General features: G+C 43.6%; 2 protein-coding genes and 3 long non-coding RNA genes across 6 annotated transcripts; 2 read left to right on the forward strand and 3 right to left on the reverse strand.

Moving 5' to 3' along the window:
* Positions 1-41,198: 41,198 nt before the first annotated feature.
* Positions 41,199-44,067, forward strand: alkal2a (ALK and LTK ligand 2a; the record flags this gene model as incomplete). Its single annotated transcript, XM_084314306.1, has 5 exons — positions 41,199-41,318; positions 42,342-42,728; positions 43,204-43,257; positions 43,697-43,777; positions 44,003-44,067. Exons 2-5 carry the CDS (start codon positions 42,407-42,409, stop codon positions 44,065-44,067), a joined length of 522 nt encoding a protein of 173 aa, XP_084170432.1. The 5' UTR covers positions 41,199-41,318; positions 42,342-42,406.
* Positions 44,068-53,930: 9,863 nt separating this feature from the next.
* acp1 (acid phosphatase 1) lies at positions 53,931-121,351 on the reverse strand. Of its 2 annotated transcripts, none has more exons than XM_084315431.1 (6): positions 121,294-121,351; positions 118,114-118,187; positions 116,302-116,415; positions 107,313-107,374; positions 79,266-79,371; positions 53,931-54,070 (listed from the first exon to the last, which is right to left on the reverse strand). In XM_084315431.1, exons 1-6 carry the CDS (start codon positions 121,334-121,336, stop codon positions 53,993-53,995), a joined length of 477 nt encoding a protein of 158 aa, XP_084171557.1. In that variant the 5' UTR covers positions 121,337-121,351; the 3' UTR covers positions 53,931-53,992. The 2 variants fall into 2 exon arrangements, with proteins under 2 accessions (XP_084171557.1, XP_084171556.1); XM_084315430.1 differs by lacking the exon at positions 116,302-116,415 and adding an exon at positions 116,115-116,228 and having other exon boundaries at positions 121,294-121,341.
* On the forward strand, positions 98,838-99,674 carry LOC311229348. The gene is made up of 2 exons (XR_014619749.1): positions 98,838-98,978; positions 99,204-99,674. It is a non-coding gene; the product is annotated as an uncharacterized lncRNA (long non-coding RNA).
* On the reverse strand, positions 99,387-100,068 carry LOC311229347. Its single transcript, XR_014619748.1, has 3 exons — positions 99,949-100,068; positions 99,671-99,819; positions 99,387-99,525 (listed from the first exon to the last, which is right to left on the reverse strand). It is a non-coding gene; the product is annotated as an uncharacterized lncRNA (long non-coding RNA).
* On the reverse strand, positions 100,838-104,612 carry LOC311229346. Its single transcript, XR_014619747.1, has 6 exons — positions 104,497-104,612; positions 101,949-102,177; positions 101,582-101,855; positions 101,300-101,477; positions 101,127-101,203; positions 100,838-100,908 (listed from the first exon to the last, which is right to left on the reverse strand). It is a non-coding gene; the product is annotated as an uncharacterized lncRNA (long non-coding RNA).
* Positions 121,352-128,911: the final 7,560 nt, after the last annotated feature.

The following is a 128,911-nucleotide window of genomic DNA, read 5'->3' on the forward strand; positions in this document are numbered from 1 at the left end:
CCCAACTTGTGTCAGTCCACGTCTTCAATGTCTGCATGTCTTCTCAGGATGGCCCATCGCTGGTGCGGCTGGGTAGCGTAGAGGTCTAAGCACTCGCCTACCACAGCAGAGACGCTGGGTTCGAATCCAGCTGTCAGCGGTACCTCCGGCTCGGTCAGTGTTGGCGGGTGGGAAGCCGGTGGGGTACGAGTCCTGGTCAATGTAAACAGCGACTCCTACTGGTTAGCTCGGGGCGCCTGTTCAGTAGGGAGGGGATCTGGGGGAGAAAGCGTGAACCTCCACACACGTTACGTTCTCCCAGTGAAACTCCTCGCTGGCGACTCCACATATATCGGAGCAGGCATGTGGTAGTCTATACACCCTCCCCATACCGACAGTGGGGCAATGCGCGCAAATGACCAGGAAGGGAATTTCTGAGAGACCCAGAAAAGGATGTCCCATCGCTGTGCGGAGGCTGAGAACAAGGTGCACCGTTTCTGCAAGTAACCCAAGTGAGCTGTGGCATCGACAGAACCTTTAGCAGCATCGGCCACAACCAGGTTCAATGTGTGAGCCCCACGTGGCACGAATACAGCCTGTGGATTCACTTCCAGGAGTCTGGCTCTGCACCCCTGTTCTCTGCAGTCCTGTCCTCTGCACCCCTGTCCTCTGCACCCCTGTCCTCTGCACCCCTGTCCTCTGCACCCATGTCCTCTGCAGTCATGTCCTCTGCAGTCATGTCCTCTACAGTCCTGTCCTCTGCAGTCATGTCCTCTACAGTCATGTCCTCTACAGTCCTATCCTCTGTAGTCATGTCCTCTACAGTCCTGTCCTCTGCACCCCTGTCCTCCTGTCCTCTGCAGTCCTCAAAAGGAACAGCTCCTCTAATCTCTTGAGAATCAGGGATGCCAAATGTTGGCCCGTGGCCTCGTCTGCCTCCAAAAGCCCCATGAAATATTCAGTTATGTGAGGCTATCCCTCCGGCGTTATGTGAGGCTACTCCTCCAGCGACACAATCCTGATCACAACTGACAACTGTTCGTGTGGATGACATCTGGAGTGCAGTCTAGAATGACAGAGAGGAATTTTTGCCCAGCTTGATCTCACTCATTATTATTGAAAGCCATTTGCTGCTCAACTGATCAATGACTGAATTCTGTATTTCGGGGGGCCAAGGTGTGACATGAGGTCTGTTTTTTTGGACACGGTTAAGGATCATCACTGGATCAAACTTGAGTTTGAGTTCATGAGTTCAACCACTTTGAGGACGTGTCCAATCCATTTGATGGAGAGTACTGTGCTTCTGTTTTTCCCCTTAGTGTCAGATCTCTCAGATCTCTGACACTAAGATCTCTGAGTGCGTGCCAGAGACTGCACAATAGCAGTCAGACGTGTCAACGCCTCTCTCCATCTTATCCTCTCAGCATCCATAAGTGCCATCTCTTGTTTATCAATTGTTTACCCAGTTTTTGATCCTCGCTGCCAGTTCTTTCCTTGTTTTCATGCAGTCTTGGTGTCCTGGACTGGTGTCGTGTGAAGTCAGCAAAGCACTTTTTCACATGTTTCCAGTCCATCAGTGATGAGTTTGTTAAATGAATGTCCTTCTTTGAAAAGGGTTGGCAGCAGAAGCAGAACAGGCTGGCTTTGCTTTCTGAATACATCGAGCAACTTCCAGGAATCTTTTCGTTTGAAGTTTGGTACCTCACTTGGTCCTCTGCAAACGTGTTTGTGTGCTGTCCTGAGGAGGTAGATGGCTTCTCATCCTGGGCAGTGCCCCCAGTACCCTCATCCTGAGCGCAGGTGAATGATTGAATGAACATTTTATTTAGCAGAATGGGTCCAATACAGTACGGCTCAATACACACAATTGTTAAGGGGATGCAGACCAGAGAAAGACTTTCGTCTTGTTTACATCAGGGTCCCCCATTTTCAATTCATAAGGAATTGTAAGTAAGGGTGCAATTAGCATGAATGAATGAATGAATGAATGAATGAATGAATGAATGAATGAATGAATGAATGAATGAATGAAAACTTTATTTAACAGATTGCAGAATGGGTACAATACAGTACGGCTCAATACATACAATTGTTAAGGGGATGCAGACCTGAGAAAGACGTTTGTCTTGTTTCCATCAGGGTCCCCCATTTTCAATTCATATAGACATATATGACATACATGACATACAGATAGTCAGTACTGCTACATCTATACATTTATGACATACCAGATTTGCAAATACAGTACTGTTTGTGATACAGAAGGAGTCAAGAAAAGGGAGTATATACATTTGACGTAGAAACTGTACATTGGAGGAGGTTGGGTGGGGGGGGTTGGGTACATTGGGATATTGACAACCATACTGGGTAATTTACATTGGAGGTGGTTGGGGGGGGGGGGGGGGGGGGCGGGGGGCACACTGTATAAACAAGTAACACTGTACATTGAGGGGGGGGGGGGAGGAGACACTGTACAAACAAACACAATTGTACATTGAACTATTGACAAAACCATACTAGGTAAATGACTGTACATTGGAGGGGGTTGGGTTAGGATATTTACAGGGGCCAGTGTTGAATTGCAGTCTCCCGTAGGTGTCCCTTGAGAGAGATTTTGAAAGTGGGTAGTGATCCACATTCCTTTACAGCTTTGGGTAGGGCGTTCCACATTGATGTGGCATAATTGCGAAACGTGTTTAGTCCCTTATTTGAGCCGAATCTGGGTTTAACATGATTTGTGGAGCTCCCTCTGGTGTTGTGATCGTGGTATTCACTGACCTTTGGGAAGTATTTTGACATGTACATGGGTACCTTGGTCGTGTAGTGTATCTTGTAGACCAGGCCCATTGCAAGTTGTTGTACTCTGTCGTCTACTCTAAGCCATCCTAGGTTGTCAAAGTGGGCAGGGGTGAGGTGGGTTCTAGGAGTAAGGTCAAGCAGTAGTCTGACCAGTTTGTTTTGAGATGTTTGTAATTTTGTTTTTAGCGCCTTTGAGGTGCTTTGGTACCATGAGGTGCAAGCATAGTCGTAGTACCCCTGAATGAGTGCTCCTGCCAGAGTCTTCAGGGTGTTCTTGTTTACCAGAGAGGAGATCCGGTACAAGAATCGAGTTCGTTGGTTGACTTTTTTTATTACATTGGATGCCATTTTGTCACAGGAGAGATTAGCCTCTAGGATGGAACCCAGGTAGGTAATTTCATCTTTCCTTGTGACAATATTGTCACCCACTGTAACTGAGAAGCCGTCGGTCTTGCTGAGTTTGTTATTTGAACCGAAGAGAATGGACTCTGTTTTGCCCATGTGTAATGATAGTTTGTTATCAGCGAGCCATATGCAGATTCTGCCTAGTTCCGAGCTGAGGGTTTTTTCAACCTGTAACTTGTTCTTGTCAGAGACCAGCAGGGCTGAGTCGTCCGCAAACAGGAACAAGTTGCAGTCACAAGCTGACGACATGTCATTTGCATAAATTAGGAACAGTAGCGGTCCTAGTATGCTTCCTTGTGGAACACCACAGCTCACTGTGAGGGGGGGGGGATAGGGTACCGTTTACCTCCACCATCTGTTCCCTCCCCTCAAGGTAGGATTGCATCCAGCTCACTGATAGACTATCAAAACCAATTGCTTTTAGCTTGTCAATCAGAATGGAGTGATTGACCGTGTCAAAGGCCTTTTGTAGGTCCAGCATGACCATGCCGCAGTATTTGCCTGCGTCCACCTCTTGTTTGATGTGGTCATTCAAATAGAGAAGGCATGTGTCAGTGGAGTGGGATGTTCTGAAGCCAGATTGGAATTCGTAGATTAGATTTTTTTCCGCTAGGTACTTTTCGACCTGTTCGTAGACTATTTTTTCCATGACTTTCGAGATGGAGGTGAGAATAGAAACAGGGCGGTAGTTGCCTGGGTCTAATTTGCTGCCCTTTTTGTGCAGAGGGGTCACCCTCGCAATTTTGAAGTCCTTGGGGACGTGTCCCTGTTTTATGGAGAGGTTTATTATGTGTGTGATGATTGGTGTGATGGCGGCTGCTGAGTCTCTGAGGAATTTGGAGGGGATGTTGTCATGGCCAGTGGCCTTGTTAGGTTGGAGGGCGCTCAGTTTATTGAGTACCTCATCTGTTGTTACCATTTCCATTCTTTGTGGATCTAGCCCTTGATCTCAAGAAGGTGCTGAATGAGCTCAGTGGGTGAACAAGTGAGTTGTAACAAAACTGTAATGTCTACATGTCTTATCTCTCCAACATGGCCTGTTAATTCATTAGCAACAGACATGTTGTGTAAATTAAATGCATCAATCCATTGTAGCGAAAAAGGTTTCATTTTAGAAATACCCCCCGACACATCCAATAATGTATGGTCATTACAATAATGATATGACATTCCATTGCCCTGGATGAGTGACTCCACACTAATAAAAGAGATTGCTGGAAAAGAAGCAAATTGTGCAGCACTAACTAAACCCATAGCGACTCAACATTCCACCACTGCATATTACACTGGTACAGTACTGTGTAGACTGTAGACAACAACACGTCATTTCTACCTGCACTTTGTTCCATGTCCTATTATTATGACTACCTGTCCTACCTGTACTCCCTGAATAATACTATATATATATATATATATATATATAATTAGTGCTGTCAATCGATTAAAATATTTAACTCGATTAATCGCATGATTGTCCATAGTTAACTCACGATTAATCGCAAATTAATCGCATTTTTTTCCTTTCTTTTTTCTACCTTAAACGGATCTTTTTCAAGTTCCAAGTTTTAATACTCTTATAAACATGCGAGTCAACAAATGCTTGCTTTATGCAGCCATTTAACACAAAAGGATGACCCTCATGCATTGCAAATTTGCATCAAATTCAAAACAGAGTGATGCACAAAATAACTTAAAAAGAAAATAATAATTTAAAACAATGAATAAAGTGTGCATGAAATAATAGGGGAAAGAAAACGTTAGGAACTTGTTACATTCACCCACACAAGGGCTGAGTAATCACACCCCCCCCCCCCCCTTTCTCTCTCAGATAAAGCTGGGAACGAGGTTACACACACACACACTCTCCCAGCTCTCTTTCTCTCTTTCCCTTTCCTCATCTCTCTCACTCCCCTCTCTCTATATATATCTCACACACACACACACACACACACACACACACACACACACACACACACACACACACACACACACACACACACACACACACACACACACACACACACACACACACACACACACACACACACACACACACACACACACACACACACACTTCAGAAACAAACATAGTATCAATGAGAGCATTAATAATACACCTGAGTGAAGTCTAGTAAAAAAAGATTTTTTTTAATTAAAATAAAAAATTAAAATGTAAGTTAATCGTGAGTTAAAAAAAATAGTGGCGTTAATAGAATCGGGCGATAACGCGTTAATACCGCATTAACTTTGACAGCCTTATATATAATATAACGGCCGGCACGGTGGTGTAGTGGTTAACACTGTCGCCTCACAGCAAGAAGGTCCTGGGTTCGATTCCCGCTTAGGGACCAGGTTGCCGTGTTGCCAGGTACCCAGGTGGGGTATCTCCCGGGCCTTTCTGTGTGAAGTTTGCATGTTCTCCCCGTGCTCGCAAGGGTTTCCCCTCCCAATACGATAAACCCAATGGAAAAACGTGCAGAACAGATCGCTAACGCTGTCGCGTCCCTGGCGAAGACGGACAGGAGCATGTGGATTGGTCCCCGGGGGTGCGCCCCACACCACAGCCCGTGTCTGCTCTCGGCTGCCCTTGGGGGAAAGGACGACAGGATGGGTCAAGTGCAGAGAGACATTTCATCGGCGACTCAATGCATGTGTGTTCCTGTGTGTTCCTGTGTGTTGCCCATCTCGCATGTGTGTGTTAATCTACATGACAAATAAAGACTTCTTCTCTTATATAATGGAGGTGTAACGGATGGTACCGCGAAGCCCAGTCACGAAGAACTTCCGACGTTGAGAAGTGGCTGAGGCACGGTAGCGGTACCAGGAAGTAAAACTCACTCCCCTGAGGCATCTAGACTGAGTGCTTAGGGAGGAATTCCTCTCTTGGTACAGAGGATTGTGATGTCTCCCGCGGTGCGAACGCCCGGGGTTCGACTCCCACTCATTTAGGAACCGGTTACAGAGGCAAGGCATTATTCACCCACAAAAGGTTGTGTAACCACAGACTACCCCACTACACAACAACAGACATCATACCAAACCCCTGCACTGTGTGACAGGAGCACTTGCTGACACATATTGGCTTCTATTTGCAACCTCACACCCACACAGAGCCACAATCTATCAAAAGAGACATTACATGTCTATGGGACATAACCAGTGTTGTGCTAGTTACTGAAAAATAGTAACTCAGTTACTTTACTAGTTACTTCATTTCAAAAGTAACTCCGTTACTTTACTAGTTACTTACACCCAAAAGTAATGCGTTACTGTGAAAAGTAACTATTTAGTTACTTTTAAAAAAAAAATTGCTCCCATGCCCTTACAGATACTCAAAATTGGTTGATCAACTTGACAGTTTCCATTCACATCACTGAACTCTGCTAAGCAATGTGGTCTATACAAACACAAATCTGACACAAACACAAATGTTGTCCCGAGTCCCGACGTAATAAGAAATGCGCCGTGCCTAATTGTATCGCCGCTTAGGTTGAAGGAACAGCCTTGATGTCGCTGGAGCGTTTCATTATAACCGTCTTGCAACGTTGTTTAAGATATCAATCGTGCATTGCAACATTAGAATAGTTAGGATATCGGGCGGTTAGGTGGCCGAGCGGAGATTGCGTTCGTCACCAGCCCCGGAGCTGTGAGCTGGATTCGCCTGTTCGAATCCAGCTCACAGCTCCGGGGTTGTCACCAGCTTGGCTGGCCGTCTGCACTAATACAATTGGCTGTATTAGAGGGTGGGAGAAGCTGGCGGGGTGGGTCCGGGTCGTTGTAAACAGCGACTCCTACAGTTCGGTCGGGGCGCCTGCTAAGCGCGGATAGGACTCGAGGGGGATAGTGTGGTCCTCCCACACGCTACGCCCTCTCGATGAGAATCCGCGCTGCCAGGTGAAAAGAAGCGGTGATTGGCTGGACGTGTGTCGGAGGAAGCACGTGGTAGCCTCCACTCTCCCAGATGATCTGACTGTGGGGGGTAAGTGCGCAGCGACCAGGAAGGGACTGGGAATTGGCTTACGACTAACATTGGGATGGGAGAAAAATCTGAGGAAAATGGAGGGGGAAAAAGACCAAAAAAAAAAAAAAAAAAAAGAATAGTTAGGATATCAATTGTGCATGAAAGGACTATATTTATATTGTTTGATTAGTATTGATGAGATTCCCTGGCAGATTCGTACAGTCAAAATCCGGTGATCAACTTGAGTTTCCATTAATTTGCATTCACATCACTGCACTCACCAAAGTCTGCGGTGGTCGAGATGTAACGTTAGTCCAGCCCCTCAAACATTTTCTTTATCTCATTTCCATTTTGTATATTCTCTCTCCAAGTAGTTGGAAAAAGTGTTCCGTCCCATTTGCTGTGTGTCGCCTGGTATCATGCTAACTACTGTAGATCCCTGAAAGCGGGTGGCGAGTGGCTTCGGATGAGTCCTGGTCGTTAACGTTAGACTCCGCTACTAGCTTCCTGGAAGCATGGGCAGTAGATAGTATCTTTGAGCCAAAACACAAATGACATTTAACTAAAACGTTATTTTCTTTGTGCTCGACAAAAGAGAAATAGTGAGAATATCCATGTGTACAAACGCGAGTAGCTGGGCGCTGCCATGACAGTCAGGAGGACTATAGTAAACAAAACACGCCCACAGCACAGAGTGTCCCCGCAGGTGAGTGACACACAGACAGGAGTCAGGAGGACTGCGCTGGATCACTACCGCTCGCTATCAATCTACATACAAATAACGCAGTAACGAACCATTCAGTAACGCTAACGGCGTTACTGAATTTCAAAAGTAATGCGTTAGACTCGTTAGAGTACTAGTTACTGCCAAAAGTAATGGCGTTACTGTAACGCGTTACTTTGTAACGCGTTAGTCCCAACACTGGACATAACTATATACTGTACATACAGTACACACTTTGGAAAGCGTTATTAACATCATGACCAAATGCCCCTGTCCACACGTGTACAAACTGAGTATTTTCTCTGCAATCAGGACCACGGAGAGATCCCTGCGGCCTGCAACAGTCGTTCAAAGAGGCTCTGCAACGAGACAACATGCTCTCCAGAATAAAAACATAAACATTTAACACAGTGTTTTGCAATAGCAGCAGCATAATCATAGTCATTTACATCATCATCCTTATAGTAAATACCGTTTACAATGCCATACTGAAATGTATAAAAAAAAAAGTTAAAGTATGTTCAAATGTACACAGTAAAGAAATTACAATTGAACACAATGGCATTAACCCTTTCACTACCGCACTACCAAATGGTTAACCCTTTCACTGTGACAATACATTAACCCTTTGACTGCCACACGACAAAGGGTTAACCCTTTCACTAGCACACTACCGACGGTTAAGGAAAATGGTGGCGCAAGGGGATGCAGGCCTGGGATTTACCACACACACGCTGTGCATTAAAAGAGAGAAAGACATTTGGAGTTTTCTCTCCTATCTCAGCTGCTCCATGACAAGCAAGGTCTCCCTGGAGAAAGCTTGTCTCAAGCTTGTCTTAACGCATCATCATGAGTTATGCATAACAAATTGACTATTTATCACTGCTTGCGTGCAACTTTGGAGACCTATTTCAGAACGACAACCCGAGACGCAAAGCACACTCCCTGCTTCTCCTCTCCTAGTTACTGCACTAAAAGCAGCCTTCACTGGCACCAATTCCAGGAATAAGATTTATAGATATAATTCATCTGTTCAAAAGTTGCCATGAGTTGGCGGACATGATGGCCGTGTCAGTTTAATGGAAATCTTCCCTGTGGCCAACTGCACAGAAACAGCAATACAGTACACAATTGTATCATCAGCATACAAATGGACATGACAACTGTACAAAGAAGAAGCAATATCATTGATGTACAGGTAGATCGTAAAAAGGACAGGACCCAAAACTGAGCCTTGCGGCACACCTTTAGTTATAGACAAAAATTCTGATTGGGTTTGACCCGACTTCACACACTGATGCCTGGTAGATAGATAATCACAGGCATCCAAGCCAATGATTCATAATTCTTTAGCAGTACTGTATCAAAGGCTTTTAACAAATCTACAAAGAGGGCAGCACAGTGTTTCTTCTTATCTAATGCCGAGATTATATTATTTGTAATCAAAGTGATGGCTGATGTAGTACTGTGATTGTCTCTAAAGCCAGATTAATGAGGCTTGAGTGGTTTGAAAGTTGATTATTTACTAGGGTAACTTGGAGATAATTATCTAAATCGTCCCTATCACCTCCCTTATGCAAAGGAATCATTTGAGGGGGGGTACTGTCACAGTCTCTGCCTGGCTACTCCCTCTCTCTCTCTTTCTCGTTAGTCAGGTATGGAGTTCAGGTGTGCTGCTGTCAGCGGAGCAGCTGATTGACATCTGTGGGCCAATTACGTCAGTGATATAACCCCGCCACAGATGTCATGAGGCTGCCAGATCATAACTTCGTATTTCCCAGTTAGTCGTGTTATTCTGCTCTTGTGTATTTATCTAGTCCCTTGTTCTCTGACCGTGCCTTAACCCTTTGTTGTCCTCCTTTCCTCACAGTCCTACCTGGCTCTTCACCCTGATCTCTGGCTCTCGATAGACGTGCTCTGACCCCTGCCTGCCTGACAACTCTCCTTGCCTTCTCCCGGAACGTATGAGGACCTGTACTCGTTTTGACCCCTGCCTGGTTGACTACCCTGTAACCCGTGTATCGACCCCTGCCTCTCTGACTATCCTGCCCCCGCACACGCTCCCTAGACTGTATGAGAGACCCGTTACGCTATCGACCCCTGCCTGTCAGACTGCCCTGTCCCGCGCACGCCCCTGGACTGTACGAGATTCCTCCCCGTTTAAATCGACCTTTGCCTGGATACCTGTCTTTACCATTGTATTAAATATACCCATACCTGGGCGCCCAAATGGCGAACCATGTAACGCGCTGCGTCGCGAAGCGGCCAACCCAGGTTCGATTCCCGGACCCGGCGTCCTTTGCCGAATGTCTTCCCCCCGCTCTGTCTCCCGTTCTTCCTCTCTCTCTCTCTCTCTCTCTCTCTCTCTCTACCGGACTGCCCGGTAGTAAAAACAATAAAAATCTACCAAAAACATAATTTAAAAAAATATATACCCATACCTGTCTGCCGTCTCTCTTCGTCTGCATATTGGGTTCAATGCGCCTATTCGTGACAATAATAAATCGCAAATTACTTTGGGTATGCAATCGTAAAAAACTAAAAAGAAAATAGCCCCATGGTTGTCAATGCAAATTGCACTCTGATCAGAGATCACACAGTTATCAACATCAATACATGAAGGCCAAGAATTTGATGTTTTGATTTTTATTTAGATTCACTTCACTCCAAAAACCTAGCCGGGTTAGAATATGAGCTAGGAACTAGCTCCAGGTAGTAATCAGCTTTTGATTTTCTTACAGTACTTTTACATCTGTTTCGGATTTGTCTAAAGGAAAGCCAGTGTTGAGGGTCTCCTGAACGGCTGGCATGAGACCATCCAGCATTTCTGTCTTTAAATAAAGTTGACAGTTCCAGTCACAACATTAAAATAGGTATTACATAGAACAAGAAAATCTAAAAAAGATGAAAGATTTTAAATACCTCCTTCTAACTGTATGTGACCAATCCCGTGCTTCTTACACAAGCCGTAGGTCAATGGTCACTAATACGGAGGTGAAAAACCCCAAAAGCAGAAATCCTGTCACATTTAGTAATAAAAATCAAAGCAATAAGGGTAGATCGGGAGTAATTGGTCTAGTGGGATCAGTAACTATAGCTGGGAAAGACCCCAGGTTACCACTAATCTCTTTAAGGCACTTTGAAGTACCACTCAGCCTCACCTCAGAATCTCTACTGCGAGAGTAGCTCTGCTGGTTTTTATAAAGAGCCGACATCAGCAGAAGGGGGTCTGTGAGCAGTCGTCTAGGAATCCAGAGGTCCCCGGTTCGATTCCCACTCCTCCCAGGCAACTTGTCGAAGTGTCCTTGAGCAAGACACTTAACCCCTAATTGCTCCCGATGAGCAGGTTGGCACCTTGCATGGACGCCTCCGCCATCGGTGTTGGATAAAAGTGCTATATAAATGCAGCCATTTACCATTTACCAATCAACCAAAATCAACCTTTTAAAAACGAGTCATTCAAAACACTTTGGAATAATGACAAGATTTTACATAGATAACCACTCTCTACCACCCCTACCTACACTATCATTTACAACACATCACACTGATGCAGATCTATTGAGGAGTCATTATCGGATTTCTGGATACGATTATGCGTAAACTGTTTTAATGCCCTTTCAGACTGGGATGCAGGCCATCCGGTTTGTAGAGGTAAAATCTGGTCCAGAAATAATCAAAGTTACCAATAAAGCTATGTACTGTACAGTTGCAGCACAAAAAGACTTTAGCCATTCATGGAGACTAAAAAGACGACCTCCGATGGCTCAGGAGGTAGAGCAGTCGTCTGGCAATCCAGAGTTCGATTCCCGCTCCTCCCGGGCAGCTTGTCGAAGTGTCCTTGAGCAAGACACTTTTGGCAGAGCAAGACACTTAACCCCTAATTGCTCCCGATGAGCAGGTTGGCACCTTGCATGGTTGCCTCCGCCATCGGTGTGTGAATGTGTGAGTGAATGGGTAAACTGTGAGCAACAAATTGTAAAACGCTTTGGATAAAAAGCGCTATATAAATGCAGCCATTTACCATTTAAAACACTCAGGGCTTTTTGAGGGAACTGGAATGTGGCCAGAGAACACACAGGATCTACCCAGGCTCTGTAATGTCAAAAACTAGATTTTAAAATGCATGAAAATGTTGTCTGGTACATTGTTGTCTGTGGCTACGTTTGTACTGCATTTAAAATGTTCATGTCTATGTAGTTTGTCAAATTGTTATTTGTGGTCATGTTTTGTATTGCTTGTCTGTCTGAGACCAAGGACCACAATGGAAATAAGTCTTGACTTTTTTTGTGTAGCATCCTTGACATTTTTCTGGAATCATGTATTTCTTTTTAATGTCTAATCAAATGTACTGTCAATGCAAGGGAATCCAGCGGGTCACGGAGTTCTACCCATTGACCAATGAAAAAGATGGCTTTGTGAAGGGAGTCCTTTAACCAGTCTCATGGTGGTACCCAACCCTGTAGCGGCCTATTACAAATGTTCTCGACCCAGTGTAGTACGACCCAGTTAGCAGTTAGTCTACACATTAATGCCAGCACAACAGGAGGCGCCAGTGGCCCAGGAGGTAGAGCGGTCGTCTGGTAAACAGAAGGTTCCCGTGTTCGATTCCGGCTCCTCCCGGCAACGTGTCGAAGACACTTAACCCCTAATTGCTCCCGATGAGAACGCTGGAATCTTGCATGGTTGCTTCTGCCGTTGGTGAATGTGTGAATGTGAGACATACGTTGTAAAGCGCTTTGGATATATATATATAAAATGCAGTCCGTGATTTTATGTTTATTTTATGTGTGTCAGTGATAATCAAACGGTAAACAAAGAGGCCTATTAAGATGTTAGATCCTTGCCTTACCTTGACTTTGTCTATTTTGCTCATTTTAAGCTTATTTCATGTCTGCATCTGCCAATTGTGTGCTCATTTTATGCCTGTCTTTTTTATTTAAAAAAAATTTGCAGTGAAGCACTTTCTTGTATGAATGGTGCTATACAAATAAAGTTGATTATTATTTATTATTATTATTTACAACATATGACACAGGCCAGAAAAACAGGATTTGAAACTACACTTCTAGGCGCAGCTAATTTACAAATTGTTCATTCTGGCAGACTTAACCCAGACACATTTCCCCCTGAAACTCAAAATGATAATTGATATAGTAATATCAATAATGATATCATAATTAGATGTGATACAAGACCACTGCAGTCCCAGACCAGACCAGACCATCAAACAAACACCCCTTGACAATCCGGAAATAGTACTTTTTTGTGACGGCTCATCATCCAGGCCTCACACACGCTCAACCAGGATATGCTATTGTTTCTGAGCACACATGCCTTGAATCAGCAGCCCTTTCCCCAGACATATCAGGCTGATACATGCACTAACCAGAGCAGGTATGCTAGCACAGGACAAATAACTCACAATCTATACAGATTCTAGATGGAATTTCGGTACAATTATGGCAGCAAAGAGGGTTTCTCACATCCTCCGGCTCACGTCTTGAACATGCACTTGTAAATAATTTATCAGCAGCTATTTCGCGACCATCAGCCAGTGCCATTGTCAAATGTCAAGTGCCTACACACCAGGTTCTGACCCAGTTTCAAAGGGCAGTGACCACGCAGATAGCGCCCCCGCCAAACAGGCCGCACAGGAAGTCCTTCATTCCAACAGCCATCAGCCTATACAATGCATCACTGTGCCTCACTGCATCACTGAGCACAGAGCGGCAGCTCAATAGTGGCAGGAGGCCGCGGCTAGCGGCCTCCAGGCTCCAAAACAGGGGGCAGCGACGGCTGCCAGACATTGACCTTGGACTAATAGGAACCCAAGGAGGACAATACAATACCTGAAGCATACTGCACCTTATGTGACACTGTGAATACTGTGAATATATATTTAATTTAGTTAGATAGTTAAATTATATTGACCAAATTGTTTACACTGCTGTGTTGTTTTTTACTACCTGTACCCCCCCCCCCTTCCCCCATGCTCAGTATATTTTTACTGTATTTATTTCTGTATATTTTATTTCATTTTTATTCTATTTACTCTACTCTTATCCTAGGCAACTTGATTGATTTGTGTTATTATTCTAATTCGTGACCTGTCCTGTCTAAATGTTTAAATGTTGAGCGATTTGCAGTGTCAAATTTCCCACGGGATAATAAAAGTATTTCTATTCTATTATTATTTTTTTTTTTTTTTATCTTTTTCCCCCTCCATTTTCCTCCGATTTTCTCCCATCCCAATGTTAGTCGTATGCCAATTCCCAGTCCCTTCCTGGTCGCTGCGCACTTACCCCCCACAGTCAGATCATCTGGGAGAGTGGAGGCTACCACGTGCTTCCTCCGACACACGTCCAGCCAATCACCGCTTCTTTTCACCTGGCAGCGCGGATTCTCATTGAGAGGGCGTAGCGTGTGGGGAAGCACACTATCCCCCTCAGGTCCTATCCGCGCTTAGCAGGCGTCCCGACCGAACTGTAGGAGTCACTGTTTACAACGACCCGGACCCACCCCGCCAGCTTCTCCCACCCTCTAATACAGCCAATTGTATTAGTGCAGACGGCCAGCCAAGCTGGTGACAACCCCGGAGCTGTGAGCTGGATTCGAACAGGCGAATCCAGCTCACAGCTCCGGGGTTGGTGACGAACGCAATCTCCGCTCGGCCACCTAACCGCCTCTATTCTATTCTATTCTATTCTATTCTATTCTATTCTATTTGTCCCCAGTTCTTATGATGCCGCAATACCCAACCCTGACGGATCAGTCTGTTTCTATTAATGATGCCCTGGGTCCTCAAACCCGGGCTGACGAGAACGAACAGCAAAAGTGGACAAACAATGGCTGTAGTTCAGACACCAGTGGTTTTGTGGCGTCGCCCCGATGGGAGGTTGTCCGTCTCCCCTATTACCAGTTACGGTTCCCTCTGGAGGGACTTGAATCAAAACGTTCAGTGAGCAGCTGTATTCCATCCCCGTGGTTTGTACCGTGAGTGAGTGCAGCAACAACAAGTCACGGACACAGATGCGTGATTTGCGCACCAAAAAGAAGAACCCAAGGAGAGGGTAAGAGAGACCATCTTCCTATACTGAACGGCACAGGAAGTCCTTCATTCCAACAGCCATCAGACTATACAATGCATCACTGTGCCTCACTGCATCACTGAGCACAGAGCGGCAGTTACCATCTTCCTGGACTCTTAGTTTTGAAACAGCACTGTGCAATATTACACCTACTGTAGACTTCAGTATATTTTTACTGTATTTATTTATTCCATTTGTATTCTATTCTTATCTTAGGGCAATTTGATTTGTTTTGTTATTCTTATTCGTGACCTGTTCTGTCTAAATGTGTAATAGTTGAGCGATTTGCAGTGTCAAATCTCCCTCTGGATAATAAAAGTATTTCTATTCTATTCTATTCTATTCTATTCTATTCTATTCTATTCTATTCTATTCTATTCTATAGCAGGTCCGTTTTGCAAATTGATTTTTCCTTCATGACTTCTTACTTTGGTTAAGTATTTACTTGTTATTGTTGACATGTTTTCAAAGTGGGTTGAAGCCTCCCTCGCCGAACACTGCGTTACGGCCACAGTTGTGAAGGCACTCGTGAAAAGTCCTTGACCTGGTATACCGTGCAGCGAAGGGAACAGCTCTCGCCTACCTCCGGTCAATGGTCTCTAACTACACACCCTCAAGACCCCTCCGCTCTACATCTTCTGGCCGCCTCACTGCTATCTGAGCTCCGTGAGGGTCATCAAAGAGAAGCCGGCTATTCTTGGTCCTTGCTCCACAATGGTGGAACGAACACCACAGTCAGGACAGCCGAAACCCGACCAATTATCCGCCGTCGACTAAAAAACCTTTGTACTCTCTTTTACTATCATGCACTTTGCTACTAAATAATCGTCCTTGCCTATAATACTACCTATTATGCTAATATGCCTTTACTACTATGCACTAAAGATTGCACCCAAGGGGGCGGCTGAGTGGCGCAGTGGGCAAGGCGATCGCCACTAACGCAGGAGATGCTGGTATCGAGCCCAGCTCTCGGCGTTGCTACCGGCTTGGCCGGTCGTTCATACCAACACAATTGGCTAGTGTGTTAGAGGGTGGGAAAGCCGGTGGGTGGGGATTGGACGTTGTGGACAGCGACTCCTACAGGTCGGTTGGTGCGCCTGTACAGCAGAATCAGGAAGTATCGGGGGCAGCGTGAGCCTCCCACGCGTTACTCCTCGCCACTGAGAGATTGCGCTGTTCGGGTGAAAAGATGCGACAGCTGCCTCCTCGTGTACCGGAGGGGACACGTGATGCAAGGCTTTGGTCCTCACTGCAGCCGACCAGTGGGAGGCATAGTCTAGCAACGTTCGAGACAGGGGAGGGGAGAATTGAAGGGAGAATTGGCGAGGCGAAATTGGGATGGGAGAAAAATTGAAAATTTTGGAGAAAAGGTGGATAAAAATAAAAAGATTGCACCCAAGTTCAACACTGTTTGACGAACATTGTTACTCAGCTGAAAGAGTTGTACCCATCCTGCTGACTTTGGATAAAAGCGTCAGCTAAATTACTAAATGTAAATGCTATCGTGAAACAGCTTTCAATGGTTTTAGGGATCAATTGGCAACTACATGTGTAACGGATGGATGGTACCGTGAGGCGCAGTCACGATGGACTTCAGATGTTGTGAAGTGACTGTGGCGAGTAGCGGTGCTGTGGGTCAAACTCACTCTCACCCTTAAAAGACACATAGACACGTTGCAAAGCAGTGAGTTTACCTCTTGGTATAGTGGTCTGTGCTGTCGACCCGTGGTGCGGCAGACGACCACGGGTTCGAAACTCCCCCGGGGCATCGAAGTTTAAGGTGACGATATGACAACCAACATTACACATGTACCTTATAACCCAGAAGCTAGTGGATATGTAGAAAAGATGAATGGCACACTCAATGTGAAAAAGCCTGTTCAAAAGCAGGTCTCAAATGGCCTGATGCACTCCCCTTGGTGCTGTGAGAAGTACACCCCAAATACAACCACAGGACTCTCACCACAGGAAATACTGGTGGGAAGAAAGATGAGGAAGAAGAACAGCACTGATCTACACACATGAAAAGACTAGGGATGGGCAAAACTCATAAAATTACTATTCGATAGTCACTGGGAACGATTACTAATGGAACCCCCCCCCCAATGTTAACATATGATTTTGTTTTTACTTAATAGCGTATGTGACATAATCAATCAAGCAAGCTAGCTGGTTGCTAATAGCTATATAGTTGTGAGTCACAGCAGGCTAACATTATTTCCAGGAACCAAAGCATTCATTCCAAAAGTTACATTGTGGATGCTTGAATGTCTGAGCTTCCACGTTAAATTAATGGGAACAAGGGCGGCTGGATGGCGCAGCGGACTAAGCGCTCGTCACCAACGCGAGAGACACTGGTATCGAATCCGGCTGTCAGCGTTGCCTCCGGCTTGGCCGGCCGTCATACTGGCTCAATTGGCAGAGTCAGCGGGAGGGAAGCCGGTGGGGTGGTATTCTGGTCGTTGTAAACAGCGACTCCTACAGGTCAGTCAGGGCGCCTGCACAGCGAGGGAGGGAGATGGTGAGGGTAGTGTGACATCAGAAAAAGAAAAAGAAAAATTACTGGGAACAACTTTTTGGAGACAAAACGATATTCGCATTAACTAATCTATTATTTTTTATAATTTACCGACTATTTGAATATTCCAAAATTGATGCCCGTCCGTAGAAAATACTGTATATTATGCTCAAGAACCTTCTAAAGTTCTAAGGAAGCACTATCAAAGAGTAGCATCCTCACTCTGATGACATCTGATGACATCATACATCCCCCAGAGGAGCAGTCGCAGTGGACGGTTCATATGTCTCTCTCTCTCTCTCTCTCTCTCTCTCTCTCTCTCTCTCTCTCTCTCTCTCTCTCTCTCTCTCTCTCTCTCTCTCTCTCTCTCTCTCTCTCTCTCTCTCTCTCTCTCTCTCTCTCTCTCTCTCTCTCTCTCTCTCTCTCTCTCTCTCTCTCTCTCTCTCTCATGACCTGCCCGCCCGCCCCCCCCCCCCATCTGACTGAGCTACCTGAATTTCCCGAAGGGGATTAATAAAGTATCTATCTTTTTTTGTATCCACTTTTTCTCCTCCTGTTTTTCTGTGTTTTTCTCCCATCCCAATTTTAGTCATTATGCCAATTCCCCCCTCCCCTTCCTGGTCGTTGCTCGCATGTGCCCCCCACTGGTCGGTCTAGGGAGCCCTGAAGTCTATCAGATGCTTCCTCCAAGACATAGGAGACAGCCAGCAGCATCTTTTCACCTGCCAGCACGGACTCTCATTGGTGAGGTGTAATGTGTGGGAGGTCACACTACCCTCACCATCTCCCTCCCTTGCTGTGCAGGCGCCCTGACCGACCTGTAGGAGTCGCTGTTTACAACGACCAGAATACCACCCCACCGGCTTCCCTCCCGCTGACTCTGCCAATTGAGCCAGTATGACGGGCAACGCTGACAGCCGGATTCGATACCAGTGTCTCTCGCGTTGGTGACGAGCGCTTAGACCGCTGTGCCACCCAGCCGCCCTAATAAAGTATCTATCTATAAAGTATATATCTATCTATCTTCTGCCCGGGAGATGATGTAATGCTCAAAGCACTGCACAAAGTCTCTTTAAGCCCTAGGTGGACAGGTCCCCATCAGTTCCTACTGACAACCGGAAGAGCGCTGGAAATGTAAGTGTAACCTGAGGTACACTCTGGTCAGGTACTGCTAGCCTTGAAAAGGGCGTCCCGTGAGACTTTGACCAAACTCACGTTTGTTCTCGTCAGCTGGCATTTACACTCCAGGTGATTACAGTTGCAGAGGAGGTTGTGCTGCCCCACGGGTTTTTAAGGTATGAGCAGGTTAAAACACTATCATTTGATAGATCTGTTCACCCTTGCCAACTTCCATTCATCATTTATCATTTATTCTATCTATCTTTTGTGTAGACGTGTTTTGTGTGGCCAACCATCCTGGTGTCTGGGAGCACAGTTGCTGGCTGGCAATTGGGAGCTTGAGGTGGGCGTGACATTTTAATTGTTAATTGATGCGTTTGTGTGGCACATTCAGTATTCCATTGTGTTAACAATTGTTTGTGTTTCTAGGCTGGACCGACACGGCGTGTAGGGCAGCCACTGTTTTTCCTCTTTTTAACTTCTCCTTTTTAAGAGTTTTAATTAGTTTCCATTTTTACCTCTGTGCCATCTGACCGCTTTATTTTATTGTGTATTTTATCCAGCAGTGCAGTGATGTTTCCTATTTATTAGACGTGCTGTGTGTGTGCTCTATAGAGGTGCAGTGCTGAGTTTGTGTGCAATATTATTTTTAATTACTAGTAATGGTGGTCTAGATTGGTCCAGTTGGGTATGATCCCTTTTTAGTGTTTTTATTTAATAAAGTGTCAAATCTTGGGAAAATCAAAAACCTCTGTTGTACGCCTGTTATTTTACTGTGTGATCTGGGAACTTAGAACATAAATGTGTAACAATGAATGAGGGTCTCTCCCCTTAACAGAGTGGCGCAGTTTCTATATATTCAACCATTAAGGTTACATAAGGAAGGACCAGACTGGTTCCACTGTTCAATGCTGCACCCAGTGTTGTAGTCCAGTCACTAAACCTCGAGTCCGAGTCGAGTCTCGAGTCCCCAGTGTTCGAGTCCGAGTCCAAGTCTGAGTCACCAAAGAAGAGCCCGAGTCGAGTCCGAGTCGAGTCCCCATTACCCTAGTCCGAGTCCGAGGCCAAGTCATCAAGGTTGAGTCCACTCCACTCTGGCAGTCAAAGAGCTGACATACAAATAAAAAAGGTCTACATTAAACATAAATAACACAGCGGTCACAGAGTTGATTTACTTTGTGACACAATACTCAAACAAATGCCTATTAAAAAAATAAAAATAACTGTATTTTATCAATTAACAATTGAGTCTTCGTCCAAGTCCGAATGCAGTCAATGCTTGAGTCCAAGTCCAAGTCCGAGTCATCAGTGCTCAAGTCCAAGTCGAGTCACGAGTCCTGAAAATCCTGCAAAAGATAATTCAAGCCTCTCTTTTGCTGTAAGAATATAGAACCATGTAATGACAAGACCTGTTTAGTAATTGCACAAAAGCCAAATAAGATTGCCTCTTTGATGTCTATCACTGCAAAACCACTGGTTAAAATAAAACTGAGTGTGCTTTGATTCAATAATGATATGGCTCTGTATCCTATGCATGCTTTCCTCAATACATGAGTCCTCAATCACATCTCCGCAATACCTAACTAAAACACTAACGTAATACCTAACTAAAACACCAACGCAATACCTAACTAAAACACCAACGCAATACCTAACTAAAACACCAACGCAATACCTAACTAAAACACCAACGCAATACCTAACTAAAACACCAACGCAATACCTAACTAAAACACCAACGCAATACCTAACTAAAACACTAACGCAATACCTAACTAAAACACTAACGCAATACCTAACTAAAACACCAACACAATACCTAACTAAAACACTAACGCAATACCTAACTAAAACACCAACTCAATACCTAACTAAAACACGAATGCAATACCTAACTAAAACACTAATGCAATACATAACTAAACACCAACACAATACCTAACTAAAACACTAACGCAATACCTAACTAAAACACCAACACAATACCTAACTAAAACACCAACGCAATACCTAACTAAAACACCAACGCAATACCTAACTAAAACACCAACGCAATACCTAACTAAAACACCAACGCAATACCTAACTAAAACACCAACGCAATACCTAACTAAAACACTAACGCAATACCTAACTAAAACACCAACGCAATACCTAACTAAAACACCAACGCAATACCTAACTAAAACACTAACGCAATACCTAACTAAAACACTAACGCAATACCTAACTAAAACACCAACACAATACCTAACTAAAACACTAATGCAATACCTAACTAAAACACCAACTCAATACCTAACTAAAACACTAACGCAATACCTAACTAAAACACTAATGCAATACCTAACTAAAACACCAACACAATACCTAACTAAAACACTAACGCAATACCTAACTAAAACACCAACACAATACCTAACTAAAACACCAACGCAATACCTAACTAAAACACCAACGCAATACCTAACTAAAACACCAACGCAATACCTAACTAAAACACCAACGCAATACCTAACTAAAACAGCAACGCAATACCTAACTAAAACACTAACGCAATACCTAACTAAAACACCAACGCAATACCTAACTAAAACACTAACGCAATACCTACTGTAACTAAAACACTAACGCAATACCTAACTAAAACACTAACGCAATACCTAACTAAAACACTAACGCAATACCTAACTAAAACACCAACGCAATACCTAACTAAAACACTAACGCAATACCTAACTAAAACACTAACGCAATACCTAACTAAAACACCAACGCAATACCTAACTAAAACACTAACGCAATACCTAACTAAAACACTAACGCAATACCTAACTAAAACACTAATGCAATACCTAACTAAAACACCAACGCAATACCTAACTAAAACACTAACGCAATACCTAACTAAAACACTAATGCAATACTTAACTAAAACACCAACGCAATACCTAACTAAAACACTAACGCAATACCTAACTAAAACACTAACGCAATACCTAACTAAAACACCAACGCAATACCTAACTAAAACACTAACGCAATACCTAACTAAAACACTAACGCAATACCTAACTAAAACACTAATGCAATACCTAACTAAAACACCAACGCAATACCTAACTAAAACACTAACGCAATACCTAACTAAAACACTAATGCAATACCTAACTAAAACACCAACGCAATACCTAACTAAAACACTAACGCAATACCTAACTAAAACACTAACACTGAGGCAGACAAATTAACCACCCCGCTTGTAAGTCGTACTCTTCCCGCAAAATAAAATCAACAGTGTTCACTAACCACAGTGTATCAAGTGACACTGTCTCTCCAGGCATAACACCTTCATCTCTCATCTTCATCTTCTTCCACCATTACTATACAGTTGCTCTTCCCATGGTATGGGGTTACATTTTTAGCTGCATGACCATTATTGACAGTATTACCTATATACCATGTCCAGTTTTGCAAACAAACAATTAAGGGATTTTATCCACCTTAGCCACTATTTTTTTTGTTTATTGGTTTTATGGTTTTGTTTACAACATTAATTAAGTAATTTGGCAAATTAGACAATATTGTAAGCTACCCCCCCCCCCCCCCCAACCCCACCCTCTCTAGAAGCTCCCCTTCACCAAAAATCCCCAGAACAACCCCCCCCCTCCAGTGTGAAACGTAGCTATAGATATTTTTATTATAATAATAATTAAAAAAAGAAAGTAAAAACCAGACCCCCCCCACCCTCAGACAAGGGCTGTAGTAAAAGCGTTGGTATCAAAAAGAAGAAGTTAGAGATATAAATAGTAATAAGGAAGTACATTTGGTGAAATACACTCAATATAAACTAAAACTAAATATAAAGATTCAGCCACACCTGTCTATGTAGGTGCAAATATATCTATATCAAACATATCTCATCGTCAACTTACAACATGCTGTGAAATATTTCCTATGTAGTGCCTAAATCCAGACCAGCATTTATCAAAGAGATTTATTTTGAGACTGTCTTTGCCACGATTGACAAATCACATAGACAAGTGAAGTGTCACTGGTCGAGGAAATTTATATTTGGAAATGTTTTATTACAGTGTGCAAAAACACAATAGGATACGGGGTAGAACATCTCCTGATTTCTCAGACCGCTTACCTTTGCCTGGTGACAGAGAATCGCACTCTATGGGATGGCCTGGGCGGTACCTTGGCCTATCAGCACTGAGCGAGGGTGATAGAGGCGCCAAGATGGCGGCACCCACAAACAGTAGTATTTGCCACAATGGCTCAACTGTACACACAAAAATAACACCAAATGGCCATACATATAAATATTTGGGTGCAAGGCACCATCCACAAAGGTGGATAATATTACTACAGCTATACTTACTCACGCTCGTATTATGAGCCACTGTGGTGCACGCTGACATCTGACTTTAAACCATACAAGAAGAGGAGAGAGGCATATTATGTGTAATTTAATTAATAAGACATAGCAGTTAACCCTTTCACTACCACACTACCAAAGGGTTAACCCTTTCACTGAGACAATAAAGACGGTTAACCCGTTCACTGCCACACAACAAAGGGTTAACCCTTTCACAACCACACTACAGAAGGTGTGGTAGTGAAAGGGTTAACAGAATAGGCACGTGAGTGGGGCGAGAGCCAAAAGCTCGCTTCCCCCCATCCCTACAGGCAACAGGGCAGATTACCCACATCACATGCCTTTCTTTATTTAAACCTCTTTACCTTAGTCACAAAGTTCTTGCAACACCTCATTGCAGCACGTCATGTGGAGTCATTCTAGAACATTCTGCGACCATCTTCTGTCACCAAACAATGTAATTCAATAAGGGCTGCTGCTCTATTTTGAATTGCCCCATGACGGCTATTTTAATAACGGCCAGCGTCACGCTGACCGTTGAAAACCACCACGCCGTGCAGAACTTACACTCTGGCTACAGGAGATCACCGCGTGGGACGCGTCTATACTTTCAACAACAAATGTTTGTTTCCGCGTTCGAGGTTTGCGTTCTGATTGGCCAGGTCATGTGACATGTGCGCCAATCGTGGGACGGCAAGTTCGGCGCCTATTTCCGGGTCTAACAGCCTGCAAACTACCTAACGCCTAGTTTATTACTGGTTAAGCTTAGGCGACTCATTCACAGTTGGTTAAGGTTAGAGTTTGGAATCAGGGCAGGCGTTCTATCGCCATGCTCTAAGACAAACTCTAACCTTAACCAACTTCGAAAGAGCGCCTAAGCTTAACCAGTGTAGAAACTTGCGGTCCCACGATTGGGCGTACATGTCACATGACCTGGCCATTGGCCAATCAGAGATGCGGAAACAAACAAGTATTCAGGTGCGTGGGACGCCTGTATATTTTCCCCAACGGAGTTGCACTTCCGCGTTTGGTTTGCGCGATCTGATTGGCCACTGACGTTTCTCTCAGCGCCAATCGCGTTACTCCTAACAAACTGGTTAAGCTTGGCGACTCTTTCGAAGTCGCTCTCTTTCGAAGTTGGTTAAGGTTAGGGTTAAGGTTAGGGTTAGGGTTAGTTGGTTAAGGTTAGGGTTAAGGTTAGGGTTAGTTGGTTAAGGTTAGGGTTAAGGTTAGGGTTAGGGTTAGTTGGTTAAGGTTAGGGTTAGGGTAACAGCCTGCTGGCGCGATTGTTAGGAGTAACGCGATTGGTTCTGAAAAAAAGGTCAGTGGCCAATCAGATCGCGGAAGTGAAACTCTGTTGGGGAAAATATACACGCGCACGGGACACGCACTATCAAATCGCCTGTGATTTCACAATGGCAAGCGAGACAAAGCTCTGCCTAGCGACTGGTAACAAAGTGGGGCGCGCGGTACTGCCGAGAGGCGTCACTCTAATGGACCGCTGTGTGGCGAGCAAGCAGACAAGGGGGCAAGACGAGGGAAGACACACTATAGGGACTCAAATATACTACCTGGTACAGACTTTACCTATGCTAAAAAAAACATACGGTGGAGGGGGGAGATAGGAAAGGGATGGATGTGGGGGGGGGGAATATTTAAAAACATTGACCTCTTAACATCCAAGGGCCCACATGTGGACGATCTTTGCCGACCTCTAGTGGCTCGGGTGTGCATTTATTTTAATACAATATATAGATAGAATTAAAGCCCTATTTGTTGCCTGTCGATTGTTCTTTCAGGTGACAAAATCCGTTCAACGGTTCTCGAGTTACATGCCGATATGTGAGGCGTGCCCCAAAGTACACAAAAGTACACATTACCACCCCCGACTCCCGGGGCTCTAGCTCCGTCAATCATTTGGCGATCTCGAAAATCTTTGCACAGGGTTGTAGACAATGAGTGTGACTTTCCAATGATACCCCATGACATGATAATTGGGGATCTAATACGGTCTCTATTGATCGATTTATGATAAAGAAAAGAAAGAGGGACCTTAAGGCTTAACAGGTTAAGAACGAAAATAGAACACTTTCTAAGAATTGTTGATAAATGAGGGCAGGTGTGTTTCCATTTCCGCCTCACACATCCATAGGGAACTGGGAGAGAGCTTGGGGAAGCACCTGGGGACGGCTTGTCAGTCAATCTTCAGGGCCTCTCCCGGCAAGATCTTTTCTTCTACAGCTGTGCCCAATCACAAAGCTCGAAAAAAGGAGCTTTGAGGAAATAGTTTATGATGTGTGTTGGCTAGCATGTTTTGTTTTTTGTTTTCTTTAGTTTTTTTTCCTGACTACCAAGGCCTAGAAGAACATATTTCAAAAGCCAAAGGTCTGGTGCACTATTGTTTTATGGGTGTCAAAGAGATTCAATAAAAAAATTGTTTAACTTAACATAACTATTTATACATGCATGTGACATTACTGTAGCATACATATTCGTATAGCGCAGTTTGTTCTCTGTTAAGAATGTGTCTATAACATGATTGTGCATTACAGTGTTGAGGTTATACATGTATTATTACTAGGGATGTGCGATATTGGCTTTTTTACCGATATCCGATATACCGATATTGTCCAACTCTTAATTTCCGATACGAATATCAACCGATACCGATATATGCAGGGTCCCCCCCCCCCCCCCCCCCCCCCAAATGGAATAATTTCAGGTAATTAACATTACATATCTCTTGTTGTGGAATTAACACAACATTATACATACTTTTGACAATAAATAAAATAAGAATTTGTTCTTACTTGCTTGCCTGGGTAAATAAATGAAAAAAACGATACCGAACCGATAATTTTCTATATTACATTTTAATGCCAATATCGGCCGATAATATCGGTAGGCCGATAATATCGGACATCCCTAATTATTACATTGATACAATTACACCACGCAAACCAAAAATCCCAAAAGATGGCTTAGACCTGATAGGGTTTAAATAAACTTTATCTTGGGGAAAAACAAGCAAAGAGAAATAGCTAATTTATTTCATAACTGTGCATAAAACCTCAACAATTTGGCTCACTTTACTCACAGGGATTATGAATTGGTCTATAGCCTATTAGATTAGTTAAGTGATGATGTATCCATCCATAATCGCTGCTCATGGCCGATAACCTTTTCCTCAAAATAAGAAACACTGTCTCCAATTTGTCCAAGACACATTTGAAGCATTGTCCAAGACCCTCAATATGCTCATCGCTGTCCATGGTGCTGAAAACACGTTTGAAATTAGAGCTGGAACAGTGCAAACAAAGCAAACACTGGTCTGGGTGCCACAGTGGCTCAGGAGGTAGAGCGGCCGTCTGGTTATCTGAAGGTTCCCGGCTCGATTCCCGCTCCTCCCGCGCAGTGTGTCGAAGTGACCTTGAGCAAGACACTTAACCCCTAATTGCTCCCGATGAGCAGGTTGGCACCTTGCAGTGAGTGAATGGGTAAATGTGTGGAACAGAATTGTAAAGCGCTTTGGATAAAAGCGCTATATAAATGCACCATTTACGATTTAATGTCATAGCTGCACATAATCCTTTTATATAATGAATACATAATAAATACATACCTGCACATAATCATTTTCCATATCTGTAGATACTATATCTATATCTGTACATATCCCTGGCCAGCATGACTACTACAATACTGTCTTTAGACCTGTATCACTGTACATATTAATATTACAACTCTATACATACATCTGATTACATTTGTACTCTGGTGAGATGCCAAACTTATTTTCCTTGTACTGTACATGTGCTGCATGGTGACAATTCATTTGAATCTAATCTAATGTAATGTGGAGCCTGTTCTGTCCAGAAAGAAGTTGTAGGCCTGGTTGCTTAAGAAACAAGTTTCAAGTTTCAAGTTTCTCTAATAGTTGTCATAGTAAAATACAGAATATTTTTCCATGAAACGCTTTTTTCTGTATGAGCTCCTGAGAGTGTGCTAGATAAAATAGATAAAAAGTATAAAATAAACAAAGTCAAGAGTACGTAAACAAAAAGTGTCCAGTCAATCAATATACATATATACAATATACAATACAGAGTAAAAGAAAATAGTAACAGTGAGGTACAATGCAGCAATGGGATCAGGTACAACTTAGGGTAAGGTGCAATGAGGTATGAGTTGTAGTGCAAATCTCTTTGTTAATAAATATAAAATGTGTTAAAGTGTTTAAAGTGAGTAGAGTGGGTGTTACGATGAGTGTTTATTTATAGTGTGTGTGTGCGTGTGGATGTGTGTGCTGTGAGTGTAGATGATAGGTTGTTAAATAGTGCCATTGTCGTTGAGCATCCTGATGACCTGGGGATAGAAGCTCCTTCTGAGTCTCTCTGTACCGGCCATGAAACTGCGGCAGCGCTTGCCTGACCGCAGCAGTTCAAAGAGGCAGTTGTTTGGGTGATTAGAGTCTTTGATTATTCTCTTAGCCTTGCTCCTGCAACGCTTGTTGTAAATGTCCTGGAGAGTGCTACGGTCTTGTGCGGTGCTATTCCCAAACCAGGAGGTGATGTTACCAGTCAGGATGCTCTCTATTGTGCATGAGTAGAAGTTCTTGAGTATCTTCTGACTCACTTTGAACTTCCTTAGGCACCTAAGGAAGTAGAGGCGTTGCCGTGCCTTTTTCATTACACTGTCAATGTGTGTGGTCCATGTCAAGTCCTCGGATATGTGGACTCCGAGGTACTTAAAGCTGTTCACTCTCTCGACCGGTGCCCAGTCGATGCTGAGGGGGCTGTAGTCCCTGGCCCCCGTCCTCCTAAAGTCCACAATCATCTCTTTTGTTTTGCTGACGTTCAGAGAGAGGCAGTTCTCCTGACACCACCGCGCCAGATCCTCTACCTCTTCCAGGTAGGCCCTCTCGTCATTTGCAGAGATCAGGCCCACCACTACTGTGTCGTCAGCAAATTTGATGATTGTGTTGTTGCTCCGCTGAGCCACACAGTCATGTGTGTACAGCGAGTAGAGGAGGGGACTCAGAACACAGCCCTGGGGGGCCCCTATGTTGAGGGTGATGGATGAGGAGGTGCAGTTGCCTGCTCTCACCACCTGGGGTCTTCCCGTCAGGAAGTCCAAGACCCACTGGCAGAGGTCATAGTTCAAGCCCAGGTCCCTGAGCTTGGCTACGAGTTTGGAGGGGACTATGCTTAATCTGGGCTCTGCTACAATAGAACTCACAGTCACAAGCTCACGAGAATAGGAAACATGAGGCTTTTCACACTGTATAGGCAAAGCTACTTTCCAGCACTTAGGCTATTAAATATAAACCTACAATCCTATTGGATTGGATTAGAATGTAAATATCCTTCCGGTTTTACGTTGGCCCGCTTTATTTTACCTAGAGTGGACAGGAATAACTGAAATGCCTTTTTACCATAAGTTTTCTTTCTTTCTTTCTTTGTTTATTTGCCAGGGACAATGCAAAATAAAACATTGTTGCTGGTTACAATAACAAGATACAGATGCATTGCTTGTAGGATTTCTAGCCAAGGATTTCTGGCTAATTTGCGACCACTGTCCCTGGTTAGGCTTTTCTACTTAAAAGTGGTCATTACTGTCATCATTACCAAAAGTACATTGGTTAAAATGAGAATGTAATTAATAGTGACATTCTTTACATGATCATACAATAATTACGATAATTACATAACATTACAGTAATTTTACATTTACAGGAATGAGATCAAAGTGGAGAATATAAGGTTTGTGTGTGTGTGTGTGTGTGTTGGGGGGGGGGGGGGGGGGTAATGGCCCCTTTGGATCCTGTAGTTCTGGCTGCCTTGTTCTAGAACCTCTGCTCAACACCTGCCACTCTGCGCAGATAAACCGTTTGTGGCCAGAAGTTTGCTGATTCTACAAGGCACCACACCCCAAAAATACACAGGTAAACTATCCTTGTTAGATTCTCTAGTGCCTCTTTATTTTGTACAATGTATTATTAAAGGTGCTGTAAGTGGTATTGCCTTTGTTAAAATAAGTGGTCTACACGTTAAAATAATAGCTCTACATTCCGACAGCCATCACTGTTATAGAGTGTTTGGTCAGTAACTATGGGTCTCTCAGTCCCTCCACTCTGCAATAAACAGAAAATACATTTCTGGTATCCCGTTCCCACATTATCCAATCAGGAGAGAGAATTCCACACTGCAAAAATGACAGAAACAAGAAATAAAAACAAACATGTGCTTCAAACAAGTAAAATAATCTGCCAGCAAATTTGGTTGGGCAAAAGTGGGAAAGGGACACCAGGAAATGTATTTCCTGTTTACTGCAGAGTGGAGGGACTGGGAGAGCATGTTACTGACCAGACACTCTATATCAGTGATGGCTGTTTACTGCAGAGTGGAGGGACTGGGAGACTCATGTTACTGACCAGACACTCTATATCAGTGATGACTGTTTACTGCAGAGTGGAGGGACTGGGAGACCCATGTTACTGACCAGACACTCTATATCAGTGATGGCTGTTTACTGCAGAGTGGAGGGACTGGGAGACCCATGTTACTGACCAGACACTCTATATCAGTGATGACTGTTTACTGCAGAGTGGAGGGACTGGGAGAGCATGTTACTGACCAGACACTCTATATCAGTGATGGCTGTTTACTGCAGAGTGGAGAGACTGGGAGAGCATGTTACTGACCAGACACTCTATATCAGTGATGGCTGTTTACTGCAGAGTGGAGGGACTGGGAGAGTTACTGACCAGACACTCTATATCAGTGATGGCTGTTTACTGCAGAGCGGAGGGACTGGGAGACCCATGTTACTGACCAGACACTCTATATCAGTGATGGCTGTTTACTGCAGAATGGAGGGACTGGGAGAGCATGTTACTGACCAGACACTCTATATCAGTGATGGCTGTTTACTGCAGAGTGGAGGGACTGGGAGACCCATGTTACTGACCAGACACTCTATATCAGTGATGGCTGTTTACTGCAGAGTGGAGGGACTGGGAGACCCATGTTACTGACCAGACACTCTATATCAGTGATGGCTGTTTACTGCAGAGTGGAGGGACTGGGAGACCCATGTTACTGACCAGACACTCTATATCAGTGATGGCTGTTTACTGCAGAGTGGAGGGACTGGGAGACCCATGTTACTGACCAGACACTCTATATCAGTGATGGCTGTTTACTGCAGAGCGGAGGGACTGGGAGACCCATGTTACTGACCAGACACTCTATATCAGTGATGGCTGTTTACTGCAGAGCGGAGGGACTGGGAGACCCATGTTACTGACCAGACACTCTATATCAGTGATGGCTGTTTACTGCAGAGTGGAGGGACTGGGAGACCCATGTTACTGACCACTGTGACCAGACACTCTATATCAGTGATGGCTGTTTACTGCAGAGTGGAGGGACTGGGAGACCCATGTTACTGACCAGACACTCTATATCAGTGATGGCTGTTTACTGCAGAGCAGGAGGGACTGAGAGACCCATGTTACTGACCAGACACTCTATATCAGTGATGGCTGTTTACTGCAGAGTGGAGGGACTGGGAGACCCATGTTACTGACCAGACACTCTATATCAGTGATGGCTGTTTACTGCAGAGTGGAGGGACTGGGAGACCCATGTTACTGACCAGACACTCTATATCAGTGATGGCTGTTTACTGCAGAGTGGAGGGACTGGGAGAGCATGTTACTGACCAGACACTCTATATCAGTGATGGCTGTTTACTGCAGAGTGGAGGGACTGGGAGACCCATGTTACTGACCAGACACTCTATATCAGTGATGGCTGTCAGAATGTAGAGCTATTTAACACAAAGAAATACCACTTACATCACAATTAAGCAGATTCAAGAGAACACGGCAACAGACTTATTGTTTATTAAGTCAGGATTTATGAAACTTAAAGATTATAGTTGAGTTACAGATAGTATTAGTTATGTACAGGGCAAAGGGTATTGCCAGAAAGCTTGCAGAAGTTATTTGTTTTTGGCTCTGGGGACGAGAACCATAGAAGGAAATGTAAAGTTAAGCATCAGTATGTAGGACTACTCTAAAGCAGATGTGTATTTCAGTATGTGGCCTGAAACTGTCGAATGCTCTACGGAATGATTTAAAGAATTGTACACATATCTTTCAGTTCAAGATTTGATTATGAAATACTTTTTTATTTTATGGAACTGTGCATTACCATGAACAGAACAAATAGAAATGTAATTAAATTAAATTATATGTATGTATGTATGTATGTATGTATGTATGTATGTATGTATGTATGTATGTATGTATGTATGTATGTATGTATGTATGTATGTATGTATGTATGTATGTATGTATGTATGTATGTATGTATGTATGTATGTATGTATGTATGTATGTATGTGTAACGGATGGTATCGTGAAGCACAGTCACGAAGGGCTGGGGTGAGTAGCGGTGCCAGGATGGTATCGTGAAGCACAGTCACGAAGGGCTGGGGTGAGTAGCGGTGCTATGGGTTAAACTCACTCTCACATCCTCAAAAGACGCATAGACCCAGTACTTAGAAGTGGATTCACCTCTTGGTATAGCGGTCTGTGTTGCTGCCTGCGGTGTGGGAGACCGGGGTTCAACTCCCACTCTGGGCATCGAAGTTTGAGGTGACGTTGTCACAACCGTTACATATGTATGTACAGTATGTATGTATGTATAATATGTCTCTATATCCTTTGGAAAGTCTCAATTCCCTAACCTCAGTGTTACTGATAGAATGAATGATAGTGCTTCAATGTTGCTAGGTAGTACATGTGAACGATTTTATTTTGATTGTTGATGTTTTATATAACTTGTTTTAGTCATTCCAGAGGAACAAAAAGGGAGATTTACCAGCATACGCTCTATACCTTCGTATTACACAGCCCTCACCACTCCCCCATTTCTATCTGTCTGTGACTCACCCATCTATCTACGTGACTTATATACAGTGTTGTGCTAGTTACTGAAAAATAGTAACTCAGTTACTTTACTAGTTACTTCATTTCAAAAGTAACTCAGATACTTTACTAGTTACTTACACCCAAAAGTAATGCGTTACTGTGAAAAGTAACTATTTAGTAACTACTATCAACTTGACAGTTTCCATTCACATCACTGAACTCTGCTAAGCAATGTGGTCTAGATACAAACACAAATCTGACACAAACACAAATGTTGTCCCGAGTCCCAACGTAATAAGAAATGCGCCGTGCCTAATTGTATCGCCGCTTAGGTTGAAGGAACAGCCTTGATGTCATCGGAGTGTTTCATTATAACCGTCTTGCAACGTTGTTTAAGATATCAATCGTGCATTGCAACGTTAGAATAGTTAGGATATCAATTATGCATGAAAGGACTATATTTATATTGTTTGATTAGTATTGATGAGATTCCCTTGCAGATTCTTACAGTGAAAATATGTTGATCAACTTGATCAGTTTCCATTAATTTGCATTCACATCACTGAACTCACCAAAGTCTGCGGTGGTCGAGATGTAACGTTAGTCCAGCCCCTCAATTTCTTTATCTCATTTCCATTTTGTATATTCTCTCTCCAAGTAGTCCCATTTGCCGTGTGCTGCTAACTAGATCCCAGAAAGCGAGTGGCTTCAGATGAGTCCTGTTCACGTTAGACTCAGCTACTAGCTAGGATCTTTGAGCCAAAACACAAATTACATTGAACTAAAACGTTCTCTTCTTTGTGCTCGACAAAAGAGAAATAGTGATAATATCCATGTGTAAAAATGCGACTAGTGGGCGCCGCCATGACAGTCAAGGGTATAGTAAACAAAACACGCCCACAGCCTGTCCCCGCAGGTGAGGTGACAGACAGGAGTCAGGAGGACTGCGCTGGATCACTACCACTCGCTACCAATCTACATACAAATAACGCAGTAACGAGCCATTCAGTAACGGTAACTGCGTTACTGAATTTCAAAAGTACTAGTTACCGCCAAAAGTAACAGCGTTACTGTAACGCGTTAGTCCCAACACTGCTTATATATCATATCTCCCAGACTCTGTATCTCATACACTCTGTACCCCATGTCTCTCATACACTCTGTACCTCATATCTCTCATACAATCTGTACCTCATATCTCTCATACACTCTATACCTCATATCTCTCATACCCTCTATACCTCATATCTCTCATACAATCTGTACCTCATATCTCTCATACACTCTGTACCCCACGTCTCTCATCAGGGAGGTGCACGGGAATTTAGAGGGGCAGGTGCTCAAAGGTTGAAAAGGGTACTATACCTGTGTGTGTTAGAACCGAGCGCGCAAAGCGCGCAAGCCCGATTTTTGGGGGTCCTTTTTGGGGGTTTTGGTGATCAAATATTGAATATTGAACTATAATAATCAGTGCAGGAGCTCACTTACTGTATCCTTGAAAGACACTTTTATCACTGACTTAAAAGGCCCATACATCTCCATAAATGTTCAGGGGGGAGGGAATAAGTGCTCACCCTACAGACCCCAAGAAGTGCTGTATATTCTGTATTGTTTAATATAAATGCCTTTTTTATTCCAATCCCGATTTGTATTTGAGATTCCCAAATCCCATCGGACTTGACTTCTTCGTGTCCCTCAGTGAGTGTAATCTATCTCATACACTCTGTACCTCATATCTCTCATACACTCTGCTGCTAACCCCATACAGTATGTATAAAGAACGCCCACTTGGTGCTGTCTCTACTCCCTGTGTAAATACTTTGTTCACTCATCGTTCCACAGAGAGATCCGTGGCAGGGCGTTCGTCACCGGCCACGCTCCGTATCGCTCCACGCCGCAACACAACGCTTCATTAATAAAGTCCTACCCTCCACCATAACACTCTGCTGTCCGCCTCTGTGAATAATCTGCTTAGGCTCAACAAGATTATTACCCATCAGGCGACCCTGTGGCATAATCCGGCCATGGCGGAGAGGACTGAATGACATCATCCGAGGGGCTGGCGGGTTTTATGGACGTGGCTCTAGCCGCTCTACACACCAGGAGAGTGTGCTGGTTCCCTTTTGTTTAGCCCCCATGATTTTACTTTCTTGACTCCACTATATTACAGCTCATAACCGTTTGGTCGTGTTTGTTCGAGTACAGGGTGTCATATTCAGAACAGCGTCACTGACTGCCTGTTACATATCCTCTCACAACAATGACTCATCTTAATAGTCATCCCCTTATGTCATCCCCTTATCAAATGCATATAGTGTAGAATCTATATACAGTTACATATGTAATGGTTTGCTTAGACTGCTTATCAAGACGAAAGTCTTTCTCTGGTCTGCATCCCCTTAACAATTGTATGTATTGAGCTGTACTGTACTGTACCCATTCTGCAATCTGTTAATAAAGTTTTCAATCAATCAATCAATCAATCAATCAATCAATCAATCAATAATTTATTGAATTGCACTTGTATGTGTATTAGGGTTGGGTACTGTTCCCATTTCAATCGATACTGGTACCACTACCAGATCCTGGAGTTCGGTATCAGTACCCGACGGTACCTTTTTTCGGTACTTAACAAAACACATTATTTCAGTTGTAAAAACGTCTCAATTTCAACATTGTTATTTATTTAGAACATTTTGTTGTGTAAGTGTTTAAATATCAAAATTATCTGGCCATCCTCAGTAAATATTATCAAACTTCTCTGACCTCGTCTGGTCTTTCCAAAGACCCAAGAGACGGGACAGTAATATATATATATATATATATATATATATATATATATATATATATATATATATATATATATATATATATATATATATATATATATATATATATATATATATATTTGTGGAAAAGGCTCCCTCTTGTCTAGTATATTACACTCTTATACTAAACATGTAAAGGTACCGAAATCTGGTACCGATTGATCTAGCATGAATCGGTACTCGGTAGCACCGATGTAATTCGGTCGTTAGTTACCCTTAAAAGTACCGAGTTCGATACCCAACCCTTCCCCACGTGTCATCTGACGAGGTGACGATGGTCGTCGTGCTGCATATTTGAGATGTTTTATAATAATAACTGGACTTTTGGAGAAGTCTTTATTTGCGATGGGAGCGGCACACACACAGGAACACACACAGGCAATTAGTTGGGTCGCCGATGCGATTGAGTCTCTGCACTTGACCCATCCCTTCGTCCTTCCCCCCCCCAAGGGCAGCCGGGATCTGATAGGGAGGGGCCGCGCCCCGGGGACCAATCCAAGTGCTCCTGTCCGTCTTCGTCAGGGACGCGACAGCGTTAGCGATCTGTTGTGCATGTTTTTCCATTGGGTTTCTCTTATGGGGGGGGGGGGACCCTTGCGAGCACGGGGAGAGCATGCAAAATCCACACAGAAAGACCTGGGTGTTAACCACTACACCACTGTGCCGCTTTTATGCATCAAAGAAGAGATACAGATGACACGTAACGTTAACGTTTTATAACCTTTTCATCAGAGATAGACCCAAACAATCAAAACTTCTCCAGAGAGCTGCTAAGACCTGGAACTCCATACCAATTCACATTCGCAAATATTGAAACACACAGATCATTCAAGCACAATCTCAAAAGAATGGTTAAGAAATAATTACACATGTGAACACAACAGCCCTTCAGGACCCTAACCCTGTCTACTTGCTTGCCTACATGTATGATCGTGTGTACCTAATACGTCTTATCATTGTTTGTACATTGTCTGTACATGTCTGCTTATGTGTGTACACGTCTGCAAATGCATACTCCCTCCAAATGCTGCCATACATAGGCTATAGCTCTCGTGTCTGTTTGTCTGCATACAGAATATTTGTGCTTATAATAATAATAATAATAATAATTAATTGTATTTATATAGCGCTTCTCAATGACCCGAAGTCGCTGACAGTAGTTATAGGAACATAGTAAAAACAAAGAAACAGAAAAGGAACATGAGACCATGGGGGAAATAGGGAAAAGCAGCATGAGATAACACAAAAAAGACAAAGCGATAGGAACAGACATCAATCGGGTTGGAGGGGGGTGGGGGGTTATGGGTGGGGGGGGGGGTTGAAGGCTAGGGAGAACAGGTGGGTTTTGAGGCAAGATTTGAAGGTGGAGAGTGTAGGGGAGTCTCTGATGGACTGAGGGAGGGAGTTCCAGAGTCGGGGTGCAGTGCGTGAGAAGGCCCGATCACCAAAGTTTTTGAGTTTGGATGTCGGGACAGTGAGGGAGGCAGTGGAGGAGGACCGGAGGGAACGGGTGGGGTGGTAGGGGAGAAGGAGATCAGTCAGGTAGGGGGGGGCCAGGCTATGGAGGGCTTTGAAGGTGAGGAGTAGTGTTTTGAAGTTTATGCGTTGTTTGATCGGGAGCCAGTAGAGAGAGTGAAGGACAGGGGTGATGTGTTCACGGGAACGGGTGTTAGTGAGGAGGCGGGCGGCTGAGTTTTGGACCATCTGCAGTTTGTGAATGGAGTGGGAGGTGATGCCAGTGAGGAGGGAGTTGCAGTAGTCCAGGCGGGAGGAGATGAAGGTGTGTATGAGGGATTCAGTGGCGGGGGGGGAGAGGCAGTGACGAATTTTAGCAATGTTTCGGAGGTGGAAGTAAGAGGTTTTGACAATGTAGCGGACGTGGGGGTCAAATGAGAGGGTGGGGTCAAGGAGGACACCAAGGTTTCGGACTAGGGGGGATGGGGTGATGGTGGAGTCATTGATGGTGAGTGTGATGGGTCCGGATCTGCTGAGGGTGGTTTTTGTGCCGATAGTGAAGAGTTCCGTTTTGTTGCTGTTTAATTTGAGAAAGTTGTGAGTCATCCAGGTTTGGAGTTCAGCAATGCAGGATTCAATGTGACTGAGGGGTGGGCTGTGGGGGGATTGTGTACTGATGTAGATTTGGGTGTCATCAGCGTAGCAGTGGAAGTTGAGGTGGTATTTACGGATGATGTGACCAAGGGGGAGAATGTAGCAGACGAAGAGCAGGGGGCCGAGGACTGAGCCTTGGGGGACCCCCTGTGTGACTGGGGAGGGGGAAGAGGTGTGGCCGGAGAGGGAGATGAATTGGTGTCTGTCTGTGAGGTAGGAGGAAAACCAGTCAAGTGCTGTGCCCTCAACACCCAGTTGGTGCAGCCTTTGGAGGAGGATGGAGTGACACACTGTGTCAAAGGCTGCACTAAGATCTAGTAGGATCAGGATGTTGAGGGCACCAGCATCAGCGGAGATGAGGAGGTCGTTGATGACTTTGACCAGTGCAGTTTCAGTGCTGTGAGCAGGACGGAAGCCAGACTGAAGGGGTTCGTAGAGGGTGTTGGACTGGAGATGGGAGTGGAGTTGGGAGGCAGCTATGCATTCTAGTGTTTTGGAGAAGAAAGGGAGATTGGATATGGGGCGGAAGTTGGAGAGGTTGGATGGGTCGAGGGTGTGTTTTTTGAGGACAGGGGTGACAGCGGCGAGTTTATAGAGGGAGGGGACGTGGCCTAGGGATAGTGACTGGTTGAAGAGGGCAGGGAGGTGGGGGATGAGAGCAGGGAGAAGGCCTTGGTGACAGTAGTGGGGAGGGGGTCAAGGGAGCAGGTAGTGGCCTTGGAGGTGGTCATGAGGTCCGTGATGAAGGAGGAGTCGACTGGGGCGAAGGCAGTAAAAGGGGTGGGAGGGATGGAGTCAGGTGGGGGGGAAATGATAGTGGGGGGGGCAAGGGTGGGGGAGTTGGCGATGCGGGCAGTCAGTGAGCTGTTGATTTGAGATATTTTGTTATTGAAGGAGAGGAGAAACGAGTTGCAGAGGTCAGGGGAGGAGAGTGAGTTATTGTCCGGGGGTTGTAGGAGTTTCTTGACAGTGGAGAAGAGGGTCCGGGGGTTGCGGTTGCTGCTGTTGATGATGGTGGAGTAGTGGGCAGATGTGGCAGCTTGAAGTGCATCACGGTAGGAGGAGACGTGCTGTTTGTGGAGGTCGGCGTGGATGGTGAGATGGTTTTTTTTATAGAGGCGTTCAAGTTGACGGCCGGTCTGCTTCATAGAACGGAGTTCCGGAGTGTACCAGGGGGAGGAGGTGGTGAATGAGACAGTGATGGTTTTCCCGGGTGCCAGTGAGTCAAGGAAGTCAGAGAGAGTGGAGTTGAGCAGGAGGCAGTGGTGCAGTGGCAAATTGACAGTAGGTCAAACGCTCCACGCGCGTGCGCGCGCATGCGCGCGCATGCACAGTTTTTTTTGGTTGCTCTCGTCCTGCAGCTGGATACTATTGCCTCACAGCGCGGCCGTCAGCGCGCGGCCCAGAGAGCGCTGCTGGCTCTGCGGCTCTGCAGCTGCATGCTTCTCCGGGAGTCCGGTTGGATAATGCCATGTAAAAAGCGATTGCGCGTACTTCAGCCTCAGTGACCGAGGTATAACGCCGTTATACCGAGTTATACCAGCACTGCACCACTGGCAGGAGGGCATAGTCGTCAGGGTCAGAGGGGGCGGAGTCGGGGGGCAGGTGGCGCACAGAGATTACGTTCGTCACCAACACCGGGAGACACTGGATTTGCCTGTTCGAATCCAGCTCCCGGCGTTGCTATCAGCTTAGCTGGCCTCTCACACTGATACAATTGGCTGTATCAGAGGGTGGGAAAGCTGAAGGGTGGGTCCTGGGCGTTGTGGACAGCGACCCCTACAGTTCGGTCGGGGCGCCTGCTCAGCAAGGGTTGGAACTAAGGAGAGATAGTGTGGCCTCCCACACGCTACACTCTCCCCGGTGAGAACCTGCGCGGCCAGGTTGGCCTGCCCCAGGCTGCACATGCGTCGGAGGAAAGCATGGGACAGTCTCCGGTCTCCCGGACCAACAGTAGGGGAAAGTACGCAACAACCAGGAAGGGTGGGATGGGAGAAAAATCGGGAAAAAAGAGGGGAAGAAAGATAAAAAAAAATAAAAAATAAACTGAGAGGGGGCGGAGTCAGGGCGAAAGGCAGAGGATATGGGGTTGATATGAAGAACGCAACACTGTTCATGTGTTGGCCCTGTTCAAATAAAGTCTAAACTAAGCTAAACTTAAAAAAAAAAAAGTCCCCTTCCTGAAGCACAACTCAAGTTGGTCACATTCATCCTGCTCAAGAAAACCAACATAAATGGAGGACATTTTACTAAAAAGTACTTCCCTTATGTCCTCAGGACAGTAAATCAAAAAGTAAACCTCATTCTCAATTTCTCACAGTCAATTGTTCCCATAAAAGCATGACGATGTGAAATGTCTCAATGAAATATCTTTTTAGTGAGTCTCCGATGAGACATCTTCACAAGTCTATTCCAAAGCAGAAGCATTTTGACATTTATGTCTGATGTTTGGAGGTTCCCATCCCATATCTCCACGAATGACCAAAACGGAAGTATACGTTTATGGAACTCCCAAAAATGATTGAATAGCTCTGATGAACAATTAAATATTCACGGGAACCCCAAACACCAGAAGCTTATAGTCAGACACACACATGAATCATAAACGTGTGTATAAGTATGGAATCCTAGATTACCACATTGTTTAACATTTATATATGATATTAAATTCCTTGGTTTGATGTAATGCTTGGGTGCTGTAGCATCCTTCAGTGTGGAGAATACTGCAGTCTCGCTCTGATCCGATCCAATCGTCATGTATAATCTCCAACTTAAAATAACTGCTGAATTGGCTAATGAAAGATCTGTGAGACCACCATGTGACGGGTGGTGTGTATATGCATTATGTCCAATAGGAGGTAACTGACACTGAAGTCACACACACTCCACAGGTCATCTGAGGGCATATCTGTTCCCATGGGTCCCATAAAAACAAATCCTCTAACCTCAGAGCAGGTGAGCAAATAATAGGACATGATGATTAGATTGGTTGTTTTCACTGAGAGCGCGTGTGGGGTGAGTTCTCTAAGGTGAGCGGTTAAAGGAGCTGTCTTTTCAGCACCACGCGCATGCAGGAGGCATTTCAGATTTCACACCGGCGCTGAGAGGTGAACCTGTTATCAGACATCTGACCGGATAAAAGAGTTCAAGTGTTGTTTTATTTGTCACATATAAGCATTACAGTGAAATGCTTGGTTCTGCTATATGAGACCCCCTGAGATTGTGCTTCATATACAGTAAAAAGTATATAAAGACCAAAACACTATACAAAATGTACAATATACAAAATAAAGTACAACCTCAAGTACACAGTGAAGTACAAAATGCAATGGCAGCAGCATATAGTTGCCATGGACAGGTGGGGATAACGGTTTTCATCCATATCAAACGTATATAGTGCATTTTCTATGTTTTACTGTTATCACGCTTGTGTTGTTTTATATGACATTTTCGTATCTTACAAACTAAATATCTGGAGATAATGTGGTCCCTGGGAGCCAATTTCACGGCTTAAACAGTAAACAAACTAATTTACACCCACATGAAAGCGTTGTGTTTAACTGCGCGCATTACTTCGCCTCTCCGGCTATAACACTATCAGAGGATGTAGTTTGAAATTAACAGTGCGTAATTATCCATCTCTGTTATGGATTTTAAAGCGGGGAACACAAATCGAAAGGAAGCCGCAAGGAGAGGTTGTGGGCTGGGTTATGAATATGATACATAAGCCGCCTATTGCCAACAACGAAATGCCGGTATCTCCGGAGGAGGGCTATGCTATGATCGGTTGATTGGAATCTCGGTCGAAGGAAACCAAGGGGAAAGAAACGTCCTGTAAGTTCCTGTAATAACAGCCTATGAAGCCCTGCTGCTATAATAAGTGGAGAAGTGACGAAACGGGGGACGCGCGGACAAAACTTCGCACGGCATTGAATGGTCGGGATCGGGAACCTATAAAGTAAACTTTTCTTCCGCATGGAGGAGAACGCTGCTAATGCGTTTCTAATTAAAGACATGACAGGATCATAACCCACCAGGGACACAGGTCTCTCTCTCTCTCTCTTGCGTCTACAGACAGTCGAGGAGGATAAAACGTGAGCGTCGGTGAGGCACCTTGGCAGACGATCTGACTGATCCTTCTTCGCCAAGACGCGCGCAGTGAGGAGTTTGGAGAGAAAAGACCTCGCGTTCCGTGTTCCCACCCTTTCTCGAGTCGGGATTATAGAAGAGGACGACCACGGATGCTATCCAACTAGGCAACTACATGTATAATTGCGACAGAAGACTACTATTTTTCCCATCGAGGGGGTGATTTTTAAAAGGAACCATATGGCACAGGAGGACAATACCCAGAACTGAATAGATCTTGTTGCGCAAGGCTTTATTACCATCCATCGTGGGACGCATTGGAACTATAGCTATAGCTTATATATTCATATTTCGGGAGACCAGACTATAAGGTAATTGCATTTTTTTCGCATGGCTTATTTCTTCTTTACGTTGACCGACTTTGTGACTTTGTCATTGTGTCGGGTCTGATGAATAAACGCGGCTGGCAAGCGGCTCCCTAAACGGCGTAAAGGCTCCCGAAAAATGCCAACTATAACTTAAACTTGATCATAGCTGATTTTCTTGATCAAAACTGGAATACGAATTTTAAGAACGATGCACGACGAACGGGCATCATCAGAATACGAAGAAACTCCAGAATCGATAACTTTTTTTTAAGTTAGTCTATAGCAAGTCTGAGTTTTTTTTTTTTTTTTTGGGTTGTATACGTGTGTGTGAGTGTGTGTGACACATGGGGCGACAGTGGCCCAGGAGGTATACAGCTGTCGTCTGGTAATTGGAAAGTTGCCGGTTCGATTCCCGCTCCTCCTGGGCAGCGTGTCGAAGTGACCGCTTGAGCAAGACCAACCCCTAATTGCTCCCGATGAGCAGGTTAGCACCTTGCATGGACGCCTCCGCCATCGGTGTGTGAATGTGTGAGTGAATGGATAAAAATGTGAGGAATAAAAGCACTATATGCAGATTGATTGATTGATTGAAAACTTTATTAACAGATTGCAGAATGGGTACAATACAGTACGGCTCAATACACACAATTGTTATGGGGATGCAGACCAGAGAAAGGCTTTCGACTTGTTTACATCAGGGTCCCCCATTTTCAATTCATCATGACATAATATGACATACACGACATACAGATAAGACAGTGTACACATATACATTTATGACATACAAGATTTGCAAATACAGTACAGTTTGTGATACAAAAATAGTCCAGAAAAGAGAGTATATACATTTGACGTAAAAACTGTACATTTACCATTTAATATTGTGGCACATAATATACACAATGATATATCCGGCAGAAAATGGCTGCAGCAGGGACACACAGAAAGCTTCAGATCGCATGCAATGCAACATGAAAACATGTGTGTAGTGTCAGTGTGACTCAACAACACAACATCTCTTCGCAGGTGTCTGGTGAAGAAGGTACTCGCAGCGACTAGAGGAGGAGTTCACTTTTCTCCCGCGAGTTGCGATGAGCGGACCGCGCACCATGGGACTAGTGTTGCTCCTCTGCACCGTCACCACCGGCCACTGTGCGCAGAGCGCGCCGGCGACAGCGAGCCCAGACGCCGCCGCGGCCGCCGCCCGGGCCCGGGCCGACAACAAGAGCCTACTGCTCAGGCGGATAGCGGACCTCGCGAAACACGTGGACGGGGGGAGCCGGGGTCAGAGCGGCCCCCGGGCCCCCGAGGCGGTGTCCCAGTCCACGTCTCGCAATAAAGAAGCTCCCGCCGCGCAGGAGTCGAGGGATTCACGCAACCTCAAATCAGATAGTAGCAGGGATCAGATTATTGGTGAGTAATGTATTATATATATATATTATTATATGCGCCTCAACGTTTGGGCGGTACCACCGACACCATATGCAGCCGGAATGTTGTATAACGGTTCTAAGCAAGTTATTAAAACAAAAAGAAGACCATGCACTTTGAGAATATAAACAGAATTTTGTACTTCATTGTTTGCATGTGTACTCCAGGTTGTACTTTAGTTTGGATATTGTATAGACTTTATTATTTTTACTTTTTTTTTTTTACTGTATGAAGCACAATCTTAGGGGGCTCGTACAGAAGCAAGCATATGTCACTGTAAAGTAAATCAAATGTACCTTATATATGTGACAAATAAAACAAAACTTGAACCGGCATCAATACATGTACACTCATCAAAGTCGAGTAGTGTTATGCAGAGAATCGGTCGTTATAAGGGCAGCGCGTTAATAACACGTTGACACTGACGCCTCTGTTCCACCTTTGACTGTTTCAACAGAAGTCTTCCCGAGAGATCTGAGGAAGAAAGAGAAGTTTCTAAAACACTTAACAGGTGAGCTGTTTGGAGCCCATCATAGAACGTGTCATGGATGCCTGTGTCAATGATCAGATAGCGATTATAAAAGGGGGATTCATGATAGCATAATGTACTATAATGCGGTATATACTGTACATTTATTCTCACTGCATATATACCCATCATACTTACCTGCACATAGTCCCTTACTCTATCTACTGTATATCCTATACTCTTACTAGTTACACTGCTGGCCAGTATAGTAGTCATACTGTCTTTATTTATATAATACTCTGTACATACATCTGATTAGCACTACACACTCCGACAGTAGTACTAACTTGTATATGTTGTACCAGTTTAACCACATGTACACACAAGTTGCATTTGCAACTTATTTTCGTTGTACTGTACTTGTGCTGTATGACGACGATACATTTGAATCTAATCCAATCTCAAACCCGTCCTCTTTCAGGTCCTCTGTACTTCTCTCCCAAGTGCAGGAAGACCGTCTACAGACTTTATCACAACACAAGAGACTGCACAATACCCGCATGTAAGTCTCGCTGCATGCCACACGGGGTCTGTGACGAATTGTGCGTCTCTGGGTTGAATCACGCAGCACTCGGAACAAGCATGGAACATGCTCACATTCATATATAACGCATGTTCTGCATTAAGTAGCAGTGGGGAAACAAAGCAGTGTCTCAAAGGCACCCTTCGAATAGATTTCCAACCCCTAAATCGCCCCATCTCTTCTGCTTCTCTCCTCTTCTTCCAGTCTTCAAAAGATGCGCGCGGCTTCTCACGCGGTTAGCAGGCAGTCCGCGGTGTACGGAGGGGTAGCAGTGCAAAACAACGAAAAGAAAAAGGTAACGGAAGCAAATTTTTTTTTGATCAGTTGTGTGTCGTGAATGTTTTATATACTGCAAGAGAAATTTATTCTATAGTGAGGATGTTTGTGTTGGAAGCAGGGGTGCGTTGCTGATTTCAAAGCTGGTTGCACCGTGTTTTAATGACGCCACGTGCACGCGCGCTCCCGGGCGCACGCTCCCGTGCATGCGCCACATTTTCCCTTGCATAAGCACAGACTAAAGACGATGCCTAATTGCCTCTACGAATGGAATGTAACACATTTCATTCACAAGTTGTGTGTGAATGTATCTGAGAACGTATTTGAACACACCTGACGACCTGCGCTATTGTTATGCAAAGTAGCCAGGTGGGTACTTAGCGAGTTGGCTCATCAGTCGAGTGCAGCGCATTCCTGTGTGCACGCGCATGCACATGCTTCTGCTCACAGAGCCGGTTGCACCCCGTCCCATGAGCAACGCACCTCTGGTTGGAAGTACTGGCAGTGACACTTGGCACACCGTTTGACATGATGTTATAGGTCAAAGGCATCAGCAGTGTGATGGGTGGACATCAGGGGCTACTTTGCATAACAATAATAGCGCAGGTCGTCAGGTGTGTTCAAATACGTTCTAAGATACATTCACACAATTTGTGAATGAAATGTGTTACATTCCATTCGTAGAGGCAATTAGGCATTGTCTTTAGTCTGTGCGTGTGCGAGGGGACATTTATGCGCATGCACGGGAGCGCGCGTGCACGTGGCGTCATTAAAACACAGTGCACCCAGCTTTGAAATCAGCAACGCACCCCTGGTGGACATGTTTCACATAGGTTAAAAGGAACATGCCAACATTATGGGAATGTCTTCTCCAGTGTCGGACAAGATACCACCAATTTCCTACCCGTGTGTTCAGTAGAAAGCGATCCGGCTGCAAGCTAGCCTCGCTTAGCACCAATTAATGGAAGTGGATACGGACCACTAGCCTATAGCTGTTGCACATAAAAACATCTCCCGGAAGTTTTAAGCTTTGCTAGTGGTACGTATCCGCTTCCATTCATTTGTGCTAAGCTAAAGGCTAGCTTGCAGCCGGATAGCTTTTCTACTGAACGCAGAGAGGAAATCAGTATCCATCTTCTTGTCCGACTCTGGAGAAGAAAATCACAATGTTGGCGTGTTCCTTTAACCCCGTGGTTCTCACCACTGTGACCCCTAGAAAGAAAGGGAAGCACGTTTGGGCTAAAGACCACTGGTCTTCACTATTTCCTAAGAAAAAGCATCGATACCAAAGATTAGAAATATGACAAAGTATATATTTTCACAACCCACCAAAACCATCTCCCGACACCCCAGGTCAAGAACCACTGGATTACATGAAAAGGCATATCAAAGAACACTGTGATGTTGTGGCATATACGTACAAACCTTGGATATAAATGACACAATTGGAATATACATTATATTTATTCAGTTAAATAGCATGATACTTTACTTACCGTTAACACTGCAACAGATGAGATTCCATGCACAGAGTTCAATATCCAATATTCCCAGGATGAATAGGGCCTGAAAACGCTCATCTTGAGTGATAATACACGTTTGATTGCAGGTTTATGAATGACACGTTGACACAGTACAGTATATAGCTCATGTAGCGACTGCTATCAACGAAAATTCCGCTAAGAGGCTAAGTATGTCCAGATGCGTTTATGGGGTTTATTGATGGAAAACCAAAATAGACTGACAAGCAATTGTAGTCAAATAATCAAAGAAAACAAATTATACATTGATGTGATGCGATACTGTATGACAACAATGGTCAACAGAAAATATCGAATCCTTACTAACCCTTAGCTCCAGCGTCAGTGGTGGAAGAAGTACACAGTTCCTTTACTTAAGTAAAAGTAGAAATACTCAGATAAATGAGTACCCTGGTCAAAGTTAAAGTCCTCCATTCAAATTCTACATAAGTAAAAGTAGATAAGTATTTGCTGTTTTAAAGTGGTATGTGGTCCAGTTATGCTGCTCCGATTACATCCTCTCGACATCGACAGGCTTCAAATATTAAAGTATATAATCTTCATACATTTCTTATTTTGTATACATTATGTTTTCTATGTAAAATAATTTTCTTCAAAGTAACTAGTAACTGATGGGTTCAGATAAACGTAGTGGAGTAAAAAAAAATAAGTACAATATTTCCCTTGAAATGTAGTGGAGTAGAAGTATAAAGTTCCCTAAAATGAAAATACTCACATAAAGTACAAGTAGCTCGAAAATGTACTTAAGTACAGTACTCGAGTAAAAATACTTAGTTACTTTCCACCACTGTCCATCGTGCAAGTGACCAGGTAAAATAAAGTAGACACACGACACCCAGGTGCTAATTACCAGAAGTGCGTGTAAACAAAATTGCAGGTCAAAACAAAAACAACGCAGACCAAATACATGTTGGCCACCAACAGCTCGCTAGGGTTCGACCATGACCCTGACAAGGTCAAGGAACGGTTTCAAAGGTTCGCACAAGGTCCTTGAAGTGCTTAAAGTGCTTGATTTTATACAAAAAAAAGTCAATGCCTGGAATTCCTTGAAAACAGCCAATTTTTTAACAAGTTGCTTAAAAAGTCCTTGAAATTCAAACGATCCATGATCAAATTGTTCTGAATCAAGAAATCGATTTCTTTTGTTTCAATAAAATCTGACGAGTCGCTATATCTCGCGCGTTCCAACTGCTTTTCCTAATTTCCTCGCGTGCGATGCCCTACTGTAGCTTGCTCTAGCTGGCAAGCAGGCCAAGAAGATGCTTAAAGAAACAGCATTTTAAAAGTGAATTGTATCCTTCGAGTGGCATTCTTGAAAAGGAAAAATAGTGCTTGGAAAAGTACTTAAAAAAGTCCTTGAATTTCATTTTGCAATGTCTGTGGGAACCCTGGGTTTCCCAAAACAGGGCCTTCTGCTACCAATACAACACACACACACACACACACACTCACGGTTATTGCAAGGGAACAGGACTCCGTGCCGCGTGGAGACATCCGATGCGATAACTCTAAAAAGCGATACCATGCTCGCACACTGTCCGTACCCAGCCAGCACCTATCAAGCAGCAGAGCCCTGTAACAAATCACGTTACTCACTTCATTTGATATGGTGCTATTGGAAAGGAAAGAATTCTGCGGGTGCTGCCAAGTCCCGAGAAAAGCAGTAAATTTAACTTCCTCTCCATTTGTAGGTCGAAGCCAAACCTGAGGTATCCAGAAAAGAGAAGAAGAAGAAGAAAAAAACAACAACCTGAGAACAGCCGTGCCTTGGACAATAGCAGGGGGAAAACCAGACTAACTCCGACCGGGCCAAGTCCATTACGTACGGTTTTTCCCTTCCCAGAGACGTCTGTTTTTATCAGGGCATGGATTACCACCACCCGCGTGCGTCTCTCCCTGGCGCTTCAGCAGTGTGGGTCGTCCCGCTGCGTCGTCTCCACAGGAAGTGGCAACAAGAGTGGCTACGAAGAAGACAGACCCGAGGTATAGGAGGTGGTGAAGAAGAAGAGGAGGAGGAGGAGGAAGAATATTAACGTCTAAAAAAAAAAAACGACAGACTTGGGTCTTTTCACTTGCGGGGAAAAAAAAGAACGCGTGTTTTTTCTCTCTCTCTCTCTCTCACACCACGACAAACAAAAAGGGATTGCATTTTATTTTTGCTTTGTGTTATTCCTTACCAGCAAAGAATAGAGTCGAAGTCTACATATTATTTTTTTAATGGTTGTTGACACGCCTTCTGCAGCCGGTCGTTGTTGTGTGTATCGATGTTCCGGGTCCCCGGCCCCCCGTCGTCGTCCACCTCTTTGGCCCCGCCTACTTTCGGGACAGAAAGGCCCCCCCGCTTGGAGACCCCCCCCCCCCCCCCCTGCAGATGCCAGACGCATCCTTTCACCCACTTGTGCTTTTATACACTGAAGACTACGATTAAGTTATTAACTGCATGAGCGTTCTCCTCGCCCCCCCCCCCCCCCCCCCCCGATGTCTTTTTACGAGACGTAATTAAAAACAAGAGACACTGTCTGCCAGTGCTGGTGACGGTCACGTGGTCATGTGTGTGTACGTCACCTCTCTATCTCTCTCTCTCTCTGTGGAATATGACGTGTGGTTAGGTACAAAGTATATTTATATATTCAACTTGTCACATGGTCCCCCGCTGTGCAGTACATAGGCTATAAACATTCTAACCAGAGTGCAATATGTAAATTTTGTAAAAAGGCATAAAGGCAATCCATGTAACGACCATAAATTAAGTGTCTGACGTATATCAAATGGGTGTTGCAAAAAAGCATATATATTTAAAAAATGAAATATATTTAAATAAATTATATGATTGTTACAAATATATGAGTGGCCTTTGTTGTTGATCCCCCCCCCCTTGTATTTTGCTGGGTATAATGGTTTTCAATGATGACTGGATTGAGAACAGGGCCATGCTTTTTGTTGGCAGAGATTTGGTCAACCTCTCCATTAACTCATTCTGCGCCACGGGTCGGGGCGCCAGAGGGCGCTATTACGCCAGTGATGTAAGTCAATGGGGCGCTTTGTTCACTTGCGAGTGCTTAAAAAATATCTTATATTATAGCTATGGGTCTAATACACCCGTCGACTGTCAGTGAGTTGCTTCCAGTCAACATGCACGAAACAGATTGTTTTTTCATCAGTACATTTCCATTTTATACCGTTTTGAATACGAGTATAGTTTTGGTGATTCTTAGTAATCCCAGGAAAAGACGCGATAATAGCCCTTTAGTGGAATACACTAAACACGTTGTCATTTTTCGCCTGATTATCTAATCATCCTGAAATCAACGCTAGATTGTCGTTATTATCCTTCCTCATGCAAGAATGAAAAGGGCCTGGTAGCGCGGCGCTCCCCCGCCACCTCCTCCCACTCAACGGCACACAGCCACACACACAGACAGCCGCGATCGGGGTAGAAAGAAATATCAGATCAACGCAAGATTTTATATATAGAGTCCTTACCTGATATCTGATGTAATGCAAAAGAAATAATCCAATTATCTGATCGCCATTCCAAATACTGCTTGTGGAGGTCCGTCCCACATTACCGAGCGTTACACATGGCTGGGGGGGTTAGTGTACCATGCCATCGTTGTAAAGGCCTGCCTCGTCTGAGTATTTAAACCCCACCCGCTCGGCTCAGATCGGCCCTGAAAAGAAACTACACCATTTCTAATAGAGTGCAATACCTGCTGGAAAGCGTAGGCGGCGGTATTTGCCCTTTTGCTAGCTCAGACCCATTCCCAATGATAACATCAGGCTGGATGGATGAAAATGAATGGATATAGCTAATAAAAGAAATAACGATTAAAACCCGACTATACTCGTGATTGGCGCTGAACGGTTGGCTAGTTAACCCGAATATACTCGTGACTGGCGTTGAATGAGTTAAAGGAACAGGCCAACATTTTGGGAAATTAGCTTACAGTCTTCTCCAGAGAGACAAGAAGATAGATACCAGTTTCCTCTCTGTGCGTTCAGTAGAAAGCTATCTGGCTGCACGTTAGCCTAGCTTAGCACAATGAATGGAAGCGGACATGGCCAGCTAGCCTAGGCATTGTCCAACTAACACCTCTCCCGAAGGCTAACTGGCCATGTCCGCTTCCATTCATTGTGCTAAGCTAGGCTAACATGCAGCCAGATAGCTTTCTAACGCACAGAGAGGAAACTGGAAACTGGTAGCGGCACGGTGTAGTGGTTAACACTGTCGCCTCACAGCAAGAAGGTCCAGGGTTCGATTCCCGCTTGGGGACCAGGTTTCCATGATGCCAGTTACCCAGGTGGGGTATCTCCCAGGCCTGTCTGTGTGGAGTTTGCATGTTCTCCCCGTGCTCGCAAGGGTTTCCCCCCCGATAAGATAAACCCAATGGAAAAACATGCACAACAACAGATCGCTAACGCTGTGGCGTCCTTGACGAAGACGGGCAGGAGCACTTGGATTGGTCCCCGGGGCACGGCTCACGCCGACGCCCTATCTGCTCCGGGCTGCCCTTGGGGGGAAGGACGACGGGATGGGTCAAGTGCAGAGACTCAATCGCATTAGGCGACACAAGAAAAATTGCATGCGTGTGTTTCTGTGTGTGCCGCCCATCGCATGTGTGTGTCTTTTGCATGCCAAATAAAGACTTCCTAAGTCCTGCATTATTATTATTATTATTATTATTATTTTTATTATTATTATTATTATTATTATTATTATTATTATTATTATTATTATTATTATTATTATTATTATTATTATTATTATTATTATTTTTATTATTATTATTTTTATTATTATTATTATTATCTATCTTCTTGTCTCTCTGGAGAAGACGGTAAGCTAATTTCCCAAAATGTTGGCGTGTTCCTTTAAAGGTTAAGTTCAGAATATTGGACGCCTAGTCCTACGTCCTACCTACCAAAGTCGTTGTCCATCGATAGTCCGTTCTCAGCGCGCACGCCTTGTTCTTCATATCTCATACTGGAGACCCAGGTATGAAGAACTGCATGGATCGCGCAGAGAAAGAACTCTTATCGTGACCGACAACGTCTTTGGTAAGTAGGACGCGTCTATTCGAATACCAACCGGTTCATGCTTCCGCGTTTGCGGTTTGCTAATCTGATTGGCCACTGCCGTTTCTGGTGCGATCTGATTGGCCACTGTCGTTTCTAGTCATGTGACATGTGCGCCCAATCGCATGACGCGCCCATTTCCGCCTCGACCAGCAGCAAACTACCCAATGCCTAGTTTATCACTGGTTAAGCTTAGGCGACTCTTTCGAAGTTGGTTAAGGTTAGAGTTTGGAATCAGGGCTGGCGTTCTATCGCCCTGCTCTAAGACAAACTCTAACCTTAACCAACTTCGAAAGAGTGCCTAAGCTTAACCGGCGAAAGAACTTGCCGTCACACGATTGGTGCAAAACGTGAATGCGGAAGCATGAACCGGTTGGTATTCGAATAGACGCAAGTAGGACATAGGATTAGGGATCCAAAATTATGAACTTAACCTTTACGGAGAGATGATTAGAAATAGCACAGCTTACATCATGTTGGCAGTCGTGGTTTGATTACAACGTAGCCTTGATTACACTCACATTCGACCAATAAGTATGTGTGTTTAGTCAAAGGTGCTTTAAGTGGTATTCTCTTTGTTTTTGTTCAAACAGGTGGTCTACCGCTCTGCGGTAAATGGAAAATAAAATTTCTGGTATCCCGTTCCCACTTTATCCAATCAGGAGAGACCACTGCGAAAATAACAAATACAAACTATATTTAAGCAAATTATGTGCTTGAAACAAGTAAAATAATCTGCCAGTGCAGTAAACAAATTTGGCTTGGCAAGATTTCTTGAAATAAGCAAAGAATATCTAGGGTTCTCTCCCCTGATTGGATAAAAATTAATTTTGTGTTTACTGCAGAACAGAGGGACTGGGAGACCCATGTTACTGGCTGTCGGAATGTAGAGCTATTCAACACGTGTTTTAACAAAAACGATAACACTTTAAGGGTTAAAGAGATAATTCACAGAAAGCCTGTGGTGCCGCCTTGAGAGCTTTTAACCGCAAAAAAAATCCCGTCGCACACCTGTTTCAATTGGACCAGAGAGTATGTATGTTTAGTAAGCGTTAAAGAGGCCATGGTTCCACTTCCACCATCACGTCACGTGCCTCTCGTTTGATGACTTTTTAAACTGCCGACGGAGCCAATATTTGTCCGTAAATGTTTGCCTGTTTTTGGTGGTCATGGTTACGCTAACCTTCAGGTTGTGTTCAGCGGGGCGTCACGTGTGTGTGGCGGGACCTCCCTCCCAAACGGTGTGTTTGTACAAGGCAGCTGGCGCGGCACTCAGTCCCGTCAGTGATACTTAAAAAAGGGGAAATCCACCCTAACATAAAGTTGACTGTGTGTTATCCCACTCATCTCAGGACAGTTAAGTCAATATCTATAAACGGGACAACTTCCACCCCCCTCCCCCCCCTTGAAGCTGAAAACGAGAGCGTCGAGACTGGAATCCGTGATCCGTGGAATCGGGTCCGTTGGCGGTGGATTAGCGTGCGACTTTGTGGGGAGTTTTCGTTTGAGCCATTATATCGAAATCTGTCGTATTTTAAAATGTTTAAGGGCTTCCAGCTTTGAATCTGAAAAAAATTTACCCGTATTCCCGGAAAATCACCATGGCTACCGTCGCGGTGTCCTGGGATTTGCTCCATTGTTCACCCTCTACGGAGCGGTCTCTTGATGACATCATCAAGTAGAGTCTCGTCTCTCCGGCCTTCAGCTCAAGGAAAGACTTGTTAGTATTATGGGAACGATGTGTATTGTATTGTAAAACTCATATTTAAACCAATACACGCTCTCTCCATTCTCAAGAAACCACAATCAGATGTAGGGGGGGGGGGGTGCTTTCTTGGGTTTTGATCAGATTAGGAACACAAACCAGATACGAGCCACGTGTTTGAAGGATGACAAGACCTCCCTGTGGTTGGAATCACTCCAACATAAAAGCCTGGCTTCTCCGCTCGCCTTTCCCTTGACCATGCAAACCCCGTTCTCGTGTTCTGTCCTCCTTTAAAGCCAAGCTCAAACGCCACTGTGTGTCCGTGTTGTGACAGCCAGGCAGGAGGCGGGACATAACGTTGGGAGGAATCTGATTTGATCATCGGGGTCAACACTTGGTCCCCGGAGTCCTCCGGAGAAGAATGGATTTTGATATAAATATACAACGAAATGTTGTATATTTATATTGTTGAATAGGTGCACAATGTGACTGGAGTGGGTATGTGATCTAAAAAAAAAAAAAAACGTGATTTCTCATTTCAGCTCAACTTTAAGCTGCCATACCTTATGGAATTGAATAATTTTTGTAATGTTTATTTGAATGGGCAAGGCTGCAGCCTACCCCAAAGCGTCCACTATAAGGGAAGTCATTGAATAGACTGAGTGGTATTTACACAGAGCAGAAGGAAGCAGAGCTTCCAGTGGTCATCAATGACAACAGGTCTCATTATTATTGTTCTTCTCAGTCATTCCTTTATTCAACACATCAGAAGTTGAGGAAATCATACACGTGTCTCGTCAGATGTCACGTAGATGGTTTAAAAGGTGACATCTCCATTACAATAACATGTAATCACAACACTCACTCCAACCCAAAGCAGTGTGAAGAAAGCGACTAAAACCGCCAAAGGGCCGAACAAATACCCATTGAGATTAGCATGTAGGCTAAGCGGGAACTTTGACCCCAGTGTCAGCCTTTAGCCTTGCCCTATGAATCCCCAAGACCGCTGGTCATGCAACCTCTTTTCTATGATACCCACAGTTGCTTGGGTTCACGTCTAAACCGCGTCTACATTGTAAAATACATTAAAGAGAGAAATTAATCCGTTATAATCCGTCTCTAGAGGGACATGAAACAACCACCCTCCTCAAGTGTTCCGACTCTACACAGTGTGGTTTGTTTAATAACTACTAAGACATTGGGATCCCGTGTCCCGTTCGAGACATCGCGGAGGTTGATCAAGTGTTCATTTCATGATACACACACAGCATGGCTGTGAGAAGTGCTTGTGCACATACATGGTCAAAGTGTGTTTGCAATTGTATACAGACTGGGGGGGGAGACTACCGACTGGGGGGGGGCTACCGACTGGGGGGGGGGGGGACTACCGACTGGGGGCGGGGGGGGGGGGACTACCGACTGGGGGGGGGGCTACCGACTGGGGGGGGGGGGGGGGGGGGGGAGACTACCGACTGGGGGGGGGCTACCGACTGGGGGGGGGGAGACTACCGACTGGGGGGGGGGGGGGGGGGGGGACTACCGCTGTTCTTCCAGTGCGGCCGGAATGGATCGTCTGGGGGTTCAGAGCGCAGGACGTTAAGAGTTGCTCTCCAGGAACGCCTCGCAGCACCTCAGGCACTGTACGTACACCTTTTCAAAGTCCTCGTCGCATCCCTGAGAAACAGATGAGACAAAAAAAAAAGAGAAGGAAATTAGGGTGAATTTCACGCATGTGCCTAAAGTATTCAATACGACTTAACTTAATAAGTGTTCTTCAAAACGACTTAGTAACTTTAAAGTATTCTTCAAAACCTCAATACTTAATTTGTCAATACTTAATTAACTGTATTCTTCAAAACTACTTAAGGTTCATATTAGGGTTTAATGTTGTCGGGTTAACCTGCTGTTGTGTGGCAGTGAAAAGGGTTAACCTTCTGTGTATCGTCGCAGTGAAAGGGTTAACCGTTTGGTAGTGCGGCAGTGAAAGGGTTAACCGGAACGGCCCAAGGCCAGCAGGATGGTGCTGATCTTTTGAAACGACTGCAGGCGTCGCTTCAAGGGCCGGCGCTTCAGATTACATTTTGAAAAAAACGCAAACCGTGTACGAGTCATGGCCTCTTACCGAACTGTAACATTGAGAAATTCCCCTTCTGAATATCAATTGCGTGGATCGTTTGCAAGTTCTTACACTTGAGACTAGCCCAGCCATATTATATTCTGTTAGCCAGGAAAAAGAAGTGCAAGCACGAAACCCCATGAGATTTTGACCGTCAAACACTTAATTTTCTGCATTCTGGTGTACTTTTATGCACCAATTTGTGCCTTTTCTGCATCAATTTATGGTGGAAATGTCTTTATTTATGTAAACTTTAAGGAAGAGACAACATTCATTTTTACATTTAGTCATTTAGCTGACGCTTGTATCCAAAGCGACTTACTTATTTTTTTCTTTTCAGATAATGGTTGAAGAAGTGCGTCTTTAGTCGACGGCGAAAGATTGTACAGGTTTCGGCTGTCCTAACTGTGGTGGGCAGCTCGCCAACTCGGAATTCGGATGACCCTCCCGGAGCTCGGATAGGAGTGGGTCTGAGACGGCCAGAAGATGCAAAGCGTAGGGGTCTTGACTTGAGGGTGTGTGAAAGCAGTTCCCTTTGCCGCACGGTATGACAGGTCGAGGGCCTTGAAGCGGATTCGTGCGGCAATGGGGAGCCAGTGCAGGTGCCTAAGAAGTGGGGTGACATGGGCCGACTTCGGTAGATTTGAGATCAGGCGGGCCTCTGTGTTCTGAATGAGCTGAAGAGGCTTGGTGGCAGTGGAAGACCAGCAAGCAGCATGTTGCAGTAGTCGAGGCGGGAGATGACTGTTGATTGGACGAGGAGTTGGGTGGCTTCTTTTGTCATACATTCAGGTACTAGCTGACACAAATATAATGGAATATTATGCAGTAAGGCTCTCAGACATTCTGTATACATTCTGTATACATGTATAGGTATATATATATTATATACACATGTCCCCTGCAACCCCCCATAAACCCAAGCCTACAGTATGCCATGCACGGTTCAATACGCACTTGTGAGTTGCAGTATTTTAAGTTTTGCAATTACATTTTGTGTTACTAGATTCCATGCATTGTATTTCTCTCCCAATTGGCTGCGTGCATGCGTGTGTATAGAAGACATGGTGGTGGGGGAACTCAGAAGGTCAGAGTTAGCAAATTAAATAAAGTTTTCCATCTGACCAATGTCAGAAGAAAAGTTGCACAGATAACTAAAGTAAATGATTCTAAATACAGAAAATTCAGGCCACTACTGTTTTAACTAGGAATGTCCGATATTATCGGCCTACCGATATTATCGGCCGATATTGTCATAAAAATGTGATATCGGAAAATATCTGTATCGGTTTTCAAAAAAAGATTTTTTTGAAATTTTATTTTTACATTTATTTAACCTTTATTTACCCAGGCAAGCAAGTAAGAACAAATTATTATTTTATTTATTGTCAAAGTATGCATAGTGTTGTGTTAATTACACGACAAGAGATATGTAATGTTAATTACGTGAAATTATTCTGTTTTTTGGGGGGGAAACCCTGCATATATCGGTATCGGTTGATATCGGTATCGGAAATTAAGAGTTGGACAATATCGGTATATCGGTATTGGTAAAAAAGCCAATATCGAGCATCCCTAGTTTTAACTAGTTAATGACACTGTTTTCGACTGCGCTATACGAAAGATAATGCGATTTTTGACCACTTTTGGTTTCGATTGCGACTGAACTGACCAACTGGGGGGTCAAAGGGCATAACGGGTCACAACTCTTGAGACTTTCCCACATCGTTTATCTGACTCGGCAGAGCGGTCACGTGTCATTTCCAGATCGGAGACTCATAGCCATGGATGGAACATCAAGCAGGAGTCCGCAGATCAACATTGGGACAAAACTGGATGTGACTTACGTTTCTTTGGGTTGTAACGTTACCACTGTACCAACAGTTAGCTTGCTGCGGTCAGGCAAGCGCTACCGGAGTCTCATGGCCAGTACAGAGAGACTCAGAAGGAGCGTCTATCCCCAGGCCATAAGGATGCTCAATGACAATGACACTTAGGGATGCTCGATATTGGCTTTTTTACCGATACCGATATACCGATATTGTCCAACTCTTAATTTCCGATACCGATATCAACCGATACCGATATATGCAGGGTTTCCCCCCCCAAAAAACTGAATAATTTCAGGTAATTGACATTACATATCTCTTGTTGTGGAATTAACATAACATTATGCATACTTTTGACAATAAGTAAAATCTGAATTTGTTCTTACTTGCTTGCCTGGGTAAATAAAGGTTATAGAAATGTTAATAAAAAAAAATAAAAAAACATGTTTTTTTTTTATTTTCGAAAAACGATCGATATTTTCCGATATCACATTTTAATGCAAATATCGGCCGATAATATCGGACATCCCTAGACACTATGTAACAACCCATCATTTACACGCACTGCATGCACATCCACATGTACACACTCACTTTAAACAAACACTCACCTTATCACTCACTTTACTCACTTTAGACACTTTAATAATAGATAAATATAAAGTGTGTTAAAGAGATTTGCACTACATTCATACCTCATACCAACAGTTAGCTTGCTGTAGTCACTAGAGCAGCCACATGACCCGTGCATCAGGCCAGATGATGGGTTGTGTGTGTGTGCGCACAGGACATGTAGGTGCTCTATAGTGAGCGAATGAGTGACGTAACAATAGGACTGCTTTTGTATTAGAATTCCAATATTATATACTTTCACATTTGAAGCCGGTCGACTTCAAGAGGACATAATCACGGCAGCATAACTAGACCACATACCACTTTAACATAACCTTTAATCAGAGCGGCATTAACTGGACCGCATACCACTTTAACATAACCTTTAATGAGAGCGGCATAACTGGACCACATACTACTTTAACAGAACCTGTAGAGGTCAATTCCAATATTTTGGAATTCTAAAAATAGGAAAAGTCAAAAACACAAGTTTTGCTCAAAATGATTGGAATTCTAAAATTTAAATCATTATGACCCGACTGTTCTAGTGTTAATTTGCAGCAGTCTGCAGAGCAATGGGGGAAACTAATTCCGTTTTCCTGGCACCTCAAGGGTACATTACCCCTTCCCAGAGGGAACAATAGCAACTACCATATGTAGCAACAACACTTTTCCAATCTGTAGTCCCGTCTTCTCAGAGCGCTGAGAAATGTAACTACGCGCCAGGCACTGCAGTTGATTCGGCTTGAGGATACCAAGACTGGATTTCTGAGAAAATTGCTCAACCTAGAATCTGGTATTTTATCAACCAAACAAAGATGAATCAATACCAAACAGTTTATTATCGACCTGTGATGGGAATAAAGTGGTATGTTGTAGTTATGCTGCTCTGATTAAAGGTTACGTTAAAGTGGTATGTGGTCCAATTATGCCGCTCTGATTAAAGGTTATGTTAAAGTGGTATGTGGTCCAGTTATGCTGCTCTGATTAAAGGTTACGTTAAAGTGGTATGTGGTCCAGTTATGCTGCTCTGATTAAAGGTTATGTTAAAGTGGTATGTAGTCCAGTTATGCCACTCTGATTAACGGTTATGTTTTTATTTTTTATTTATCCTTTATTTATCCAGGAATGTCCCATTGAGATACAAGATCTCTTCTTCCAGGGAGTCCTGACCATGTTAAAGTGGTACAGTATGTGGTCCAGTTATGTTGCCATGATTATGTCCTCTTGACAGGCTTCAAATGTGAAAGTATATAATCTTCATACATTTTTGACATGTTTTCCATGCTAAATCATTTTCTTCAAAGTAACTAGTACAGTAACTGATGGGTTCAGATAAATGTAGTGGAGTAAAGAAGTATTTCCTTTGAAATGTAGTGGAGTGAAAGTATAAAGTTCCCTAAGATGAGTACAAAGTAGCTCAAAATTGTACTTAAGTACAGTACTTGAGTAAAAAATACTTAAGTTACTTTCCACCACTGCCGAATACCGTATTCACAGAATGCAAAAATACCAGGAACAAAAAAACAGGTCTTCTCTCGACCAGTTCAAGCACAGCGGCTGAAAAAAAGAACCCCCTTTCAGTTTGAGGGAAACAACAGAGCCCACCTGGGACGACGCCTCCGCTCTGATGAGGCGACCCAGGTGTGGCCAATCATTAATCATTACTTCGGCATTGGCAGCCAATTGCCTCCCCCAATTAGCCGACTGCCGATTGATGAGACAAGGGGCTCTCGTCACCCCTCATCAGCCCACGCTCGCCCTCGAAAGACTGTAAGAGGTGGAACGTCATTCTTAATTACTGGGAAAAGATCACAGAGCAGCTAATATGCACAGAACTGCCACCCCCCCACCATGAGGTGCGCTCCCTCCCTGTCTGCCTTTAGCCTGGACAGTCTGATTGACACCTACCCTGTTTTATGTTGTGTATTTTTCTACCATGTTTTTACTGCGTTTTATTATAGTGCCATTTATATGTAAAGCACTTTGGTGCAACTACAGTTGTTTTAAATGTGCTTTAGAAATAAAACGTACTTACTTAATAAGCTTAGCTTCCCTCTACTCCTTTTTTGAACGTGTCAAACTAACTACATTGCTCTTGACTTTTTGTTTATAATTTCTTTTCATTCTGATTATTCTGTTTGACAAAGCTTGATATTATGATTTATTTAGAGGAATGTAAAGAATACATGTTCAAAAATAAACGTTTTAATTCATTCGTTCATACTTACTTACTAGAACTGCTTAGCTAGGTCCTTATCCTTGTGACAAAGATACTGAAACGGAACACGGTGCCTGGCGATTTTCATAAAAAAATGTAAGGACTTCCGATTCACCATATAATTATATAACCGTGATACATTATTGGATGAGGGGTAAACTACTCTTATAACACACTTAAGGAGTTGTGGGTGAGGGAGAGATGTGTGACCCGTGTTTATCAAGGAGGTGTATGAAGAGAAGAGCAATAAAAAAGTTGTGTTTGAGAGATAACAGCTGTGGTCATTTTAAGACCAGGCACACTCTTTACACTATGAGAAGGGAATCTCAATGACATGTTGGTATTGTGAATTATCTAGGTCTCACCTCGACCATCTCTCTATGAGGGCAATGAATCTCACATGAATATACAATGAAAATGGTGAATACTGGGGTGGTCACAGAACAAAGGTTCTTAAACCTTTCTTAAAGTTCTGGAGGTTAGACAAACTTGGCTAGGGATTAACAGCTGGGTGGGGAGACATTGGGGTCTCGGGCAGTAGGAGGGGCAAGAAAAACTTGAATATAAAAACTTGAAGCTGGGACAGAAGTTAGAGAAGATTGGAGGACAAGACGATGAGATGGTCTGTGGACCAGCACACAATTTGGGTGAAACTAACCTGGTGTTGGCTGTTCTGTGTTTATTTATCAAGTAGCTTAGGTTGCTTGACAGTGAATTGGGTATCAATTAATTCAGTCTCTCAAATACAATAATTCTCTGGTCATCATATTTCCAACTACTTGTCAATATTCCTTCATTTGTTTTGCCGTTATATGATAACGTCGTAGCCTTATTAATGTAAAATTGTCATAAAATATGAAACAATTAAAAGGGAATCCGATTTGGAAGTCATATTTGTAATAAACATTTTATAATGCGTCAACTTCAAAGGCTAATTTAGAAAGTGGTGAGCTAGCAGCATCCACGTTGCCTAGGAAACAAGGCCATGGTCCGTGTGACTGGTGCTCTCCTATGAGCGTGAAGAGGTGGGGCACAGAGCGGGCACACACTGGAGCAAGAGTATACAGTGGCTCAGGAGGTAGATTGTCTGGTAATCGGAAGGTTCCCGGTTTGATTCCCACTCCTCCCAGGCAGCGTGTTGGAAGTGTCCTTGAGCAAGACACTTAACCCCTAATTGCAGGTTGGCACCTTGCATGGTTGCCTCCGCCATCGGTGTGTGAATGGATAAAAGCTGCTATATAAATGCACCATTTCATTATTGTTGTTATTATTATTGCTATGTCCTGTTTATTGTTATTATTACTGTATTGTGTTATTTCATGTAAAAGAAAATAAATAAATAAAAAAAAAATTGATAAAAAAAAATAATAAATGCACCATTTACCATTTATTAGAGACGGGTAATGGAACCCATTGAACTCTAATGCTCGTGTAGCAAACGTATTCACGAATGCACGTTTCCGCTATGATTACAATGGTAAAAAAAAAAAGACTCCCAGTCAGTCAAACAAAATAAAAACAAGGAAAGGCGGCAACAGGTGTGTCTCTGTGTATTGGTGGAGCAGAACTTCCTGTACGGAGGTTGATCAGGGACATCTCAGACTCAATGAGCTGCGAGGAATAATATACAGACATACTGGCTTTATGAGTCAATAACAACCGACTTCCAACGGACTGACATCCGAAACATCCAGTCGTGTCTGTCTGAGGGTTCTGCATATAAACATTTTTGACATTCTGACTTCAGCCATTCTTAAGGCAGCCACAGGCCACATTAAACCGCTGTCGTTTAATGGGAGCGTGAAGTTACAAGCATATATAAGTCACCCGCAAATCGAGTACAAAAATAAACTGACAGCGCCACTCAACCCGCTATCTGTTATTAAATAGCTGGCAGAGAGTTTAAAACCACAACTAAAACCTCTTGAAGAGCAGCCGCCAAGTCACAGGGGGCTCCGCCCTCCGGCGTGCAGCCAATGAGAGCTCGGCCTGGTAGAACAGCCAATGGGAAAACAAGCCATAGAGCTTGGCCAGGTAGAACAGCCAATGGGAAAACAAGCCGTAGAGCTTGGCCAGGTAGAACAGCCAATGGGAAAACAAGCCATAGAGCTTGGCCTGGTAGAACAGCCAATGGGAAAACAAGCCATAGAGCTTGGCCTGGTAGAACAGCCAATGGGAAAACAAGCCATAGAGCTTGGCCTGGTAGAACAGCCAATGGGAAAACAAGCCATAGAGCTTGGCCTGGTAGAACAGCCAATGGGAAAACAAGCCGTAGAGCTTGGCCAGGTAGAACAGCCAATGGGAAAAGAAGCCATAGAGCTTGGCCTGGTAGAACAGCCAATGGGAAAACAAGCCATAGAGCTTGACCTGGTAGAACAGCCAATGGGAAAACAAGCCATAGAGCTTGGCCTGGTAGAACAGCCAATGGGAAAACAAGCCATAGAGCTTGGCCTGGTAGAACAGCCAATGGGAAAACAAGCCATAGAGCTTGGCCTGGTAGAACAGCCAATGGGAAAACAAGCCATAGAGCTTGGCCTGGTAGAACAGCCAATGGGAAAACAAGCCATAGAGCTCGGCCTGGTAGAACAGCCAATGGGTAAACACACTCCGTAGAAGAGACTTCCGAGTGCCGCGACCGCTGCAGAGGCTTAACCCTTTCACTACCACACTACAGAGGATTAACCCTTTCACTACCACACTACAGAAGGTTAACCTTTCACTACCACACTACAGACGGGTAAAAGTCTGTAGTGTGTGTGGTAGTGAAAGGGTTAACCTTCTGCAGTGTGGTAGTGAAAGGGTTAACCCATTGTCGAGTGGCAGTGAAAGGGCTAACCTTCTGTATTGTCGCAGTGCAAGGGTTTAACCATTTGGTAGTGTGGTAGTAGTGAAAGGGTTAATGCCTCGTTTACACGCAGACGGAAAACTGGAGAATAGATCATTACCTTTCAACGAAAGACAACGGCAAAATAATTGGCTGCTCAGCCGTTCCATGGCCAGGTGTGTGTGTTATTCCCCCCATTGTTTCATTTACAAAGTCAGATAAAAGGTCCCAAGAGTTCATTTCAAGTAGGGTATTATTTGCATTTGGAATCTGTTGCCGTCAACTCTCAATATGAGGTCCATATGAGAGCTGTCACTATCTGCGTAGCATTGATTGATTGATTGAAAACTTTATTAACAGATTGCAGAATTGGTACAGTACAGTACAGCTCAATACACACAATTGTTAAGGGGATGCAGACCAGAGAAACACTTTCGTCTTGTTTACATCAGGGTCCCCCATTTTCAATTCATCATAACATATATAACATACATGACATACAGATAGACAGTACTGCTACATCTATACATTTATGACATACCAGATTTGCAAATACAGTACTGTTTGTGATACGAAAAGAGTCCAGAAAAGAGAGTATATACATTTGATGTAGAAACTGTACATTGGAGGTGGTTGGGTGGGTGGGGGGGGGGGGAGGTTGGGTAGGAGGGGTGGTGGGTGGGGGACACTGTACAAGCAAAACTGTACATTGGAATATTGACAAGACCATACTTGGTCATTTACTGTACATTGGAGGGGGTTGTGTCAAGCCATCGTTAGGCTGAAAAATCTAAACAAACCCATCAGAGTGATAGCAAAAACATTCGGTGTGGCCAAATCAAGTGTCTGGTACATTCTTAAAAAGGAAGAATGCTGCACTGGTGAGCTCAGCAACACCGAAAGGACCACGGAAAACAACCGTGGTGGATGACAGAAGAATTATTTCCCTGGTGGAAGAAAAACTTCAAACAGTTGGCCAGATCAAGAACACTCTCCAGGAGGTAGGCGTGTCAAAGTCAACAATCAAGACAAGATCAGATTAGAGTTTGCAAAAAAAAAAAAAAACATATAAAAAAAAAGCCTATACAGTTCTGGAACAACATCCTATGGACAGATGATGACAAAGATCAACCTGTGCCAGAATGATGGGAAGATAAGAGTATGGAGAAGGAAAGGAACTGCTCATGATTCAAAGCATACCACCTCATCAGTGAAGCATGAGCGTTATGGCGCGGGCATATTTGTATTTATTGATGATGATGTGACTGCTGACAAAAGCAGCAGGGGGAATTCTGAAGTGTTTCTGGCAATATTATCTGCCGATATTCAGCCAAATGCTTCATTGCTCATTGGACGGCACAAAACTGAACGGAGAATGCCCCCAAAACAAGCAGGCACTGAAGACATTAGCAGTAGAGGCCTGGCAGAGCATCACCAGGGACGAAACCCAGTGTCTAGTGATGTCTATGGGTTCCAGACGTCAGGCTGTCATTGATCGCAAAGGAACCCAAGTATGAAAAGTGACAATTTGATTTATTATTGTTAGTTTGTCCATTACTTTTGGTCCTTTAAAATGGGGGTAGAAACATGTAGAAACTGTTGTAGTACCTACACTGTTCACCTGATTTACTTGTAAATACCATCAAATTAAAAGCTGAAACTCTGCACTTAAAGCACATCTTGAACGTTTCATTCCAAGTCCAATGTGGTGGTGTACAGAGCAAAAACAATTCCAAATATTTATGGACCAGACTGTAAATACTGTGAAAGTATCAAAACCCACACACACACACAATTGCACACAATATTGGACTTTCATAAGTTTGTGATGTCACAACTATACGCTCATTGCTTGTGTCGGCCCGCTGTCCAACCTTGTATGCAGAGGACAATGCCGAACGGTCATTTTGTCGCAGAGCTGGCGAGCTACAAGAATGTCAAGGAAACCGCTGCACAGCTGTTGGATGTCGGGTAGAGCCTTAAAGACACGAGACACAAAACAGCCTGTTTTGCTCCAGAGAGAAGCTTAAGAGAAGAGATTTAAAACGATATTGAGATGGTTTCTGGTACTTGTAACCACAAAAATATCTTCTTAAGTGATATAGAGTAAAATGCATCAAATCAAAGTATCAAATACGGGCCCTTTAGAACTACAGTACAAATTACAATATGAACTGGACTGAACCGAATATGCCGCTCACCTCGACTGATACGAGTTCATTTCACAGGGTAGATGACAAAAATGAGAGTTGCACTATATTGCCAGTCTCAACAGACCGGGGCTGCAAATCCATGTTTTATGGTATCAACAATACTGATACCACCTTACATCACACTGTCCTACTACGACAAACATATTTGTCAAGATCGGACAAAGCGTTCACAAGTAACATAGCACTTCCTGTCTGGGAGATTTGTCTAATCAACTAAGTAAATAATACATATTGATACCATCAGTAGGGTAGCACAAATGGATTGTTATGAAATGAAAAGTCAAGTCATCTATACATGCTTGTACACCTGCACATAACCCTTAGCTCTGTATGATAGCATGTACTATAATGTTGTATATACTATATATATATATTTATTCCCACCGCATATATACCTATCCTTATTATCCTATCCTTTTTTCTCCTTATTTTTCTATTTTTCTCCAATCCCAATTTCACTTCGCCAATTCTCCCCTCCCCTGTCTCGAACGTTGCTAGACTATGGCTCCCACTGGTCGGCTGCAGTGAGGACCAAGCCTTGCATCACGTGTCCCCTCCGCGTGTTGCTTTATGACAGGTCATGAGTGCAAGAATGTGACAATTTGACCATGTGACCGCGGCAACGCGGGAGAGCGGCAGTGCGGAAATAGGCTGTCTCTAAGACAAACTCTAACCTTAACCAGCTCCTTAACAGCGCCTAAACTTAACCGTTCTAACCTTAACCAACTCCGAAACAATGCCTAACCTTAACCTTAACCTTAACCATGCCTAACCTTAACCGGCGAAAGAAAACACGTTAAAAAAAAAATCACGTTAAAAAAAAAAATTCATGGTATTTTCGAACTCGTCAACAACGAACCGCAGGGCCGCAGGACCGCTGCTATGCCAGGTGAGCTGAAGCGCCGAATGAAAATCATGGCGGATTCCTGCGGCGGTTACCTAATTCCGCTCGCGCTCTGCCGCTCCGCTCGCTCTGCCGCTCTGCTCTGCGGTTGCCGCGCCTGCCGCGGGGCATGGCGCAGCCAATCAGGGAAAACGCGGAAGCAAAAGCAGCACTCATGACATGTCATTAAGCAATAGGCGTCCCCTCCGGTACACGAGGAGGCAGCTGTCGCATCTTTTCACCTGAACAGCGCGATCTCTCAGTGGCGAGGAGTAACACGTGGGAGGCTCGCGCTGCCCCCGATACTTCCTGATTCTGCTGTACAGGCGCACCAACCGACCTGTAGGAGTCGCTGTCCACAACGTGCAATCCCCACCCACCGGCTTTCCCACCCCTAACACTGCCAATTGTGTTAGTATGAACGACCAGCCAAGCCGGTAGCAACACCGAGAGCTGCATCTCCTGCGTTAGTGGCGAGCGCCTTGCCCACTGCACCACTTAGCTCTGTACATACATTTGATTAGCACTACTCCGTAGTACTAATTTGTAGGGCTGTCTTAAATACTTCGAAGCTTCGTTCGATGGGCATGGGATTCGAATATGAAAATAAAATTTGATTATGTAAAAAAAATAAAAAATATGAATTTTTTTTATTTTTTTTTTGTTGCAAAATCAACTCTGTCTCTTTGTTAATTACAACAAGCAATGCTGTTTGTTATTTAATATGAGGTCAAACTCGGCACTGACAGATTTGTGTTCATTGTGCTGCTTTTATAAAGCCTCAAATGACGGCTTACAATATTTCATGGAAGCAAAGTGTTTAGTTTGTCTAAGATTTAAAAAGGTTTAAACTTTACAGCACTGACAAAGTTGAACAAAGTGCTGTACAAGTCCCACAACATAAAAAAAAAATATATATATAAAAAAATTATCGAAGCTTCGAATTAAAATCGAATCTCGGCCCCGAAGCTTCGAATTCCAAAAAGATTATCGAAGGTCAGCCCTACTAATTTGTATAATTTGTACCCAGTTTGACCACCTGTACATTTTAGATTACTATTGCACTTACGGTAATGATACATTTGGACCCTGGTTGGATGCCAAACCCGTTTTCATTGTACAGTACAGTACTTGTGCTGTATAATGACAATACATTTTTAATATAATATAATCTATATGCACAGAACTGCTGAGCTTGCTCATTATCCTTGAAACAAATATATTTGAAGACAAAAAGAACAAGGGAGCCTGCTGTTTTTCATTTAAAATAGACAGACTTTGAAGTCCCAATTTTCAAAAATCTGCAAAAGCTAGCAGCATCCTCGTTTGCCAATAAACAGGGTGATTGTCTGCTTTCCATGATGAATGATGCTTTACTGTGAATGACTCGGGCTGGTCTACTGCCTGGAGCACTACTGTGAATGACTGGGCTGGTCTACTGCCTGGAGCACTAATGTGAATGACTGGGCTGGTCTACTGCCTGGAGCACTACTGTGAATGACTGGGCTGGTCTACTGCCTGGAGCACTACTGTGAATGACTGGGCTGGTCTACTGCCTGGAGCACTAATGTGAAAGTATGAATTTGGCTTAAGATGGTAGCTGTTCTTTTAGCCACTGTTGATTAGATTAGATTCAAATGTATTGTCATTATACAGCACAAGTACAGTACAACGAAAATTGGTTCGACATCCAACAACAGAGTGCAAATGTAGCAGTAAAGTGCAACAGCAATATACAATGTACAGGTGGTTAAACTGGGTACAAATTATACAAATTAGTACTACCGAGTGTGGTGCTAATCAGATGTATGTATTATATAAATAGAGACAGTATGACTAGTGCTGGCCAGCAGCGTAACTAGTAAGAGTAGAATATGTACAGATATAAGATAAGATATTCCTTTATTGATCCCCTTGGGGAAATTCAGGCATCATAGCAGCATGGGGGAGGGGGAGGGGAGGTACAGGTAGTGGAAGACATACAGGTACAGTTCACAGAATTATAGTACAGTGGAGAAGTAAAAATAGAATAAATAGGCAGTGTAAACAATATATATATTTATTTACTATTTATATAAATTTTATAAAAAACTATTAATATTTACTATATTAACTCATTCAGAGCCACGCCCCCTTTGACCATATTAGGGCTAGCGTGCCAATAAGGAAGTCAATGGGAGGACGGGGAAATTTGCGAACGGTTAAACTATATCTTAAATTATGGCTATGGGTCTAAAACACCCCTCGCTTATCAATGACTTGCTTGCAGTCAACATGTACGAAACGGATTGTTTTTTCATTGGTACATTTCCGTTTTATACCGTTTTGAATACGAGTATAGTTTTGGAGATGTCTAGTAATTCCAGAGAAATTCCGCGATAATCGCCCTTTACTGGATTACACAAAACACGTCGTCATTTTTCGGCTGATTTATGAATTGTTTTCAAATAAACGCTAGATTATCGATAGTATATGTGTACTTATGCACGCTAGAGAAGCGGGCTGAAAAAACGATTATCCATGCCGTGGTCAACTCTAACGTTACGGACACACACACACTGCGATGGCGGAGAAAAAAACATCTGATATACCCAAGACTGGTAAAATAGAGTCGTTACCTCACATCAGATGTTCTGCAAAAAGATTAATCTAATTACTGATCGCCATTTCAAATATCGATCGCGTTTATTGATCCAACGTTATAGCACCAAAACACATAATCGACGCTGCTCCCAGTGGGGGGACTCAATGCAATAGTATCCAGCTGCATGCCCGAGAAGTAAAACCTGGACCAGACTTATTTTTTTGATGCACAGTCCCACCCAATCCAATCCAATGATGTGCAATACCATCCGGGAGACGATAGGCGGTGGTATTTGCCATTTTCAAGCTCAGACCTATTCCCAATGATAACGTCAGGCTGGATGGATGAAAATGAATGGATATTGCTAATAAAAGAAATAACAATTAAAACCTGAGTTTTCTCTGGTTTTCTCTGGTCTTGGCACTCAACGCATGGCGAGTTAACCCAACTAATCTCGTGGTTGGCACTGAATGGGTTAATAGATATAGTAAAGGACTATGTGCAGGTAAGTACAGACAGGTGAGGATAGGTATGCGGTAGGAATATATATATATATATATATATATATATATATATGGTATATACAGCATTATTGTACATGCTATCATACAGAGCTAAGGGTTATGTGCAGGTGTACAAACAAGTGCATAGAGGGGTTATATGCAGGTATATTCAGACAAATATGGGTATATATATATGCGGTTGATGTAATATAAATTCTACTGTATTCAATTATGGATACAATACCATGGCCAAGGTCTTTAGTGGGTTTTAGATGACCATTCGAGTGGCAGTTGTATTATTAGTTTATTCCAACTTTCTGAGTCTATTCTGAGTTTCTGAGTCTATTCCGAGTTTCTAAGTTGATTCCAACTCTCGTGGAATGTCCAGTCCACACATGAAACGAGGCTAATTTCCGATGATGACATCAAAATGGCAGCCATCTCAAATAATCATACAACAGCTCGTATAACCTAACCTGACATGCCAGATGGTCCGATACACGGAACCATCTGGGAAGTCGTCCTTTGAAACCGTTTGTATGCATTTGAAACCCTTCATGACTTGCCATCGGGCTCGCTGACGTTGACACCCAGACCACGCCCCTTAGCTGCCGCTAGTTCCTCTAAGGACACCGATTGGTCTGAACCGCTGCGGAATGTGGAAGCCTGGCGAGATGGATTGGATTCCCACGTGCTCTTGTGAGGCCGGCTGCCGCGCAAGGTTAATCACACAGCCTGGAGTGATGAGACGAGGACGGGACACGGCTCCCGACATTCTAAACCGGGAGAGGTTTCAACTCCTTACACTTCCGTCTCCCAGTGGTAAAGGGGAAGCCATTTTCGGAAATTTCTACGACAACACCGTCTAATCCTCGTTCATAACCAGCCAAAACACACGACCGTTCTTTCCATCTTTCTATCACAGGCCGTTTTCTAGTCAGAGATTTTATTTGCCATGTATGGACAAATCCACATTGGAATACAGGTACAGAGCAACACTGTGTCTACAACTAATCCAATACAGGAGCAGCGTAGAAACGGTACAGAAAAAGAAAAACACACAGACAGTATAAAAGGACAAATGCTAAGGTTGATATCAACATCCCCTAAAGTGCATATCATAGTAAAGTGCATAATAATGCATAGAGGCACAATTTACAGTAAAAGTGCATATAATCAAAGTGCATGATGCACAGACACACAGAAACAGCACGTCCACAACCTGACTTACTAGTAATAACACACCAAAATAAAATAGGATAATATACAAATCTAACCTTTGGAGTTATTCAGGCTGCGCACAAGTTATTCAAGCCATCTCTTCAAGTTCTACGCTCGCAGCGTTTCGCTACCACCCTGATACACCCGTCTGTGAGCTTGTCATCGTCTCCATGCTTGGACTGAGAAACGTTTATTTATCCTGACACACACCCACACACACAGTTGCTGTCTGGCTCTGGTTCTGCACTTGGCTTCGCTGCCTCGCGTTTGTGGCTGCTGGCGTGAGACCGCAATCCAATATCGTTAAGCCTCAAAAAAAAGTATTTACTTACACATCTCAGGAACTACGAGCGGGTTAGCTACAGATGCTACACTTGCGCCCGGTGCTAACGTTTATTACACGTCCAACAAAACGCACATTGTTAAGGGAACAATAAGGGAACAACAAAGCCGAGAGGAGGGCCCGCGGAATTATGATCGACTGCACATGGATATTCCTCTGCGGTCAACCACAGGCAATCTATCTTCCACCAAGCCTGCCATTAATACTTTTGTCCTTAATGTCCTGTCTGTCTCACCCTGAAGCATTGTGCCGACCAGCTGTCTCCGGTGTTCACAGACATCTTTAACACCTCACTGGAGACATGCCACGTGCCAGCCTGCTTTAAAACATCCACCATAATCCCAGTCCCCAAAAAGCCAAGGCCCAGTGGACTAAATGACTACAGAACAGACCCGTCGCCCTGAACTCTGTGGTGATGAAGCCTTTTGAGTGCCTTGTGCTCACACACCTTAAATCCATCCCAGACCCTCTCCTGGACCGCCTGCAGTTCGCCTATAGAGCCAACCGGTCTGTAGACGACGCTGTCAACATGGCACTCCACTTTGTCCTCCAGCACCTGGACTCTGCAGGAACCTATGCCAGGATCCCCGTTTGTGGATTTCAGCTCTGCTTTTAATACCGGCCCTGCTACAGGACAAGCTCTCCCAGCCGAGCGTGCCCGACTCCATCTGCAGGTGTATCACAGACTTCCTGTCTGACAGGAAGCAGCCCCGTGAGACTGGGAAAACACACCTCAGACTCCCAGACCATCAGCACAGGTTCCCCCCAGGGCTGTGTTCTTTCCCCTCTTCTCTTCTCCTTGTATACTAACAGCTGCACCTCCAGTCACCAGTCCGTTAACCAGTTCGCGGATGACACCACCCTCATTGGACTCATCTCTGGTGGGGATGAGTCCGCCTACAGGTGGGAGATTGACCATCTGGTGACCTGGTGCAGCCAAAACAATCTGGAGCCCAACGCTCTCAAGACACTGGAGATGGTTGTGGACTACAGAAGGACCCCAGCATTACATTAACACACCCCTACTGGACCAAATACTTGCATAAACAACCAAACATACCTGTTCATACTTCAATGACTCATACTCTTACTCTTTATTTTTATTGTACTATATTCTATTGTGCTATATTTAATTTAGTTTATATCCCATTTAATATTATTCAACCTCTTTATTTACAGTTGTAAATAATTCTATTCTATTCTATTGTGCTTAACTTAGTTCATATTTAATTTCATCTTACTCCACCTCTTTATTGTATTATCTGTCTGTTAATGTCTGTCCGCCAATGTCGCACCGAAAACGACCAAAGAAAATTCCTTGTATGTGAAAACTACTTGGCAAAAAAGACCTTTCTGATTATGATTATGATTATTTTATCGAAAGATTATGTTCCCAAGACTGACACTGATGCAAAGCAACCGGAACGCACACGGAGACCGGCGGGTCCTTAACCCACGCCGCCCATGTCCTATGTGAAACCACACCGATGGATCAGGCCAGCGGGGGCCTTAGGCCTAAAAGGAAAAAAAATTGGTTCCCGTTGGTTGTCAGTTAAGGCCATGGGTAGGTAGGGAATTTATTTTATTTAATTTTTTTATTTTTATTTTTTCCACAGCGACTATGGATAGGGAATTTCTTTGTTTGTGAAATACTTGTTTTTTTTTATATATTCTCATTATTGACATGGAATGCACTTTTTGACTAAGATTTAACTAAATTTTATTGCAAATATTTTATTTTTTTTACTTTATTAAAAAAAAATGTTATTCATAAAATAAATTGGGTCGCACCTAAATCGGCAGGGTCGGTCGGCAACCGGAACAAGACCCTTTTTTTTGGCCTTAACCACACCACACCATCCATGTCTAAAAAAAACACACACTGCTGTTGTCCCGCTGTCAACCCCACCATTCCCCCCAGGTGTCAGGCTCCCCCTAATTCACTTCCATTAATTTTCAAATAAAATCAAATGTATTTGTAGAGCCCGAAATCACAAGGTAATGCCCCACAAAACATCACAATAAATCAAGAACAAAAAAAAACATCATAAAATCCAAAAAAGGCTACACTCCTAGACATTCCCCCAATGAAGACGAGGAATGACTCACTAAAAACCTAGCAATAGGGGGGGGGGGGGGAGCACCACAGACGGTGTGGAGGAGAGAAACCTCAAATGGGCTGTTCAAAGGGGATCCCCTATCAGGATGTGAAGAACATAAACTATTAATTTGGTTTAAATGCAACAAATTATCACTAAACATTAAAAAAACGAATTACATTTCTTTCGTCTCAAATCTGTGATTTTTAACTCTTCATCTAAAGTAGTGATCAATGACATCTCCATAGCTAGGGTGTGTTCTACAAATCTACACGATTCCTTGGTGTTCTGCTTGATGAATCTGTATCATGGAAACCTCATATCACAGCCATAACTACAAAAATGGCCAAGAGTATTGGTATTCTTGGAAGAACATGTCACTTGATGAGCACTGAGGTTGCCACAATGTTATATTACTCTATGGTTTACCCATATATCAATTACTGTAATTTAGTTTGGGGTAGTACTCATCAGACCAAACTTGAGAGCTCATATACAGTCTGCAGAAACAAGCTCTAAAAATAATCAGCAGTGTATACAATACATAGAAGTCATTCTTCTCAGCATCTATTTCATAAGTTCAGTGTTTATCAAGTGAATCATCTTCAGACTGGTTTATTTGTGTATAGTTCTTTAAAAAGAGCCCTTCCCCCTTTCTTTCATGACATGTTTGCCAACAATTACCAATTTCATAATTACTCCACACGTAGCTCCTGTTTTCTTAGACCACCCCATTCCCGCACTTCCCAATCTCAGTTTTGTATACTCTTCCAAGTTGTGGAAGTCTTTGCCTCCACATATTTTGGAACTTTCTTTTCTGAAGTTTAAAAGAGCACTGAAATCTCATCTCCTAGCTCAACAATATTTTCCATATGGGTTCCCTTTACAAACTGTGGTCTGATGGCTTGTTGTATTTAGTTAATTTCTCCCTGTCATTATTTGTAGTTTCTTTACTTTATTTTCTCTAAACTTGAAGCCGTATGGCATAAGTGCCTACTTCAGTGTCTATCTGTAGACCTGCTTGTATGTATTATGAATGAATGTCCCTTGTGTGTGTTTGGGGAGGGGGGGGGGGGGGTATTTTATTTTATATTGATGTAATCTCAGTATAATTTTGCTTCTTGGTGAATGCCACATACAAGCCCCTAGAGGGTTTTTAGGCAATTCTCCTTCACATCTCTTTGTGGATTATATTGTATTATATGGAATTGTTTTTATATGTGTAAATAAACAAAACAGAAACAGATGTCGGTGATAATAGTGTTGCTATGGATGATAGATGGGTGGAGAATAAAACAGGTGAATAGTTGGTATGAATGTACATATAAATTTAATAAAACACATATATGTACATGTAATTGCAACTAAGGTACATAAGAAAAATTTTGAACAATTTAAATAAAATGGAGCTAAGAACAAGAACAACAACAAAAGAAAAAGCATAGGGAAACGAGTGCTGGTTTTTTGCGGATCTGGTCTAAATATCGGGGACGACAGCGGCTCAGGAGGTAGATCGGTCGTCTGAGCAAGACACTTAACCCCCGACTGATCCAGATGAGCAGGCTGGCACGCTCGCCTCCGCCGTCGGTGTGTGAATGTGTGAGTGAATGAGAGGCATAAATTGTAAAGCGCTTTGGATAAAAGCTGCTATATAAATGCATTATTTACCATTATATCTTACTTCTGAAGTATAAACAAACTACTGATGTGCATTATTTACCATTATATCTTACTTCTGAAGTATAAACAAACTACTGATGTGCATTATTTACCACTATATCTTACTTCTGAAGTATAAACAAACTAAACAAAAAATGAATAAAATTATAATTATTCACATTTGTAACCCTCGAATAATGAAATGTGTCACATGTGTCTGGTCACGTATTATTCTCCTGGTCTGAATTATCCGGAAGGTAAACACACTTTCCCACCATGGTTGGGTGTCAAAGCTCTGGGAGGCGATTGGGGTCAAAAAGGGTCATGAGAATAATTGTGTAAATTCTTTTTAAAATTAATCAAATAAATGTATGTGTTAATATTGACAACCATAACACACCCCTACCATGTTAACAGCTGACATTAAAGCAGCAAACTCCAAACAACGAATCCTTCACCAAACCACTACTCGTTCCCTCTCTCTCTCGCAATAACAAAATGTAGAGAAATCCAATTTATTTCCCCCCAAAAAGTGCCCTGGGGCCCCCATCCTCCGCTCTCTGGCAGCTCTTCAGAGGAACCACTTAGGTTCCACGGGAGCCGAACCGGGCCATTAAGAACATTATGAGGTGGTGGTCAATCAAAGGGAGGGGGGCAGTGACACGGTGCGGTTTATGACCATAAACACGCTAAACCGCGCCAATACACCCCATTCATCAACATAACTGTGTGCATACTTCCTCAAAAACAGTGAGCCAAGAATCCGAGACGGCAGATTGCTGAATGCGCTTAACGATCATTTTTCCAGCATGCCTTACGCTACGCCGAGCACTCAGCACATCCCTAAGACCTAGCTAACTGGCTTACTGCTAAATGGATTTAGGCCTAATGTGTGATAAACGAATCCTGAATGAAAGAATTTTGGGAAGCCAGAAATATCTGCATTTCGAACCTGGAGAACTGTTATGCGTCCGTGTATTCACCTATAGTAAGGCTCGACTGAATGCATTGTTTTAAATGGTACAGTAATAATGATGGAACTAAACAGTTGTTGCAAGGATGGTTGCCTCTCCCGTCAGTGTGTGAATGTATGAGTGAATGGGTAAAATGTGAGGGACAAATTGTAAAGCGCTTTGGATAAAAGCGCTATATAAATGCACAATTTAACATTTGTTATTGACTATCGTCCGATATGGAGTACTGAGTATTGTCCGATATGAAGTACTGAGTATTGTCCGATATAAAGTACTGAGTACTGTCTGATATGAAGTACTGAGTATTGTCCGATATGAAGTACTGAGTATTGTCCGATATAAAGTACTGAGTATTGTCTGATATGAAGTACTGAGTATTGTCCGATATGAAGTACTGAGTATTGTCTGATATGAAGTACTGAGTATTGTCCGATATAAAGTACTGAGTATTGTCTGATATGAAGTACTGAGTATTGTCCGATATGAAGTACTGAGTATTGTCTGATATGAAGTACTGAGTATTGTCCGATATGGAGTCCAATATGGAGTAGAACAAACGGTTCATGAGATACAAAATGGGGCGGGGCTTACGTGTAGGGGCGGGGTTTAAATATGGGGTTTAGCTAACCGAGACCAATTAAAATAGTAGTCTGTACCGAGTTCATCGACACCTCACATAAGTCACTACGACAAACAGTACATGAGATGTGAAAGGGGGCGGGCTTAAGCATGCAGGCGTAGTTAACCTAGACCAATGAAAGCAGCAGTCTGCACCGAGTGGATGTTTGTGCCAAATCCCTCCAGACATCCCCGAGATATCGTGTTCCCGAGAGAATGGGGCGAGTCGGAGGTCACACTGTGACCGTGACCTTTGAACACCAAAATCTTTTCAGTTCATCCTCGAGTCCAAGTGGACTTCCTGAAGTAATATACAGTACATCCTAATGACATCGCAAATCTTTAACCTAATGATTCACAAACCAAATTCATTTGTACAAGACGGCAAACATTTTGGGATATGGAGGGTTTCACTTTTTTTGCAGCTCTGCTTCCGTTATCGGTCTCCTCATTGGACAGTGCTAGTATCAGTTTGAGGGCAAGTATGGAAACTGGTATGTTTTTATATATAAAAACTTTTAGTTTTATATAAAAGTTATGCTTTCAAGTTTATTTGTATAGCGGCTAGCCCTTAATCCAGTGGTTCACCAAACCTCTTCAGTCAGGCCCCCCTTGGATAATTGGAAACATTGGCGAATTCTTTTACAGAGCTTTGAAAATGGCCAAATTTATTGGTGTAATCAGGAAGGGTTTTAAAAAAAATACCACAACAACCATTTATTTTCTTCTACTGGTCTCTTTTCATTTGAACATTAAACTGGAGGTTCCTCTTAGTGTTCTGGTGTGCATTTATTTTTATTATATAAAAATCCCTGCGCATTGCATCGGAAACCGGATGATTTAGACGTGAGGACATGAGGCCGTCATGAAATCGTTGTAGTCCTAAGAAAGAGGAGACCCAGGGCTTGGCTAATGGACCTTGTAGAAGTGGAGCAATCTTCCATTTACTTGTACTTGTATGTACTTTTAGGGCGAATCTTCTGAAAATATGGCTAGGGTTAAATTAAAGGCCTAATGTGTGATTGTGTGGAAACGAATCCTGAATGCAAGACTTTCGGAAGCCGTAAATATCTGCATTTCCACCGTGGAGAACTGTTATGTGTCTGTGTGTTCACCTGCAGTAAGGCTCGACTGAATGCATTGTTTTAAATGGTACAGGAATAATAATGATGGAACTAAACAGTTGTTGCAAGGATGGTTACTGTCCGAGGTAAGCGACAGTTGTGATTGGAGGATCAAGAAAAGAGGGCAGGGTTACAAACGCCCCCCCCCCAACCTGAGAAACCAACTAGTGAGATCCTATAGCCCACCCACGGCTCACAGACCCACGTTCCTAGATAACACCCCGGATGGGAACTATAAGTGTGGTAACTGTGCACAGTGTGGCTATACTATTAAGAGTAAGACCTACACACATCCACGTAATGGTAAAACCCTCAGAGTCCGTGGCTTCATCACCTGTAGCTCCACTCATGTCATCTACCTAATCAAATGCCCTTGTGGCCTGTGCTATGTAGGTAAAACCAACCGGCAACTCAAAATACGCATCAGCGAACACCGCAGCAACATCAGATGTGGTGATGAACATAACCCGGTTGCAGTACACTTTAGACAGGCAGGACACAATATCAGCACATTAAGATACACAGGCATTGAAAAGGTAGAGAGACCAGCGAGAGGAGGAGACCATGGCAAACTACTTTTGCAGAGAGAGACCTACCATATTCACACCCTGCAGACTATGGCCCCTCTTGGACTGAACGAAGAGTTTGACATCAAACCCTTCCTGTAAATACACACATTCTGTCCTGATTCTGTGTTTTTTTAATTAATTCTTCTGTTTTTTAAGTTTTCTTATTATATATTTTCTCAATTTTGGCATGTGAAGGTGTGTCACATTTAACTACTAAACTACCGTACTACTGTTATGGTTACTATGTACCGTATGTTCTAGGCACTTGAGCTGCAATATGGTCTGTAAATGTGTAGCCCATAGGCTAATTGATTTGAACTTTGACCTGGCTCAACCTTGACCTTTAATTTGTATATGTATATATACCCCACCCCTTTTCACATGTCGTTGACACTTGAAAAAGGCCACAGGCCGAAACGTTGTGTTCAAGTACATTAAAACTTGGGAACACTATAGACGGTGTGCAGACTTTTTTTCCACAAACATTAGGGTTTGAGATAGGTCTATTGTATTTTAGTACAAATTATATATATATATATATATTATATATTCTATACCCAGTTTAATCACCTGTACATAGTATATATTACTATTGCACTTTATCATTACATGTGCATTCTGGTTGGATGCCTTTTTTTTTAAAGGATTTGGAAGGCAAAATCACACCGACCTCAGTAGACATGAAAGAGAGCAGAGGACTCTTGAGGGAGACTCATGCCTCGTCATACTATATCTCGTCTTCGGCTTTGTAACGTGAACGATGTTAACGTTGCCTAGAACGTTTGATATGGGGGCTCTTTTAGTTCCCGACATGTCAAAAAACATTTGGATTTCTTTCCCTCTTCCTGGTGGGATAGTAGCTAACATTGCGTCAGCTGGCTACTGTAGTTCGCTATAAAAGATTGTGTGCCGCCACCTAGCAACAGTGTTTGATGTTCTTATATACCCTAGTTGCTATTGCATGTACTCGTTTGTGTTTCATTACGCGTATATGTACATGCTTACCAACTGTTTCGCCTGTTTTATTGCAACACTACTATCACCGACATCTAACGCCTGTCCCCGTCTCCCTGTCTCCCTGTGAGAGGTTGTCTCCTGGTGATGACCGGAGTGGTGGACGTCCTGTGATGATGGCCGGGAGGATGCAATCCCCTCTACGCCGCCCCCCCATACCTCCGTCATCTGGATCTGGATCCGTCATCAGCTCCATTTTCAATCTTTCAAAATGCTCTTATATACCCCGGTTGCTATTGCATGTACTTGTTTGTGTTTCATTACACGTATATGTACATGCTTACCAACTGTTTCGCCTGTTTTATTGCAGCACTACTATCACCGACATCTAAGAAGGGAGATCCCCCCCCCCTTGAACGGCCCTTCTAAGGTTTCGCCCCTCCACATTGCCTGTGGTGAATTTTTTTCTATTGCTAGGTTTTAGTGAGATTTTCCTTACCTTCGCGTGGGAGTGTTGCATTAATTTATTTTATTTATTTTAAAAAAATGTGGACTTCATGGTGTTTTTGTTTTGTTCTTGATTTATTGTGATGTTTCTTCTCGATTTGTTTAAAGAAGACGGCTCTTGCGTGCAACACGTTGTATTTGAACCCGATTGCATTCCGTTCTGTACACGTTTTGTTCCCCGCGCAGCAGGACCTCTCTCCACACTGTGTTAGCGCGTGTGCCAGCATTCCACTACACTAGTAGGAACGACCATCAAATTATACAGTATATGGTGACAACAATGTCTTTTTTTTATCCCTCCAACCCTCCCGTGCCCTCCCTGCAGTTCGCCTCGGGCCCCCATGGGGAGCACACCCCACCATTTGGGAACCACCGTCTTAAATCACAATGTCCCAAAGAGCTTGAGAGGCCCAGGTTTTTTTAAAAGGAGTAACACGACACCCCTTGACCTCGGATAACTCGGTTAAGTTTATATCCAGAATGGAAATCTCAAATCACTTCTTTATTCAATCACCCATCACTGAGGGCGGGGACATGTTTAAAGAACATCGTTACCACGGCTACAACTAACAACTATTTTGATAGTCGATTAATCTGTCAAGTATTACTTTGATTAATCGGATAAAACAAATTTAAATAGTAGGCAATTTTTTTTTAACTTTATTCCTCGTTTATGCTCTTTCAAAAAATTTGCTAATTGATGGTTACAAAACTAAAATCAAATGTATGCTATACATCAAGAGTGCAGAAAATATACTTTTTTTTACATTTGTTCTCAAAACAAAAAACGTGTTTGAGTCTTTTGAAATTATTTATTAAATAATAATAAAGAACATAAAAACACAAACTAAGTGTTAACAGGCTTTGCTTTACATCAAATGTCTTCAGCAACAGCATCATAACATAGAACTAGTCCAATATAACATCAATTGTTGCCAAGTATTTTCACAAGCTAATTGTTACCTTTGAATTAAGTTAATTATTAGAAAGAAAAAAGTGTTACCATGGATACTTACATAATATGGGTCTTTGATGATCAGCTGTTTCTGGGGGTCATATGAACCAAGGAGCTCGATCTTAGCTGTGCAGTTCTTCACAGAGTTTGCCTTCTTTTTCAGGTCACTGCACAGACAACAGGAGACACGTAAAGACAGGGATGAAGACATGTAAAGACAGGGATCAAGACATGTAAAAAGACAAGGATGAAGACATAAAGACAGGGATGAAGACACATAAAGACAGGGATGAAGACATAAAGACAGGGATAAGGACATAAAGACAAGAATGAAGACACGTAAAGACAAGGATGAAGACATATAAAGACAGGGATGAAGACATGTAAAAAGACAGGGATGCATGCACCGATGACCCGTTTCACGTGAAAATGCATAGGTGGCAGAGTAGGACGGGACGGGTACTGCATTACGCCCACAGTAGGAGAGGTACAGCATTACACCCACAGTAGGAGAGGTACAGCATTACACCCACAGTAGGAGGTACAGCTTTACACCCACAGTAGGAGGTATAGCATTACACCCACAGTAGGACGGGTACAGCATTACACCCACAGTAGGAGAGGTACAGCATTACACCCACAGTAGGAGGTACAGCATTACACCCACAGTAGGAGGTACAGCATTACACCCACAGTAGGAGGGGTCCAGCATTACACCCACAGTAGGAGGGGTCCAGCATTACACCCACAGTAGGAGGGGTACAGCATTACACCCACAGTAGGAGGTACAGCATTACACCCACAGTAGGAGGGGTACAGCATTACACCCACAGTAGGAGGTACAGCATTACACCCACAGTAGGAGGGGTCCAGCATTACACCCACAGTAGGAGGTACAGCATTAGACCCACAGTAGGAGGGGTCCAGCATTACACCCACAGTAGGAGGGGTCCAGCATTACACCCACAGTAGGAGGTACAGCATTACACCCACAGTAGGAGGGGTCCAGCATTACACCCACAGTAGGAGGGGTACAGCATTAAACCCACTGTAGGAGCGGTCCAGCATTACACCCACAGTAGGAGTTCAAGTTTCAAGTTTCTTTAATAGTTGTCATACAGAAGTACAGAATACTTTTGTACAAAATGCTTCTTACTGTTGCGCTCCAGAGACTGTGCATGACAAGATAAGTATGAAATAAAAACATAGTAAAAATTAGAAGAAAAAAAAGAGGTCACAGTGTTCAGTTTAGACATATGTACAATGTTCGTAGACGTAGTTACCATACAATATACAATACTGTGCAGTGTACTAATATACAATACTATATAGTGCAAGGCATAAATGGACGAGGTGCAGTTTAGGTACAATTCACAGTAGGTGTACGAGTTGTAGTGCAAATCCTTTATCAATAAATATAAAGTGTAAGTGTGTTTGTGTGATCTAAAGTGTGGAGAGTGGGTGCTGCAGTGTGTTGTTTGTTTGAGTGAGTGTGTGTGTGCGTGTGGGTGTGTGTGCTGTGTGCATTTGATGGTTGTTGCATAGTGATTATTGTTCGTTTAGCGATTATTGTTCGTTTAGCAGCCTGATGGCCTGGGGATAGAAGCTCCTTCTGAGTCTTTCTGTGCTCGCCATAAGACTCCGGTATCGCTTGCCTGACGGCAGCAGTTCAAAGAGGCAGTTGTTCGGGTGGCTCGAGTCCTTAATAATTCTCTTAGCCTTCCCCTTGCACCGCTTGTTGTAAATGTTCTGGAGGGTGGGAAGCCCCCCTCTAATTGTGCGTTCGGCTGAACGTGTCACTCTTTGTAGTCTGCTACGGTCTTGTGCAGTGCTATTCCCAAACCAGGAGGTGATGTTGCCGGTCAGGATGCTCTCTATTGTACATGAGTAGAAGTTCCTAAGGATCTTCTGACTGACTTGGAACTTCCTTAGGCGCCTGAGGAAGTAGAGGCGTTGTCGTGCCTTCTTCACAACACTGTCAATGTGTGTGGTCCATGTCAAGTCCTCGGATATGTGGGCTCCGAGGTACTTGAAACTGTTCACTCTCTCAACTGGTGCCCCGTCGATGCTGAGGGGGCTGTAGTCCTTGACCCCCGACCTCCTGAAGTCCACAATCATCTCTTTTGTTTTGCTGACGTTCAGGGAGAGGCAGTTCTCCTGACACCACTGTGACAGGTTCTCTACCTCTTCCAGGTAGGCCCTTTCGTCGTTGGCAGTGATCAGGCCCACCACTACTGTGTCATCAGCAAATTTGATGATGGTGTTGTTGTTCCGCTGTGCTACGCAGTCATGTGTGTACAGGGAGTAGAGGAGGGGGCTCAGAACACAGCCCTGGGGGGCCCCTATGTTGAGCGTGATGGATGAGGAGGTGCAGTTGCCGGCTCTTACCACCTGGGGTCTGCCCGTCAGGAAGTCCAGGACCCACTGGCACAGGTCATAGTTCAAGCCCAGGTCCCTGAGCTTGGCTATGAGTTTGGAGGGGACTATGGTATTGAATGCTGAGCTGTAGTCGATGAACAGCATTCTCACATAGTTCCCCTTCCTCTTGTCCAGATGTGATGCTGCTGTGTGCAGCACATGGGCTATGGCGTCCTCCGTGGACCTGTTGGGGCGATATGCAAATTGCAGAGGGTCCAGGTTGATTGGGAGGGAGGAACAGATGTAGCCCTTCACTAGCTTCTCAAAGCACTTCATGGCTATGGAGGTGAGGGCTACAGGGCGGTAGTCGTTGAGGCAAGCGGGCGTAGATTTTTTGGGTACAGGGATGATGGTGGACTTCTTCAGACAGGTGGGGATGACGGCCTGTTCCAAGGACAGGTTGAAGATGTCAGTGAATACCGGGGCCAGTTGGTCGGCACAGACTTTTAGGACGCGGCCGGGGATGCCGTCCGGTCCTGCTGCCTTCCTGATATCCACTTTTTTAAAGATCCGTCTCACCTCATGCTCTGTTACCCTGAACACTGAGTCTCCATCAGCAGACCCCCCCCCCCCCATTGCCGTGGTTTGTAGGCTGGTGTTGTTATTCACAGCCTCAAACCTCGCATAGAAGGAGTTGAGATCATTTGCTAAGGAGATGTCACTGTTCAGTTTGAGGGGGGTTCCTTTGTAGTCTGTCATTGTTCTGAGGCCCTGCCACATGCCTCTAGAGTCAGCCTGTTCAAACTGAAGTTCAACTTTATCCTTGTACCGCCGTTTTGCCTCTATTACTGCTCTCCTGACGTTGTATCTTGCCATCTTGTGTTCTTCCATGTTGCCTGTCACCAGCCCGGTGTTGTATGCTGATGTGCGCACTTTCAGAGCCTCACGGACGGATTTGTCTACCCAGGGCTTTTGGTTTGGGTAGATATTAATTTTGGTGGTGGGGATTATTACTTCTACCTGAGTACAGACATAGTCAATCACCGTTTCGGTGTATTCGTTAATATTGGCTGTGTTATCACGGAGTACACTCCATTCTGTGCTTCCCAGCACTGCTTGGAGTGACTCTACTGACGTCACGGTCCAACGCTTAACCTCTCGCGAGACCACCGGCGTTCGCTTGAGACACTGTTTGTACTTAGGCAAAAGAAAAATTGCTGCGTGATCGCTTTTACCGAATGGACTAAGAGCCTGTGACTTGTACCCATTCTTAAATTGCGAGTATACATGGTCTAATATGTTCTCGCCTCTGGTGGGACAGGTCACATGCTGATAGAAATTCGGCAGCACCTTTTTAAGGGGTCCAGCATTATACCCACAGTAGGAGGTACAGCATTACACCCACAGTAGGAGGTACAGCATTACACCCACAGTAGGAGGTACAGCATTACACCCACAGTAGGAGGGGTACAGCAGCATTACACCCACAGTAGGAGGGGTACAGCATTAGGCCTTCAAGGGGAAGGATGCAGAACATGTAATAGAATATGCTCCCATACTGAGAAACGTTCTACAGACCAGCTTGAATCAATCTGTACCGACTAATTTCCGGTTCAAGTTCCAAGACATACAGAGTTATTTATTTCTTGTATTATTCTGGTATTTTTGGTCAAACACTGAGAAGGACCCCGGGACATCTGGCACAGCCAGGGTTTTCCCTCGACTGTTTTCCACTATGATACGGGTGTAGCAGGTGTCCTTCATGCTAGCAAGGACTCTTAGCTTCCTCTGATTAGGTTGAAACCGTTTACCCAGATTCCAACCGTGAGTTCTGTGCAGCACATGGGTCTCACAGTGTCTTCATCCCTGTACATATTAATACTCTCTGATTAGCACCGTTACTCAGTAGTACCAATTTATTTATATATATATATATATATATATATATATATATATATTTTTTTTTTTTAAACATAACATACATTTATATATTTTATACCCAGTTTAATCACCTGTACATTGTATATTACTACTGCACTTTACGGTTACATTTGCACTCGGGTTGGATGCTAAACTTATTTCCGTTGTACTGTACTTGTGCTGTATGACGACAATAGATTTGAATAGAATCAGGCCGATATCCAATACTAATATTGGTACAACATCCTAATTACTAAAGTGACAATATGCCTACTGTGTGTTTTGGAGCAAATACACGAAGAAGACCCAGCACATTCCATTTTACTCATCTTTTTTTAAATCGCCAGACCACCGTAGAGATTATAGAGACAAAATAAACCGTAATCATGATTGAAGCACACTATTAAATTATCCTAAACTACGGATGGGAAAACAAAATTACAACAGTTACCAGACCCTCCTGGACAGGCTTTCAGACGAGATCTTATCAAACAAGTCGTTATGATTTCAAAAAGGGCCTCTGCAAATACATAGTGTATAAAAGAAACCGCAATAAAGAGATAAAGTGAGACAAAAGACCACAGGCACCGGTAAATGCTGGCTGTTACCAGATTATTTAGGGTGTACATGATGTTTGGTTACGTTTATTTGACAAGTGAAGTCATAAAGTAAGACATCTGCCATGGGTTGTCAACTTAACGCAATAAAAATTATTGTTTTATTGTTATTGAGTTTTTATTGAAAGAGTTTATTTTCCGATGTTTGCACAGTCTAAGGGAGGCTTCACTGCCGTTGTAAATGTATAATGTGTGTATGTGACAAATAAACTGTGTTTTACGAATTCAACACATCATATTACATACCGTTGGAGCTCACTGTACATTACATGGAAAACAGTGCGTGCAAAATACTACATATTTGGTGGATTTGCAGACAGATGGACGTGGCCGTTCAAAACACCACAAGAGGAAAACAATTCAGTGGCAGCTGTTTCCACTTGCTAGCTGTGCAATCAGGAGGATGTTCGGTCAGTTGTGCCCCAAGAAAAACACACCAGTGATGCTCCAGCGACGAGTGTGTTGTTTGCTTGTTTGTTTGTTTGTTTGTTTGTTTGGGAAAAATTGTTTGGCGAGCCTGGAACTGGAAATAACTCGGGGGGGTAAAAACTTGCTGCACGAAATGTGGAATTGAAACGACTGGGTAGGAGCCATCTTCTCCATACTCAACATGTTGCTGCACTGGGTAGGAGGGGAGCATGTCATATGTTCCCCGGGTCCTATGTTCCCCGCTTTGATTGAAAATTTTGGACCACAAGCCCTGATTCCAAACTCTAACCTTAACCAGTTCGAAAGAGGGCCTAAGATTAACCGTTCGAAACAAGACGGACATTAATAATTAATAAAATAATAAAAATGTATAACATTTTCAATCTATTAATCAATCAAGCGGGGAACATAGGGATGATCCCGGTAGGAGCCATCCTCTCTCATAATATACTGTAGTATGTAACGTGGAGAATATAGTATGTAGCATGGAGAATTAATATAATATAGTATGTAGCATGGAGAATTAATATAATATAGTATGTAGCATGGAGAATATAACATGGAGAACTCATAATATACTGTAGTACATAGTGTGGATAATATAGTATGTAGCATGGAGAATTCATATAATATAGTATGTAGCATGGAGAATTCATATAATATAGTATGGAGCATGAAGAATTCATATAATATAGTATGTAGCATGGAGAATTCATATAATATAGTATGTAGCATGAAGAATTCATATAATATAGTATGTAGCATGGAGAATTCATATAATATAGTATGTAGCATGGAGAATATAACATGGAGAACTCATAATATACTGTAGTACGTATTGTGGATAATATAGTATGTAGCATGGAGAATTCCTATAATATAGTATGGAGCATGAAGAATTCATATAATATAGTATGGGGCATGAAGAATTCCTATAATATAGTATGTAGCATGGAGAATTCATATAATATAGTATGGGGCATAAAGAATTCATATAATATAGTATGGGGCATGAAGAATTCATATAATATAGTATGTAGCATGAAGAATTCCTATAATATAGTATGTAGCATGGAGAATTCATATAATATAGTATGTAGCATGAAGAATTCATATAATATAGTATGTAGCATGAAGAATTCATATAATATAGTATGTAGCATGAAGAATTCATAATATAGTATGTAGCACGAAGAATTCATATAATATAGTATGTAGCATGAAGAATTCATATAATATAGTATGTAGCACGAAGAATTCATATAATATAGTATGACTCGTGACTGGAGTCTAGCTCTGCTATTTTAAATTAGAAAGCAAACAAAATAAATGGACAAGAGAAAAATAAATCTCAATTTGGTCAGTATTGTCATTTGGACAAGCAAAGCCATTACTTTAAGTTGCAGGCAAGAAAAACAAGTCTGTCCACCGTCTCTGGTTTTAAAACGGCCCTGTTGCAGGTCACCAAAAAAATAAATAAAAAATTCGATATTATTTTTTCCCGATAACGATAATTAAAATAAATCGCGATATATATTGTTATCGTTATATCGCCCAGCCCTAGTATGTAGCATGGATACTTCATATAATATAGTATGGGGCATGAAGAATTCATATAATATAGTATGGGGCATGAAGAATTCATATAATATAGTATGTACTGGATAATTCATATAATATAGTAGCATGGAGAATTCTGAAGCAGTATTTGACTTTAACAAACTTGTTTCCATTGACCATATTCACAACGCGGACGTTTTGTTCTCAAGTCACGCTCAGGTTGGGATTTTTTCGTTCAAGCCAACCTGAGTGCCGTGACATTAGGCGCAAAGCAGCTGCCGTGTGAATATGGTCAGTCGTGGTCCTGGTTGGTCGGAGGCGGAGCCAAAACAACAGCAGCAGCACGATGGGAGGCGGCCAACCTCAAAACAAATCAGTACAACTCATCCTTCAACATGGATCAAGAGAGAAACCCACGACGTATTCATCATAGTATATATAACCTATCGAGTCCTTCACTACATCAGCAGTTCTTTACTTTATTCTCGTTGTGCTTTATTCCAAGCAGATGGCTGCGTGTTAAATTGAACATCTACCTACTTCAGTCTTAAACCTAGATAGATTAGATATGCGCCTGAATTGCCAGCTGGAAACATATACGCACATATATATATACACACACACACACACACACACAGGGTATCAGTGCCAAACTGGGAAACTAATTGGGTTCAAGAAATGGATAGAATCTAACAGGAAGTGACACAGACAGTCACGTGACAGCTGCGATAGACCTAAGTTATGGAATGGGGGGGGGGGGGGGGGGTTACACAAGGCGCAAAAATATCTTGGCCTAATTCCATGAAGTTCAGCCCAGGCCCGATTCAGCAAGGTTCACATGGGGCTTCGGTCTGCAAAATCAAATCCAATTTAGAACGATTACAGTTTATGATCGTGGGAGAGATTCAGATATGGTATGGCCTACAGTACACCCTAGGCTCTGTTACCCGTACCGTACGAACTTTGAACTATGTTGCAATGCCTATACTGAATGTATACCTACCTACTGCTTTCACCATCAACACATGCCATATACTGAAATCATAGTAATCAATCATAATAATCACAACTACCCACCTCATACTATAGTCTACCCATATAACTCTGTATGATGCATGTACAATAGTGCTGTAATATACCGTATTATATACATGTATGTATTTACCGCTTATATATCCATATCTGTCTGAATATACCTGTATATAATTCTTGTATATACCTGCTTAAACACCTGCATATAACTCTGTATGATAACATACATAATGCTGTATATATTTATTCTTGTATATATGTATTTATTCTTACGGTGTACAGTATATATATATATATCCATACCTGCACACAATCCTTTTTACATATCAGTAGATACTATATTTATATCTGTACATGTCATATCCCTTACCTACTCTTAGTAGTTATGCTGCTGGCCAGTATGACGTACTACTATAGTGTCTTTATACCTGCATCAGTGTACATATTAATACAACTCTGTACATACATCTGATTAGCGCCATTACTCAGTCAGTAATACTGGTTTATACATTTTATACCCAGTTTAATCACCTGTACATTATACATTACTATTGCACTCTGGCTGGATGCCAAACTTATTTCCATTGCACTGTACTCGTGCTGTATAATGACAATAAATGGTGAAGTGGTGAAATGTGAAGTAAATTTGAAATGTGGTATATTGGCAAGGAAGGACGAGGTCTTTGACCCTCAAGTCTGGGCACTTGAGGAGAAGAGAAAGAAGGAAGGAATAAAAAGAGGGCGAGAGAGAGAGAGAGGGGGGAAGAAAGACGAGGCATCCAAAGAACTCGGTAAGCCGCTTAGGCACCAGATCCGTCCATAGGCATGTGATCTCAAAATGATCCCTAAACGTTCAAAGTAGCAGGAATATTCCTCCCCCCTGCCCCCGGAAAGAGCTTAACCCTTTCACACTACCAAAGGGTTAACCCTTTCACTGCGACAATACAGAAGGTTAACCCTTCCACTACCACAGTGTGGTAGTGAAAGGTTAACCTTCTGTAGTGTGAAAGGGTTAAGGAAGGATATCACTCATTAAGGGGAGACACTACAGGTGAATAGGGTAAAAAAAATTAACTAATAGATATCACAATGAAACTTCCCCAGTTGATTACTTATATTAAGACAAGACTTTTTTGTATTACAAGTTTTCTGAAATTGTATGTTTGAATATGCAAATGAGGCATTATCTACTTAAATATGCACTAATTTGCATATAATTCCAGGACAGAAATCTGAACATTGGATAAAGCCATTTTCAAAATTATAGTTTCATTTTGTTGACATATTAGAGCCAAAGGTTATTACAGAGGGGATTTTGGATATCTCTTTTTATCACTCCATAAATCAGAAAATACTCCATTCAGTCCATTTTTATGGTAAAATTCCATATTTCGCCATGTTTTTAGGAATAAAATGTGATATAAATCAGGGTATGAATGCGATATCAACAAACCCTTCTGTAAATACCTTCAGAACATAGATATGAATAGAACTGGAAGGTTTGGTGTATGTGAGTGCTACTGAAGTGGAGATTTCTGGCTCAGAGTATGAGGAAAAACTCTTAAAACTCATTTTTGGGAAAACGCCTTCAAAGTTCTGTATTGTAAAATGCCATACTTTTTTTTTAAAACAGATATTTACAAACACATTACCTAATCAAACCATTAGTAATAGACAACCTAAACACATGCCTGATAACTGAATAATAATAATAATGATGTTATTGAACTGAACAGAACTACACACAGGCTACAAACAGTGTAGTACAGTGTAGTACCCCCTAATAGGCAAAAAATATTTGAATAGATATCACTATGAAACTTTCCCAGTTTGTTATGTACATATAAACTAAGAAAAAATATATTGCAAGTTTTCTGAAATTTATGTTTATATATGCAAATGAGGCACTTCCCCATTAAATATGTGCACATTTATGGATGCAATAAGGCAAAATGAAGTAAAATAAACAACTAAATGTGTGTTATTGACGTTTTATTGTCACTAGTTTCATAGAAGACATGTTTAGGAAGCAAAATATAACAAAATCTCAAAATCAACAAAAAAAGTATATTTGACTATTCACCTGCAGTGTCTCGCCTTAAATAAGCAGACCTTAACCTACACATTAACTATACCTTGATGGTTTTATTTTTAAGTAATTTAAGGTGGACTCGTGCAGTGCGTGTGTGTGAAATAGTTGCACGAGTCCACCTTAAATGACTTTGTAGACTATTTCTCTGCCATCACCACGGCGACAGCCTAGCTTGACCTATTCACCCGGAAAGGAAACGTTTTACCTGGAGAAAGAAAAAAAACAGGGGTGTTGGGGCGGTCTACGGGGTGTTGGCGAGGTCTACGGGGGTGTTGGCAAGGTCTACGGGAGTGTTGGCGAGGTCTACGGGGTGTTGGGGCGGTCTACGGGGTGTTGGGGAGGTCTACGGGGTGGTCTACAGGGGTGTTGGCGAGGTCTACGGGGTGTTGGGGAGGTCTACGGGGGTGTTGGGGAGGTCTACGGGAGTGTTGGCGAGGTCTACGGGGTGTTGGGGAGGTCTACGGGGGTGTTGGCGAGGTCTACGGGGTGTTGGGGAGGTCTACGGGGTGTTGGGGAGGTCTACGGGGTGTTGGGGAGGTCTACGGGGTGTTGGCGAGGTCTACGGGGTGTTGGGGAGGTCTACAGGGGTGTTGGCGAGGTCTACGGGGTGTTGGGGAGGTCTACGGGGTGTTGGGTAGGTCTACGGGGTGTTGGCGAGGTCTACGGGGGTGTTGGCGAGGTCTACGGGGTGTTGGGGAGGTCTACAGGGGTGTTGGTGAAGTCTACGGGGGTGTTGGCAAGGTCTACAGGGGTGTTGGGGAGGTCTACGGGGGTGTTGGCGAGGTCTACGGGGGTGTTGGCAAGGTCTACAGGGGTGTTGGTGAGGTCTACGGGGGTGTTGGTGAGGTCTACGGGGGTGTTGGCAAGGTCTACAGGGGTGTTGGGGAGGTCTACGGGGGTGTTGGCGAGGTCTACGGGGGTGTTGGCGAGGTCTACGGGGGTGTTGGCGAGGTCTACGGGGGTGTTGGCAAGGTCTACGGGGGTGTTGGCGAGGTCTACGGAGGTGTTGGCGAGGTCTACGGGGGTGTTGGCGAGGTCTACGGGGGTGTTGGAGAGGTCTACAGGGGTGTTGGTGAGGTCTACAGGGGTGTTGGCGAGGTCTACAGGGGTGTTGGCGAGGTCTACGGGGTGTTGGCGAGGTCTACGGAGGTGTTGGGGAGGTCTACAGGGGTGTTGGTGAGGTCTACAGGGGTGTTGGCGAGGTCTACAGGGGTGTTGGGGAGTTCTACAGGGGTGTTGGCGAGGTCTACGGGGGTGTTGGCGAGGTCTACGGGGGTGTTGGCGAGGTCTACGGGGGTGTTGGCGAGGTCTACGGGGGTGTTGGCGAGGTCTACGGGGGTGTTGGCGAGGTCTACAGGGGTGTTGGGGAGGTCTACGGGGGTGTTGGAGAGGTCTACGGGGGTGTTGGCGAGGTCTACGGGGGTGTTGGAGAGGTCTACGGGGGTGTTGGCGAGGTCTACGGGGGTGTTGGCGAGGTCTACGGAGGTGTTGGCGAGGTCTACGGGGGTGTTGGGGAGGTCTACGGGGGTGTTGGCGAGGTCTACGGAGGTGTTGGCGAGGTCTACGGGGGTGTTGGCGAGGTCTACGGAGGTGTTGGCGAGGTCTACGGGGGTGTTGGCGAGGTCTACGGGGGTGTTGGCGAGGTCTACGGGGGTGTTGGGGAGGTCTACAGGGGTGTTGGGGAGGTCTAGGAGGGTGTTGGCGAGGTCTACAGGGGTGTTGGCGAGGTCTACAGGGGTGTTGGAGAGGTCTACAGGGGTGTTGGTGAGGTCTACAGGGGTGTTGGTGAGGTCTACGGGGTGTTGGTGAGGTCTACAGGGGTGTTGGCGAGGTCTACAGGGGTGTTGGTGAGGTCTACGGGGGTGTTGGTGAGGTCTACAGGGGTGTTGGTGAGGTCTACAGGGGTGTTGGTGAGGTCTACGGGGGTGTTGGCGAGGTCTACAGGGGTGTTGGTGAGGTCTACGGGGGTGTTGGTGAGGTCTACAGGGGTGTTGGTGAGGTCTACATGGGTGTTGGTGAGGTCTACGGGGGTGTTGGCGAGGTCTACAGGGGTGTTGGTGAGGTCTACGGGGGTGTTGGCGAGGTCTACAGGGGTGTTGGTGAGGTCTACGGGGGTGTTGGTGAGGTCTACGGGGTGTTGGAGAGGTCTACGGGGTGTTGGTGAGGTCTACAGGGGTGTTGGTGAGGTCTACGGGGGTGTTGGTGAGGTCTACGGGGGTGTTGGTGAGGTCTACGGGGGTGTTGGCGAGGTCTACAGGGGTGTTGGTGAGGTCTACGGGGGTGTTGGGGAGGTCTACGGGGGTGTTGGTGAGGTCTACAGGGGTGTTGGTGAGGTCTACGGGGGTGTTGGTGAGGTCTACGGGGGTGTTGGCGAGGTCTACAGGGGTGTTGGCGAGGTCTACAGGGGTGTTGGAGAGGTCTACGGGGGTGTTGGCGAGGTCTACAGGGGTGTTGGGGAGGTCTACGGGGTGTTGGTGAGGTCTACAGGGGTGTTGGAGAGGTCTACAGGGGTGTTGGCGAGGTCTACAGGGGTGTTGGGGAGGTCTACGGGGGTGTTGGTGAGGTCTACGGGGGTGTTGGTGAGGTCTACAGGGGTGTTGGTGAGGTCTACAGGGGTGTTGGAGAGGTCTACGGGGGTGTTGGTGAGGTCTACGGGGGTGTTGGTGAGGTCTACAGGGGTGTTGGCGAGGTCTACGGGGGTGTTGGCGAGGTCTACAGGGGTGTTGGGGAGGTCTACAGGGGTGTTGGGGAGGTCTACAGGGGTGTTGGCGAGGTCTACGGGGTGTTGGGGAGGTCTACGGGGGTGTTGGTGAGGTCTACGGGGGTGTTGGGGAGGTCTACAGGGGTGTTGGAGAGGTCTACAGGGGTGTTGGAGAGGTCTACAGGGGTGTTGGGGAGGTCTACAGGAGTGTTGGGGAGGTCTACAGGGGTGTTGGGGAGGTCTACAGGGGTGTTGGGGAGGTCTACGGGGGTGTTGGGGAGGTCTACGGGGGTGTTGGCGAGGTCTACGGGGGTGTTGGCGAGTTCTACAGGGTTGTAAACCCAGGTGAAACACCAAGGGAATCGGACTCATTTACTCTTTCCCCGAACCTTTTATCCAAAGCCACTTACAAGTTCTTTTTTTTTTTATCCACTTTTTCTCCCATTTTCTATTTTTCTCCCATCCCAATTTGGTATTGTCCAATTCAACCCTCCCCTGTCTCAAACGCCGTTTCTTGCCTCCCACAAGCCGGCTGCAATGTGGACTAAGTCATACATAGCACGAGTCCCCTCCGATACTCGAGGTAGCAGCCGTCGCATCTTTTCACCTGCGCGGCGCGATCTTTCAGCGTCAGGGGTCTGCGCTTTGGAGGGGCGCCGCCCCCGTCGCTTCTTGATTCTACTGCGCAGGCGCACCAACCGACCTGTAGGAGTCGCTCTCCACAACGTCCGATCCCCACCACTCAGTTTTCCCTCCCCCTAATACTGTCAATTGTATTAGTACGGACGACCAGCCAAACTGAAAACAATGTGGAGAGCTGGGCTCAAACCCAGCGTCTCCAGCATTGGTGGCGAGTGCCTTGCCCACTGCACCACCTAGCCGCCCCAGACACTTACATGTTCTGTACAACAAGTCAGCAGGTAGGATACAACTCTGGCAGCTAAGGGTCAGTAAGATTGTTCATCAAACAGTGTTGAACTTGAGTGCTACAGTCTTGAGTTCATAGTAGTAGAGACATATTAGCTTAGTAGGTAGTAATATAGGCAAGGTAGATTCCTAGAGGTTAGTGGGTTTTCTTTAGTTTTTAAGCAAAGAATTGCTTAGCAACAATGAACCAAGATAGATGTATCAAAATAAACGCAGCGCTTCCGTCTTTGCTGATTTGCTGATTTACTAGTTCCTAATACCACAGCCCACCAGTGTCAGTAACCACCATATAGCACTCAACTCATGTTATTGCTTATATACAGTATATAACGCTATATCTCCAATATATAAAGATACTTTTTCAGAACAGAATTTTGTCTTATTTCCTTGAAAATAGACTATATTCCAAGTAACTTGGGCCAATCTGATAGTAGTTACCATAAACTCTATCCTATGAAATTCAAATCAGAAAGATTTGTACAAGCTTAAAATGTGGGTACTTATTTCACAAATAAAAAGGTGGGAAGGTATTAATGAATTAAAATAAAAAAGGTGGATAAACTGTTTGCCACAACACCACAGCTCATTGGCCACAGTATTGATTTAATGATACTTGTATTTGCTTACAAGCACTTGTTGTTTGCCTACCAAGATGTCTGTGATTAATATGAAACTAAATAAACATATAAAAACATAAAACTATGAATAGACAAAGCTCATTTCCTTTCCTGCTGGTCTGTGAGGCAGTGAACAAACAGATGGGAGTTTCACCCATCCCACTCACTCACCCATCCCAGTCACTCACTCACTCACTCACTCACTCACTCACTCACTCCTTAGGCTATGATCACATTGGAGGCCTTTTTCTGGCACTCAAAACGCGAGGCGCAGCGGTGAACATAGAGAATCCGAGGTGCACAGACAGGACGCACAGGGAGCGACACCACTGATTACCGTTGCTACCTCAGCTAACGTTACATAAGTCACATACATTACTACTCACAGCCCTCCAGGCGTTAGGGATGGGCACCGAATGCGGTATTTTTAAGGTTATCGACCGAATCACGTCCGCGGTGACGTCAATGTTTAGTTTACCGCGAAACGAAACCTATGAAGTGTGTGCCGCAGACACCTGGTCAAGCACAGCATATTTTTTTAAAGCTTAGGAGTGCAGCGTTTTTGATGCGAAAAGATGCAAGCCCCCAGCAGCAGCCCCCAGCAGCAGCCCCCAGCAGCAGCCCCCAGCAGCAGCAGCAGCAGCAGCCCCCAGCAGCAGCCCCCAGCAGCAGCAGCCCCCAGCAGCAGCCCCCAGCAGCAGCAGCCCCCAGCAGCAGCCCCCAGCAGCAGCAGCAGCAGCAGCCCCCAGCAGCAGCCCCCAGCAGCAGCAGCCTCCAGCAGCAGCCCCCAGCAGCAGCAGCCCCCAGCAGCAGCCCCCAGCAGCAGCAGCAGCAGCAGCCCCCAGCAGCAGCCTCCAGCAGCAGCCCCCAGCAGCAGCAGCCCCCAGCAGCAGCCCCCAGCAGCAGCAGCAGCAGCAGCCCCCAGCAGCAGCCCCCAGCAGCAGCAGCCTCCAGCAGCAGCCCCCAGCAGCAGCAGCCCCCAGCAGCAGCCCCCAGCAGCAGCAGCAGCAGCCCCCAGAAGCAGCCCCCAGCAGCAGCAGCCTCCAGCAGCAGCCTCCAGCAGCAGCCCCCAGCAGCAGCAGCAGCAGCAGCCTCCAGCAGCAGCCCCCAGCAGCAGCCTCCAGCAGCAGCCTCCAGCAGCAGCCCCCAGCAGCAGCAGCCCCCAGCAGCAGCCCCCAGCAGCAGCCTCCAGCAGCAGCAGCCCCCAGCAGCAGCCCCCAGCAGCAGCAGCAGCAGCCCCCAGCAGCAGCAGCCCCCAGCAGCAGCCCCCAGCAGCAGCAGCAGCAGCCCCCAGCAGCAGCAGCCCCCAGCAGCAGCCCCCAGCAGCAGCAGCCCCCAGCAGCAGCCCCCAGCAGCAGCAGCCCCCAGCAGCAGCACCCAGCAGCAGCCCCCAGCAGCTACACGTAGCAAGCCTGCAGCCAGCACTGAAGAGCCCTCCGTTGACGACACTGAGGCATCGACATCTTCAGGTATATTTATTAAAATATATAGATGTGTACCTTTTAGTTCAGCACAATAGTTCATTGCTGCTAGAGTGGTTTGTTTAATCGTGTTATACTTGTTATTTTGTAAAACATTATTTTTTATTTAAAGATGTGTGTGTGTATATATATATATATTATATACCGGTATATTAACACATTAAGGACCGTCCACGAGTTAACTCGTGTTTCGATTCCACCCGTTGAGGACCAGAGCCACGAGTTAACTTGTGGCAAGTTGTTATTGTTTTATTCCATATTAATAAACGGATCAAGATCCCGGATCGACTCTGCAGATTTACCTACCAGATTTAAATCGGCGACATGCAATACCGGCCAGATCCTCTTAGGGACGCCATCGCTCCACTGCAGTATCATTGAGGCCGAATGGAAATTTTTTTTTTTACTGTCTAGGGCGTTTCATATGAGCCTGGATCCCAGCCGAACATCCTCCATCTTTGATCACGTTACGGAACGCAGATTTCAGCCTGGAATAATGGGATTTATGATCAGCCAATGGACATATCGATCTACCAGATGCCGATGAATAATGGGGAAATGCTGCCGGCGATCACATGGCCTGACGGTAGGATACTATTCACCCAAATTACAGCCGGATTGGACATTGTTGTAACACGCAAGCGATCGATCAGTGAATGTGGCTACTTGAACGCACACTGTATTGCTAATCAATAATACTGGTCGGCGTCCCCCGCCGCCCCCATTTCATCCATAGATGCTCTGTAATAGTCCGGATGCTAAGCAGTTTGTTTTATTTCATTCGAATATATACAACAGAAATGGCGTTTGATATAACGTGACTAGCCTTTAGCCTATTATCTAGCTCCCCAGACAAAAGACAAGACGAAAACTGCGATAAAGCTTATATTCACGACGCTATAAAATGACAACCAACCGATGGATTTTTATTTTCTTTAAGCCATTATGAAGGCACGGTTTATGCACTCAAGTGACAATGAGAATGGACAGATAGCAATACTATAAAGTATATATATAGCTGTTAGAAAGTACATCGGTTTGTTGACAAACCCTGGTCGTCCAGAACCATATTACACTGCAAACCGTGGTCACCAATGTGTTAACAAATTGTTCTAAATAAATAATAATGATGATAAATCATTTGAAGTTTGGACACATTTTTTACAACTGAGGTAGGTAGATTACATTTTTTTTTTTTTTTTTGTATTTTATTTTTTTATTCTTTTTTAAACAAACATATAAACAAACATGACAACACACGATAAGATATACAAGCATTAATTGTCAGGGCACATCCAATGTGATCACCTTTTGGTTAGTTGTTTTATATAAGATATACCCATAATACCTGTTATCTAAAAAAAAAACCTACATACATATGCTCAGCTCGAACCCCCCCCTCCCGGACCCCACCTTGAGAAGTACCTCCACTATCCCTCGCACCTAACCAGACACTACCATTATAAGCTAGCTTTTATTCTCTCCACCACTTCTAACCACATTGACATTTTGGATTCATTGAGACCCAGAATTCTTGCTGTAGATATTTCATGGTAAATTACATCGAGATATGTAAGAAACCAAACTTTACGGCACATTTTTTCCGGTTGAAACCAGCGTGATGCGATCAGCTTTTTGGCTACTGTGATACCCGATAAAACCAATCTCTTTAGCTGTGGATTCACTGCAAACTCAAAAACATCATTCAACAGCAATACCGAGGGGTGTACAGGTATATTCCAAGATACAAGTTTTGATATTTGTTGGGTCACATCTTTCCAGAATGCCTTAACTGGTGAGCAGTCCCAATACATGTGCATAAATGTCCCTTCGTCCCCATTTGTACATTGGGTGCATTTGGAATCTTGTTTGAGCCCCATTCGGCACAGTCTTATAGGAGTCAAGTATGTCCTGTGAATATAGTTAAGATTGATTTGTTGATGATCCGGGTTCCTTGATGTAAGTCGGACATTTGCCCAGGCTCCTTGCCAATCAAAGTCATTTTCCAGGTCTGGTATATCCCTCCTCCAGACAGAGTCAAGTTGGAGGGTTTCATACGAGGACGTTAGTAATTGATGATAAAATTCTGAAACAAAACCTCTCGATGTCTCTTGAGTAGAAGAATTTGTGGTATCTGTGGTGTTCAATTGGTCTGTCTAATGGAACACCGTGAGACTTCAAACATAGCTCTAACTGTTTGTGAAAAAGCCATGTGGACTTGGTGAGATTAAATTTTTTGCGTATTTCTTTATCACTACAAAAACCCTGTTTGTTAAAAACATCCCCTAATGAGTGTATGCCTTGCTCTTCCCATATAGGGAATCTTATAGGTCGTTTTCCAATTAAAGGTGTCATGCAGTGCTATTCCTAGCACTATTTGGGCAACTTTACACACTTCCTGTGAGTCTATGTAACACATGTGTAATTTTTATTCCAAAAATAATCATTGTTTTATATTTCTAATCTTGTACTCAAAACCAGCATTTTTCAGCCTCATGAAATCAGGCTATTATTTGGCTTGGCTCCACCCACACTTTGAGTGACAGCCACCCACCAAATAGCTCCGCCCATCTCCCCGTCATTCCATCCAGGTAGAGGTCTGAGGTCTTAGGTTTCAGGTTTTTATTTCGACACGCAAAAACATATACCGATTTTACTAACTAATACAACATGGCTGTACATTATGTTTGGGATCCAGAGAGCGACCCACAGTTTGATCCCGAAGAAGAAGAAGAAGGCGATTTGCTACAGCGAGGCTTACATTACATCGTTTCCGATTGGTAAGTTGATTAATTGCACTATTAGTTACTTACTGTTATATAATAGTTGTGTACTTCTGTCGCACGCGGCCCGTCGAAAACACACACTCACTAACGTTAGATTGTACTGACACTAACCCCCAAACAACAGCGATCGAGGCTTACGTTACATCGTTTCCGATTGGTAAGTTGATTAATTGCACTATTAGTTACTTACTGTTATATAATAGTTGTGTACTTCTGTCGCGCGCGGCCCGTCGAAAACACACACTCACTAACGTTAGATTGTACTGACACTAACCCCCAAACAACAGCGATCGAGGCTTACGTTACATCGTTTCCGATTGGTAAGTTGATTAATTGCACTATTAGTTACTTACTGTTATATAATAGTTGTGTACTTCTGTCGCGCGCGGCCCGTCGAAAACACACACTCTGTCCCGATGAGAGTCTCTGCTCGGAGACTGTTGCTTCTGTGAACAGTGTGACTGAAAGATAAAGATGATTGACTGTTGCTTCTGTGAACAGTGTGACTGAAAGATAAAGATGACTGACTGTTGCTTCTGTGAACAGTGTGACTGAAAGATAAAGATGATTGACTGTTGCTTCTGTGAACAGTGTGACTGAAAGATAAAGATGACTGACTGTTGCTTCTGTGAACAGTGTGACTGAAAGATAAAGATGATTGACTGTTGCTTCTGTGAACAGTGTGACTGAAAGATAAAGATGATTGACTGTTGCTTCTGTGAACAGTGTGACTGAAAGATAAAGATGACTGACTGTTGCTTCTGTGAACAGTGTGACTGAAAGATAAAGATGATTGACTGTTGCTTCTGTGAACAGTGTGACTGATTGTACTGACTGACACTAACTGTACTTGACGATTGAAATTGGGGGACCCTGATGTAAACAAGACGAAAGTCTTTCTCTGGCCTCCATTGATTGATAATTTCATTCACCCTCAAATCTACTAGGTGCACGTGCGGAAATTGTGAACGGATGCCAACAGAGACTGAGAATGTATGCTGCATGGAAGTTCCACAGGTAAAGTAGTAACACAAACTTGCATCTTGGTAGCACTGAAAACCATGCATATGGCTAACGATTTAATTTTCTATATATATAGGTCAGACGTCGAATTAACCAGGAACCAACTGGACTACTGTGCATGGTTGATCATCCGGGATTGGATCCAGTGTGCTTCAACCCCTATACCATCCAAATGGCAACTAATATCTACAAGGCAGATTTTGGCCGGATACCAGAAAGCGGAATCAATAAGTAAATAATATTTATTACAGATTTATATATTTTTTTACAGGTGTTTCTCCATCTTGCATCTCTCAGACTATACTAATCTTTCTTGCAAACACAATCTAATCCTTATTGCACATCACATATAATCAATGCTTGCTACTGTCCAATGACATGACATGACAAATGGTTATTTCCCAGCTTTTTTTTTTATTTTATTTGTGCATAAATATAATACTTGATTTTCTTCAGCCGTTTCAGATATATCGCGTACAGATGCTTTGTCGCGTGGTGCTTCGGCTACTTAGGCCGCAGAGTGAGGGTAGTAATCCCATCCTGTGTCGTGGTTCGAATCCGCACAGAATTTCCGGATGTTGATGGTGTCTATACTGGCTTCAGACCGGTACAGGATTGAATCGTGACACATAGCCGGCTACCGCTTCTTCCATGGAAGGCCTGTCGAACTGTGCGCACAAAGGTTCTGGGATGGCAATCGCCTCTACCACCTGGATATATTGTTGGGGGTCACGAACGACGGAGTCAAACAGGAGCGCCATCAGCTGGTTGACATAGTCTGTAAATGAGAAATTGTTATTTGTTTTGTCATGTTAAAAAGGTTATTATTTATTCAATTTATTGTATTCCACTGTAAGTGGAAATATTTTTCTATTTATATAGGTCATGTGTGTGCAATAATAAATGTTGATATTTTTACTTACTGAATGTCGCTGGGATTTTCCTTGGTTTTATTGTGTGTCCACCTTTTTTGGCCTTTGGAAAACTCATCTTGTACGCCGGCTCTCCAGAAGCGTTTATGGCTTGCTGGCGATTTGAGTTTTCATTGAAATGCATGGCAGCTAGGTATAGTCTGAAAGGAAAATTTCAATAAGCACAAGCAATATATTTGTAGTTGATCTGAGGTTATCTAATGCAACATAATGAGTTATTTGACAAATCAGGAGTCCATAATTAGTCATTTGTACACAATATAAAATACCTGCAAAGCATTCCTATGTACGAAAAAACCACGTTTTTTGGGGCAAAACGTAAAATCACACTGTGATAGGACTCCAATGAAGACGTTTGATGGTGTGGACTCAATTTGGCGACATCTTTGATGATCCTTGTGTTTAGCAAAACCTTCTCGAGCTGGTGGGCCGGTTTTGAGTCTAAAGTAAAAAAGAAATTGCATTCAGATATTTCATTAGAGTATATTACAGTAGATTAGAATTATTCAAGCAAGTATACATTTGAAAATCACACCAATCTAGAATGAGGACATAAATAAATATTTTGAGTATATATTCATGATGAAAGACAGACAGACATACCAGGTTTAACCCACTTGCTACTATCTCTTGATACACGGTCAGCATGAAGACAACGCGGATAGAGTGGTTCTTCGTCGTGTTCATGTACATTCATCATGTGATTGAGACATGACTTCCACCTAGCAACCCTCTCATCGGCAGACTTCGACGTGGCAGCTGTCCAGTAGAGGTGGTTTGAAATGTGCAGGCGCCACTTTTTTATGACCTTGCAGTCTTTCGCCTGTGCAATTTTGTCAAGCTTCTTAGACAGACCTTGAATTACATAACATAACATAACATTACATAACAGTCGTATGACATACATGACATACAGATAGACAGTACTGCTACATCTACATTTTTTGACATACCAGATTTGCAATTACAGTACTGGTTGGGTGGGTGGGGGGGGGGGGGGGGGTTGGTAGGAGGGGTGGAATTGAATGTGGGATGCGTTTCGACATACCTTTGGCCACGTGCCACACATCGTAGAAGTGTTTGATGTCGTGATCTCTCAGGTACTTTTGGATCTGCGGGTGACGGTCTGTGACAATACAGTCCAAGGTCACGGATTTGGCGTCCAGAAGAGCGAGGCTTCTCCTCAAGCCCTCCAGTTCCATATGGTAGCTGCCTCCCACCTCATTGCTCTGGAACAAGGAAGGGAATAGCCTTTTCAAAATTCCACAATTAACATTTCCTAACCCCCGCTCACACACACAGCCAGCCAGACCACTTCACACCCCGCTCACACACACAGCCAGCCAGACCACTTCACACCTACAGCGATTCAAGATTCAAGACCGAGAGCTTTGTGTTCGTTTGAGCACAATGAAGGGTGCAGTGTCTCTTCAGACTTGTTAATTACCTGAATTAGTTGGACGTCTATGACATGATTGGTGGCGAGTTCCATCACAGAGTAACTTCCGTACTTAGCACTGTGGCCTGTTGAAAATAATAATAACAATTTCAATCAATGTAGTGCAATATTAAAAATGTATTCATAAAGTAGGAATTTGTCATTGGGGAGCTTTTTCTAACCTGGACTATCGGCTCGCATGTCACCGCCGATTATCACGCTTTCTTTCTCGCTTAATCTGGCGAGGGTAACGTCTTGGTCCTTGGTCCACAAACTTAGAACAGCAGGTTCCAAGAACTTCTTGGCGTGTACCCGAAACGCTCTGTACTTTATTGTGGAGACGTGTAACGCATTTAGGACCTAAAAGAATAAATGAATAACGCTTTGTTAATATGCACGTGTGAATCACAAACAAAAACATAATGTATATCTGACTTGTCAATCAAATCAATCAAATCAAATACCTTCTCCATTTGGGTGAAAGATGAGCCAGTAAAAAAAACTGCTGCAGAAAGCTGAATATTTCCAGCTGGTGTGCTGCCGATGAGAGGCTGACTCGCCCATTTACGGCTATATTTACAACCGGGGCAAACTTGGGAGACAGCCAAGAAGGTCCCTCGCGTAGTTTTGGTGATATGACATTGAGCATCGCACACCGGACACTGTTGAAATAATTCCAGTAGACTGTCTTCGTAAACGATGTATTTCTGGACCTCATAGATTGGTTTTGACGGTTCCCTGCTTGAGAAAAACACAAATAAATAACACGGCACAACTATATAGCTTTTGTATTTTTACGGGCCATGGAGATGTTTGTAACAACTAACTTACGCTAGAATCGAGGGCTCGCTAATCAAAGAGTCAATGTTGAAAGTGGAATCCTGCGGCTCTGGAACATCGATCGAGCTGTCGGTCACTCCATCGTCATCAGACTCCAGTCGTGGTCTTTTACTGGGTCTAAACCCCTTCACAGGTGTTGACGTGGATGGTCCCTGTTGATTAGACCAGTATCCAGTATTTTGTGTCCCCACCGAGAGCGACACGACTTTCGCCTGAACACCTATTTACAAAACATAGTTTAGTCAAACAAGGGATTTATTGATAACTTTGCTCACTCACTCACTCACTCACTCACACACTCACACATTGTGACCTGCTCTGGCGTAACAGCAACATGGTCACCACACTAGAGCTAGCATTGTGACCTGTGTAACACCAACATGGTCACCACACTAGAGCTAGCATTGTGACCTGGTGTAACACCAACATGGTCACCACAATAGAGCTAGCATTGTGACCTGTGTAACACCAACATGGTCACCACACTAGAGCTAGCATTGTGACCTGGTGTAACAGCAACATGGTCACCACAATAGAGCTAGCATTGTGACCTGTGTAACACCAACATGGTCACCACACTAGAGCTAGCATTGTGACCTGGTGTAACACCAACATGGTCACCACACTAGAGCTAGCATTGTGACCTGGTGTAACACCAACATGGTCACCACACTAGAGCTAGCATTGTGACCTGGTGTAACAGCAACATGGTCACCACAATAGAGCTAGCATTGTGACCTGTGTAACACCAACATGGTCACCACACTAGAGCTAGCATTGTGACCTGGTGTAACACCAACATGGTCACCACACTAGAGCTAGCATTGTGACCTGGTGTAACAGCAACATGGTCACCACACTAGAGCTAGCATTGTGACCTGTGTAACACCAACATGGTCACCACACTAGAGCTAGCATTGTGACCTGGTGTAACACCAACATGGTCACCACACTAGAGCTAGCATTGTGACCTGGTGTAACAGCAACATGGTCACCACACTAGAGCTAGCATTGTGACCTGTGTAACACCAACATGGTCACCACACTAGAGCTAGCATTGTGACCTGGTGTAACACCAACATGGTCACCACACTAGAGCTAGCATTGTGACCTGGTGTAACAGCAACATGGTCACCACACTAGAGCTAGCATTGTGACCTGTGTAACACCAACATGGTCACCACACTAGAGCTAGCATTGTGACCTGGTGTAACAGCAACATGGTCACCACACTAGAGCTAGCATTGTGACCTGTGTAACACCAACATGGTCACCACACTAGAGCTAGCATTGTGACCTGGTGTAACACCAACATGGTCACCACACTAGAGCTAGCATTTTGACCTGGTGTAACAGCAACATGGTCACCACACTAGAGCTAGCATTGTGACCTGTGTAACACCAACATGGTCACCACACTAGAGCTAGCATTGTGACCTGGTGTAACAGCAACATGGTCACCACACTAGAGCTAGCATTGTGACCTGTGTAACACCAACATGGTCACCACACTAGAGCTAGCATTGTGACCTGGTGTAACACCAACATGGTCACCACACTAGAGCTAGCATTGTGACCTGGTGTAACAGCAACATGGTCACCACACTAGAGCTAGCATTGTGACCTGTGTAACACCAACATGGTCACCACACTAGAGCTAGCATTGTGACCTGGTGTAACAGCAACATGGTCACCACACTAGAGCTAGCATTGTGACCTGGTGTAACAGCAACATGGTCACCACACTAGAGCTAGCATTGTGACCTGTGTAACACCAACATGGTCACCACACTAGAGCTAGCATTGTGACCTGGTGTAACAGCAACATGGTCACCACACTAGAGCTAGCATTGTGACCTGTGTAACACCAACATGGTCACCACACTAGAGCTAGCATTGTGACCTGGTGTAACACCAACATGGTCACCACACTAGAGCTAGCATTGTGACCTGGTGTAACAGCAACATGGTCACCACACTAGAGCTAGCATTGTGACCTGTGTAACACCAACATGGTCACCACACTAGAGCTAGCATTGTGACCTGGTGTAACAGCAACATGGTCACCACACTAGAGCTAGCATTGTGACCTGTGTAACACCAACATGGTCACCACACTAGAGCTAGCATTGTGACCTGTGTAACACCAACATGGTCACCACACTAGAGCTAGCATTGTGACCTGTGTAACAACAACATGGTCACCACTAGAGCTAGCATTGTGACCTGTGTAACGCCAACATGGGTCACCACACTAGAGCTAAATTTGATTTGCAAATACAGTACTGTTTGTGATACTGAAGGAGTCAAGAAAAGGGAGTATATACATTTGACTGTATATACTGTATATATACTGTATATTGACAACCATACTGGGTAATTTACATTGGAGGTGGGGGGGGGGGGGGACACTATACAAACAATCCACATTCCTTTACAGCTTTGGGTGAAAGCGGTGGGTGAAGGGGGCCAATCTAAACAATTCTGGGTCACATTATTACACATTATTACATTACATCACACTGAGTTACAAACCTACCTTGACTCTTGACATGCGAACGAAGTGTTTTCATAGAAAGCTGTGTACCAACAGAACGAATCTTTGGGTTGTCTGTCTGGCAACTGAAGTCCCTTGAAGCAGGAGAAAGGCGTACATTGCCGCTGGAACTTGTGGTGGCCTAAGAGTTACCAAATCGTAAATCAATTACAATATAATACAAGCCACTAAATATAACGTTACCTTGTTTACCTCTCACTAGTTGTGTTCTTTTATTTAGAAGTTATGACTAGCTTGCTTCAATAGTTTTCTATAACGTTACTTTATAAAGAGCAGCAGTTACTATAACGTTAGATGGTATTTATGATAACATATCTCACACGACATATCTACTTACTATTTCTTGTGTCGGGTCGCGTATTGAAGGCACAGCTCTTTTGGTTAGCACCAACATGGAGACCACTCCAGCATCAAAAATACCTTGATTGGTGACGTCGTCGGCGGAGAAATGTGCAGTACAAACCCGAGTATTAGACGTTGCAACGGAACTTGGAGGGTCACCAAAAAGGAACTTGTTCCATTGTTGGCGAAGTTCGGCATCAACGGGGAAACTGTGCAAAGACTTCTCGGTAGCTCTGCAACCAGGAACATTACATCTGCGGGGTTTGCTGCTCATCGTGAAATTGAGGCGAGTGACGGCAATTTCTGTTTCCAGGTTGTATCGGCTCCAGGTACCAAGAATGGAGGCGGGCATTAGGTAAAACCACACAGCCAATCACATCACCTTGCGCTATAAACAGCGCCCCGTGACGTTGCCCAGCTCGTCAAATCAACATGACCTGATTTACTAGAGGCAAATAGGGGATGGGCTGTAGCTGAGGAATTCGTCAATATAGTATTTAGGCCCAAAAACACATTGATACGAACTCCTATTACTATAATACAATGCTAGAGACTGAAAAATGACATTTATAACGCATAGCCCCTTTAAGAGAGCATTGTTATTGAATAAGGGAGTATGATTGTGCCATTCTTGTGGGTTAGGATTTATTTTTTGTGATTCACGCCATATCCGGATCGCATGAGTAATTATGGGGCCAAATTTTCGTTCACAGTGCTTGATTGGTAGTTTAGTGTATGCTATGTCCTTCAGTCTATGTGGGGCTACTATGTTTTCTTCTATTTTTCTCCAAGATGCTAATGCTTGGGAGTCAAACCATGTTGTCAATGGACTTAATGAGTACGCCTTAAAATATAGGAAAAAATCTGGAAATGCCATGCCACCATCTGCTTTATTTCTCTGTGCGGTGGATCTTTTTATACGTGGTGGTTTGTTATTCCAAATAAATTTGTATGTGGAGGAGTGTAATCTTTTCCAGTAACCCTCTGGAGGGGGTAACGGTAGCATTGAACAGAAGAAGTTGATTTTAGGTAGTACATCCATCTTAACTATTGATATCCGTGCTTGTACTGTGTTCTTAAGTTTTGCCCATCTATCAAGGTCGTCTTTGATTTTGTTGGTAGATTACATTTTTAGAGACTAGTACCGAAAAAAGGTACCGTTGGGGAATCGCCCGAGACCTCACGATACGATACTATCGCGATACTTGCGTCATCACGATACGATAGTATCCCAATATTAAATATATGGTGATACGCAGAGTATTGCAAAAAAAATAATAATGTTTTATCTAATTTAATTTATTAAATTTTTTCAACTGCAAAGTAAAACTTTGTCAACATGTTTTATCTAATCAAATAAAGTTCAGTCTGTTCATCTCACTTCAATCATTTTTATTGCAGAACATGGTATTTTCTCAAGCAGACAGATGTAAACACTGTAATCTGTGTTGCATGTACCTGACAAACTGAACTGTTTGTATTACAGTCATATTCCAACTTAACTGAATGCACGTGTGTGTGTGTGTGTGTGTGTGTGTGGTGTGTGTGTGGTGTGTGAGAGTGAGTGAGTGAGTGAGTGAGTGAGTGAGTGAGTGAGTGAGTGAGTGAGTGAGTGAGTGAGTGAGTGAGTGAGTGAGTGAGTGAGGACTACTGTACTATTACAGGTATTGAAATGAACAATGCAACTTCCTTATACAAAAATTTTTTTTATGAATAAATAAATATCGATACTTGCCGTCCCTGTATCGATACAGTATCGCGATACTACTATGTATCGATTTTTTTCCCCCACCCCTAGTTGAGTATCGGTATCGGTTCAAATGTGAACAATACCCAACCCTACGCAGGCGTTGCTGTGCATATCTCGATCGTGGTGAGACCTGCTCGTACAAACAAGGTTTGTCTGAAACTGCCAAAGTTAGCTTCTCCTCCATTATCGATTGGTTTGTTTTGCATTTGTAATCGCTCCCCTCGGTTGATTTGATTGGTCCGTCGACAAGAGGGCGGCAAACCGAGAGCCCCCGAAAAAGCGTCGGTTTAAAAAACGCGAGGCGTGTCGTTTGGAGGAGACCATTGAAAACTATAGAAACAAGTTAAGTCAAGTTATTTATTTATTTTTTACCCAGAGACGGTGCACATTAATCAACATCTTCAGTTTCCACATCAATGTAAATGTGCCAGAATCAGCTAATGAGCTCGTCATCTGTAGTCCCTGCCTACCATGCATGTCTTTGTGGTGTGGGAGGAAACCAGAGTACCTGGAGGAAACCCACACGAACACAGGGAGAACATGCAAACAACTCCACACAGAAAGGCCCCCTGCTGGGGTTCGACCTTCTTGCCGTGAGGCAGCGGTGCTAACCACTGTGCCACCGTGCCGGAGCGGGCGCGTTCAATAAAAAGGCGTTCAGTGTAAAATGGATCAGAGCCGTATCTCTGGCGGAGTCAAACTGTACCTCATATTGCTCTCATCCATGCCCAGAATGTAGTCGAAGGTCTTGAAATCATCCTTAGTCACCTAGAGCCAAGAGAGGGGAAACACAGAACAAAAACAAATGTTAACTTTGGTGTCCAAAAGTGGACACAACACAACACAACACAGTACTCCAGGCAGAGCTTCTCTCTCCGAAACAGACCTGCTGCTGCTGGAGGGGGGGGGGGGGGACGGGGGGGGACTAAATAAAATAGAATCGTGACTTCCACCAGTCCCAGTTGACGGCTGTTGAGGCCTCTGCACGGTAACCTGTCCGGTGAAATAGACACCCAACACCCATTCTGAAACCATCAACAGCATGGACTGGTGCCAGAGGCTGGGGGGAGGGGGAGGGGGAGGGGGAAGGAGAGAGAGTAGAGAGAGAAACAGAGAAAAAGAGAGAGAGAGACAGAGAGGTCAATTAACTGAGTTATGAAAGGGATTAAACTAGTCTGTTGGAATGTGAAAGACGTGTTGTGCAATATATTCAACTCTTCTGGTCATTTTTTTTTTATATATATAATGTAGTCCTCTATATTTTCCATGCTGTCCAGGAGAAGCAGAAAGCAGGGCAATAGGCGCAGACAGACAGCAGAAATGGAGAGAGAGAGAGAGAGAGAGAGAGAGAGAGTTTCTTTAATAGTTGTCATACAGAAGTACAGAATACTTTCATACAAAGAGAGAGACTGTACCCATTCTGCAATCTGTTAATAAACTTTTCAATCAATCAAGAGAAAATCTTCAGGAGAGGAGGCCTGGACGATCAGAGCTTCCTCAATAACATCGTTCTGCGACCAGCGGACCATGGGACCAGAATCCTATTTCAGAACTTTGAGACCATGGGACCAGAATCCTATTTCAGAACTTTCAGACCATGGGACCAGAATCCTATTTCAGAACTTTCAGACCATGGGACCAGAATCCTATTTCAGAACTTTCAGACCATGGGACCAGAACCCTATTTCAGAACTTTGAGACCATGGGGCCAGAATCCTATTTCAGAACTTTCAGACCATGGGACCAGAATCCTATTTCAGAACTTTCAGACCATGGGACCAGAATCCTATTTCAGAACTTTCAGACCATGGGACCAGAATCCTATTTCAGAACCTTCAGACCATGGGGCCAGAACCCTATTTCAGAACTTTCAGACCATGGGACCAGAATCCTATTTCAGAACTTTCAGACCATGGGACCAGAATCCTATTTCAGAACTTTCAGACCATGAGACAATAGAGATGGGTATCGAAAACCGGTACTAATTGGTATCGGTTCCCTGACCGATCAGAGCCGAAATATCCATAAGCTCCTGGACAAACTATCAATATTTCCTTCCACTATTGATGACAAAGCTGCGCGAACTGCCGCGTCACCGCGGCTAGGCGCAAGTTGGTTGCCTAAAATGTTTAAGCGTCCTGCGCTCTCCGGTCATGGCTGATCGTGGACATCTACAGAAGATTGCAGAACATGGGAACTAAAATATTTAATTGGGGGGGGGGAAAACTCTGGGAATAATACAACTTCACCATGGACTCCAACTGCTAAGCTAATGCTAGTCCTGCCAACTGAACTGAGGCTGTAGCAGCAGCTAATAAAAGACCAGCGATGAATCGTCACGACAGATGACTCTACAGTTGGATAAAACAGATCTCTACCGCGACTGAGCGCGAGCCCGGATCACCGTGGGATAGCTTGGCTCTCTCTGGCCGATTCTCAACATTATTATTACACACCAAGCGACGTGGGAGACTTGCGGAGAGATGGAGGCCAAAGAGGTGATGTCTAGTCCTGGGAGGTAGAGGCATAGCACCAGGCCCCGCGGGGAATAGACACAAGTTCAAGAGGTGTTTCATCAGTGATCACCGGGCCACCGAGCCACCGGGCCAGGGACCCTAACCAAGTACAGCACCGAGCCGGGTCAGGAAGGGGGGGCCCGGCGGTCTCGTGAACTCTGACGGGGTCACAGCAAGGGGAGACTGGAAGGACACTGGGTAAGAGAACACCCTAATAATACACACACAAACACACACCGTTATAAAAGGAAGGAACACTCTTAACACAACACACACACCGTGAGAAAAGACAGAGGACACACTAACACAACACACACTGTCTTGGACACAATAACATAACACACACACACCATTAGAAAAGACACACACACCATTAGAAAAGACAGAGGACACACTAACACAAGACACACACCATTAGAAAAGACACACACACCATTAGAAAAGACAGAGGACACACTAACACAAGACACACACCATTAGAAAAGACAGGACACACTAACACAACACACACCATTAGAAAAGACAGAGGACACACTAACACACACACTCTATTAGAAAAGACAGAACACCCTAAACACAAACAAACACAAACACACACTACATCAGAAAAGACAGAACACCCTAACACACTACATTAGAAAAGACAGAACACCCTAACACTACATCAGAAAAGACAGAGGACACCCTACATTAGAAAAGACAGAGGACACCCTACATTAGAAAAGACAGAGGACACCCTACATTAGAAAAGACAGAGGACACCCTACATTAGAAAAGACAGAGGCCCATGATCGCGTCTTTTGATTATGGAGAGGAGTATCAATAAGAGTATCGATAAATATCGGTATCGATAAGCAGCATGGGTATCAGTGTGTGGATGAAATCCTAACCATATCCATCCCTATGGGACGGGCAGTGGGACCAGAATTCCAGTTCAGAACTTTAGGTGAAGAACACTGGTCCCATGATGGAGTGCTTCGCGTCTATAGAACCAGTGTCTAAACCTACATCCTTAGTCCATCAATCTCAATGGCATTTTAGCTCCTGGGAACAAGACGTTGAAAACTCCGGCGGAGGAAACGTTGAGAATATAAAAGGTTTTTGGACAGATTCATGCACAGCTGGCCAAAGCACCTCCCCTACTACACACACACACACACACACACACACACACACACACAGTAGCTGGTCAAAGACATAAAATGCCTTTCACCAAAAGCCGGGCACTTCCGATTACACAACGAAAAGCACCGGTGATTGAATCTTTATGATAATGGCGATTCTGTGGCGAAAGATTATAGTATATAAACTCCGGGAGAGGTACGGGAGAAGACTATAGGTGCCATGGGAAAATGAGTCTGTTGGTGCTCCCGTCTAGAACATCAGCGATAATAATGTCAAATGAAAACGTGGGTGAATTACATGGTGGGATGCGTTTGTTTAGGTAAGCTAACCCCTCGTAAAGAATCCACGTTTGCAAAGTATTATCTCGATGGGCTCTCACACCCATACATAAAACATGCACTGACACACACACACACTCTCTCTCCCCTCTCTCCATCTTCTCCACACTACAGAGAAGCCTTATGTGAACCCCTTCACATGACAGACATGTTAGATTTATAGACTACCTGATCGGTAGCTAGGAGGCCGTTACCATACATGAGCAAGAATGTGTGTAGGTGCGCTCCTCCAGTAGGTGTGCTCCTCCCACTTCCATAAATAGCAGGATAACACGGTACGTGAGCGATGACGACAGAGGCCCTACATGACTCAAGTTCGGACACAAAAGGAGATCAGTTGTTAAAACAGTAGACCGTTCCCACTAAATCTTAATGTTCTAAAACACTGCGCTGAGCTTGACGTCAAACTCACGGCTTATGAACCGTGTTTTGGCGGCCCGTCAAGACTAGAGTGATGATTGAGTCAATTTACCGTGAGGGGAGAGGATTTGCGCGTGAGAGCATGTTCTATGTACGGGTGTGAGAACGTGTCCCACATTATGCGTGTGATACAATGTAAAGCTTTGCAAAACGTGGATGTTTACGAGGGTTTATCTTACCTAAACAAACACATCCAGTTATATATAATTCACCTACGTATTAATTTGCCGTCGCAAGAATTAGCTTAGTTGATATTAACGCTGATTTTCTAGACTGGAGGACAGCGGAAAGATTTTTCATTGGGTGATGAACATTGATGATGAATATGAAATTCCACAGGGATCATGCTATATAAATGCTATAAACATCTAGTCTGATGCACCATATAAGCTGATATAAAGGCAGTGAGCGATGAAAAGTGGGGCTCCCCTTGTCCCCAAATAGTCTGGTTTTTGTTGTTGAAGATTAATGAAGGCAGAGCGAGGAGAGTGAGGGAGAGGGGGAGAGGGAGAGAGAGAGAAAAGTGGAAAAGAATGAGTCAGGGGTACCCCAGCTTTTTGGGTGGGAAACTGTAGACACCAAAGACACGACTGAAACACTGAAATCTGAAAAAAGAAATGAAGAAGTAGGAATTAGCTTCTTAGGTTGTATGTCACTGTGGTGTTTGTTAATATGCCTACAAATAAGAAATGCAATACAATAAAAAGAAATCCATCAAAACAGACTAAATAGACAGGCTTCCTGCTCTCCGGAGGACCCAAAAGAACATCTTTAAGTGGGTCAAATTTGCCCCAGTGTGTCCTATTTTGGCCCGGCCGCACCGATAGGACGGCAATGGGTTCGGGATACAGTAATGCATAGAGGGGAAGGGTTCACCATGAGGACCGTGTGGATTTTACTGGCTGGGGGCCAGGAGTCGGGCCTCCCCGTCCCTACTTTAAGGAGATTAGGCAGGGAGGCAGACGGAGTGGGTTAGCGGAGACAAATTAGCGGAGAACGGCAGATCCGCGGCTCAGACCCCTACAAGGAGGAACGCGGCGAGAAGAAGAATAGTGGGTGTTTCTTTTTTTTTTCGGGGGAGGATTATTCTAGGATGGAACCTTAAGATAAGAGCCATAAAGCAGCGTAGCGTGCAATGCTAACATTTATGCGTTTCTTGACAGGATTCTTATGGAGTGAGATGAGAGTACGTGTTAGCAGGGTGCGATTGGCCAGGTGGGGGGGGGCTTCCCCACTTCTGCTTTTCACGTCTCTACACCTGTGGTCGTTCGTCTTCGAGCGCCGGCGGGGGGATATTTAAGCTATGGCTCACGACAGGCCGTGGTATATGGCCATTACATCACAGCTAAAGGCCGTAGTTCGCCGACAGCCCCTTAGCGGTGATATAATAACCACATGCCATGGCCTGAAGTGAGCTATTGCTTTCATGAAACGGTTACCAAGTAGGCTATGGCGATGTGAATGTAAAACAAACTTCAATTTTAAGTTTTTATTAGTAAATAATAATAATAATAATAATAAAATAGGCCCAGATATGCCGACTATTTACAGAGGCCGAACGCCGTTTTAACATTACAACTTATTCATATCCGTGTCCATCTCATTACCTGTGCTCATCCCTAGTTGTCGGCCCGCAGTTTGAACCTTATTCTTACATATTGTATTCAGTATTATTTAATATTCACGGGACGCGTGAATATTAAAGGCAACCAACTTGTGTTCGGCTTTTCTCTGATTGGCCGCGCCCCCCCGCCCCCACGCGCTGTCCTGCATTTTGGTCTCTATGCAAGTGCTTAAGGGCAAATCCCTCGATTTAGAAAAATGGAAATAAACAGAAAAATTTATTTCTGTGTCATCGTATTATGAGATGCGTTTTATATACTGTATAACCGTATATATCTTTTCATGGCCTACACAAATCGCACCTGGTGTGTTTTTGCAAAGGTAACATCTTGATGTGATTTGAGTTCCAGTTCCATGGTGCGATATGTGCTGCAAATGCAATACAATAAAATGAATGATGGCTGCATTTGATCATTCATGAGTGTTTCATAGTGTTCAAAATGCATATGATGAATACATACATCTAATATATATATATATATATATATATACATACATACATACATACATACATATGTAGGCTGAGCCATCACATAAAAATGTTCCCATTCCTTTATCGTTCACACAGTAAATCATCACATACATTAAGACCATCTCCCATATGAACACAGTCCACTCACCTACCAAAGCAACCCAGGTTCAAATGTCACCAGGTGGTACATAGGTTCTTATTAGGTGAGAATCAATGTGGGCAGTGTGGAGGATCATTCAGCACAGTCGTCCTTACCTGGTGGTCTGGGCAGGTTGGTGCTTTCGTAAAAAAAGGACCATACCAAGTCTCATTTTGACTTCTCGCCATTACTGGAGAGTGTGCCCGTCTTTAAAACATTTTACCTGCATATAATCCTTGTTACATATCTGTAGATACTATATCTATATTATGTACATATCCCTTACCTACTCTTACTAGTTACGTTGATATGGCAGACTGAAAAGGTATGCCCGTCCTATTATTCTTATCAAATTAAACAAAACAAAATAACGAAAGCAGGGAAGCCGGACCAGCACTCTCAGGTTCAAGTATTTAATGGCAGCCTGAAGTGGAAACAAACATGTTTCGGAACTAATTGTTCCTTCATCAGTGTTTTGGCTAGCCATAACACTGATGAAGGAACAATTAGTTCCGAAACATGTTTGTTACATGTTTGTTTCCACTTCAGGCTGCCATTAAATACTTGAACCTGAGAGTGCTGGTCCGGCTTCCCTGCTTTCTTTATACTTCAACTTTACGGGATTTCAGCACCCAGTGTCGGACTTTGAGAGCGCGGTCTAACTTGACATTTTACAAAACAAAAATAACAAAATGAGAATTATTCACATTTCCAACCCTCAAAAATAGCTATAGAAACCATTTTCTTGAAAACCAAAAGCGAATGACTTATTCTTAAATGGATTGATTGATTTATTTTATTTATGGATCCAAAGACACAACAAATCCAAGGGATGACATGCAAAAGTGACCACACTTATTTCCAGCATGGTCCCCGATGTTATGACCAAAGGACACATACACAAATAACATATAAAACACATAAAGCAAAAGTCCAATACAACATATCCATTCTATATTATCTAAAAACAAGACAATAACTTCCTGACCAAATAGCATAAAATAGCGCATTCCTTATACCATCATTAAAACAATAATCCAAGTATGACCTGACGGCTATCTGGCCACTTTACCCCAGAGATATGAGCGAACCTGACCTTTAAACATTCCTCTAGATCCTGACAGTTGTATACTAAGTGGAAGGCTGTTCCATGTTGAGATCCCCGTGTAGAAAAAATTTGCTCTGAGCCATAGACTTAACCAGCGGCACCTTTAGCGAACACTGGCCCTGGTATTGTGTCCATGATGCAAGTGGACCATATGGATCCGATACTTCAGATAGCTTGGGGCTGTCAATGGACTATGTTGAACATGTGGTTCAGTTTCATCTGTTCAACCCTGAGGTGCACTGGTAGCAGTCCCACCTTTTTTACGCTAGTTTTTCCTGTATATCAGCATTGCTCCACAAGTTAACCCCTACAGTAGAAATACATCTCCTTTTAATACCTTTCTTAGCTTTTTGAACAGTAAACTTACAAATGTCTCAAATCTTAGGCGACAGTAGCTCGGGAAGTAGAGCGGTCGTCTGGTAATCACAAGGTTCCCGGTTCGATTCCCGCTCCTCCCGGGCAGCGTGTCGAAGTGTCCTTGAGCAAGACACTTAACTCCTAATTGCTCCCGATGAGCAGGTTGGCACCTTGCATGGTCGCCTCCGCCATTGGTGTGTGAATGGGTGAGTGAATTGGTGAATGTGAGGAACAAAATTGTAAAGCGCATTGTTTTTTTATGATTTTAAATAATTTGCTTTCCTGTATTGAAGAAGAAACCATAGCACACAACTTTCAAACCTTGTCAATATCAATGTCAGTGTGGAAGGTAGGCCAAGATGTACCAAAACACACACGTTATACACCTATGAACACTAAATGGTAAATGGTGCATTTATATTGCACTTTTATCCAAAGCGCTTTACAATTTGTTCCTCAGATTTGACCCATTCACTCACACATTCACACACCGACGGCGGAGGCGACCATGCAAGGTGCCAACCTGCTCATCGGGAGCAATTAGGGGTTAAGTGTCTTGCTCAAGGACACTTCGACACGCTGCCCGGGAGGAGCGGGAATCAAACCAGGAACCTCCGGATTACCAGACGACTGCTCTACCTCCCGAGCCACTGTCGCCTGCTACACTAAATCAGTTGAAGACAGGGGCCGTCTCTGGTAAGAGGAGAGAAGTCATGATTAGACCGGTATGATCCATTAACACACACGGCACACACGCATGCATGCGCACGCACACACCCAGTAAGGGGTAGTGTTGTCACAATACTGGAATTTCGACTTCGATACGATACCTTGAAAAGTATCGATATTCAATACTTTTTCGATACCAAAAGAAAAAAAAAATATATATATATATATATATATATTTTTTTTTTAACAAATTTTGCTTTTGTTGCTGGTTTATTCTCCTCAGCTTCTCTCTGGTACTATAAGAGAAGATAAATATAACACTTTTAAAACCCTTTGTTTATCTTTAGATCACACATTTAAAAATAACTGTTCATCTCACTTCAATCATTTTTATTGCAGAACATGGTATTTTCTCAAGCAGACAGATGTAAACACTGTAATCTGTGTTACATGTACCTGACAAACTGAACTGTTTGTATTACAGTCATATTCTGACTTAACTAAATGCACATGTGTGTGTGTGTGTGTGTGTGGACTACTGTACTATTACAGGTATTGAAATGAACAATGCAACTTCCTTATAAAAAAAAAAAAAAAAAAAAAAAAAAGTGAATAATTAAATATCGATATTTCGGGAAATGAGTATCGAAACCGTTTAAAAAATTCAGAATCGATATGTATCGATTTTTCAATATTTTTGACAACACTAGTAAGGGGACCCCTGGGGGCGACTGGTTGTACCTGTCGAGCCCTGTGACTGGTCTCAATGCCATGTTCCCTTAGGCAGGCCAGACCACGGCTATCCGGGGAGCTGCCCGTGTTCCAATCGGACGTGGCGCCACTGTCAATAACCCACTGCAACAACAGAGAACACAAGAGGGTGGGGGGGGGGGGGCTGGCTAGAGGTTCAAGAGTCGGGTGGTCGTACCTGCCTGGCGACGTGCCTCATGGGCACGCCGTGGCTCTTCATGCAGGCTTTACCGCGGTGGTCCGGAGGCTTGCCTATCTCGTAGGTGGAGGTAGCGGCACTGTCTATCCTCCACTAAAGCAAGGCGGAGCGTGGGGGGCAAAAACACACAGCAAAATGGAATAACACACACACACACCACACAATGCATTGCAGGCTTACTGAAGACTCTGGAGGTTTTTGTTAAAAGGAACACGCCTACAGTATCTGGCTGCACGTTAGCCTAGCTTAGCACAATGAATGGAAGCGGACAGTGCCGGTTAGCCTTCGGGAGAGGTGTTAGTTTTGACAATGCCTAGGCTAAACGGCACTGTCCGCTTCCATTCATTGTGCTAAGCTAGGCTAACGTGCAGCCAGATAGCTTTCTACTGACGCATTCATGATGAAACATAATACCGATAATATAGCGTTGATTTCAGATTGATTGTTGATGCGAGAAACGCCACAGCTTCTAGTGAAATGCACTAAACGCTGCATAGCGGCGTTTTCTGGGATTACACAGGATTACTCTAAAACTATACTCATATTCACCACGGTATAAAACGGGAATGTATGGATGCATTTTTTTTTTTTTTCACAAATTGAACGATAGATACTTGATGTCAAATGGGCAATAGTTTTATATCCATTGCTATGATATAAAATATAGTTTGAGCTCTGCAAACACCGCCATGTATTCGTATTCTTTAAAGCGGTGGCGTTCTTACCACATGGTAAACAGCGACCTCTAGGCGCTGATTGAGTTAAGCACTATTGGCTACTGTAAATGCCAATCAATATCCACGACAAGTCTCTCCCTAGCTTCCTGCTTTTAACAGGAAACTCATAAATATGTGGAATCAAATAGCATCCTGCTAGCCGTTTCATGGGGGCTTTAAGAACAACTTGTCTTGTACTTATCGGACACATTTGTCATTATCCTATATTTAACCCGGTTTATCGAGATTGAATGATTATTTTTCCAAGAGCGACCTGGCCAAGAATGGCAGCAGTACAGCGATTTCATACAGTACACAGACACACACAGACACACACACACATTAAAAACAGATCAGCTCAAAAGTGCTTTACAGTAAGAGTGCAGGGAAGCCAAGCCATGATGTGATCCTAGTTCAATTCAAACAATTACAAACATCAATATAGTCCGTTTCTATAGCTTTCACCATGACTAAGTTCATTAAGAGTGACTAGATCCTGGAGTTTAAGTTAGTTGTGCAGGCTATTCCATGCAGACGGTGCAGAAAACATAAAGGCCTTCATTCCTAATTTGCACATGCGATGCGCTCAGTGTCACATCCCCACTGAGGTTTCTATTGTAGTGTTGCCAGGGCTGAACCACACTCTGAACCACACTCTGAACCACACTCTGAACCACACCAGGGCTGAACCACACTCTGAACCACACTCTGAACCTCAATTGGGCGCTTAGGAGCTCCATGGAATGGGAATCCAAATAAACAATAAACACAAACATTTTAGGAGCCGCCCATAAAGTTAAGGGCCCAGTCATTTTCTGATTCTACACCGAGCAGAGATCACAAACTGGAGGGTTCTCATCTCTGACGTCTAGCTTTAGGAGAGAATGGTGCACAGTCACACATATTGACTTAACCGTAATAGAAATGAGGGTGGCATTCCCCTTTAAGGCCTTCAGTCTCAAATTAAACATCTGCCTTCTATCAGAAACCACGTTAGAAGCCAAGCGGCAAAAATAATCGTTGAGTTCTACACGAACAACATGATGGATTGGGTCGGCACCTCTATGACCTTTACCTTATCAACAACACCAGCGTCTGTAGCCAACTTCTGGAAGACTGCTTCAGCGATGGGGGATCTGCAAATATTCCCTGTTCAAAAGCAAAAAGACAACACATAATGTTCTAATTAGGGATGCTCGATATTGGCTTTTTTACAGATATACCGATATTGTCCAACTCTTAATTTCCGATACCGATATCAACCGATACCGATATATGCAGGGTTTCCCCCCCAAAAAACGGAATAATTTCAGGTAATTAACATTACATATCTCTTGTTGTGGAATTAACACAACATTATGCATACTTTTGACGATAAATAAAATCAGAATTTGTTCTTACTTGCTTGCCTGGGTAAATAAATGTTATAGAAATGTAAAAAATAGTTTTTTTTTTTTAAACCGATACCAATATTGTCCGATATCACATTTTAATGCCAATATCGGACATCCCTAGTTCTAATGTTTCTATATACCCCTACATCCACTTATCAGTGAATTGATGGTCTTATACAGGAGTGGTCAACTGGCTCAAGCAAGCCTAGCCATAATGTATTCAGTCATACAGCAGACAGTTTTATGAGTTTAGTTGTCTGTATTCAATACCAATTTATAAATCAAACAGATGGCGATCAACAAGCTAAAAGCAATTGGTTTTGATAGTCTATCAGTGAGCTGGATGCAATCCTACCTGGAGGGGAGAGAACAGATGGTGGAGGTAAACGGTACCCTATACCCCCCCCTCAAAGTGAACTGTGGTGTTCCACAAGGAAGCATACTAGGACCGCTACTATTCCTAATTTATGCAAATGACATGTCGTCAGCTTGTGACTGCAACTTGTTCCTGTTCGCGTGCTGGTCTCTGACAAGAACAAGTTACAGGTTGAAAAAACCCTCGGAACTAGGCAAAATCTGCATCTGGCTCGCTGATAACAAACTATCATTACACCTGGGCAAAACAGAGTCCATTCTCTTCGGTTCAAATAACAAACTCAGCAAGACCGACGGCTTCTCAGTTACAGTGGGTGACAAATATTGTCACAAGGAAAGATGAAATTACATACCTAGGTTCCATCCTAGAGGCAAATCTTTCCTGTGACAAAATGGCATCCAATGTAATAAAAAAAAGTCAACCAACGAACTCAATTCTTGTACCGGATCTCCTCCCTGGTAAACAAGAATACCCTGAAGACTCTGGCAGGAGCACTCATTCAAGGGTACTACGACTATGCTTGCACCTCATGGTACCAAAGCACCTCAAAGGCGCTAAAAACAAAATTACAAACATCTCAAAACAAACTGGTCAGACTACTGCTTGACCTGACTCCTAGAACCCACCTCACCCCTGCCCACTTTGACAACCTAGGATGGCTTAGAGTAGACGACAGAGTACAGCAACTTGCAATGGGCCTGGTCTACAAGATACACTACACGACTAAGATACCCATGTACATGTAAAAATACTTCCCAAAGGTCAGTGAATACCACGACCACAACCAGGGGTGCAGTCGTAATATGGGCGGAGGCCAAACGGTATCCTATTATTATGCAAAGTCTAGGCACTTATCACCTAGACTTTGCATAATAATAGGATGCGCGCACTTCGAAGCCCAAATGCCGTTTGACCGCGGTTGCCCAGCACTGCACCACTGACCACAACACCAGAGGGAGCTCCACAAATCATGTTAAACCCAGATTCGGCTCAAACAAGGGACTAAACACGTTTCGCAATTATGCCACATCAATGTGGAACGCCCTACCCAAAGCTGTAAAGGAATGTGAATCACTACCCACTTTCAAAACCACTCTCAAAGAGCACCTACGAGAGACTGCAATTCGAAACTGGCCCCTGTAAATGTCCTAACGCAACCCCCTCCAATGTACAATAAATGTCCTATTAAACCCAATAATACACGAGACCCTCTTCTTGGGACCAAGTAAGGTTTAGTCGATAATCCAATGTACAGTAGTTACCCCCCACCGCCACCCCGCCTACCCCCCCCCCCCCCCCCACCACCACCTCCAATGTAGTTTCCCCCCCACCCCACCCCTCCTGCCAACCTCCTCCAATGTACAGTTTATTCGTCAAATGTATATACTCTCTTTTTTACTCTTCTTGTATCACAAACAGTACTGTATTTGTAAATCTGGTATGTCATAAATGTATAGATGTAGCAGTACTGTCTATCTGTATGTCATATATGTTATGATGAATACGCACCAGTCCATTTAGCTACTGGCAGTGCAATATAGGCGAAAGCGGTTCGTAATGAAGTGCACCAACACGTTGAACAGGTTGGGGAGAAAAGCCCCCAAAAGACAGACATAGAACACTGCAACACTTCCGGGATTGATTGATTGCTTGGAAACTTTATTACCAGATTGCAGAATGGGTACAGTAATTGTTAAGGGGATGCAGACCAGAGAAAGACTTTCGTCTTGTTTACATCAGGGTCCCCCATTTTCAATTCATCATAAAATATGACATACACGACATACAGAGAGAGTACAGTATTTTGAGCTGGCGTGAGAGAGCGGGGGTTGTGCGTGAATGAATGTTGCTTAGGTGGTACACTTTGGTCAATGCTCTAAAAATACATTCATTAATTTATATCCCCGCGCGCTCTCTTTCTCCCCGCCCCTCGCGAGCTCCATGTAACACGGAAGTGCAGTGGTCTATAGCTCCATGTAACACTGAAGTGCAGTAGTCTATAGCTCCATGTAACACGGAAGTGCAGTGGTCTATAGCTACATGTAACACGGAAGTGCAGTGGTCTATAGCCATAGATATCTCTATATATATATCTATGTCTATAGCTCCATGTAACACGGAAGTGCAGTGGTCTACGCGTCTATTATGATGAATTGAAAATGGGGGACCCTGATGTAAACAAGACGAAAGTCTTTCTCTGGTCTGCATCCCCTTAACAATTGTGTGTATTGAGCTGTACTGTACTGTACCCATTCTGCAATCTGGTAATAAAGTTTTCAATCAATCAATCAATATTAACGTTAGCTTAGTTAGCACCGCCCTGGCTGTCATGCATTTGGTCTCCAGAACCCATATACAGCTCCTTTCCCTGTCCTTAGAGCCAACGCCTTTTAATTAGTTGCATTATTTTCAGTATGGCACAGTCGACCTACTTTGTGTTTACATTCCCACGGGCTGTGTTGGATTTAAAAAATACATTTCTTACCCAAGCATACGAACAAAACCGAGTTCCCACTGTTGGCTGCCATGTTTTTCTGAGGGGTCCTATGTCACATCGTATGCGCTGGCCAACGTGTGCCTGATTAAAATATAACTTGGCAACAGGCCAGTCAAACTTTTATAGTAGTCAACACAGAGACCGCAGGAACACAATACACGTGTAGAGTTCTCTCTTGAGGGTAGGCCATCATGCCGCCTATGCATACCTACAATGGAAGTGATTTCAAGTTTGTTTTATTATTTGTCACGTATAATGTACATTACAGTGAAATGCTTGGTTCTGTATGAGCCCCTGAGAATGTGCTTCATACAGTAAAAAAAAATAAAAAATAAAAGAGGAATAACATTATATATACAATACAATATACAAACTAAAGAACAACCTAAGTAGCCTACAATGAAGTAAAAATGCAGACAATGAGGTACAAATGGAGACAATGAATGAGGTGCCAAAACCTTTTTAGGGCAAGGTGCAAATGCAAATGAGGTATGAATGTAGTGCACATCTCTTTAATAAATAGATACATATAATGTAGTGTTAAAGTGTCTAAAGTGAGTGTTAAGGTGAGTGTTTGTAAAGTGAGTGTGTGCATGTGGATGTGTGTGCAATGAGTGTAGATGGATGGGTTGATGATGTTACATAGAGTCCACATTGAGCATCCTGATGGCCTGGCGATAGAAGCTCTTTCTGAGTCTCTCTGTACCGGCCATGAAACGCCGGTAGCGCTTGCCTGGCCGCAGCAGTGCAAAGAGGCAGTTGTTTGGGTGACTAGAGTCTTTGGTTATTCTCTTAGCCTTGGCCCTGCAACGCTTGTTGTAAATGTCCTGGAGAGTGGGAAGCCCACGTCCAATTGTGCGTTCGGCTGACCGAGCCACTCTCTGTAGTCTGCTGCGGTCGTCGGTGCTATTCCCAAACCAGGAGGTGATGTTACCAGTCAGGATGCTTTCTATTGTGCACGAGTAGAAGTTCTTAAGGATCTTCTGACTCACTTATTATTTGAACTTCTTTGGCGCCTAAGGAAGTAGAGGCGCTGCTGTGCCTTCTTTATTACACTGTCAATGTGGTCCATGTCAAGTCTTTGGATATGTGGACTCCGAGGTACTTGAAACTGTTCCATCTCTCAACCGGTGCCCCGTCGATGCTGAGGGGGCTGTAGTCCCTGGCCCCCGTCCTCCTAAAGTCCACAATCATCTCTTTTGTTTTGCTGACGTTCAGGGAGAGGCTGTTCTCCCAGCACCACAGCGCCAGGTTCTCTACCTCTCCCAGGTAGGCCCTCTCGTCGTTTGCAGAGATCAGGCCCACCACAGCTGTGTCGTCAGCAAACTTGATGATTGTGTTGCTGTTGTGCTTTGCCACACCACACACAGATGTGTGTAAAGCGAGTAGAGGAGGGGGCTCAGAACACAGCCCTGTGTTGAGAGTGATAGATGAGGAGGTGCAGTTACCTTCTCTCACCACTTGGGGTCTTCCTGTCAGGAAGTCCAAGACGCCTGAATACTTTTACCAACGGATTTCCAGTTCCGCGTTCGCGTTCTGCGCTCTGATTGGCCACTGACGTTTCTGGTCGCGCCAATCGTGTGACGCTATAGTTCTTTCACCGGTTAAGCGTAGGCACTCTTTCGAAGTTGGTTAAGGTTAGAGTTTGTCTTAGAGCAGGGCGATAGAACACCAGCCCTGATTCCAGACTCTAACCTTAACCAACTTCGAAAGAGTCGCCTAAGCTTAACCAGTGATAAACTAGGCGTTAGGTAGTTTGCTGCTGTTCGAGGCGGAAAATGGGCGCATCACGCGATTGGGCGCACATGTCACATGACCAGAAACGTCAGTGGCCAATCAGATCGCACCAGAAACGTCAGTGGCCAATCAGATCGCAGAACGCGAACGCGGAACTGGAAATTCGTTGGTAAAAGAATAGACGCGTCCAAGACCCACTGGCAGAGGTCGTAGTTCAAGCCCAGGTCTCTGAGTTTGACTATGAGCTTGGAGGGGACTATGGTATTGAATGCTGAGCTGTAGTCAATAAATAGCATTCTCACATAGTTCCTCTGCTGGATTTTCTTTTAAGCCAGAGATGAATGTACAAATTGTTGTTCTTATGGACTTGACTATGTCTCACAGAGATTAGTCTTGTATTGCTAGATAACATATGAAGTTTGAAGTGAGATCATATATATTGCAGGAAACAGCATGCAATATCATTTCATCACTCAGGGAGAACAAATAATAATTTGCCACCTTTTTCTCCTTAATAAAGGTGCTGTAAGTGGTATTTTCTTTGTTAAAATAAGTGGTCTAAAAGGTATAGGGGGAGATTACAGTACATCTCATTAAAGGAGTTTCTAGTGGAAAGTTCTGTATCAAGCGGAGAAATCGGATTGACTGGTTTAGTCAGACGACTAAAGCACAAATCCTGATTTAAAATGCTTATTTTGACAGGTTAAAGGTGTTGTAAGTGATATTTATTTGTTTAAATAAGTGTTAAATAGCTTTACATTTCAACAGTCATCACTGATATATAGTGTCTGGTCAGTAACATGGGTCTCCCAGTCCCTCCACTCTGCAGTAAACAGAAAATACATTTTCTGGTCTGACAAAAACAAGGAATAAAAACAAATATATGCTTGAAACAAATAAAATAATCTTGAAATAAGTAAAAAATATCTAGGGTTCTCTCTCCTGATTGGATAAAGTGGGAAGGGATACCAGAACGTGTTTACTGCAGACTGCATCAGTGATGGCTGTCAGAATGTAAAGCTATTTAACATGTATTTAAACGAACAAATACCACTTTTAACCGGTCAAAATAAGCATTTTAAATCAGGATTTGTGCTTTAGTCGTCTGACTAAACCAGTCAATCCGATTTCTCCACTTAATACAGTACTTTCCTGCTAGAAACTCCTTTAATGCGATGTAATCTCCCCCTATACTTTTTTAATAGCCCAAGTCGCACTTCACGAGCCACTCCATGAGATAGGGACAGCGGTGGCCTAAAGGTTAGAGAAGCGGGTTTGTGACCGGAAGGTCGCCGGTTCGATCCCCCGGACCGGCAGGAAAAATCTTAAAAAACTTAACACCAACCGCTGAAATGCCCTTGAGCAAGGCACTACTAAACCCCCAACTGCTCCAGTGGAGTTGCTCAGTGGCCAACTGTGTCAGACTGTGGTTGTACTGGGCAGCTCCTAGGTGTGAATGGAACTGTGTAAATGTGAAGCAGGGTAGCTGAAAACGAGCATCTGTGCTCAGAGAATCTACCCTGGGTAAATAAAGGTTAGATAAAATCAAATAAAAAATAAGATACAGTACTATGAGGGTCACAAGGAAATTGTAAAAGGCTAAACAGAATAAGACGTTTACATCATCAGATTATTTCTGCCGATTATACAACCTACTTACTTGCACCACCATGAGCTTTTGTCAACAACATGAGCTTACTTCTCAAGAACAAACAAACAAAACTATAGGTCAGTTTCATAACATACTCCCCCCCCCACCACACACACACACATAATGGATGGAAACTGAATTGCTGACATATAGTAATATTAATAACTACCTACCTCGTACTATAGTCTACCAATATAACTGTATGATAGCATGTACAATAATGCTGTATATACCGTATATATATATATATTTATTAGGGATGTCCGATATTATCGGCCGACCGATATTATCGACCGATATCGGCAGTAAAATGTGATATCGGAAAATATCGCTATCGGTTTAAAAACAAAAAAAAAACAATAACAATATTTGTTATATATATATCCAGTGAAATTATTAGTTACCTGAAATTATTCTGTTTTTTGGACGGGGAAACCCTGCATATATCGGTATCGGTTGATATCGGTTGATATCGGTATCGGAAATTAAGAGTTGGACAATATCGGAATATCGGTATCGGTAAAAAAGCCAATATCGAGCATCCCTAATATTTATTCTTACCATATATATATATATATATATATATATATATATATATATATATATATATTTCCACATCTGTCTGTACATACCAGCATATAATCCTTTTTACATATATCTAGATACTATATCTAGAGAACAATAACTTTCTCAAATTGAATGAGGACAAAACTGAAGTCCTACTTGTTGGCCCCAAATCAAAAAGAGAAATGCTAACAAATAATCTAGGAATCTTAACCACTTGGATTAAACCGGAGGTGACAAGTCTCGGTGTCATCCCTGGACTCAGATTTGAACTTCAAGCGATCAAGGGGTGAACGATCAAACGTTCCCTTTAATGAATGATTGCCTGATATACAATGCACCTGGTCCATTTATCTTAAAAGAAATGGCTCCAGATCTGCGGTTCTATCCCACACAAGGTTTCGTGATTCGCGGTCTAGGTGGGATTTTTGAAGCACGCTTTTTATTTCAGTTGTATTTGATCGAGAGTAAACAGTAATGTCTCCAGACTTTAAGAGGGCCGCTAAACTCTCACTGGAGAGCGGGTTCATGGACTCTCTCTTCCAAGGGTTGGCAACATTTCACTTGTGAATGTCTTCCTTTTGGATAGAAAAAACACTACTAGATATTCACAGTGTAGCCAAAAGCTACTAAAAACACATTCCCTCTTTATGCTCGCTCACGATTTAACAGAGGCTTACTTTGTTATTTTGGACAGTTTGGAACCTTTGCTGATGGTGTCTGTTTTCCTTAACTGTAGATTAGATTAAATTCGATTTGATTCAAATGTATTGTCATCATACAGTACAACAAAAAGACTGATTTTCAGGACAGCATTGACTGCATTCGGACTCGGAAGGTGCAGACGAGGACTCAGACTTGTTAATTGATTAATGCAGTTATTTATTCAAATTTATTTGAGTAATAGGCCCTAATCATTTGGCATAAGATATTGATGGCTAGTGCATTTGTTTGGCTATTGTGTCACAAAGTAAATAAACTCCCTTTGAAATGGTGTCATTTATGTTTAATGTAGACCTTTGTTTATTTGTATGTCAGCTCTTTGACTGGCAATCCAACCAGAGTGCAAATGTAACAGTAAAGTGCAATAGCAATATACAATATACAAGTGATTCAACTAAAATATATATATATATAAATGAGTACTACTGAGTAATAATGCTAATCTGATGATGTATGTACAGAGTTACAGTAGTTACAGTATTATTATGTACAGTGATACAGGTATAAAGACACTATGGTAGTAGAACATACTGGCCACTGGTATAACTAGTAAGAGTTGGTATATAGGTATATACAGACAGATGTGGATACATATGGTAAATATAAATATATGTCTACAGTATACAGCATTATTGTACATGCTATCATACAGAGTTATATGCAGGTGTATAAATAGGTATAAAGAAATGAATATATGCATATTCAGACAGGTGTGTGGATGAATAATACTGTAAATGGTAAATGGCTGCATAATTTATATAGCACTTTTATCCAAAGCGCTTTCTAATTTGTTCCTCACATTTTACCCGTTCACACACACCGATGGCAGAGGAGACCATGCAAGGTGCCAACCTGCCATGCTCACCGGGAGCAATTAGGGGTTAAGTGTCTTGCTCAAGGACACTTCGACAAGCTGCCTGGGAGGAGCGGGAATCGAACCGGGAACCTATGTATTACCAGACGACTGCTCTACCTCCTGAGCCACTTTTAATATTAATATATATATAGGCAGTTGTAGACAGTGAAGGCAGTAGATGGGTATAAATTGAGTATGGGCAGCAGAGTTCAAAGTTCGTACAGTCTGGGTAACATAGCCTAGACTGAGCAGGGGTTCTCACACTTTTTTATACCACGACCCCAATTTATTGAGGTTTATTTTTGGCGCCACATCACACTTTTAATGTATCGTGTAATTTCAACATGGAATTAAGGAATATCAAAATAAAAGCACACGTTGTTGAACTTGATCATGCATATTTATTAGAACATTTTAATTACATCACTATGTTATCAATACACATTTATAAAACTAGACATATTTTGCCCAAATATTTTGCCAGAACAATATATATATTTTAAATAAAAAAATGTTAAAAAAAAAGATTAAAAGGTTTACTTGCCAATGCGCGACCCCACTGTCACCTACCCACTACCCCACTTTGGGTCGCGACCCATAGTTTGAGAACCGCTGGCCTAGAGTATAGGCAGTGGGGTTCAGATTTCAGATAAAGCCACACTTCGTCTTACCTCTATATCTGTGATGTCTTGTGTAATGACAGACATAAGGAGGCTATTACCAGAACACCGCTGGCCTGGCGCTCCTCTGTACCTTCACTACCATGGTCCGCTCTAAATTGATGGCTAGCATGTGAGCTAAGGCTGCTGTCAGCATAACTCATATCTCACACTTACTTGCCGTTTGAGCTATGCAAGGCATCGGCCGTTTTTCTCGAGAATTATTCAGTAAAAAAAAACAAATGGACAGTTATTTAAGCGTTTTCCAATATGTCTTTAGCCTCGCGAAGGCAGAAATAAATAATCTAAATATTTTCTTTGGCTAACATTTCTTTGCATCTTACATACAATACGGTTGTGAGGCTAAATTAAAATGGCAGACAGACTTTAAGAAAAGGTATATTGAAAAGTTGCAGACACTGATGTAACCCCTCAAAAACACATTATAGCATGTTGTTTTCTGTAATACAGTAAGAGGGGTTTGCGTTCACAACACCGTCTGTGTGACTAATGAGCGTGAGGTAACGTACAGTTCCAGCAATTAGTACTGTATGCATAATTACTCATTACAGGTTAGTTAGATAACCCTCCTCGGCCAATAACTACAAGGCAAAGGAGGCCTGTAAGAAATTACACTTTATAATCCGCGAGACAATCTTAATGAGTGAGTCGGTCCGTCTCATTCATGACTCAAGTAAGCAACGTTAATCACTGTGAGTGACGCACCGAAAACAGAATTAAGGGATGATGCAAGCGGTGACATATTCAAGTGTGGAATATATATCCTTCCTAATGAGCAGGTTGAGATGTGAATAGCAAACAGGAGAGTGAGAGAGGCTCTGGGGAGACAAGTGGCTTGGTCAGTGGCATACAGTATACACCTGTTTCTCCCTTTTAAGATAATACTTTGATGAATTGAATTCCATGAATTGTGGAATATTGTATTGTAGAAGAAAATTGTATTCCACGAATCGTTAAAATGTTGTTGGTTATTTGTATTCACTAGGTAATTGGCACGCCGGGAAGAGATAGTTGATGCATTTGTGATTCAGTTTCTCTAAAATGGCGTGTTAGCATTGCTGTTAGCATTCAAGCTCACCGGTCCTGTATGCTTACCGCTAGTTGTGTCCATTGGTTTCAATGATAAATGCTAACATATACCTGTAAGACCCTCAGTTGCAAAATTACAACATCACTTTTAGCTTTCAGCTATTTAAAAAAAAGTTTGTAAATGTTTATAATTTTCTTTGCACATTTACATAGTCAATGTTTCCTGTTGTTCAGCCTCACAATGCTATTGGATAGTACATGTGTTAATACTAGGTCCCACATTCTGGCCTCTGAAGTTGATCGTGTCAATTTAATTTGGGCCTTACAGGAGACTGAAGAGGATAAGATAAGATAAGATTTTACCGC

The sequence above is a fragment of the Notolepis coatsorum genome (genome assembly GCF_963971535.1).
Source record: "Notolepis coatsorum genome assembly, chromosome: 5".
In the NCBI taxonomy this organism is placed as follows: Eukaryota; Metazoa; Chordata; class Actinopteri; order Aulopiformes; family Paralepididae; genus Notolepis; species Notolepis coatsorum.

Bases quoted from the DNA above. Each gene is read 5' to 3' on its own strand.
- acp1 (XM_084315431.1), bottom strand. From the start codon at position 121,336: ATGGCAGCCAACAGTGGGAACTCGGTTTTGTTCGTATGCTTGG. The intron at 107,375-116,301 runs GTACGACCACCC...TCTTGGCTCTAG, and splicing joins TGAGGCACGTCGCCAGGCAG to GTGACTAAGGATGATTTCAA. The intron at 79,372-107,312 runs GTACAGTTTGAC...TTGTCTGTGCAG, and splicing joins ATGGATGAGAGCAATATGAG to TGACCTGAAAAAGAAGGCAA.